Raw genomic sequence first — 121,896 nt, 5'->3', positions numbered from 1 at the left:
TACTGGACGTCTTGGGGTTAAAAAAGGTGGATAAACCCCTGGGAGCTGATCAGGTGTGTCCCATAACTTTGTGGGAAACTAAGGAGGTGATTGCTAGGCCCCTTGTCGAGATATTCATATCATCAATAGCCACGGGTGAGGTGTCAGGGACTGGAGGTTGGCTAATGTGGTGCCATTATTTAAGATGGTAAAGAAAAACCAGGGAACTATAGACCGGTGAGCCTGATGTCAGCGGTGGGTAAGTTGTTGGAAGAGATTCTGAGGGACAGGATTTATAGGGGAAAGTCAAGGATTGATTAAAGATAGTCAACCTGGCTTTGAGCTTGGGAAATCATGTCTAACTAACTTGATTGAGTGTGTTCAAGAAGTGACAACAAAGATTGATGAAGGCAGAGCTGTAGACATTGTCTACATTGACTTCAGCAAGGCGTTTGACAGGGTTCCGCATGGTAGACTGTTTAGCAAGGTTAAATCACATGGAATCCAGGAGGAGCTAGCCAATTGGATACAAAATTGACTTGAAGGTAGGAGACTGAAGGTGATGATGGTTTTACAGACTGGAGGCCTGGGACCAGTGGTGTGCCAGAGCACTGGTGCTGGGTCCACTGCTTTTCATCATTTATACAAATGATTTGGCTATGAACATAGAAGGTATGGTTAGTAAGTTTGCAGGTAATTCTAGAATTGGTGGTTTGGTGGACAGTGAAGAAGGTTATCTCAGAATACAATGGGATCTTATTCAGACGAGTCAATGAGCCGAGGAGTTGCAGATGCAGTTTACTATAGACAAATGTGAGGTGTTGTATTTTGGAAAGGCAAACAAAGGCAGGACTTAAATGCTTAATGGTAGGCCCTGGGGAGTGTTGCTAAACAAAGAGACCTGGGAGGAGCATAGTTCCTTGAAAGTGGAGTCGCAGGTAGAGGGGGTGGTGAAGAAGGCGTTTGGCACACATGCCTTTATTGATCAGTGCATTGAGTACAGGAGTTGGGATGTCATGTTGTGGCTGTACAGCATATTGGTGAGGCCACTTTTAGAATATTGCAATCAATTCTGGTCTTCCTGCTATAGAAAAGACGTTGTGAAACTTGAACAGGTTCAGAAAAGATTTATAAGAATGTTACTGGATTGGAGGTTTTGAGCTATAGGGAGAGGCTGAATTGGCTGGGGCTTTTTTCACTGGAGAATCAGAGGCTGAGGGGTGACCTTATAAAGGTTTATAAAATCATGAGAGACATGGATAGGTTGAATAGCCAAGGTCTTTCTTCCAAGTACAGGAGTTCAAAACTAGAAGGTATAGGTTTAAGGTGAAAGGGGAAAGATTTAAAAGGGATCTATGGGGCAACCTTTTCATGCAGACATTGGTGTGTGTATGGAATAAGTTGAAAGAGGAGGTGGTCGAGGCTGGTACAATTATCGCATTTAAAAGATATTTGGATAGGTACATGAATGGAAGGCTTTAGAGGGATATGGGCTAAATGCTGGTAAATGGGACTATATTAGTTTGAGATATCTGGTCGGCATGGACGGTTTGAACCAAAGAGTTTGTTCCCTTGCTGTATAATTCTTTGACTTTATAACACAGCGAGGCTTGAAAGTGGTTTAGTGAAGAGGCATTATAATGTAGATAAGTGTTAAATTGTCCACTTCAGTCAGGAAAACAGAATTGCAGAATATAATTTAAATGGCGATGGATGGGGAAAGATCAAACTGTAGCAGGACATGGAATACTGTGGAGTTTTGGTTTCCTTACCTAAGAAAAGATAAAGTTACCATAGATGAAGTGCAGTGAAGGATCAGCACCACACCCCCGACTCTAATCTCCAGCATCTGCAGTCCTCACTTTCGCCTAGGTTTCTAGGCAGTTAGCCAGTAATAGGCAGTAACAAAATTAATACCAGGAGATTGGTTGATTATCTTTTCACACAAGTTGATTGACACAAGTGACTTTTGAGGCTGCGTCCTTCACAAATTTAAGAATGAAATAGTTAACAATTCGAGAAGAAAAAGGACAAAGAGTTAGGAAAATGGAACTTAGAGTAAATGACCCAGTTTGAAGGGAGCACTGGCTGAGGAACACTAGGTCAAACTGCCTCTTTTTGTCTTGAATGAATAAGAAGACATCATTTTGAAGTCTTAAATTCTTTTCAAAAGAAAGATCTCAATAAAGAAAGGGGCAGTAACTCAACCAGCAGGATGTTTTTTATATAAAAAAAGTAGATTAAGAAAAATAGGGAAGCAGGGCATTCTGGAAATATATTTTTATAATCAACTCAATCTCAAAATTGATTCAGGATGTTTCTCAATGTTGAAGTCATATGTAGTTTACACAAACTTCACTCGCTGTGAGAAAGTACTTGTATAGGAGACATCAGCCTCATGGACGGCTGTGGATTATTGAAGGGGTGGGAGGATACCAGGAACTTGCTTGTCAGGAAGATGTTAAATTACAGTCTGAATCGATAAGAGATAAACCCCTGCAAACGCCCACATAGAGTAAGTCAATCTTTAAAGACAAGGGTCAGTCTGTGAAGACAAGGAGAAAGTGAGGACTGCAGATGCTGGAGATCAGAGCTGAAAATGTGTTGCTGGAAAAGCGCAGCAGGTCAGGCAGCATCCAAGGAGCAGGAGAATCAACGTTTCGGGCGTGAGCCCTTCTTCAGGAATGAGGGCTCATTCCTCATTCCTGAAGAAGGGCTCATGCCCGAAATGTCAATTCTCCTGCTCCTTGGATGCTGCCTGAACTGCTGCGCTTTGCCTGTAAAGACAAGGGACAGGTTAATATTTCAGATGCCATCTGACTTTCTGCACACTGTCAGAATCGTTTGTTTCTATGGGTGCCAACGTCTGTCATGGTAGAAGTTGAACTGGTATATATCTCTGCATGAAACTAAGTTTTAAACCAGCTTTCCCAATGAAAGTAAAAGCTATCAAAAATTGAGAGTAGACAGAAACAAGATTTTTTGAATTCTAAATCCTTGAGCTTTGTCAAAAATAGAAATAAGAGGATTGCAAATTTCTCCATTTTCTTTTTGAAATAATTCCACAGAGGCCGGTATCCTGTCACCAAGTCACCCTTTATTTATACATGGAGAGTCTTTGACACTGATCCAGCTCCCTCAGAGCCCGTTCTCAAGGTGAATAGGACATCTTATACTCCTGTTCTTATCTGTCAGCCAGGGTTCCATGACTGGACCAGATTAACAACTCTAATCAAGGAACTCATTACATGAGGTCCACCTGGATAACTTCATTGCAACCACTATAGTTAGGAATTAACTAAAGGAAGCAGAATTAGTCGTGAATAAAATCTAACCCAGTTTGTTCATATTTTGCGTAATTTGAGCACCCATTGCTTTCAGCTATGAGTAAAACCAGGTGGGGTCTGAGTTTAGGTTAAAAATAACACCTTTATTTCACCATTTAAAACACAACTATAGCCCCATAAATATAGAAACAATAGCTCACTGGGTTTAAATCCTCTCCAAACTTCCCAGGGCACTTGGTCAAGAAAAAGCATCAGCTGTACATCTAACTAATTGAAAATATAATGCAATTTATCTATGGTCCCACATTTCTTTTATTCTCACTGTAGAAACATTTGGATAATATCTTTTCACTTTTTTTTGTCAATAGTATGTTCTTACACTTAAAAACATCATCGATAATCAAAACATTGGCAGGCGCACTAACAAGAGCAGTTTGATTTGATAGGGAAGGAGGGAACGGGGGGGCAGATGTGACTCCTGCAGAACTGGGAGTGCATCAAAGCTGCTTCCCAGCTCTACGGGAGGGTGTCCATTTTCTGAGAAGAACAAAATTAAAAATTATCGAATTATCTGAAGAATTTTGAGAAAGGACAGACCCAATGCCTAACCCACTCATGGTTTTCTCAATGGGATCCTTATCAGCTGCTGTGTCCCTCATTCACATACTTAAGGGACCTAATGTCTGCTTTAGGTTACATCAGCACACGTAAAAGAATTGCGCTCTTATATTTAGCAGTGTGAGCAATACTTGTGCAGAATTAACACTGATCAGCTCATTGTGACATGTAACGGATTTCTATTCAAATTAATACATTAAAAAATTAAACAGAATTCTATTTCAAACAAGCTGTCTGGGAAATAAAAAAAAGTTTTCTGATTTGGATGAAATTTTAGGTGTATTTGTATCAAACTGTCATGTTATGCTTCCTACTGTTGAAGGTTGTCATCATCTTAATACTTATTGCAGAATTCAATACAAAATGGTTATTCACTAAACTATTGTCACATGATCAATGTACTCCTTAAAGCTAGCTGAAATAGTTTAAAACTATTCAGAGCATAATTCCATACAACCCTTATGTGCCAAATACCTCTATTGTCCTCTCAGATTAGAGCTCAGTAGAGGGTTCTTTCTTTCCCCTCTCACTTTCATCATCTATGTTATGTGGGACATGGAAAGCCACATAGGGACAATTTTTAACATTGTGGCAAACCAGCTTTTTGAGTGTTGCTGTGTTAACTATATCAAAGCCTGTTTTCCCTCCAAATGTGCTTGGTTTCCAATAATCTGGAGAGCAGATTGGGTTTCCCATTAATCCTTTGAGGGAAAAGGGAGCACCCATTTCCACCATACTTTGCCCAAAAATGGCATTTTCATAGGGTGCTTCCAGCAGTAGTGCAGGATAAAATTCCATTGCATCAATGTGTCCATACAATTTCTCCAGTTTAGCCGCTAATTCTGTTTCACCTATAACAAAAGAACACAAATCAGATGAACATTTAGCAAGAAGCCCTTGACACGCTATGAATGAAAACAGGTCTTTGCAAGCTTTCCAGCAAGTTAATTAAGAACTGCTTGCATTTAAACAGCGTCTCAATGATAGAAAAAGATCGCAATGTGCCTCACATCAGAGTGTGAGGAATAAAAATAAAAGCTAAGCTGAAGAGGAGAGACAGTGCCGTAGAGAAATACTTGCTGATGGAGGTCATTAATTGGAAAGACGTAGGAACATTTAACCAACAATTTCCAGAGAATAGATAAAATAAAATTTCTACCTGCCCAGTGATCTTATGTGGGTTCAAATGAATCTTGAATTCGTTAAAATGGCATAAACATAGTACCCATTAGCTACACATCCAATCAGTCTCCTTACTGCTGTCTACAATGTGACTCATCTGAGTGAATACACTGACTCCTGTTGACATCTGATACACACCCTGAATCTCAGTTCACTTGTTACTGAAATAGCTCCACAGAGGCCAGTATCCCACCACTAAGTCACCCTTTATTTACAAATGAAAAGTTCATGACACTGATCCAGCTCCCTCAGAACCAGCTGTCAGAACAAAGGGATGCCTGACACTCCAGTTCTTATCTGTCAGCCAGGGCTCCCTGATTAGACCAGATTAACAGCCCCAATCAGGGAACTCATATTCTATAAGGTCCACCTGGCTGAAATAGTTATAATCACTACAGTTACAACTGTCTAATCAATGAACTAAAGATTGAAGACAAATTAGCTGTGGTTGCCAGAAAATTCTAATGGAAGTAATCTCTGAAATTAAAGTATGTTCATATTTGTTAGCTCAATAACATGGACACAGTATCTTCAGGATGCTTTACTGTGAATTAAAATTAGCATTGCACTTAACCCAATGCTGACTGGTTCTGAATAAACCTCATTATGAAAGGCTGATTGAAATTGGTTATAAATGCTGCAAGTTTAAATGTTTGTCTACCAGTTATTTCAGTAGTTTTCAGGTTTATGCTTAAAAGGAGGTAGCAGGGAGACAGTGAGCAATGGCTTAAGCTAAGAGATATGATAATCAAAACATACTTGTTCCAGTAAACTCCATCTTATTGTTTTCCCCTTTTTAAGCTTCAATTTAAATGAATTTTGGTTGTTTGTGGTCAAAACAGGCTTTTGGAATGTGACCAGTTACCAGACTACTCAAAACCTTTAGTTGGCTAGTGTGAATTTTGATTAAAAAAACACAAAAGAACTGTGGATGCTGGAAATCAGAAATAAGAACAGAAATTGCTGGAAAAGCTCAGCAGGTCTGACAGCATCTAAGGAGAGAAATCAGAGTTCATGTTTCAGGACCTTTCTTCAGAAGAGTTTTTGTGAATTTTGATGCTTTGTTTACGGCAGCAATAACAATCAGCTGAAGATCTTAAGAGCAATGGGAAATAAATCAAGCTGAATAAGTGCTGACATTATGTAAACTGTTTTACTGGTTATTTTTTTCCCCATAAATTCTCTCACAACTTAAGTAGTTTTGCATATTGCAACCAATTTTCCTATCATTCAAATCCTGTCAATTTTCCAACTTGGAGTTATACAAGACTCTACAAGTTTTTTCAGAGTTCTGGGATTTGATATACAGATATTGATTTCAACGCCCACCTCAGCTCATGGTAAGTGTGAACTTGTTTTAATAAAAAAAACAAGAAGCTCACACTGAAAGCAACTAACCACTGAATCTATTTATTATATTATAGATACTGGCTGCAACACTGGTATTATGGGCAGAATCTGACCACTTCAGTGCACGCACCGTGTTTGGGCCAGGATCCCAAATCCTGTGTATAACTTGTGTTTCATTCCTCCCCCTCCTAAATAAAACAACTCACAGCCTGTTATCAGGTTCCCCAACCAGTCAGGAAAGCTGGAGAGGTTTGCACACTGAATGCAGCAACGAAAGATCTCTATTTGATGGAAACCTGGTTGGACACACAATAGAAGTGGCTCCCGGGTACCAAAGGCACTGGGAGTGAGAAAATGGCTGCAGCAATGATGCCTGATGGGGGAAGGCTGCCCCACTATCACAAATTCCTCCCTGGAGATCATGACTGAACCTCAATGGAGAACAGCAGGGGTGCACAGTTACTAGGTAGATGTGGCTTCAAGTTGCTGAGGCAGTGAACAGTAGAAACACAGGATCTCTACAGTGTTGAAGCAGGACATTTGGCCCATCAAGTCCACACCAACCCTTCGAAGACACGCCATCCCTACCCTATCCCTGTATTTCCTATGACTAATCCACCTAGCCTGCACATCCCTGGACACTACGGGCAATTTAGTATGGCCAATCCACTGAACCTGCACATCTTTGGACTGGTGCCAAAGAACAGGACCCACGGCCTGAAAAGGTTTAATGACTTCATGAGGTATTGTATGCTGAGTGTTAAACATGGGGGAATAGCTATATGTTAATACCCAGAGTCCAACATCAGTGATATCAGATGACATGGACTGGGACTGGAGTGAGGACATGTTCTGCTGAAGTTCTGTTTAGTCATGTCACTGTATATGGTGGGAATAGTTCACAAATATTCATCAGTTTGCTATTAGTTCAGTGTCTAGTCCTTGTCCATCTGAAGCTCCCAGAACCTGCTTGTGATATCTATGCGTTGAGTTTCCTAGAACTCTAAACTGGCAGTCATCACTCTCTTACCCCCATACCCTCACATCCAGCACAGCACTCCTGTGACTGATACATATGTTCCTCTCTAGTCTCCTCCTCAACTCTCCATTTCACAGACAGTACTCAAATACATGTTATTGCCCCCTGACTCCCATTCTTTACAGACATCCTCCTAAAGAATCTACCCTCCATTGCCAGCTATCAATTCACCAGACACTCCAAAATATGCAGAGGCCAATCCAGGGCTGAGGCAGAGTAATGGTGCTGAAGATGTACTCATAGCCAGCATCATTAAGGAGCTGGAGGATGATGAACCCCTTCTTCACAGGCTCAGTGAGCCTCTGATCATGTAAACCCCAAGTTAAATAAGTCTTGCAGGCAATGTGGTGAGATGAATGAATCTCAGAGGAATCCACAGCACTTTCACAATATGTTTCACAAAGTTGCTGTTTGTAAAGAGTCCAGTAAAGTATGGCTAAAGGAACTGCTCCTGGCAGAGACTACCTTCCAGGTTTTGCTAGTTTCACTGTTTGTACTCTGCATATCCTGTCAGTTTCAGTAACTAATTCCCATTGTGCGTATGTCTACTCCAACTTGTGACTTGCAAACACAATGTGCAATCTGTATCTTTCACGTAAGCCATTAACAAACATTGTGACTAAGTGAGTTCCCAATCTGATCCTTGTATGAGACCATCAGTCACATTCTGCCAATGAGATGACCTGCCTATTAATCCTGATCTCTGTTTCCTGAACACTCAGACAAATTCCTAAACAGGTTATTATAAAGAGATGCAATCCAACTATTATTCTTTAAGAGTATGAGGGTCCTGTCACCCAGTTAGAGGAAGGATATTATCAAGCTGGAGAAGGTTCTGAAGAGATTCACCAGAATGTTGCAGGGAATGAAAGGTTTGAGTTATAAAGAAAAGCTGGATAGGCTGAGACTTTTTTCACTGGACTGTAGGAGGTTGAGAGTTGACCTGATGGAAGTTTATAAAATAATGAGAGGTACAGAATTAATGATTGTTCTCTTTTCCCCAAGATGGGGAATTTAAAGACTAGGACGCTCATTTTTAAGGTGAGAGTAGAGAGATCTAAAGAAGACACAAGAGGTAAATTTTTTTATACAAGAGGGTGGTTCGTGTGTGGAATGAACTTCCTGAGGAAGTGGTGGATGCGGGTAGAGTTGCAACATTTAAAAAACATTCGGATGAAGATATGAATAGGAACAGTTTGGAGAGATATGGGCCAGGAGCAGGTGGTACTAGTTTAGTTTGGGATTATGTTCGGCATGGACTGGTTGGACTGAAGGGTCTGTTTCCATGCTGTATGACTCTATGACACATATATACATATGTCTTGAACTTTTAATAAAATGACATTCTGCTAAGAATATGACACTGGTTATAACAGCAATAATGTACCTGCAAGGAATGGGGAGCTCAGACAGTCTGGAGAAATTTCAGAAAGAGGTCACATGGCTCAGATTGTGAAAGGGATGATCAAAGTCAGTGAGAGAAAAATTAGACTTGCCTGAAGAGCAATGACCCATTGGCCTCTCTCTCTTTACTTTGAAAATCATCTCACCAACTGGTTGAGCTGAAAACATACTGAAAGTTATGTTTTTCACCCCAGAGGGAATTCCTGAAGAAGATTCTCTTGCAATTTGTCCCACAGTCTGAGGCAAAGGGAATTCAGTCAACTGTAACTGCTTCAGGAAGACAGCCCATTGACAGTGGCTTGTGTGTGTGCACAATGTATTTGGCATCAGGACACCATCTGGGCAATTTGTGACATATTGGCTTTTTTCATGAATTTAACTATTATTTTGCCAAAAGTATTCTAAAGTTAACCCGCTGCTGCAGAGTTTTCATTTTCTTTTGTTCCTCCCTCAGACTTGTGTGTTTGTCTGTGTGCAGGTGTTAGTTTAAAAAAAGTTGATTCAAAATATTTGCATAAACCAAACTTTTTCCCAATAATCTTTGCATCAAAATCCATAAACTGGACTACCCTGGCAGACTATTTGTTTCAGATGTTCCTGAATGCATTTCTTTCTTTGTCAACTCTATTTTTTTTCTCTCTGCTTGTTCAGTCTCTTCCCACTTACTTTCATGATTCATCTAATGTCTTTTGCTAGTTCTTCAATTTCCAGTTTCCTGGTCCCAATCACCTCTTCCTCAACACGGGTGTGCAATCTCTCTCCACCATCCATGCTCCATCTGGATGGTCTGAACCTTTCCACATCTACTTCAAAGGGAGGCCTGAACAGTCTCCATCCACCAGCAGCCCACTTCACCTCGCTTTGAACAATTTCTCCTTAAATTGACTCACTTGCTCCAGGTCAAGGGTGTGGCTTTGGGTATCTCCATCTGTCCCAAATAGGCTTGCCTCTTTGTGTAGTACTTGGAACATTCCTTGTTCCAGTCTTACTGTGACCCCCTCTCACAACATTTTCTCCAGTACATCAATTATGTTATTGGGCCTGCTTCCTGCTCTTGTCGAGAATTTGAAAAATTAATTATTTTGCTTCCAATTTCATTTTTTTTTTGCCTAACTCAGTCCATCACTGATTCTTCCCTCCCTTTCCATGACTTCATTGTTTCTATTTCTGAGGATAGACTTTCCACCAATATCTGTTACAAACCCATCAAATCCCTCAGTTACCTTGACTAAACTTCCTCAGACTTGCTTTCTAAAAGGAGTCCATTCCAATTCATTTGCTTACTCCAAGCTCCTAAACACACCTTCCAGGTAAAGCAGTGGTTTACTTGTATCTCCTTCATCCTAGTCTACTGCATTCACTGCTCACAATGTGGTCTCCTTTACAACACAGAACAAATGCAGATTGGCTTTCTGCTTTCAGAACACTCCACTCTCTCTGTAAGAATGACACTGACCTTTCACTCGCTTGCCATTTCAATACAACATCTTGTTCCCATCCTAACATTTCTCTCCTGGGCCTGCTGCAGTATTCTAGCGCAGCTCAATGCAACAGCAGGAACAACACCTTATTTCCTACGTATGCATTTTCAAATCTTCAGGACTCAACACTGACCACAACTTCAGAGCATGAACGGTGTCTGCATTTTGATTAACATCCCCCCTTCTATTGGCTCCTCCCCCACACCTACCAACACATGTCTTGTTTTCAATGGGTTTTGCTCTCAGCAGAACTGATCTATTTTCTAGCATCGATAACAACCACCTATTTTGCATCTCAACATTTCCTTTATTACTGTTTTGCGTTCCCTTTGCCTTTTACATTGGACACACTCATCATCTATTCCATTCAATATCCTTCCCACTTCGTTGAAGGAAGGATTCCATCATTTCCCAGTCTCCTTCTGTTCAGAAGAAGAACCAATGGACTTAAAATGAAAGGGTTCAGAAAAGATTTATAAAGATGTTGCCAGGGTTGGAGGATTTGAGCTATAGGGAGAGGCTGAACAGGCTGGGGCTGTTTTCCCTGGAGCTTTAGAGGTTGAGGGGAGACCTTATAGAGGTTTACAAAATATTGAGGGGCATGGATAGGGTAAATAGACAAAATCTTTTCCCTGGGGTCAGGGAGTCCAGAACTAGAGGGTATAGGTTTAGGGTGAGAAAAGAAAGATATAAAAGAGACCTAAGGGTCAACTTTTTCACACAGAGGGCAGTACAGGTATGGAATGAGCTGCCAGAGGAAGTGGTGGAGGCTGGTACAATTGCAACATTTAAGAGGCATTGGATGGGTATATGATTGGGAAGGGTTTGGAGGGATATGGGCCGGGTGCTGGCAGGTGGGACTAGATCGAGTTGGGATATCTGGTTGGCACGGGTTGGACTGAAGGGTCTGTTTCCATGCTATACATCTCTATGATTCTATAACTGTTACTATTTTAACATATGCTGCCAGACCGAATAAGTTTCTCCAGCCTTTTGTATGGGCTAATAGGTATAAGTCATGGGCGGTACTGTGACTCAATGATTAGTAATCCTGCTTCACAGTGCGAGGGACCCGGGTTCAATTCCAGCCTTGGGCAACTGTCTGTGTGGTGTTTGCACATTCTCCCTGTGTTCGTGTGAATTTTCACCAGGTGCTCTGGTTTCCTCCCACAGTCCAAAGATGTGCAAGTTAGGTGGATTGGCCATGCTAAATATACGTATAAAGCAAGGGGTCGAGATCAGATGGGCTTCGGAAGGTTGATGTGGACTCAATTTTATTTGTTCTTTCCACACTGGAGGGATTCTTTGATTTCGTGGTTTTATTTCAGATATCCTGCTTCTGTGCTATTTTGCTTAAACTGTCTTTGCATTTTTGAATGAGTAAACTTATTTTTGGCGATAAATTTGTTATTTGTTGTTGAGTAAAGAAATCTCTAATTGACCACGTCATCAGCATGGTTAGATTTGCAATATGCTGTGACAAGTGAAGGACTGGGACTAGCAAACAAAACTGTGCACTCTCCAACCTCAAACTTAATAAGGTCAATAAGTTGCCTTCAATTTCATGAGCTTCAATGTAAGCGAGCAATCACTTTTCAGGAACTTTATCTACAAACTTTATCTACAAATTAACTTGAAAACCAATCACAAACATTTTGCAGTCCACCAATTTAATCATTTCAATATTAAAAAAGAAATTTATGTCCAGTATGACAAGCATTTGCAAATTTATGTTGGCTGTCTGAAGTGCAGAAAACACGTTCTTAATTACAACCAGAGTAAATTCCTGACAACAATTGAAGTCTTTTAATTTAGGTCAGATAAAACAAAATACTGAGGGTGCTGAAGATCTGAAATAAATAGAGAATGCTGGAGAAACTCAGCAGGTCCAGCAGTGCAAGACCACAAGACCACAAGAAATAGGAAGAGGAGTAGGCCATTCGATGTCTTGAGCCTGGTCTGCCATTCAATAGGATCATGGCTGATCTGATATTCCTCATGGCCACCTTCCTGCATTTTCTCCATAACTCCCCCACTGATTAAGAACCAACTATCTCAGCCTTAAAAATATACAATGTCTTTGCTTCCCCCCGCCCCACCCCCAACAGCTCTCTGTGACAAGGCGTTCGAAGATCACAACGCTCAGAGAAGAAATTCCTCTTCATCCAAAATTAAATTGGCGCCCCTGTATTCTGAGACTACACCCTCTGGTCCTAGACTACGCAATGACGGGAAAGATCCACTCAGCATTAATCCTGTCAAGTCCTTTAAGATCCGATATGCTTCAATGAGATCACTTCTCATTCTCTCAAATTCCAATGTGTTGAGTTCCAACCTGTTTAATCTGTGTTCATAAGACTATCTCCCCATAGTGGGGAGCATCCTAGTGAACCTTCTCTGAACCACCTCCAATGAATTAATATCTTTTCTTAAATAGGGGGCCCAAAACTGCTCACAGTATTCCAGATGTGGTCTCACCAGCACCTTGTACAAATGCTCTAAGGAATTCCCTGCTCTTACACTCTAACCCCCTTGAAATAAGAGTCAATATTCCATTCACCTTCCTGATTACCTGATCACATGTGTGTTTTCTGTGTTTCGTGCACAAGTACCCTCAAGTGTCTTTGTGTCACAGCTTTCTGCAGTGTTGCTCCATTTAAATAATATTATTTCGTTCTCCCTTCCAAAACAAACAACTTCACAGTTTTCCACATTAGAGTCTATTTACAAACCTTTTGACGAGTTAGTTAATTTATCAAATTGTTTTGTTCCCTCTTGCAGCCTGCCTTTCCATCTATTTTTGTGTGGTCTGCAAATTTGGTTGTGAAGAGAGAGAAGCAGAGTTAAAGTTTTGAGTCCCTTAGATGCCCCTTCAGCTCTTTGTTTCTATTTAATTACAGTAGATATTGGTTTGGTGTATAGGGGACGCTAGCAAACTGTCTCATGACAGCCGACATATTGAGCTCTAGATCTCAGCTGAGGAGCTTACCAAAGAGAGACGTGGAGAAAGAAATCTTTCAGGTTGGACACCCTTCCAAGAGTTTCAGCACAACCTGTTATATGTCTATTGGTCTCGAGCATTAACTTAGGAGGATATTGCAGCAGTACTGGAACAGCAGTACCAAAGAACAGGGAAGTATTCTAAAATTGTGGGTGACAAAACATGAAGTAAAAATCACTGAACCATCCAGTAAGGAAGAATAGTCAATTCTGAGTTAAAAATAAATAAAATACTGCAGATGCACAAAAAAAACAAATAGCAATTCTAAAGTTTATGTGATTTGGAGATGCCGGTGTTGGATTGTGATGTACAAAGTTAAAAGTCACACAACACCACAGTTTATACTCCAACAGGTTTACTTGGAAGCACTAGCTTTCAGTCACAACCACCTGATGAAGGAGCAGCGCTCTGAAAGCTTGTGCTTCCAAATAAGCCTGTTGGACTATAACCTAGTGTTGTGAAAAGTTTATGTGACATGTTTGTGGAAATACTTTCAAAAAGGGATTGATTATGCAAGAAATGCCTCTTGTATTACAATGTCTGATGACACTCATAGTCATAGAGATGTACAGCATGGAAACAGACCCTTCGGTCCAACCCGTCCATGCCGACCTGATACCCCAACCCAATCTAATCCCACCTGCCAGCACCAGGCCCATATCCCTCCAAACCCTTCCTATTCATATACCCATCCAACCTACCACTCTCTGTGTGAAAAAGTTGCCCCTTAGGTCTCTTTTATATCTTTCCCCTCTTACCCTAAACCTATGCCCTCTAGTTCTGGAATCCCCGATAACAGGGAAAGGACTTTGCCTATTTACCCTATCCATGGCCCTCAATTTTGTAAACTCTATAAGGTCACCCCTCAGCCTCCTGACGCTCCAGGGAAAACAGCCCCCCAACATTTTGTTCAGCATAGAAGTACTGGGACATTGTTACTTATTCTCCCTCAGATTGTGCTAAGACATGTCCAAACCTTTTAGTCACCTCATATTTTCTTCCTTAGTTTACAGTTGGGTTATTAGTAAAGCTTCCGAGATAGTTACTGAAGTTTTCTTCCAATTATGGCTCAAAAACAGATATACAATTAAGAAAGCAGCAAGCTACTATAAGTCCTCATTCTACAGATTGAAGTCGAAACATCATTTAATAAGAAACGTTGGGGTACAATGAGACACTGATATTTAAGAGCTAAAAACGAAATTAGTTTTCCAAGATTTAAAAGTTTACTTATGGCAAAGTAGGAAGTAAAGGTTTGAATGAAGCTCTGCAGGACTTAACCACCATTTAAAATTTTATCAATGGACTCAAAAGCAGCTAGATGTTAGATTAGAGGAGATTGTTGGAGATGCTTTGGAATTGGAGATTGGTGTTGGGAAGTGGGGCAGGGGGTCTATAGAAGAGATCATGGCATGATCATGGGGTAAATGGGATTGCAGTAAGTTGTGAGGTGTTGTTATTGAAGTATGAGGTAGGAGGTTGGGAGATCTCATGGAAGATTCAGTGGTTAGTTTGTTGGGATTAACCACATTTTTTTTTTTGCGTGTCTATTTAGATCATTCAGTTCATGTATTTGAGAATTGGAGGTGAGTTTTCATAGTGTTTAGATCTTATTACTGGCTGGATACAATTCTACTTTGACACTTATGTTTATTGGCCTGCAGGTAGTGTAGCTGCCCTTCTTGCCTACAGATCACTGAGAACCTTGACTGACTTTAAATATAAAGAGAAACTGTTAAAATGGAGGCATTCTGCCTTCTGAATACATTTCAGTTCCCATCCCACTGCCTGCGAGTGATGAATCTAATCCATCATCCGAGCCCCAATCCTGATTCATCTCCACTGAACCTACACTTTGTTGGATTAGCAGCTGATATGAAATTAACCTTTCCATCTGATCCAAACTCACCCAACTTTGGACAATAACATAACTTTTGTTTCTCAGCCAAATTTCCCCAAATTATGGGCTAGACTTTGAGGACAGGTCCTTAAGAGTCATAAATGACTGTTGTCATGGCTGCAATCTGGCTGACAAGGCTGGAGAACCTATTGAAAGGACAATGTTCATGTCAGGCTGAAGTGGTTATATGCTGCTGAGGTAGGCCGGAGATCTTGAGGACACTTCAGTATGGAGAGATGTTTTGTTGCCTATGTAGAAATCAAACCACTGAAGACTACTCCAAGCTAGTTGGGCCATCAGGGTGTTATTTATGGATGTGATTACAGCCTTTCATGCATGCTGCCTGAAATTGAGGCGTGGCTTGTTGCTAGTGGTCACCATGACTGAGGTGGCAGTCTTCACACGCAATGTGTAGGGACCATTCTGGGGTCTCAAACATTCCTAAGGGGAATTTTCATTGGAAATGGACATTGGTTACCCATTTCCACTAAGCAGACAGCTAGCCCATACATCTCTGTTACCTTAACCCCCACTATCTCACCCCCACATCCACATCCATTGGACTGGAAAAGTCATTTTGAATTCTGCAAATTGTTCTTTAGATCCTTACCAGTTAACTCCTGGAAAGATTTATAGGGCGTCAGACCGAACTGCTTCCGATACTGATTAAATGGTTGAAATCTTAACTGTCTCCCATATTCAATGAGATTGATTGCCACATGTAGAATATTTTTGTTGATATTTTTCCCTCCACCGATCTGTAACAATAATAATATTACCCTTTTTTAAATAGATCCACACTTGTTTTTGATGTTATTTAAGATTCTTTACTTTTAAAACAAAACTTTTGTACATTGACAATTGTGTTATGAGCATAAAAATGTTAGAAACAAGAGCAGGAGGAGGCCATTTAGCCCTTTGACTTATGGTGCCTTAAGAAAGCACATGATGCACAGACATTTCAAAAATACATTTTTTTTTGCGTGTCTATTTAGATCATTCAGTTCATGTATTTCAGAATTGGAGGTCAGTTTTCATAGTGTTTAGATCTTATTACTGGCTGGATACAATTCTACTTTGATAAGTAATTATTTGTTTCATCACCTATTTTCTAAAATTTTATTTTGCTTACAGAAGCACAGACACCTTGTTCCAACAAGGAAGGAAGAAATTAAAACTTGGAATAAGCCACTTGTACAAATGGCCTGTCAGGTCTTCAAATGAAACCACGCTGTTGGGGAAACAAAGAGGCATATTTCACTTGCAACCACATTGTGGATTAAATGAATGAATAGAAGAAGGTGGGCGAGTAATTGGAACGAGACACACTGAGTGCTCTTTGGAGTTGGTGAGCCTGTGTTCTAAATACAACCATTTTGCAGGTCAACTGAACAACTTCATCGGAAAATCATAGAATTATAGAGTCCCTACAATGTGAAAAGAGGCCAATATACATGACGTTTCTGTCAAACTCTTCAGGGATAAACTGCTGACAGTTCTTCAGTTGCTCTGTAGTAATTGTAAAACCTAACCTAACCTTGCTGAATGCATGCTCTGGATAGAAATATTGAGTGTCCTGTCAGGGATGTGTTTAGAACTTTGTGGCTTTATAACAACACTGTGCATGGATCTTGGGAACAAACTGCTGCATTGTTATAAAGTCATTCATTTGTAATCCTCTAACCTTGTCAAGATTACTATCTTTATGTTTAATTTCTACTTATTTGCTCACAACTATGAACAATATAGAAATAGTATTGAAGGAGATATGCTGAGTTCTATCTGTATAATGCATTCCATCTTTCGCCATTAAATTGGGAATTATGGACAATATAATTAATAATGTGTTAACCTCAATGCTAGTTAACTTGACTCATCTGCATAATTAACCTAAGTATATAACCAGTTCAGTAAATCCACATGCCAAGTGTCTTATTGTTCAATCACTTTTGATAAAAGACATTTTTACCCGTCCTGCTCTCTGTTTTGCAAATGATTCTACTAAAGCTTCCACTCCAAACTTCATCAGGATGTCCACATTGAAAATAAAGTTGTCATAGGCAAACTCTTGGCCTTTCACAATGAAGCAGTCAGGCATTAATGGATGCCAGTGGTAGAGATGGTTGAACTCAACTGCAATCCGATTTCTGTATTGAAAGTGCTCACTGAACAGAAGTTCCGGGTTAAAAGTCATCTTAAAGTAATAACCACTCAGGTGTTGCACATAGTCCTCAATAACTATCTTGATAGTTTCCCCTGCGAGGTAGAGAGACAAAGAATCATAAAAACACAAAATCATACTTTTACTTTGTCATGTTCCAGGTACTTCACCTTGTAAAATTTCATTGTTGTTAATGATCAAATACAATTTAATAGCCTTGAGCTTCACTGTTCTTCCAATTTGACATGATGTTGCTTTTGGGTTTCACTTTTGGTGTCAAATAAAATTGGTATAAATGGAATAGAAAACAAAATAAGTCAGTCAGAACACTAGCTGCCTATCAGAATTTTAGCAAGATCAGGGAAATTCTCATTGCCTTTTTTACAGCTGTGACATTTTCTATCTCTGTAGTTTCCTCTGGCCTTGAAACCTCCGCCATTTCTCTGATCCAAGGCCCCACATGAATATCACCATCCTTCATTCACCAGCAACTCCTCCCCTCCCTCACCCGTTGAGGCCATCCATCCTAAAGTTCCCTTATTTAGTTTGGTGTTCATTTTTTTGATTATACCCCAGTGAAACACTTGAGGATGTTTTCCTATGTTGAAGGTGCTATGTAAATACAAGTTGCTATTACTGTTGCAACAATGTTCTTATCTCTATTGCTATACTTATTTAATTAATCTAGGCACTTATTATTCATCTGTCTTCATTCAAAGAACAACTCAGCCCTTGGGCCCTCCAAGTCTGTGCTGACACATTTTTGCCTCTCCAAAACGGTCTTCACTTGCATGATCCGTATCCCTGTATAGCTTTCCTATCCATGTATTCATTCAGGTGCTTCTTGAATGCTGTTATCATGTCTGCTTCCATCACTTCCTCTGCCAGCACGTTCCAGGCACTCACCACCCTTTGTGTGAAAAGCTTGCCTCGTATATCTCTTCTAAACTCCCCCCCCTCCTCCCCCAGTTTGAATTACAGTTCCCCTGTAATTGACTCCTCCACCCTGGGAAAAAGCCTCATACTTTTCACTCTATCCATGCCATTCACAATCTTATAAACTTCTAACAGGTCCCCCTCAACCTCCTGCTTCCAGTGAAAACAAACCCAGTCTATCCAACCTTTCTTCATAGCTAAAATTCCCCATACCAGGCAACACCCTAGTAAACCTTTGCTGTACCCTCTCCAAAGCATCTACAACATGTTTTAATTTTTTTCATCAAAAGGTAACTGGACTATGATCCATGCTTGAATTGAAACTTTAAGTAATGATCTTAGGAGAACGTTACATTTATTACAGCACAACATATTTGAAAAAATGATACATTTTGTCAAAGCTATTTGAATTCACAAGAGAATAAAGATACTAAAAGGAAAACAATATTTATTCCATATAAGAGAAAAAGCGCCCTTCGGTTGACAAGTGGCCTCTGATTGGTAGAGGTGCTACAATGGAAAAGAACTAGTTGATGCCAATTAACTGTCATGCTTTTGTTTAAATTTTAAATCAGATAGGTTGACACTGCTTGTCAAACCACAGAGTGAATCACGGAGTGGCTGTTACCTATTGTATTGAATTGCAACAGGTACATTTGTGTACATGTTCCTTCAGTCTGCAAAATAAGGCCCTGTGCAATTGTCAGTCATCAACACTCAATACTCTCCTCTCAAAATGTTGTTTTCCTTTCACTTTTTGTGAATGATTTTGATTGAAGTGTATAAGATCCCGAATGGTCTTGACAAGGTGGATGTGGAAATGATGTTCCCTCTTGCGAGTCAGTCCAGAACGAGGGGGCACTCTGTTTAATATTAGGGGTCACCCAATCAGACGGAGAAGAAGAGAATTTTCTTTTCCTCTCAGAGCATTCTGTGATGTTTAAACTCTGCATCAAATGGTGGTGAAGATGGGTTTATTGAATATGTTTAAGACAGAATCTATGGATTCTTGTTCAGCAAAGGAATATTAGCAACAGATGGGAATGTGCAATTTGAAACGCAAAGAGATCAGTCATGATCTTATTGAATGGCAGAAAGGAGCCAATTGATCTATTTCTGCAATTATTTTGTATGTTCCTATTTTCATATGAGCACAAGATGAAAAGCTTCAAAAATATATTATTTTTCTCAGCAATACTCAAGTTTTGTACTATCAAACAATGAGAAGTACAATATGTTGGTCCACTGTACCATTTCATTTCCTGCAACCTAATAATAATATAATGATTGGCCAACATTAGTGAGAGAAAATGGTAAAGGAAACACATGTCAAAAGGAAGAAAGGAAACCTTTAAAAAAGGATGATGACCAATACCTATGAGTATGAGCCTGGTCGTTTGGAAAAGCTGCTCGTCATTCCAAGTTGGATGCTCGTGTTTCAGGATATCGCAGACTCGGTTGTGTTCTCGAAGCCAGATGGTGGCATACATCATCAGTCCAGGTAACAAGCCAAATAAGTCATTGCCAATGGCAAGGCGTTTCTCCACTGGTAAAACATCTGGATATTTCATCCGGATGGGTACATCCTTCATGGATGGAGGCAAGACCTCTCCATTCACTACCTTAATGCAAATCAAATAATTAACCATTTCTCCTTTTATTCCTTTACTTAAATTACTTCAGCTGCATTTACATGGCTTTCTGCACAATTGAATAAAAAGAAATAAAAATACAATTTTCAAAATACATATTTCCTGATGGGTGCTGATGGCAAAGCGTGACAATGAAATGGTCTGAAGCATAATTTGGAGCATGAGTTTAACACATGTCTTTGACAGGAACAAGAGTTTTCTGTCATATTTTCCTGTATTTATTGGAACTATTTGGTAAAGTGCAACATTTGTAACAGTATCCACAAGATAAAAGTGGTATTGTTCGATTGCACAGGTTATGCTGGTTCAAATGCTGCTGATATTTATTGGAATGCAATGCGATATCAGTCTGAGAAGCATATGTTTCAGTTTTGACAAACTATAACATTTTTATTTGGATTGTACATGTTGCAAGTGAAATAACTCCACAGAGGTCCATATCCTGTCATCAAGTTACCCTTTATTTACACATGAACAGTCCTTGACTTTAGTAACACCTCATTCACAGTCAGGTATCTCTGACACTCTCTTTTTATCTGTCAGCCAGGGCTCCCTGACTGGACCAGATTAATAGCACCAATCAGGGAATTCATATTCTATGATGACAAGGTCTTTTCCCTTGAGTGGGGGCGTCTAAACCTAGAGCGCATAGGTTTAAGGTGAGAAGGGAAAGATTTAAAAGGGACCTAAGGGACAACTTTTTCCACAGAGAAGGTGGTGCATGTGTGGAATGAGCTGCCAGAGGAAATGGTGGAGGCTGATACAATGACAGCATTTAAAATGTATCTAGTTGGGTATATGAACAGGAAAGGGTTAGAGGGAGATGGGCCAAATGCTGGCATATGGGACGAGATTAATTTAGGATACTTGGTTGGCATGGATGAGTTGGACCAAAGGGTCTGTTTCTGTGCTGTACATCTCTATGTCCCGCTGGCTGACCACATCACATTCACTACAGTAAGTCCATGAACCTTTCTGAGTGTGAAATTCTGAGTCCCTTTGGTTGATGGTGTGTGAGCCATAACAGCTAGTTGTGCATCACTTCCATTCCAGGCACAATGGTGAGTCTTATGCCAGCTTTCAACAGGCTCAGTGAAAATGTGCAATATCATTTAAATCGTTCATTTTAATACCTACAAGCCCCTTGATTCAATTATCTGAACACATACATCTATCCTTTTCTGAACAAACAATTGTTCTTCTTATTTATTCATTTATAGCATGTGGAAGTTGCTGGCTAGGCTAACATTTGGTACAAATCTTTAAACGTCCTGAAGAAGTTGGTGGTGAGCTGCCCTTTTGAACTGCTGCAGACGATGTGGTGTGTCACCACCTGCAGTGCTAATAGGAAGGGAACCTCAGAATTTTATCACAGTGAATATGTTTACAAGTCAGAATGTTGTGCGGCTTAAAGGGAGCTGGTGACAGTGTTTCCATGCATTTGCTGCTCTTGCCACTCAAGATGGTAGCGGTCATAGGTTTAGAAAGTCTGAGGATCCTGGGTGAATTTTTTAGATTAGATGAGATTCCCTACAGTGTGGAAACAGGCCCTTCGACCCCACAACTCCACACCAACCCTCCAAAGAGTAACCCAACCAGACCCATTTCCCTCTGACTAATCCACCTAATACTATGGGCAATTCAGCATGGCCAATTCACCTGACCTGCACATCTTTGGACTGTGGGAGGCAACCGGAGCACCCGGAGGAAACTCGCACAGACACGGGGAGAATGTGTAAACTCCACACAGACAGTTGCCCAAGGCTGGGATTGAACCTGGGACCCTGGTGCTGTGAGGCAGCAGTGCTAAGCACTGAGCCACCGTGCTGCGCAAAATTGCAGCCTTGCAACTTATAGATGGTACACATTGCTACCAGTGGGTGTCAGTGGAGGAGAGAATGAATATTTAAGGTGGTGAATGGGTGCCAATCATGTTGCTTTGTTCTAGCGTCACTGATTCATTGGTGGACTGAGGAGATAATATTAAGGGTTGATTCAATTTTTAAAATTACATCAAAAATTGAATGACAACAAAATGAAATGCACTGTATTTTGAATACTCCAGACTCTGATGGCAATAGCAAGTAAACTAGTTTTCTTACGGGATACTGTTTTCAAGGAAAATGATAGAAAAATGTGGAACGATTTGCAGCACAATGAGCCCCTTCAACCCATCCTATCCATTCTGGCTTAAAAGCAGCTATCCACCTTCCTAGTTGGTGACCCCTGGCACTGTAGGATATCATGCCTCAGGCACATCTCAAAGTGTCTTTATAAATACACTGAGAATTTCTGCCTCTATTATCCATTTAAACAATGATCTGTGCTATGCTAATGCGTGTTATAAATAGATCCAATAGACCCAAATACAGAATTTATTTATGTTTCCAACAATGCTTTGATCAGCACCTGAATTCAACAAAGTTGCCCTGCTCTTTTACAGCCATGCACATCTGATTAGATTAGATTAGATTCCCTACAGTGTGGAAACAGGCCCTTCAGCCCAACCAGTCCGCACCGACCCTCCGAGGAGTAACCCACCCAGACCCATTTCCCTCTGAATGATGCACCTAACTCTATGGGCAATTTAGCATGGCCAATTCACATGGCCTGCACATCTTTGGACTGTGGGAGGAAACCAGAGCACCCAGAGGACACCCACACAGACACAGGGAGGATGTGCAAACTCCACACAGACAGTCGCCCGAGGCTGAAATTGAACCTGGGACCTTGGTGCTGTGAGGCAGCAGTGCTAACCACTGAGCCACTGCACCACCCCATTCAACAGAAATCAGTAACTACATGCGGCAGCTATTGACAACACTATTTCAACCACATTCATTAATTTGCAAAAGCTTAATGAAGGAAATGGTTTTGGACTATCACCACCGCAGTGAAAGGAGTCCAACAAACAGGAGTTACAGGTGATGGTTATTGCAGTGGAAAAGACGGAAGAAAGAGTGACCATAAGATATGGAAGCAGAGATAGGTCTTTCAGCCCATTGGTCAACCCTACCTTTCAATGAGACAGTGGCTGATAATCCTCAACTCTACCCCAGAGCATAAGGGGCCATGTGCTCCTCCTCAATGTGACAGGCTCATTCACTTGAGCATGTTGGAGAAGCCATGCACCACAAAAGTCAGGCTTCAGCAGCGACTGAGGCCTACAACTTAGATCACTAAGATCTGCAGGGACACAACAATGCCCCCTCAGTGGGCTGATTAGCATATGCCATAAAGGCCACAATAGCACCACAGTCAACAGCTCAGAGGGCACTTTGTTCAGCTTGTGATGAAAACTGGTTTATTTTCTGCACACTATGTGCTCATGGGGTGCAGGTGTTGAATTTCCTGTTGCTGCTGATAAAACCACATTCTCCGAAATCCCTTGGTAAAAGGCCAAACACACCTACAATCTCACTAGCAGTGTCTTAATTCAAGAGGAAAACAAAGGAGAAAGTACTCCTTTGTTAAAAAAAAACCTGGCATGTCTGTGTGTTTGCCAGTAATGGTGATTAACATCATTGTCGAGAAAGGAAGCAGACTTTTTAGCATTAAACAGCAACAGAGGGTTATCACTGTTACTTAGTAGGACAATCCTAGCTATTTCGTTAATCCACCTCAATCGCAAAGGCATTGTTTATAGAAGCAATACACGCTGAATACTGTTGCTTCCTCTGAGAGTTGGAGCATTCTTGAAGCATAGAATTGGGAAACTAAATACAGATTGTGTAACTCAGTCATGGGTTCAGCTGGTTAGCTATCTGTAGTTCACTACATTAACTCTCCTGCCCAATTCCATGTGAATCTCTTTATCACTGGCTTTGCAGTAAGTTTCAAGAAGAAACGTAGCCAACTGTTGACTATGAAATAGTGCCAGAAGAATTGATTTGACTTAATATTGGTTGCTTGTCATATCTGATTTTCAGGCTGATTTTAATGATGGAGACCAGAATTGACATGGAAAACAGTTGGGAGTTTCAATACTATGTAAGAACCTGCTAACATGACTCAATTTAAACCCCACGGTATCATTTTGGTCTGCTTGTGGAATCATACAATGGCCACAGTACAGAAGGAGGCCATTTGACTCATTAAATCTGTGTTGGCTCTCTAAGAGTGTGTTAGTCAGTCCCACTCTTTCCTCTGATTTCTCCCCTTCAGGAGAAAGTGAGGTCTGCAGATGCTGGAGATCAGAGATGGAAATGTGTTGCTGGAAAAGCGCAGCAGGTCAGGCAGCATCAAATTCAGCACCGCCTTCCTAACCTGCAATCTTCTTCCCGACCTCTCCGCCCCCACCCCAGTCTGACCTATCACCCTCACCTTGACCTCTTTCCACCTATCACATTTCCGACGCCCCTCCCCCAAGTCCCTCCTCCCTATCTTTTATCTTAGCCTGCTGGACCAACTTTCCTCATTCCTGAAGAAGGGCTAATGCCCGAAACGTCGATTCTCCTGTTCCCTAGATGCTGCCTGACCTGCTGCGTTTCTCCCCTTCAGGGTCTTATCTGATTTCCTTTTTACAAACTGCAACTGAATCCATAGCCACCATACTCTCAGGTGGTGTATTCCATGAGATGCTAATCAATTGCTACCTACTAATATTTTTGATCACCATTTCATAGCCTTTGATTATTCTTGTCAATTACTTTTCATCAGTGTCTTCAGATTTTCAACCCACCTGCCAATGTGAATTGTTTCTCTCTGCCAAGACCTCTTATCATTTTGAACACTTCTATCAAATCTCCTCTCAGTATTATCTAAGAAAACATCCAATTCTTCAATTTAGCCACATAACTGAAGCTCCTTTTCCCTGGAAACAGTCTACTAAACATTTTAAAGCCTTCATATCTTCCTTCCTAAAGTGCAGTGCTCAGAATTGTACACAATACTCCAGATGAGACAGAACAGTGCTTTAAAAAAGCCCATCCGAATTTCCCTCCTATTAAAGTCATACTTCTACTGTAAAATCTAGATTCCACTTCTTAAACATTTTTTCCAACATACCTACCAACTTCAGTTACTTGTACGCATGCATCTACAGGTCTCTCTGTTTCTGCACCCACTACAGAATTACTGGATCAATTTAGTTTAACTTACATGGCCTTTAGTTCAATGACTTACAGAGTTACAGAGTAATACAACACAGAGACAACTCATCCGTGCCAAACAGACATCCCAACCCAATTTAGTCCCACTTGCCAGCATTTGGCCTATATCTCTCTAATCCTTTCCCGTTCATATACCCAATCAGATGTCTTTTAAATGGTGTAATTGTACCAGCCTCCACCACTTCCTCTGGCAGCTCATTCCATACATGCACCACCCTCTTCGTGAAACAGTTACCCTTCAGGTTCTTTTGAAATCTTTCCCCTTTCACCTTAAACCTATGCCCTTTAGTTTTGGACTCCCCTACCAGAGTTCAGAAAAAGACATTGGTTATACACACTATCCATGCCCCTCATGATTTTATAAACCTCTATAAGGTCACGCCTCAGCCTCCAACGTTCCAGGGAAAATAGCTCCAGCCTCTCCCTATAATTCAAACCCTCCAGTCCTGGCAACATCCTTGTAAATCTTTTCTGCACCTTCTCAAGTTTAACAACATTGTTCCTACAGAGGATGGCGAGAATTGTACACAGTGTCCTCACCAATGTCAGGTACAGCCGCAACACAATGTCCCAACTCCTAAACTCAATGCTCTGACCAATGAAGGCAAGTGTGCCAAATGCCTTCTTCACCACCCTATCGAGCTGCAACTCCACTTTCAAGGAACTATACATCTGCACTCCTAGGCCTCTGTATTCAGCAACACTCCCCAGGACCCTACCATTAACTGCATAAGTGCTGCCCTGATTTGCCTTCCCAAAATGCCAACACCTCAGACTTAGCTAAATTAAACTCTGTCTGTCACTCCTTGGCCCATTGGCCCATCTGATCAAGGTCCCATTGTTTTCTGAGATAAATTTCTTCACTGTCCACTATAGCTTCACTTATCGTGCCACCTGCAAACATACTAACCATTCCTCTTATATTCACCTGCAAATCATTTATATACATGACGAAAAGCAGCGGAACCAGCACTGATCCCTGTAGCGCACTGCTGGCCATAGGGCTCCAGTGAGAAAAGCAATCCTCTACCACCATCCTCTGTCTGCTACCTTGGCTGGAGGCTTGTGACCAGCGGTGTACCACAGGGATTGGTGCCACATCCACTTTTGTTTGTCATTTATATAAATGAGTTAGATGAGAATATAAAAGGCATGGTTAGTAAGTTTGTGGATGGCACCAAGATTGGCAGAATAGTGGACAGGAAGAAGGTTATCTAAACTACAAAGAGATCTTGATCAATTGGGTCCATGGGCTGAAGACTGGCAGGTGGAGTTTAATTTGGATAAATGCGAGATATTGCATTTTGGTAAAACAAGCAAGGGCAGGACTTATATAATTAAAAACAGGGCTTTGGTAATGTTGCAGAACAGAGAGACCTTGGAGTTCAGGTACACAATTTGCATCACATATAGAGATGGTGGTTAAGAAGGCATTTATTGCACTTGCCTTCATTGGTCAGACCTTTGAGTGTAGGCATCAGAATGTTATGTTGAGGTTGTACAGGATGTTGGTGAGGCATCTTCTGGAGTACTGTGTCCAATTCTGGGTCATCCTCTTATAGGAAGGATATTATCAAGCTCAACAGGGTTCAGAAGAGATTTACAAGAAGAGAAATATACAACTCATTGTTAGCCACTAACAGTTCCCATTAGCACACATTCATTCTCCTTGGCTGAGCATTATCCACCCCTTTGTCTGTCCAACTGTTCTTTTCTCTCTTTGGGCTGTATGTCCACTATCGTTTACTCCCTAACTCCACCCTACCTTCTGCATTAAAACCAACGATTTCCTTGCTACTATCAGTTCTGAAGAAGAGTCACCGGACCTGAAACGTTAACTCTGTTTTCTCGTTACAGATGCTGCCAGAGGTGCTGAGCTTTTCCAGCAATTTCTGTTTTTGTTGCCTTCAGCAAATTTGTGCTGGCTTTCCTTATTTAATTTTCACTTGTCCATGTGGCTGTTAATATTATCACTGCTTATGATTTCCCAATGCTTCCTCGCCATCTCGGTTAAACTGACTAGCATGTAGTTGCTGCATTTACCTTTCCCTCACTTTTGAATGAAAACATAATATTAGCAATTCTTCAGTCAATGCACCAATCCCTTATCTAAGAAGGTCTGTGAAGATTATCAGTAAAAACACTGCAATTTCTTCAGATGCATTCCATCTGATCCTGGTAACTTTACATTCATCTAGTCTTTCTAAAACCTCCTCTTTATTAATTTTTAGTAAATCATCTATCTCTTTTCTCACTGTGGCCTGGCAGCATCTTCTTCCTTGCCAAAAACAGATGTAAAGTACTAATTTAGTACTGCTGTCAGCTAGGCTCTTTGGCTCTACACGGAAGTCAATTGTCAGTTGTAACTGCTGGTCCTTTAACCTGTTCAGAGATCACTGCTGTTTGAAGGTCAGGAGGCAGTTCTTCCACTATGAGTACAATACAAAACACTTTAACAAAATGTGCCTTTTTCAGCAACAGCTTGCTCTCTATAAGCATCAGATCTTCATGCACCTATGTCCTAACTTGCATTATGCTGCTGACCTATCAACCCTTTACTTTCTGGCCTACACTGGCTGTCAGTCAGAAAGTTAGTGTCTTTGTTTGCCACTGTTTTCATGGCCTCAGTCCTCCCTACTTCCATAATCTCCTCCAAAATGCTTCAAGATAGGGTGGCATGGTGGTTCAATGGCTAGCACTGTTGCCTCACAGCACCAGGGCTGTGGATTCAAATCCATCTTCAGGTTACTGTCTGGGGGGAGTTTGCACATTCTCCCTGTGTCAGCACAGGTTTCCTCTGGGTGCTCTGGTTTCCTCCCAAAGCCAAAGATATGCAGATGAGTTGGATTTGCCATGGGAAATGTAGGGTTACAGGGATGGGGTGGGATGCATTTATTCTTTAATAATAGTTCCAAAGGTCAGAATTTTGATTTTTTTTTTAATCAGTTTTATCAATTACCTGATATTTGAGTTTTCCATCTTTGAAAAGCCTCAGTTGGTGTTGACGTTCTAGAGAGTCTCCATAAATATGACTCAAATCCACCTGGGAAATATTAAAGCAGTTAAACTTTAGGCAAGTGCTTTTCAACCAATAGCATTCAAACATGCATAACAAGCTAAGTTTCATAAGCAAATGTTTTTATTTTGAAACTTGTTTTGCTCCCAAACATTCTGCACAATCTTACCACAAATTACTGTTTTGAACGGCAATTAACAGTTATAGTTTACCAAGATTATCTACCAAAACAATGTCTAATTACATAATTATGAAGAAGGGAAAATTATTCATGTCATTTAACTTTTCTCAGCATTGTTCTGACAAGATATGATTTTGCATACTGAAACAAACAACAGTCTCCTTAAATGTGAAATAGCATCTTGGACATGTTACAGATGCATAGGACTTTGTTACCATCATATGACTCATATTACAGTTATGTAGGATTTTGTTCGACCACATTTGGAATACTGCACACAGTTCTGGTCGCCACATTACCAAAGTGACATGGGTGCTTTGGAGAGGGTGCAGAGGAGGTTCACCAGGATGTTGCTTGGTATGGAGGGTGCTAGCTATGAGGAGAGGTTGAATAGATTAGGATTATTTTTATTGGAAAGATGGAGGTTGAGGGGGGGACTTGATTGAAGCCTACAAAATCATGAGAGGTGTAGACAGGGTGGATAGCAAGAAACTTTTATCCAGAGAGGAGGACTCAATTACTAGGAGTTACGAGTTGAAAGTGAGAGGGGAGAAGTTTAGGGGAGATATGCATGGCAAGTTCTTCACACAGAGGGTGTTGGTTGCCTGGAATGCGTTGCCAGCGGAGGTTGTAGGGGCAGGATCAATAGCATCATTTAAGATGTATCTAGACAGATACATGAATGGGCAGGGAACAAAGGGATACAGACCCTTAGGAAATAGATGGCAGATTTAGATAGAGGATCTGGATTGGCACAGGCTTGGAGGGCCAAAGGACTGTAATTTTCTTTGTTCTTTGAGATCAATATTATTGTTAGATTACAATCGCTGGAACCCCAGTCTAGTGCGAGAATTAGCTGCCCATTGCAGTACAAAGTCTAAAAGGTCAGAAGCTTTCAAGATCAAGGGATTAGTCAGGGAAATAAATACAGTTCCCTTTATGACTGAGTCGAGACAGCTCTATTGCCTGCCTAGTACCAGGGTTCAGGATGCAGAGTGTCATTACTTAAAGTCACGGCCTTTCATCCTGAAAATCATGACTTTAAGTAAAACAAGTTTAAGTGAAGCAATGGTTTCCCATTGGAGTCAATGTTAATACCACAGTTAGGTTCCTGAGGATAACCTTGCCAGGAAAACCATGCATGTGCTGCTCTGCGCACTCTTAGTTCAACATAGAACATAGAACAGTGTTGCACAGGCCCTTCAGCCCATGATGTTGTGCTGATCAATTATCTTAATCTAAGATCAACCTAACCTACACACCCCTCAATTTACTGCCAACCACGTGCTTGTCCAGCAGTTGCTTAAATGTCCCTAATCTCTCTGACTCTACGATCACCCTGGCAGATAGTATTTCACATTCCATGCACCCACCACTCTGCGTAAAGAATCTACCTCTGACATCTCTCCTATACCTTTCTACAACCACTTTAAAATGATGAGCCCTCGTGACAGCAATTTCTGCCCATCTACTCTAAATATGCGTCTCATTACCTTGTGCACCTCTATCAAGTCACCTCTCTTCCTTCTCTCCAGTGTGAAAAGCCCTAGCACACTCAACTTCTCTTCATAAGACAAGTGTCATTAGTACCAGATGTTTGGAGGGAGGCGAATGTTGTTCCTTTGTTCAAAAAATGGAATAGGGAAATCCCTGGGAAATACAGACCAGTCACTCTTACATCTGTGGTTAGTGAGGCACTGGAAAGGAGTCTGAGGGATAGAATTTATGACTAAGTTTGATTAACGATAGTCAGCACAGCTTTGTGGGGGGGCAGGTCATGCCTCACAAGCCTTACTGAGTTCTTTGAGGATGTGATGATACAAGTTGACCAAGGTTGAGCAGTGGATGTGGTGTATATGGATTTCAGTAAGGCATTTGATAAGGTTCCCATGGTAGGCTCATTCAGAAAGTTAGGAGGTATGGGACATAGAGTAATTTGGCTGTCTGAATACAGAATTGGCTTGCCGAAAGATGACAGCAAGTGGTCGTGGATGGAAAGTATTCCACCTGGAGGTCAGTGGCCAGTGACACTTGTCTGGTACTAATGACAATCTAGGCAGCATCCTGGTAAATCTCCTCTGCACCCTTTCTAAAGCATCTACATCCTTCCTATAATGACGCGACCTGAACTGGACACAATACTCAAAGTGTGGTCTAACCAGGACTGCAGCAAAACCTCGCAGTTCTTAACTTCAATTCCAGTTAATGACAGTCAAAACACTAAAGCCTTCTTAACAACCCTATCAACTTGGGTGGCACCTTTGAGGGATCTACGTACATGGACCCCAAGCTCCCTCTGTTCCTCCACACTGCCAAGAATCCTGTCTTTAACCATGTATTCAGCATTCAAATTCAACCTTCCAAAATAAATCACTTCACATTTATCCAGGTTGAACTCCATCCGCCACTTCTCAGCCCAGCTCTACATCCTGTCAATGTCTTGTTGTAGCCTGCAACAGCGCTCGATACTAGCTACAACATGACTGACCTTTGTGTCATTGGCAAACTTACTAACCCACCCTTTCGCTTCTTCATCCAAGTCATTTATAAAATCTACAAAAAGCAAAGGCCCAAGAATAGATACCTGCGGGATACCACTGGCTACTGACCTCCAGGTGGAATACTTTCCATCCACGGCCACTTGCTGTCTTCTTTCGGCCAGCCAATTCTGTATCCAGAGAGCCCAATTTCCCTGTATCCCGTACCTCCTTTCTGAATGAGCCTGCCGTGGGAACTATATCAAATGCTTTACTGAAATCCGTATATACCACATCCACTACTCAATCTTTGTCAACTTGTATCATCACATCCTCAAAGAACTCAGTAAGGCCTGCCCCTCACAAAGCCATACTGACTATCTTTAATCAAACTTAGTCATAAATCATGTCTCTCAGAATCCTTTCCAGTGCTTCATTAACCACAGATGTAAGACTGACTGGTCTGTATTTCCCAGGGATTTCCTTATTCCATTTCTTGAACAGAGGAACAACATTCGCCTCCCTCCAAACATCTGGTACTAATGCCACTAGTTATAGATTTTCCTGCAAGACAAAACATCTTCTCCAAATCCCTCTGTCAAGACCTTTGAGGAGCTTATATGCTTCAATCAAGTGACCTCAGCCTTCGAAACTCCAGCAGATATAGACCTAGCTTATCCAATGTTTCCTCAGATGACAATCTCTGTTTGCAGGTGTTATTGAGTAAATCTTCTCTGAACTGATTCCAACACATTTACACTTCTTCCTTCAATAAGCTGACTAGCACTGTGCACAATCCTCCAGAAACAATCAAGCTAGTGCCTTGTATAAGGTCCCTACATTTGTATCCAATCCCCTTTACAATAATTGGTACCATTGCATTATTTTTCTTATCCACTTGCTGTAACTGCATGCTAACCTTTTGTGATTTATGCAGTAGAATACTCAGATCCCTCTGCTCCTTAGAATCCTGCAATCTCTCACCATTTAGACAATGCTTTTTGTCATCCTTCCTGTCAAAATGGACAATCTCAAATTTTGCCATATTATACTACATTTGTCACATCTTTGCCCACACAATTAACCTAACCATACATTTGCTGTAACCTCTTTGTGAAATAGTTTTCAAAACAAAGACAAGGCAAGCTTCAGTAAAGAAAATAGGTGTCTTGCGTGCAGTACAGTACAGAAATTTACAGTACAGTACAGAGTACAACATAAATAAAGAGGAACTGGCGTACTGTCCTTAAATGCTAAAAGTTATTTAGTGCCATATAAAAAGTTACTTCATAAAATAAGAGTTCAGGGTGTAGAATACTAGTATAGGTAGAGGACTAGTTAACCGCAGGGAGTAGCTACAAATGGGTCATTTTTGTATTGGCAGAAGTGTACCATAGGGATCAATATTGGTGCCTCAATTATTTGCAATTTATATTAGTGACTTGGATAAAAGTACCAGACACGTTAGTTGCTAACTCAGCTGATGACACAGAAATGGACAGCAAAGAAGGTTGTTAAGGGGACAGAAAAGGATATAGAAGTGAGCAAAAATTTGACAAATGGGTATAATATGAACAATTGTGAACTTGTCCACTTTAGCAGGAAGAATAAGAAAAGCAGCAGTTATTTAAATAATCAAGAGAGGGTGCAGATTTTTGTAGAATAAGGAGATCTGGGTGTCCTGCTACATGAATCACAAAACATTAACATACAGCAAGTGATTAAGAAAGGAAAGAGAACATTGCTGTTTATTGCAATGGGACTGGAATGTGACAGTAAGGATGTTTTGCTACAGTTGTGCAAAACATTGGTGTGGACACATCTGGAGTGCTAGTGCTGTTTTTATTTGCTTACTTAAGAAAGGATGTTAAAGTGTTAGAGGCACTTGAGAGAAGATTCCCTTGACTGATAGCTGCGATGGGGAGGGGAGGGTGTGGTTGTGATTACCTGATTAGGAAATGTTGGACAGCCTGGGACTCGTTTTCATTAAGCTTTTGAACAATAAGATGTGACCTTATTGAAATATAGAGATCCTGGGAAGACTTGACACACTGGGATGCTGAAATAATACTTTCCCCTTATAGGACAGACTAGACTAGAGAACACAGTTTCAAAATCAACAGTTTCCCATTTAAGATTGAGATGAAGAGGATATTTTTCTCCCAGAGGATTGCAGATCTGAAGAACTCTTTTCTCCAGAGTGGGGTGGAATTGGGGTCATTGAATAATTTTAAGGCTAAGGTAGATAGATATTTGACTAACAACAGAGTCACTAGTTATCAGGGGTTGGAACTGAGGATACAATCAGATTAGCCATAATCCTACTGAATGGCAGAATGATCTACTCTTGCTCCCAATTCACATAATCTTTTGTAAAATCAAAACTCCAGTTCCTGCTGATTTCAGAAAGCATTAAAATGCACCTTAGCATGCCTATAATAAAGGGACTAGAACAAATACCAACTTAGAACTATCTGCTGCCATTAGCCAGAAGCCAAGGGCAGAATTAGATGTGGTTGTAATATCCCTGTGATTTGCACATAGAAGCAATTGTGCTGCAATGGATTTGATGGGGTTGCAGATCTTCTGTTGTTGTCATTGTGTCCCCATCCATCTCACACCATAAACAACAAGAAATAGCACTGCAATATAAATGAGGTATTCTTGTAATCATGATTATCTCTTAAAGTTTTCAATGACTCCTAGCCAATTGAAATAATCATTTCTCATCAATTTCATTAAGGAAAATAGTATAATGTTGGGAAATCATACATCTTGTGGACGTTATATCCAAGTTTTGAATTCAACATTAACTATTGTACTTTGTATGGTTTTAAATGTTAGTAAGATAATCAAATGTCATAGTATGAGATATGTGACAAATCTGTTCCTTTAACAAGGTTAGACTGTCCTTGGTGTTTTTCAGAGATGTTGTAAATGACACAGGTTCTGACAAGTCTGACGTTGGATGGATTTTAGGGCCCATTTGTTTACAAATAACAGACACTGCCTCATGCAGATGGCTTTCAAGCTTTGGAAAAAAAACTTGTATAATGAAAGAGGTGTGGCCAATTCTAGCAGCTCAGCCATTCTTTGGTTTGATTTTTAATGCAACAGTGGCTGTGTGAAGAAAGGCTGTTGGACTCTCTCTCTGACTTCTCTCCTGTAAGAACTTGTGTTTCATTCTCCCTTTTGAGCCAAGGGTTGTTTATGAGAATTGTTGGAAGTATTTTGGAACAGCATCATTAAGTTGTTAAAAACAAAACAAAATGTCACTATGATTTGGTGGTGGGTAATTCTTTCAGTTGTGAGTTGATTGACCCAATCAAGCCGTCTGTTGGGTTTTTGGGTAGGATAAGTTATTCAATACAGGCATTTCTGTTCTTTGTGTTTCATTCAGTAATCTTGTGAATAAATTCTGTTTTGTTTAAAACTAAGTAGTATGACCAGCTGATTCTCTCCTGGAATATTCACTGTACACTTGCTTAAAACAAATGCAAAGTTAGGGTCTGGGCTACCTTCATGAAGTGTTTTGAGGGGTCTGGCCCGGTCCATAACATATGTGATTTCAGTTGTACACATTTTCATTTTCAAAAGCAAATATAAAAACAAAAAAAGCCAGATATTTCCTGCTGGGTTTTTTTTGAACTCAAATGAATACAAATGAACCTGAGAACAATTAGTTTCCAAAAGAGTTTGTGAATACAAAGCAATTAGACAATGTAACTTTAACCATAAAGCAATTAGACAATGTAACTTTAACCATATTCTTGTCTTATAGCAGTGGAATAATAGAAGATGCCTAAATGAATGCGTTTGCATGTTTCAAACCGCGTGTTCTTTAATTTGCCAAGTGCAGTGCCAAAAAGGACGAGTGAGTATTTTAAGAATAACAGAAATGAATGTTAAATATGTATGATGAATAAACCAAACTGGATGAGGTCAGAATGCTTGCATTACATGGTACAAACATACTCTAGAATTTTCCAGTTTCACTGAATCTCTAAATGGTTAAAGAAAGCAGTTTCACACAAACGTGAAACACTGCACAAAAGGCAAGAAATGGTCAAGGTTTTATTTTTGGCCTGGGTTGATCTTAAGTGCTGCTAGCTATTGTTTGTGTTTTCACAGTTATTTAGTGAAATGGTGCATGTGATTAGTTTGCAAAAAACTGTCTCAACAAGCCTTCTAAATGACAAAGCCGTCCTCAAAGATTCTATTTTTATCATGTAAAATATCCTCAGTGCATGACAGTGAACAGCCCTGGGGACAATTGTATTTTTCTCTCAAACCTTGCTTGCTAAACTTCAAATTGTCAATTCAACCCTTGGTTATACTAGGATTGTTTGTAATAAAACCTGGTGATTTTTAAAGAGGAATCAGTTGCATGTAAACTTCTAATTGGCTGCACGGGTGATTACTGGTGGTGGTGGTTAATAGTTAAAAACAAAAACAAGTCACTATGATTTGGTGGTGGGAAATTCTTTCAGTTGTGAGTGATAACACTTCTGAATAAAAGTAAAAGAGGAATCAGCCCGTAATGGGCTCTGCCTGTAAATACTCAACTGGCCACGAGGATGATTGACTTAAAGTCATTGATCATACAGCATGGAAGCAAACCATTCAGCCCAACTTGTTCATGCTGACCAGATTTCCTAAACTGAATTAGTCCCCTTTCCCTGCCTTTGGCCTATATCCTTCTGAATCTTTCCCATCCATATGCCTATCCAGATATCTTTTAAATGTTGTAATTGTACACACTTCTATCACTTCCTCTGGTAACTTGTTGCATATATGCACCAACCTTTGTGTGAAAACGTTGGCCCTCAGGTCCCTTTTAAACATTTCCCTATCACCTAAAACCCATGTCCTCTAGTTTTAGACTCCCTTACCCTGGGAAAAGACCTTGGCTGTTCACCTTATCTCTGCCCCTCATGATTTTATAAAACTCTATAAAGTCACCCCTCAACCTCCTATGCAACAGGGCAAAAAGTCTCAGCCTATCTCCTTAGAACTCAAACCTTCCAGGTTCGTTAATATCCTTGTAAATCCTCTTTGCACTCTTTCCAGTTTAATAACATCTTTCCTATAGCAGACTGACCAAAATTATACGCAGTACTCCAAATGTGGTCATACCAATGTCTTGTACAGTCATAACATGACACCCCAACTCCTGTACTCAACACATGATAAAGAGAAGTGTCTCAAACACCTTCTTCATCATCCTGTCTACCCGTTATGCCACTTTCAAGGAACTATGTACCTAAACCCCTAGGTTTATTAGTTCGATAACATTCCCCAGGGCCCTACCATTAACTGTGAAAGTCCTGCCCTGGTTTGTCTGACCAAACTACAACACTTTGCATTTATCTGAATTAAAGTCCCTCTGCCATTCCTTGGCCCAGTGGCCCAGTTGATAAAGATCGAGTTGTACTCTTAAATAAGCTTCTTCACTGTGCACTATATCACCAATTTTGGTGTCATCTGCAAAGAAAAGTCACAGCGATTTGGTGATGGGAAAAAATCGATCAGTTCTGTGTCAGAGCACTTCTGGATATTATTTTAAAAAAAGGGGAATAAAAAAGGGAAATCAGCATGCCTGGGTGTTCTTGGAGAGGAAACATGCAAAGTCCACCAACAGTCTTACTGCCTTGAGATGGAGGTGGGCTTGCAGGGGGTGGAGTGCTTTATCTCCCTATCCAACTCCATTTTAATTTAGCTCCCTCCCTCGTCCTCTACCCACCTCTCCCTCACCTTGGATGGCTTGTATGTAAATGAATCAACTGGAACATACGGCTGATTTAATGGTGGTGGTTAATAGATGAAAAAAGTACCATGGGTGATTTGGTAATGGGTTAAAGAAGAGTTCAGTTGCGGGTAAGAGCACTTTTGGAGATAAAGAAATAAAAAAAGAAATCAGTTGTCTTCACTGGGCATTGCATTTAATTTGATTAATTGGCAACATGGGTGATTATTGGTGGTTGATAATAGATGAAAAATAGCATGGGTGATTTAGTGATGGGAGAAAAGACGTTCAGTTGGGTGTGGTAACTTCCAGATTTATCTAAAAAAAGGGAATAACAGAGTTCTTGTGTCCCTACTTCTGGGCTAGAAGTCCTGGGTTTGATTCAACCTTCCCCTGATGTGTATAATAACATGTCTGATCTGGTTGAATAGAAAATATCTAAAAGACAACTATGAGGCTACTGGTGCAGTAGTAGTGTCCCTACCTCTGACCCAGGAGGTATGGGTTCAAGTCCCAGCAGAACATAATAATATCACTGAATGGCTAATTTTAAAAAAAATCAAGAGGAATAGGAGAGTTATAGTCATGACATTCATCTAGGTTGAAAGGCCAAATAAAGAGAAAAGGAATTAGAAAACAAATGAACATAAAGTTATGATTCTGGTGAAGGCCAGTAAGTGCCTAAATATCCACAGTAAATTTCCACTCACTGTTCCCATCAGGTGAGAAGTGGAGGTCCCCATTCATTTGATGGCATCAAAGCAGGGCCTGACATATTTCAGAAAGAATAAAATTCCAGCTATAAATCAAGATGGTTTCTGGGGTTCGGTTATTTGAGACACAGAGATGAGATTTTCCAGTTTGCAAATTAGTCAGGATTTGTTTTAGGTGTCAAGTAAGTTGTACTCTATTAAATAAGTAAGGGGTTCTTACTAAAGAGATAAGAAGAAAGGCTAACGAGTCATTTTCTGTATGGGAATGCTCAGTTGTGTTTTCGAGGACTCAAGTGATTGACAGATTGCAATTGGTCATTTGGTCTGAAGTACACATTGAAGACGTCTTGTCTCGTGCTCAATTTTGAATCTTTCTTGAATTATCAACTGTCTTTTGTAAAGACACACTGCTTGAATTTTTGCTCTTGTGTTGGGAACACAGTGCCAGGAAAATCTTTGACTCTACCAGCCTGATTCTTGAAAACCTGCCCTGGATGTTCCAATTTTCATTTCAGGCCAGGAGGGGCTGACATGGGGATGGTGCATATGAGAGGTGCTATTGTGAGTTGTTGGAGCTTTCCCGACAAAGCATTCATAGGCAGTCACAGGGGCTGCTGGCTGTGGAGGTGAGCTGTATGAAAACCCATGTTCTGGCACTTTGTCCCTGTCATTAAAATAGAAAAAAACAAATGGCAGGCCTGCAGCCCTTATCTCTCTTGCCCTCTCGCATAGTCCCATGCCATCTCATACCACCACATGCATTCCTACCCAAAGTCTATTGCTCCTCACACCCCATGCTAATCTATGCCCCTCTATCCATTTTCTTTGGCTCCTGTATCTTCCATGCTATCTTATGTCCCTCCATCCCATTCTCGACTCTTTAGCCTCCATGTATACCAACATAAAGCCAACTCACATCATTCCATGATCTCACATACCAAACTTTACCCTTACACCCTCAATGCCAACTCATTATGTATCTAACGCGGGGAGACCTGAGAAGCCTTGCTGAAATTAAATAAAGTTCTTAATTTTTTTGTGAATTGACTATTTTAAAAAATGTCATTAATAAAAATCAATTCATTACATTGAACATTCTTTAATCACTTATAGAACAAGCTTTGTTCTCATAGGTACACTTCAAAAGACTTTATCAGCACTTTGTGCTGTTCATCGACCTGTGAACTGAAGGCACCCATTATAATAATGAAAGGCTGTTAAAATCCTATAGAGATTGCCCTCAGGCTTATGCCAACAGACAGAGTAAAACGGTAGGCACTGATCTTTTTCAACCCTCTGGTCAATTTTTCAAAATATGTAAATTGCATGACATGAAATCTTGGTAGTTCCTGAACAACTCCTGACAGAGACAATCTAGAATGGGAGGTCATAGTTTTAGTCCAACGGATGGCAGATTTAAAATAAAATAGAGGTGAGGAGGAATGATTTCTCTCATAGGGTTGTGATTCTGTGGAATTCAATACTCCTGTGTGCAGTGGACATCAGGGCACTAAATACATTTAAAGAGGAGACAGACAGATTTTTAATTAGTAATGGGTTAAAGGTTTATGAGGAGTGGGCAGGAAAGTGGAGTTGAAGTCAGCCATGATCGTATAAAATGATGGAGCAGGATTGAGGGGCTGAATTCCCCACTCCTTCTCCTGGTCCTTATGTTCTGATGTAGATCTCTTGTCACCTCAATTAAAGGTTCCCTCATAGCTTTCTACTCAGTACCATTGAAAGCTCATATCAGTTTCAATGAGTCATTCACATTTTATGCACATTAATGTATATTATTAACAATCCCAAAAAGCATTGGGCCTCTCCTAAGGGACATTTGACTTCTCCTAAAGGGGATCTGACCTCTACTAAAGGTGCTCCACTCACGTATCCAGAATTATACCTTACCTTTCCAAAGAACTCTGGTATGGATCTTTTCCTGATAGATCTAAAAAGTACACATTGTGCTTTGGACTTCCCACTAACAAAAATTGTATCCGACTATCCAAAATACAATTTGGCCCCGCTCTCCAGCTGTGAAAATGGTGGGGACCGGAATCAGGGCAGGAGGTCTGGATTCATCCTTCGAGGCAGGGGGTCTCGTCTGCTTTTGCAGAAATCCTGGCCCCAAGCAGGATGTTTTATGTTAACTGGCTCAATTTAACATGTTTCCTTGTAATATGCTGCACATTGGAAAAAGCAATAAAAATACAAACATACACATTAACAGTGGGGTGAGACATTCAATCTCCTCGCTCTGTTCTGTCATTTGACGATATCATGGTGGCAGGGAGATGCCAGAATGAGGCCTGAGCTCCCTTTCCCTACTCACCCTCTATCTCATTTGACTCCCTTGTTAGTTTTAGTCAAGAATGTATTGAACTCAACCTCAAAAATTTAAATGACCCTGCCCTCATGCTGTCTGGAACAGAGAATTCCATAGACTTATGACACAGAGAAAAAGAAATTCTCTTCATTCCAGTCTTGAATGAGAGAAACTTTATTTTTAACCATATGGACACCAGGCATTAAGAAAACCTGTAGAAATCTGTAAAAGTTCTCGAAATGGATGTTCACAATGTAAACTGGACCTTAAGCATATTAAAACCTTAGCAATACCTCTACTCACCCCATGGCCAAGGGCTTTTGTAAACCCTGGACCTTTATTGAAATCCGTCCGAAAGAACTGGTGAGTAAAGTGCTGAGCAAAGAAAGCAAACATCAAGTTTGTACCCTGAGGATCTGGAATGAACTGTCTCCTCAACAGAAACTCCTCGGCCAAGAATTTTACATCAGGTAATTCCTTGTAACCTATGAAGTTGCAAAGTTAGTTATTCATATAGATATAACAAACTATCCATTACTCTCTATTACATGCACCAGTATAGAATCTCCCTGTAGTCATCTACAAGATTTTCACGGAACATAGCACAGCAACATCAAAACGATCAGTCCTTCAATGACAACACAAACCAAAAACATGAAACGTACTAGCATCATTAGCAACCGTAAAACAAACAAAACCAATGCATCACCTCCACAGGAAGGCAAGTGTGAAACATTATTTATTGTAGAAAATTATAATAATTTTTAGTGTGGTTAAAGCACTCTCACTCTGGGCTGCATTTTAAGCCCCTTTGTTAATCTGTCACGTTGCAATCAGCAATGTTTTTCACAAACGGCTTTATCTGCTTCATGTTGGAAATGCATCATCTTCAGAAGTCACAGCCGTATTGTGGAATTCCTAAACTGATTATGACAATTCAGCTCACACCACATTATGAAGATGTAATGGAGATCACTGTCCAAGCCTCCCATAATGTCGCTCTTCAGTCTGTTACTAGATGCTACATTAAAAAAAAGCCTGTTCTTCTAGCTTATCCACACCCTCCATAGGACATTGCTGAATGTCTGCCCAGAATTTCTCCCAGTGAAATGAGACTTTCCAACACCTAATTGTCACTGGATGTGGAAAGAGCGTGTGTTGGGATTGTCAGACTCTCCTATTTTATCATTTCCTGTATCTCTCAGAAGAAATGTTGAGGCTCTCCTTATCTTCATAGGACAGATCAAATTAATTTCATACAATTCAATGATACAAGCCATTAATTCAGGGTGAATGGTCCCATGTTTATTTAATAGAACGAAGATTAAGTAAGTGAAATAGCTTTGACTACTGTTCTTACCTTTAGTTCCAGTTGGGGTTGGGCAATCCTTTGGTACAGGTGGAAGCAATCGAGTAAAATAAGTTACGTTGGAATAGCCCTCCCAGGAAAGGTAATCATAGTCAGAGTTGTAGGTAGGAGGGCTAGGGATCAAGTTTGAACGTGCTGTGAGAAGAAAGTATATTGTTTTGAGTTATTTTGATAAAGGATAGTTGACATATTAAGTTTATTTTATCGGTTGATTTAGGTAGTCGCAAAGGAAATTAATCATTTTGTATTCAGTTGTAGTGGAGAATTTGTTGTCCAGTTGACTAAATTAGTTATTGCTGACATAATTTCCTTAACATTATCATTTTGTTTCTTCACAAATATTAATCTTTTTTCAGGTTTTCTCGTTTTATTTGGGGTCATCACATACAGGCTGATCACCCTTTCCCATCTCCTCCCAAAAGTCCCCCATTCACCTTCCAATCCTGCTGTGCTTAAGTCTCTCATCACCATATCTTCCCATCCAGTCTTAGACCTTTCCCTTCTTCTTTCTCTCCAGGGTGGTCACATTTCCATATTTTTCCATTTGAGCGAAATGACTCTGCATAAGCCAACTTTATTTAGATCCGAACAAAGTTTCCTCCAGACTTGTTCTCCTCCTGGAAATGTGGTGGAGTGGGGTTTCTGAGCACAAGTCTGCTGTATGCCTGCCTCCATTTGAAATCCCAGTGTCAGAGGGAGTGACATTTCCCATGTTGCTGGTGCACCTCCTTTCATGGATGGTGGGAATTGCACTGCAGCCTGGTGCCATACTGCTCGCAGGGCAGAAGTCACTTTCACTTTGGAACACTTGGGGCCCCTCATTCTAAATGGACACGGTCCTGGCAAATTAGTATTTCTACATTGTGCAGCCACACTTGGTGACAACTGAAGCAGTACTGGTCAGACTGGATGGCTGATGGTGTCTGTGTTGGACAGGGACAAATGTAATGAACACCTAGTTTCTCCTCTTGTATACTTTAGCTGCACAAAAGTAAAAGGAGATGGAACACACAAATAACTGGTCTCGCCCAAAATTTCCAACTGATTACACTGCTACTGGAAAACCCTACCTTGGGATGAGGGACTTAAGGTCCACTGAACTTTCCTGCATCACAATGTTCTGAACAATGTAATGACTTGTGAAAATTATTCATTTCCTGATAGCTTTTAACAAAAAATATAAATAATAAATTACTGAAAATGAAAACAAAGTTCAGTTGCAGCTGATATGGAAATTAAGTAAGTGAATGAACAAATAACCCAATATAGTAAGGCTATGATAATTCAAAACGCAACAGGCAAAGAGCTAACACACTTTAAATAACTGTTATGGTGGGATTTGAGTAACAAATGAACTCTCCAAATGCTTTCACCACCTCTGTCTATATTTGCATTGAAAAGTTGCCAGTCCGTATTTCAGGCTTATTCTATAAATTACAGCATTGGTGTTGACTGGGAAATGTTGCAACACAAAGGGATTCGGAGGGATCCTCTTGCACAAATCACATAAACCTAGCATCCACGTTCAGTGGGTAACATGGAAGGCAAATGGTAAATTGGCTTTTATTTCAAAGGGTATGGAATATAAAAAATGGGGAGGCGTTGCTAAAAGTAAACAAGTCAGACCATACCTGGAGAACTGTGAGCAGTGTTGATCACCATATCTAAGAAAATCTTGGAGGTAGTCCAGAGAAGGTTCACTAGGTTGATTCCAGCAATGGAGAGATTGTTTTGTGAGGAGAGGTTGAGTAGGGTGCACCTGCACTCATTGAAATTAAGAAGATTCGGAGGTGGATTTATTGAAACATCTAGGGTAAATGCAGAAAGTTTGTTTGCTCTTGTAGGACAGTCCAGTACCAGAGGGCATAACCTCAGAATAAGGTGTCACATATTTAAGACAGAGCTGAGACAGAATTTCTTCTCTCAGAGGATAGTGAATTTCTAAAATTCTTTATTGCAGAGGTTCATGAAGATTGAGTCATTAAATAGGCTGAGACAGCATTTTTCTTATTCAGTAAGAGAATCAAGGATTATAGAGAAACGGCAGGAAAGTGGGGTTGAAGATTATCAGTTCAGAATGATCTCACTAAATGATAGAGCAGATTCGATGGGCAGAATAGCCTACTAGATATAGAATCCCTACTGTGTGGAAACAGGCCCTTCAACCCAACAAGTCTATACCGACTTTCCAAACAGTAACGCACCCAGACCCATTCCCCAACACTATTACTCTACATTTCCCATGACTAATGCACCTAACGTACACAACCCTGAAAACTATAGGCAATTTAGCATGGTCAATTCACCTAACCTGCACATCTTTGGATTGTGGGAGGAAACTAGAGCACCTGGAGGAAACTCACACAGACATGGGGAGAATGTGCAAACTCCACACAGACCGATAGCCATCCAAGGCTGCAATCAAACCCAGGTCCCTGGCGCTGTGAGGTAGCTAACCACTGAGCCACCATGCCTCCCACTACTGCTCCTCCACCTTACGGTCTTATATCATCATTCTTTCACTGGATCTAAATCCTGGAAATCCTTTCCAAACAGCACTATGGGTGTACCTACCAAAAGGAGAGCAGTGGTTCAAGAAAGTGGCTCACCATCATCTCAAGGGGCAATGAGAGGCTGGTATTAAATGCTGACCAAACCAGCAGTGCCCACATCCCATTAAAAGTATTTTTTAAAAACTAATGCAAAAGAAAAATCTATCAACTTCTATGACAGTAGCTAGTTGTGTATGAGAGATATGAGGAATGGAACAGTTCAGTCATTAGGAGGCACTGGAGTTAAATCTTCTCATCACTTAGCAGGGCTGTCTATGGTTCAAAAGAAGGACCCTACCGATATCCCGAGTGTTTGCCACTTGCAATTTAAAATTGCAGGGTAAAAACAAGGACTGCAGATGCTGGAAACCAGAGTCTAGATTAGAGTGGTGCTGGAAAAGCACAGCAGGTCAGGCAGCATCCCAGGAGCAGGAAAATCGACGTTTCGGGCAAAAGTTCTTCATCAGGAATACAGGCAGGGTGCCTACAGAGTGGAGAGATAAATGAGAGGGGTGGGGGTGGGGAGAAAGTAGCATAGAGTACAATAGGTGAGTAGGGGTGGGGATGGAGGTGATAGGTCAGGGAGGAGGGTGGAGTGGATAGGTGGAAAGAAGATAGGCAGGTAGGACAGGTCATGGGGACGGTGCTGAGCTGGAAGGTTGGAGCTGGGGTGAGGCGGGGGAAGGGGAAATGAGGAAACTGGGTGCAATCCATATTGATGAGTGGTGCTGGTGTAACTATGGAAGATGGACTGTTCTACGTAGCCAACAAAGAGACAGGCATAGCTGGGGCCCATACGGGTGCCCATGGCTACCCAACTCAGTTGACCAGAAGCAAGTGGGATAGACCCTTGCTCCAGTTTGGTTGCTTGGTCCCCAGTAGCGCATTGAGGGGGTGAGGGGAGTGGATGGTGGGAGGGAGTCAAAATTCCTGCATTATGTCAGCTGTATGTTTCTAAATCCACTTGCAGTTAAGTACAGTGGATGTCCAAACAGACTTAGGAGTTCAGATGTACAGATCCTTAAAATGAAATGATCAGGGGCATAAAATAATCAAGAAAGCCAAAAGAATGCTGGCCTTTATACCTAGAAGGCTGGACTACAAGGAAACAGGCATTATACTGCATTTATACAATATTGGTTAGACCCCACTTAGGGTATTGTGAGTAGATCTGGGCATCCTACCTTAGGAAGGATATATTGGCCTTGGAGGAGGTACAATGTAGGTTTACAAGTTTGAGACCTGGATTTCGGGGTTAACTTTGAGAGCAGATTACACAAATTAGGTCTGTTTTCTCCAGAATTTAGAAGGTTAAGGGGTGATCTGATCAAAGTCTTCAAATATTAACAGAAAACACAGGGTAGGTAAAGATAAACTATTTCCCCTGGTTGGGGATTCTAAACATTAGGACCAGACTGTTCAGGGGAGATGTTAGGAAGCACTTCCGGACAAAAAGGGTGGTAAAGGTTTAGAACTCTCTTCAATAAATGATAGTCGATGCTAGATCAGTTGTTAATTTTAAATTTCAGATAGATACATTTTTGTTAAGCAAATGTATTAAGGGATATGAGTCAAAGACAGATATGTGAAGTTAGGCCAAAGAACAGCCAGTATCTCACTGACTGGCAAAACAGGCTCGATGGGCTGAATGGCCTACTCCTGTTCCCAGGTTTGTATGGTCTTTTGTTAGATGTTGCTCATTTGAACATGGTCTTCTGAAAGCTGGAGTTACTATACCTCCTTGAAGCTCAGCAAGTTTCCCATGCATTACCCAAGCTGATATAATCCTTCACTTATAACCATACCCCAAGACAATAAGAGAGCTCCTTTCGTTACTGTTTTCAGATTTGTTCCCTCAGATTTTCACACATCAGAAGGAGCTTATGCCTGGAATTCTCCCAGGCAATAAAATTGCGTGTTTAAATCAATGAATTTGCTCATGCTTCTACCTCAGAAGGTTCAATTTCCTTTTCAATTTCAGGGTAAGTGATAATATTAATCTGCTTCAGGCTAGTATCAGGGCGTAGGATGAGCTGAGTTGCCCTTCAAGAGGGTCGGATTGGACATATTGGGCCAAATAGCCATTTTCTATGCTTTAATCATTCTGAGGTCATGGATTCAAACTGATGACTTCAGTGCATGGTCTAGGCACTTGATTGCTATGCTGAGGGAATGCAGTATTGTTGGAGATCTGGGCTGGAGTTTTAAGGTGGGGCTATGAACCAGCTGCCAGTGTGACTTCCCATCCAGAGCCGCAACAGTGTCAGTTTTGAAGGTTACAAGACCTCGCCAAGCAAGGCATGGTTTAGTGCCCTATTTATGGTACAGAGAACCTGAACTGCGTGCTTGGTGCCTGACGCAAAGGCAGGAAATAACCATGATGGAGCCTGCTGCTGCCTTGCCAGGGAAGACAGGCGGCTCTTCAGAGAGTTTGTCATGTTCATTGAAAGGAAACAGCTCCTGTAGCTAACACAGTGATCTTATGTAGGACACAGCTCAGTGAATCTCATGCACAGAAATGTCCCGGTGCAGAAAACAAACCTTCAGAAGTTTCCGCATCAAAACTAACATGCTGTGGACTAACATGCACCAGACTGTTCAGGCTTGCTAGAATTTGTTTAGAAAATTATCGCCCCGAGCACTCTATGAATTTAACGAGCTGCTCATTAGTGTTGAGCCGATTCTCTGTTCCCTCACACTGCCATCATTTTGAGAATGGTGGAATGTTTCAGTAGCATCAGAGATGAGCACCAGATCCAACTATCTAGTCCTGACCTTTGTTGGTATTTCAAAATCCAGCTCACTGATGTTCAAATAAGACTTTTACTCAAGTTCCTGCATGCTTGCTTTGGGTGGATTCATTCCCCTTTTTTTAAGAAAGTCTCGAGAAGGAGATGTCCCAAGATAACCTTTATCATGACAGAATCAACGAAAGCAGATCAAGTCACAATGCCTCTCATTGCTGCATACACATCACCACTGTGCTCAAGTTAACTAACTAACTGCAGCTGCAATTCATTGCATGTAAAGCTCTATTGGACATCCTGAGGATGTAAAAAGCACAACATAAATGCAACTTTTTTCTAAGGTAGCGGTACCTACATGTACTCACCCAAGTCTGAATTTTTGTTGGGTATTTTCCTACAGCGTTGCAGACTGCAGTAGAATGGTGATGACATTGCTCTCATTAACAGTTTCATATGAAATTACTTCTCATTGTTGGCTTCATACAATAGTTTCCAGCAATTGCCTAGTGGTTACTGTAATGTAGCAACCCCCAAATGGTCATCAGACCCATTGACAACAAGGAGAGTTAATGGAAATTAATTATTTCTAATCAGTAATTTTGAATATTTAGTTTGAGATGGACTGCTGTACTGGCTCTGTGTTTTTCTTACATTTAAGTATAACTTTATTTCATCAGGCTGAAGGAGCTGGAAACCAAACATTATATTAATTTTGATGTGGAGGTGTCGATGTTGGACTGGGGTGGACAAAGTTAAAAAGCACACAACATCAGGTTTATTTGGAAGCACTGGCTTTCGGAGCACTTCATCAGGTAGCTAGTGGGGCAGGATTATAGGACACAAAATTTGTAGTAAAAGATCTGTGTCATACAACTGATGCGATATATTGAACAAACCTCGATTGTTGTTAAATCATTAATCACTTAGAATAGGTTGCAGGTTTTGATTCATTAATGAATTCTATTCAACTAGTGATTCTAACAGAAATACTTAATTGGCTGTAGGAGATATCCAATAGTTGTGAAAATTGTTAGCTTAGTTCAAATCTTCCTTCCCGATGTGAATTCAACATTAAAAGCATTGAACTAGCCAATTCCTCACATCTCTCTTGTATTATTGAGCTCAGCAATTCTTCATAACGTGTGTCATCAACAGTGGTTGACTTCTCATCAAATTCAATCTAACTCTTTTTTTAAATCAGTGTTCTCGGATTAGAATTACTGATTACAAAACAGACTGAATATCAATCTACAAATCCTTTCAACACACCTCAATGGCACTTAGAATTCTTATAGTGTGTAAGCAGATTATTCGGTCCATGCAGTTCACACCACCATTTCAAAGGGCATCCCACCCAGACTCAACCCCTACTCTATTTGCCAAGAGGTGTGAGGGAGGAGGGAAGGATTTCTGGGAAGGTGAGTCTAACTGTTTAAAACCCTTACTTCAGGCATCGAGGCCTCCATTTGCTGAGAGGTGCGAGGGAGGAGTGAAGGGATTCTGGGAAGTCATATATTTGTGTGATTGCGTTACCCGAAACACTACTCGGGTCGTGCCTCCCACCCATTCTCCTCCTTTAACCGAAAACAAAAGGTTCTGTCCACCAGATTAGTAAGGTAACGAGTTTTTTTTTATTCCTTATTTTTCACCAGTCTCTTTGGGAATTTAGAATAGTGGGAATGGAGGTTAGGGCAGCCGAATGTTCCTCCTGCAGAATGTGGGAGGTAAGGGTCACCGCTAATGTCCCTGCTGACTACATCTGCGGGAAGTGCACTCAACTCCAGCTCCTTGAAAACTGCGTTAGGAAACTGGAGCTAGAGCTGGATGAACTTTGGATCTTTCGGGAGGCAGAGGGGGTTATTGAGAGGAGTTACAGGGCGGTAGTCACTCCTCAGGTACAAGAAAAAGGCAGATGGGTTATGGTCAGGGGATGGAAAGGGAACCGGCAGGCAGTGCAGGGATTCCCTGTGACCATTCCCCTCAACAAGAAGTATACCATTTTGGATACTGTTGGCAGGGACGACTTACCAGGGGAAAGCAGTGGATCACAGGGCTCTGGCACAGAGTCTGTCCCTGCTGCTCAGAATGGAAAGGGGAAGAGGAGCAGAACAGTAGTCATTGGGGACTCCATAGTTAGGGGGACAGATAGGAGGTTCTGTGGGGAACGAGAGAGACTCACGGTTGGTGTGTTGCCTCCCAGGTGCCAGAGTTTGTGATGTCTCTGATCGTGTTTTTGGGATCCTTAAGGGGGAGAGGGAGCAGCCCCAAGTCGTGGTCCACATAGGCACCAACGACATAGGTAAGAAGAGAGATGGGGATTTAAGGCAGAAATTCAGGGAGCTAGGATGGAAGCTTAGAGCTAGGACGAACAGAGTTGTTGTCTCTGGTTTGTTGCCCGTGCCGTGTACTAGGGAGGCAAGGAATAGGGAAGAGAGGAGTTGAACACGTGGCTACAGGGATGGTGCAGGAGGGAGGGTTTTGGATTCTTGGATAATTGCGGCTCTTTCTGGGGTTGGTGGGACCTCTACAAGCAGGATGGTCTTCATCTGATCCAGAGGGGTACCAATATCCTGGGGAGAACATTCGCTAAGGCTATTGGGGTAGGTTTAAACTAATCCAGCAGGGGGATGGAAACCAAAACTGTAGTTCAAGTATGGAAAAGGTTGAGAGTAGGGAGGTCCAAAATCAAGTTTCAGGGACGCAAGATGGCACCGGCAAGCAAGAAGTTGGTTTGAAGTGTGTCTACTTTAACGTCAGGAGCATCTGGAATAAGGTGGGTGAACTTGCAACATGGGTTGGTACTTGGGACCATTTCGGAGACATGGTTAGAGCAGGGACAGGAGTAGTTGTTGCAGGTTCCAGGATTTAGATGTTTCAGTAAGAACAGAGAAGTTGGTAAAAGAGGGGGAGGTGTAGCATTGTTGGTCAAGGACAGTATTACAGTTGCAGAAAGGATGTTTGGGGGCTCATCAACTGAGGTAGTATGGGCTGAAGTTAGAAACAGGAAAGGAGAGGTCACCCTGTTGGGAGTTTTCTATAGGCCTCCGAATAGTTCCAGAGATGTAGAGGAAAGGATAGCAAAGATGATTCTCAATAGGAGCAAGAAAGACAGGGTAGTTGTCATGGGGGACTTTAACTTTCCAAATATTGACTGGGAACACTATAGTATGAGTACTATAGATGGGTCAGTTTTTGTCCAGTATGTGCAGGAGGGCTTCCTGACACAGTATGTAGACAGGCCAACAAGGGGCAAAGCCACATTAGATTTGGTACTGGGTAATGAGTCTGGCCAGGTGTTAGGCACTTTGGTGATAACGATCACAATTCTGTTATGTTTACTTTAATGATAGAAAGGGATAGGTGTATACCACTGGGCAAGAGTTACAGCTGGGGGAAAGGCAATTACGATGCGATTAGGCAAGATTTAGGAAGCATAGGATGGGGAAGGAACTGCAGGGGATGGGCACATTAGAAATGTGGAGCTTATTCAAGGAAAAGCTGCTGTGTGTCTTAGATAAGTATGTACCTGTCAGGCAGGGAGGAAGCTGTAGAGCGCGGGAGTCGTGATTTACGAAGGAAGTGGAATCTCTGGTCAAGAGGAAGAAGAAGGCTTATGTTAGGATGAGATGTGAAGGCTCAGTTAGGGCGCTTGAGGGTTATAAGGTAGCCAGGAAAGACCTAAAGACAGAGCTCAGAAGAGCCAGGAGGAGACATGAGAAGTTGTTGGCGGATAGGATCAGGTTAAACCCTAAGGCTTTCTATAGGTACTTAAGGAATAAAAGAATGACGAGAGTAAGATTAGGGCCAATCATGGATAGTAGTGGGAAGTTGTGTGTGGAGTCAGAGGAGATAGGGGAAGCACTAAATGAATATTTTTCGACAGTATTCACTCTAGAAAACGACAATGTTATTGAGGAGATTACTGAAATACAGGCTACTAGACTAGGTGTGATTGAGGTTCACAAGGAAGAGGTATTAGAAATCCTGCAGAGTGTGAAAATAGATAAGTCCCCTGGGCCGGATGGGATTTATCCTAGGATCCTCTGGGAAGCCAGGGAGGAGATTGCCGAGCCTTTGGCATTGATCTTCAAATCGTCATTGTCTACAGGAAAAGTGCCAGAAGACTGGAGGATAGCAAATGTGGTTCCCCTGTTCAAGAAGGGGAGTAAAGACAACCCTGGTAATTATAGACCAGTGAGCTTTACTTCAGTTGCTGGCAAAGTGTTGGAAAAGGTTATAAGAGATAGGACTTATAATCATCGAGAAAATAATAATTTGATTAGGGATAGTCAGCACGGTTTTGAGAAGGGTAGGTCGTGCCTCACAAACCTTATTGCGTTCTTTGAGAAGGTGACCAAACAGGTAGATGAGAGTAAACCGGTTGATGTGGTGTATATGGATTTCAGCAAGGCATTCAATACGGTTCCCCACAGCAGGCTATTGTACAAAATGCGGAGGAATGGGATTGTGGGGGATATATCAGTTTGGATCAGTAATTGGCTTGCTGAAAGAAGACAGAGGGTGGTGGTTGATGGGAAATGTTCATCCTGGAGTCCAGTTACTAACGGTGTACTGCAAGGGTCGGTGTTGGGTCCACTGCTGTTCGTCATTTTTATAAATGACCTGGATGAGGGCGTAGAAGGGTGAGTTAGTAAATTTGCAGACGACACTAAGGTCGGTGGAGTTGTGGATAGTGATGAAGGATGTTGTAGGTTACAGAGAGACATAGATAAGCTGCAGAGCTGGGCTGAGAGGTGGCAAATGGAATTTAATGCAGACAAGTGTGAGGTGATTCACTTTGGTCGGAGTAAGCAGAATGCAAAGTACTGGGCTAATGGTAAGATTCTTGGTAGTGTAGATGAGCAGAGAGATCTCGGTGTCCATGTACACAGATCCTTGAAAGTTGCCACCCAGGTTGACAGGGTTGTTAAGAAGGCATACAGTGTTTTAGCTTTTATTAACAGAGGGATCGCGTTCCGGAACCATGAGGTTATGCTGCAGCTGTACAAAACTCTGGTACAGTCGCATTTGGAGTATTGTGTACAGTTCTGGTCACTGCATTATAAGAAGGATGTGGAAGCTTTGGAAAAAGTGCAGAGGAGATTTACTAGGATGTTGCCTGGTATGGAGGAAAGGTCTTACGAGGAAAGGCTGAGAGACTTTAGGCTGTTTTCGCTAGAGAGAAGAAGATTGAGAGGTGACTTAATAGAGACATATAAGATAATCAGAGGGTTAGATAGGGTGGACAGGGAGAGCCTTTTTCCAAGGATGGTGACGGTGAGAATGAGGGGGCATAGCTTTAAATTGAGGGGTGATAGATATAGGACAGATGTCAGAGGTAGTTTCTTTACTCAGAGAGTAGTAAGGGTATGGAATGCTTTGCCTGCATCTGTAGTAGATTCGCCAACTTTAAGTACATTTAAGTCGTCATTGGACAAGCAAATGGACGTAGATGGAATAGTGTAGGTGGGATGGGCTTCAGATTGGTATGACAGGTCAGCGCAACATCGAGGGCCGAAGGGTCTGTACTGCGCTGTAATGTTCTATGTTCTATCCCAGTAACCCTGTATTTCCCATGGTTAATCCACCTAGCCTGTATACCTTTGGACTGGTGATGGAAGGAGACAGATGGAAAGAAGGTTGGAATCTCTATCCTCACCGTCCACAGCACTAGACTACAACATGCTTATAAAAGCGTTTGTGGTCTCAGCAACTTGCACTTCCTGTGTGAACCTTAGCGTATCACTCCATCACTAAATGGGGTTTATTTCAACTGATTCAGCATTATCTGCTGTTGTGTTTTTACTAATTCAGACAATGCACTTGAATGCACAAATTTAGTTCAACTCCAACCATCAGTATGTTTCATTTACAGAATTATTGTCTTCATATACTCCATGGCTTCTTTCTAGACACTAGGAACATACGTGACTGGTTTAATTTCAACCTTTGAATTGACAAGTCAATTCTACATGTTAAAGTTATAGATTACTCAAATTCACTAACCTACATTATACTGTATCATAGGGTGTAGGGTTGGCTGAGAGTTTGGCCAGTGCTGAAACAGCATCCAACTATCTTTGTAAGCTCATTAGACTCCATTGCTGCCTGAGGTACAATTGCTCATCTACTCTCAGTATCTTTCTGTGAATCTTTCAAATTTCTGTTTCCAGCACAAGTTGAATAGCTTTCACTAAAGCTCTGTTTCTGGCACTGTAAGAAAACTGATTTCAAAGCTCCAAGTTTTCCATTATTCTATAGAGATCATTGATGAAATTGTCCACAGATTTCCATGGAAGCTGAATACTTCTGATTAATGTTACTCATTCAAGAGTTTTGTTGGTACTCAAATTGAACTACTTTTCAAAAGCTTTTAAAACCTTACCAGAAGTAACTGTGGTTTTTAAAAATATTCTTGTGATTTATAACGTCACCTGCAAAAAGACCCACTGAATACAATAGTGTATCAACCTATTCAACTTCAGATTTGGGATTTAATTCAAAGTAATTCTGTTTCTTAAGAATTATTTTCCCTCCATAAATCTTCTGTTTGACACTTCTGACCTTGAATCTACTAGAAACTATTATTTACCTTTCTGGTTCTTCTTAATGTGTTTATTTATTCCTATTATTTGAAAGGGCTTTTAAGTCTGCTGCATTTCAATGTTGTTTCCAATCTGTTGTCTTTAAGTATTGTATTCCTACATTAAATTAACACAATTTAAATTTTGTGTCTTAAAGACTTAAAATTTGAAAATCACTATGATATAACAATATTTTCCTTATCTGCAGGCTTTTAAATTTTGTACTGCAGCAAAACTACATGAAATTCTTCCAATAAGACTTTAAATTATGTAAATAGCTAATCTTTCGTGCCATGAAGTTTTAAAATTCTGTTTCACGAAACACTCTCTGTAATTCATTCGTGAGCTTTAATCCATTTTTAACAATAAAAATGGTGGCTTTCTATACTTTGCAGGGCTTTGACACGATCTGCAGCCAAAATGAATGCTTTGCACTTTTTTGTGGACAAAAAGGCCCTCACAACCAACAAGTCCTCTTACACAATATTTTAAATTAACCGTGACCGTGACCTTATGACCTTCCCACCAAAATCATACTTAAGTTCCAGGTATCTTGATCTTAGTAAAGTATTCTGTTTCTTCTAAGTTCCTTCTCCTGTTGGACTCTTCCTTCCAATTAATTTTAAATTGCCCTTTTTTTTTGTCTTAAATAGAATTTGTGAGCTTTTTAGTACTGCAGTTCTGTGATAAATTATTTTTTCAGGCGCTTGCTCTGTCCCTTGCAACTGTGCCTCATGCAGCCTGCTCATGATGGCGGCTTGCTTTGGGAGATAAGAACTCCCTTCACTCCTGTTCCTTCCCTGCCTGGTCTTTGCAATGTTTTTATAATTTTCTTCCCCTTTTCCAAATCTCTAACGTTACATCTGGGATGTTCAATTGCTACCTAAAGAGCCTCCTTCTCTAAGGTTTCTGTCTCTTCCAAGTGTGGCTAGCTTTGGCTACCTTCTTAGTCCACAGTGTTTCTTTGGACATTTGTCTGAGGTAAGGTCACAGTGGACGCAAACCGTTAACTCTGTTTCTGCCTCCAAAGGATTGGGTTTTTCCAACATTTTAGCCGTTGGTATCAGATTCCCAGCATCTGCAATATTTTGCCTTTATTCCAATATCTGTGCAGCCTAATCGGGTGATTTGGTAATCTGAGAGCAGCCTGTGCTCATTCCACACAGGTTCAAGTGGTCCCTGTGTCTCAGGGTAAAACAGGCTGTCTCTTTTTTGGCTTCGAAAAGCTTGGAGATAGTTTCGACAGGTCTAAAAAAAAGTTTTGTTTTTTAAAATAAACTGATCTCATTATAAGGTATCCTGTCAATTAGCAGCCATGGCAAGGGGAGTATATTATTCAGTAGCAAGGACATAGTGTTAATGAGTTCTCAGGATAGCTACCCATCAGAATCCTTTGACAGAACCAAGCTATTTGCATAGTTGCAGAAGTGGTGAAATGTGACAAAGGTTGCAGGATATAATCAGGACAAGTTTACCACTTAAGTTAAGCCCTATATAACGTCAGTACAGATACCAACACCACTTTTCAATGAGTCACAGCAAAGTAAGAGGCAAGCACAGCAAAATTGGTCTCATAAAAGCAATCAAGATAACACATTTGACCAGATCTTGGGTTATAGAGTTGTACAGCACAGAAAACAGCTCTTCAGTCTAACTTGTCCATGTTAACCAGATATTCTAAATTAAGCTAGTCCTGTTTGCCAGCATTTGGCATATATCCTTCTAAACCCTTTCTATTTCATGTATCCATCCAGATGCCTTTTAAATGTTGTGATTTTACCAGCCTCCACCACTGGCTCTGGCAGCTCATTCCATTCACGCACCACCCTCTGTGTGAAAATGTTGCCCCTTAGGTCTATTCTAAATCTCTCTCACCTGAAATCTACACCTTCTAGTTTTGGGCTCATCTACCCTGGGAAAAAGACCTTGGTTATTCATTCTGTCCATGCCCTTCATGACTTTATAAACCTCTATAAGTTAACCCTTCAGCCTCCGATGCTCCAGGGAAACGAGCTCCAAACTATTTAACCTCTCCATATAGCTCAAACCCTCCAACCTCGGCAACATCCTTGTAAGCCTTGAACCTACCCTCCAAAGGCTTTGTTTAGCAACAGTCCCCAGGACCTTATCATTGAGTGTATAAATCCTGTTCTGATTTGCTTTTCCAAAATGCATCACCTCACATGGATCTAAATTAAACTGCATCTGCCAGTCCTTGGCCCGTCGTATCAAGGTCCCATTGTACTCTGAGGTAACCTTCACTGTTCACTACACCACCAATTTTGGTGTCATCTGCAAATTTCCTAAGCATTCCTCCAACATTCACATCCAAATCATTTATATAAATGACAGAAAGCAATGGACCCAGCATGGATTCTTGCAGCACACCACTGATCACAAGCCTCCTGTTTGAAAAGCAAACATCCACTACCATCCTCTGTCTCTGACCTTCAAGCCAATTTTGTACCCAAATGGCTAGCTCTCCCTGGATTCCATGCAATTTAATCTTGCTAATCATGTGGAACCTTGCCAAATGCCTTGCTGAAGTCCATCGAGACAACTTTCACCGCTCTGCCTTCATCAATCTTCATTTACACCTCTTCAAAAAACTCAATCAAGTTAGTGAGATAAGATTTCCCATGCACAAAGCCATGTTGACAATCCATAATCAGTCCTTGCCTTTCCAAATACATGTAAATCCTGTCTCTCAGAATCCCCTTCAATAACCTCCCCACCACTGACATCAGGCTCATGGGTCTATAGTTCCCTGGCTTTTCCTTACCACTGTTTTTAAATAGTGGCACCACGTTAGCCACTATTCTTCCAGTCTTCCCACACTTCACCCATGGCTATCAATGATACAAATATCTCTGCGAAGGGCCGAGTAATCACTTCCCTAGCTTACTACACAGTTCTGGGAAACACCTGATCAAGTCCCAGGGATTTATCCAACTTTCAAGATATACATCACCTCCTCCTCTGAAATATGGACACTTTTCCAGATATCACTATTTATTTCTCTAAATTCTCTAGCTTTCACGCCCTTCTCCACAGCAAATACTGATGCAAAATATTCGTATAGTATCTCGCCCATCTCCTGTGGTTCCACATATAGGTGGCCTTATTGATCTTTAAGGGACCCGATTCTATCCCTAGTTACTCTTTCGTCCTCAATGTATTTGTAGAATCCCTTTGGATTCTCCTTAACCCTATTTGCCAAAACTATCTAGTGTCCCCTTTTTGCCCTCCTGATTTTCCTTGAGTATACGCCTACTGTCCTTATACTTCAAGACATTCACTCCATCCCAGCTGTCTGTACCTGCCATATGCCTCCTCCTTTTTCTCTAGTCATCCAGCATTCCATACTCCTACCAGCCCTACCTGCCTTACTGTCTCTGGACTCTTGTTATCTCATTTTTGTAGACCTCCCACTCTCCAAACATCCCTTTACCAATGAATAACCTCTCCCAATCAACTTTTGAAAGCTCTTGCCTAATACCGTCAAAATTGGCCTTACTCCAATTTAGAACTTTAACTTTTAGAACAGGTCTATCATTTTCCATAACTATTTTAAAATCAATAGAATTATGATCACTGGCCCTAAAGTGCTCTCCCACTGACTCAGTCACTTGCCCTGCTTTATTTCCCAAGAGAAGGTCAGGTTTTATTCCTTCTCTAGTGGATACATCCACATACTGAATAAGCAAATTTTCTTGTACACACTTAATATATTTCTCCCCATCCAAGCCCTTAACACTATGCCAATCTATGTTTGGAAAATTAAAATCTCCTACATTACAACCATATCATTCTTACAATATCTGAGATCTAACAAATTTGATCCTCAATTTCCTGCTGACTACTGAGGGGTGCCTATACTACAATCCCAAAAAGGTGATAATCTCTTTCTTATTTCTCAGTTCCACCCAAATAACTTCATTAGATGCACTCCCAGGAATATCCTCCCTAAGGGATTCTGGGTAATCCAAGATGGAGGATGGGAAAAAGTTGTGGCTGTAAGAGCCGCAACTTTTTTGAGGTATTTTCAGTGATATTTCCTCAAATTTAAAGTGTGGTAATTATTGTTTTATAAGCTGTTGCATGGCTTTGCAATTTTAAAAAGGAGGAAGAGACACAAAGCATTGACCACATGAGAAGTGAAACAAACAGAGATGGAATGAACTACCAGATGAAGTGATGGAGGCTGGCATAATTACAGCATTTAAAAGGCATCTGGATGGGTACATGAATAGGAAGAGTTTAGAAGGATATGGGCCATATGCTGACAAATAGGACTAGATTAATTCAGGATATCTGGTTGGCAATGATGAGTTGGACCGAAGGGTCTGTTTCCAGGCTGTACAGCTCTACAACTCTAAGTACAGCTGTAATGTTATCCCTGACCAAAAATGTCATTCCCCCTCCTCTCTTACCCACTTTTGTATCCTTCTTAAAACTTCTACACCCTGGAATATTAAGCTGCCAGTTTCTGTAATAGCTACAAAATCCAGTTCCATGCTCCCAATCATGCTGAGTTCATCTGCCTCTTGTATTGAAATAAATGCAGTTTAATTTATCAGACTTATCTCATTTTCTGCCTTGACTATCTGTCATGTTCCTCTTCTCAGCTGTATCAGTGTTAGACACTGCTTTTCTCACTATCTCTTTGGTTAATCATGAGAACATTACAATTGTTAAATAGTCACTTGGTAATTCAGAACTTGAGTATCACTGAGGAAAGGGAACTTGCAGGTAAAGCTTTTTGTCTTGCATTCATCAGGAGAGAATCACAGGAATTCCAAATATCAAAGGGAGCAACAATTTATACTGCAGGAGAAGAGGATGATGATTGATTGTGAAATCGACTCTGATTGACAGAGAAGCGATCATGGACAATGCTCCAAGGAGCAATTAATTGTCAAGTTTTTGTTTAAATTCAGATAGTACAAGTTGATTAATTAAGTCATTATGACAGGAGCTACACCAGGGAATTGCTATCCCCATGATTTGTTTAGTTGTAAAAGACAAATGTGTGGATGTATTCTTTCTAAATGCAATCATTTGGCAGTTTTGATAATCTTGCAATTCTGGCCTAATGAAAAGTTTTGAAGGCATGTTGTTTTCTTGGTTTGGGGGGGGGGGGGGGGGGGGGGATTTGGAAGATTACAATTGCTATTAGCATCAGTGAGCTCTGCCCCACACTTCTGCTTGCCTGCCACTTCAACACATTGCCATGTTCCCTGGTCAACATCACTGCCCTTGGCTTGCTGCAGTGCTCCAGGGAAGCTCAGCATGATCTGGACAAATAGCATCTTGCTTTTTGCTGGGGACCCTGCAGTCTTTGGAATTCAATATCAAGTTCTATAATATTAGAGCCTGAACACCTTTTCCTTTATCATCTCCCACACCCCAGACCCTGTCATAATATGAATTGCTCTCAGTCGAGAGTGTAGCGCTGGAAAAGCACAGCCGGTCAGGCAGCAACCAAGGGCAGGAGAATCGAGCGCAAGCCCTTCATCAGAAAAGCCTCAATCCTGATGAAGGGCTTACACTCGATTCTCCTGCTCCTCAGATGCTGCCTGACCTGCTGTGCTTTTCCAGTGCCACACTCTCAACTCTGAAGTCCAGCATCTGCAGTCCTCACTTTCTTTATGAATTGCTCTCAGCAGAGTCAACCCAATGTCACCTACTTATTGTCGCCATTGTCAGGTTTTCTCCTTCTCTGGTTTACTATCAACCAAACTAACTTTCTTTCCCTCACTCTGGGCTCAATCTCCATCTATCTGCTCACTCAATCCCTCCCCCCCATGCCTCGCTATCCTCTATCTTCAGCAGATACACCAATCTTTTCCTAGCTACTATCACTTCTCTCCACAGATGTTGCAAACCCTGGAGAGATGTAAGAGATTTGTACAGAGGAATTTTCAATTTTTCAGGCAATTGCCTTATCTCAATCTACGTGATGGATTTTACAGGGTCCCAAAACACAACTCCAATCTATGGTGTCTGGCCTTCAGAAAATTTGAGATCCTATGTTTAATTATATCGATTGCTCAATTAATGCAAGTTCATAAGTTCACAAGGTATAGGAACAGAATTAGGCCATTTGGCCCACCAAGTCTGCTCCACCATTCTATCATGGCTGACATGCTCCTCACACCCATTTTCCTAGTCACCGAAATATATTCACATAAAGCTGCGGCCATTCTTCTACAACAGAATATAAGTTTGTTATAAAAGAAATAAAACAAAGAAACCAAGTTATACATCGCAGTTAAAAAATCATGCCGTAAGTACTAAACCAACATGTCTCCCAACACTATCCATTACAGAGACTCAAGTCCGGAGAAATTATCCTGCTGCATCAACTCTAAGTTTTTAAATGCTCCTTCCATTTTCTTTCTCTAGAACTTCGGAGCAATTTTATGCTTCCTCACATGTTTGATGACATGAAACTTTCACAATTCTGATGGCTTAAACATTTGCAATTCTAACTATATGAAGATTTCTATCCCAAACTCTCCTAGCCTGGAAGCTTCACAAACTAAGAAAAAATTCTGTTGCCATCACTGGTTTACTCTGAACTGAATTCTGCTCGGAGAGAAACAATAAACTTGCTTCTGACCAGAACACTTAATTCTTCTTAAATAAAATTGTGATTTTGGAACCGAACTGAACTGAAAACAACACCAGTGATTTAATGTGTTGACACTGCCTGTCTTTAAACTAAATGTATAAACATTTTATTCCACTAACACTCTCAGAGTTCTCCCATTCACATGTTTTCTTGGAACTGATACATTTAAGTTACTGCTTCAGAATGACTTTCTAACCTTTTGGGCCATATTCAAATACGATCCAAATCCCTGGAATAATAATAACATATTTTACAGACATTTCTGATCAGAGTATTGAGTACAGGAGCTAGGAGGTCATGTTGCAGCTGTATAGGACATTGGTTAGGTCACTGTTGGAATATTGCGTGCAATTCTGGTCTCCTTCCGATCGGAAAGATGTTGTGAAACTTGAAAGGGTTCAGAAAAGATTTATAAGGATGTTGCCAGGTTGGAGGATTTGAGCTATAAAGAAAGGCTGAACAGGCTGGGGCTGTTTTGCCTGGAGCGTCGGAGGCTGAGGGGTGACCTTATAGAGGTTTACAAAATTATGAGGGGCATGGATCAGGTAAATAATCAAAGACTTTCCCCTGGGATCGGGGAGTCCAGAACTAGAGGGCATAGGTTTAGGGTGAGAGGGGAAAGATATAAAAAAGACCTACGGGGCAACCTTTTCACACAGAGGGTGGTACATTTATGGAATGAGCTGCCAGAGGAAGTGGTGGAGGCTGGTACAATTGCAACATTTAAGAGGCATTTGGATGGGTATATGAATAGGAAGGTTTTAGAGAGATATGGGCCGGGTGCTGGCAGGTGTGACTAGATTGGGTTGGGATATCTGGTCGGCATGGACTGGTTGGACCGAAGGGTCTGTTTCCATGCTGTACATCTCTATAAGTGTCTTACTGGCTAATTGAGATGAGGTGACTGAAGAACGGTGGGCGGCACGGTGGCACAGTGGTTAGCACTGCTGCCTTACAGCGCCTGAGACCCGGGTTCACTTCCCGCCTCAGGCGACTAACTGTTTGGAGTTTGCACGTTCTCCCCGTGTCTGCGTGGGTTTCCTCCGGGTTCTCCGGTTTCCTCCCACAGTCCAAAGATGTGCAGGGCCAGGTGAATTGGCCATGTTAAATTGCCCGTAGTGTTAGGTAAGGGGTAAATGTAGGGGTATGGGTGGGTTTCGCTTCGGCGGGTCGGTGTGGACTTGTTGGGCCGAAGGGCCTGTTTCCACACTGTAATATAATCTAATCTAAACATAGAATGGTCCTGAGAGGCCTGTCAAAGTTGGGTGTGGGCACGGCCTCTGTGCCCACATAGAGAACACACAATTTACCTTTTATGACATATCCCATCATCAATCCAGCTGGCAATTTTGTGATCTTTTGCAAAGACTGTGTAGGCATTTTAAATTTAAATGGACCCTTCTACCAACTAAACCAATGATGGACATCAGACGTAAGAACTGTTCCTTCTGATTAATCTTGGTAATGACAGGAAATGTCATATTGTTAAATAACAAATATTTGCATGTAATTTGAATAAGTCCAGTGCTATTTCAGCGAGGGTATTACACACTGAGCAACACTTTCAACAAAAAAAATTCCCAAATACACAGGAAGTTAACAAAGCATGAATCATCTGCCCTTTTGCAACTTAGAAGAGGATTGTTTCAGTTAACACATCTTTTCTAAGTAGCTCTGTAGGTTGATAGCAGCAAACATTGTGTTAAACAATAAGGAATGCTCAAACTACAGTTGATGTGATGTTGCTTGCCTTTTGGATAAACTTCATTCAGGTTTAAAATAAAAGTATCACAGTTTTGTTGCAAAGTGAGACCTGGGCCTTGTGGATGACTCCCAGCTAAAAATGTGATACTTAGCATGTATGCAGTGTGAAGATTCAGGGTGAAGTGTCCCTCAAATGTAACCATCACTCACATTTGGTTTATTCTCACATTCTCACCAACCCAGAAAACATTTGCAATCCTAGCAGGAAGAGTTTCACGCTGTATTCGAGTAGTTGGCCTGCCGAGATGGACCAGTCAAACAATCATGGACAAATTTCTATTCAGTTCTTTTGTAAACACTCTTTGCAAATGGAGTAAATGTTTCACAGTGTGCACAAGGTTTCGCAAATTATAGGATCTTAAAGCCTCTCCTCATGTTGTCCTGGGACTGGTCATCAGATGGCGTGAAGCAGAAGAGACTACTCTGTGGGTCTGTTCCTTTCCCAATTAGAAAGTGATGGGAGTGATTGACATTGTGTTTCACTGTCTCAAATTTGCATTTACTCCTGGAATTCTGTAACAGTATAAGAATATATTGAAGTTGGAAAAGGCTGGGTCTGTTTGCTCAATGCCAAAGAACAATTGAGAAAGCATAATTGATAAATAAATAACATAGCTGCAGATGCTGGAAACCTGAAACGAAAACAGAAAATGCTGGAGAAACGCAGCAGCTGTGGAAATAAAGCACAGTTAATGGTTCAAGAACTGCTGAACTGAGAGAGCCTTGTCAGGATGGGATATAGAATCTTCCAGCACAGGAGGAGGCCATTTGGCCTGTCATTTCTATGCTGTCTTTCCTTAAAGGACAATCTTTCAGTTCACACTGTGATGCTGAAGCATTCTCTCAGCACTGCACCAGAATGTCAATGTAGATTACTACATTCCTGAAGTAGGGTTTGAACTTGGAAGACAGCTATCATTGAGCCACAGCTGATATCTAGCATCTAGATGACGTGAAGCCCTTCGTTCAGTTTTACGGTATCAGTTGTGCGGGCAGTGTTGGTCACATTTTGCTCTGTTCTGTAAAGCCACCAATTGCAATTGCTCAAGATGGTCTCTCTTCATTTCCATATAGTAAAGGGGACCATAACCTGAAGGAAATATATATCCCAAAGGTGGCAATACAGTCAGTTCTGAGAAAAGGGAGCCTGTGGTTTCCTGATTCCTGTGCTTTAGGCCCATCCAGAGAGCAGGACATTCAGAGGGCTCGGAGCAATTCCTTACAGCAACAGAACTGAAAAGTGGGACACTTCAAATAAGAAATTAAAAAAAGTCAAAATAATGCATTTGAAAATTAGGAAAGGAGGTTTCTTCGTAGAAAAAATATTAGTTCTTGAAGAAGACAAAATCTTGTTGGCTTGAATTGAAATGAAATTTAGATTGCTTTATGACTGATAGCGAGAGACTGGGTCAGAGTGGGTGTGTAGGGTCCAGAAAGCCGGAAAATGTGCCAGACTTAAAGGCAGCACCTTATATAATTTCATACCTGCACCTAACCAGCCAGATTGAAAGGCTGTCAGGGACGTACATGAAGAAGGAGAAGACATGAGATAAATGCAAGAGCGGGCCTGAGAGATCTGGAGCTGAAGTAGCAGGAGGGGTCTGTGTTTGGGGTATGGTAAATGTAGGTTAGGTAAATGAGTCAAGAGGGAGCAGTTGAGTTTTATTTCCTGACCTATAAGCAGTGCTGGAAAGAAACTTAGTTATTGAACTCTATCATTCTCAGTGCAACCCATGGTTTCCCAGGCACTAACGAATGTGACCTAAAATTTAAAATCTAAAGGCCTCAAGAAATTTGCAGTCTGGAAGTAGGAGGTGTGTGACTGGAGGCTGGTGTCCAGTGGTATACCACAGGGATCAATGCTGGATTCTTTATTTTTGGGATATTTATAAATAACATAGAAGAAAGTTTGCTGGGGGGAGGTGTTACTGAGGTGATAAGTAAGTTTGTGGATGGCACAAAGATTGGTCACATTGGCATTTTTTAACTCACTCATGCCGTATGGGTATCACTGTCTGGCCACGTTTATTGCCTGTCCCTGGTTGTCCTCGAGAAGATAGTGGTGAGCTGTCTTCTTGAACCACTGCAGTGGTTCAAGAAGACAGCTCACCACTATCTTCTCGAGGACAACCAGGGACAGGCAATAAACGTGGCCAGACAGTGATACCCATACGGCATGAGTGAGTTAAAAAATGCCAATGTGACCAATCTTTGTGCCATCCACAAACTTACTTATCACCTCAGTAACACCTCCCCCCAGCAAACTTTCTTCTATGTTATTTATAAATATCCCAAAAATAAAGAATCCAGCATTGATCCCTGTGGTATACCACTGGACACCAGCCTCCAGTCACACACCTCCTACTTCCAGACTGCAAATTTCTTGAGGCCTTTAGATGTGCTGTAGGTAGACCCACAATGTCCTTCGGAAATTCCAGGCTTTTGATGCAGTGGCAGTGAAAGAACAGCGATATGTTTCCAAGTCAGGATGGTGAGTGTTTTGGACAGGAACTTGTAGCTGGTGATGTTCCCATGTATCGGCTACCTTTGCCCTTCTAGATGGAAGCATTCATGGATTTGAAAGGTGCTACCTAAGGATCTTTGGTGAATTTCCACCGTGTATCTTGTAGATAGTACACACTGCTGCTACAAAGTGTTGGTGGTGGAGGGAGTGGATGTGGTTTTCAAAGGGTGAAGAAAGGGAACGGGACAAGAAAACATTGGCATTGCGACTTTGGAGTAGATGTGTAGCTCAGGTTGTAAGTTTACTCACTGAACTGGTAGATTTGTTCTCAGATGTTTCATCACCGTGCTAGGTGACATCATCAGTGAGACTTCGATAAAACACTGGTGTACTGTCCCATTTTCTATTTACCTATCTTGGTCTGTTGTGGTGGTGATATCACTTCTGTTTCTTTTCCTGTGAGTTTGGTAAATGGGGTCCAAATCGCTATGTTTGTTACTGGTTTGAATGCCAGGTCTGTAGGAATTCCCATGCGTGTTTTTGATTAGTTTGTCCCAGGATGAACGTATTGTCCCAATCGAACTGGTGTCCCTCTTCACCTGAGTGTACGGATACTAGTGATAGTTGGTCATGTCTTTTGGTGGCTAGTTGGTGCTCATGTATCCTGGTGGCTAGTTTGCTGCTCATAATGTTAATGATGGTACACCAACATGCAGGCTAGCAAAGAAACTGCAACACAAACTGAAACACTGAGTAGAGTACTCAAGCCACTCCACCCAGAAATTCCTTAACATCAGAGATACCAAGGTAGAAGACAATGAGGTCATGGTTACCTTCGGTGTGACGGCCTTATTCACATCAATAAACATCACCCTAGCCAAAGATACACTGGCCTCACTGCTAGGCAAACCAAGGACACAGACACCAGACAGCACCAACTCCATCAGCAAGGACAGCATCCTCAAACTAGTAGACCTGTGCCTCACAACCCCCTTCATCTTCAATGACAAGATCTACAAACAAATCTTTGGGATGCCTATGGGATCTCCAATATCAGGACTCTTAGCAGAAGCAGTTTCGCAGAGGTTAGAATGAACAGCCCTTCCCATGATCTAACCCAAGCTTTGGGTCCACTATGTGAATGACACCTTTGTCATCACAGAACGCAACAAATTAGAAGAAAGCGAATACCACATTAAAAAACATCCCTTACCGGTATAAAGTTCACCAAAGAGGAGGAGAACAACAACATACTCCCTTGCCGAGAAAGTCAATGGAGAGCTACAGACCAGTGTTTACAGGAAAGCCACACACATTGACCAGATACTCAACTACAGGAGCAATCATCCCATCACCCATAAACGGAGCTGCATCAGGACATTATTTAAATGAACCACAACACACTGTAGCACCCAGGAGCTACAAGAACCTGAGGAAAAACATCTGTACAACATATTCAGGAACAATGGGTACCTGATAAGCGATGCCCACTGATTCCTACACAACAAACCTAAACAAGAAGACACAACATGCCCAGAGACTCCAGCTATCCTGCCATACATTAAGGCCATCTCAGAGATGACGACCAGACTACTCTGGCCTTGGGCACCATGGTAGCCTGCAAACCTATCACCACAATGAAACAGCTCCTGTTGTATTTAAAGGACCCTGTACCAACAACCACCAGAACGAACATCACATACAAAATACCCTGCAAGGACTGCAACAAATATTACATTGGACAGGTGGACAGGAAACTAGCCACCAGGATACATGAGCACCAACCAGCCACTAAAAGACATGACCAACTATCACTAGTATCCATACACACAGATGAAGAGGGACACCAGTTCGATTGGGACAAACTAATCAAAAACACGCATGGGAATTCCGAAAGGCCTGGAATTCAAACCAGAACTCCATTAACAAACATATCGATTTGGACCCCATTTACCAACCTCTCAGAAAAAGAACCGGAAGTGATATCAGCCACCACAACAGAACAAAACAGACAAGTAGCAAGTGGGACAAAACATCAGCACTTCATCGGAGGCTCACTGATGATGTTACCTAGCATGGTAATGAAATGTCTGAGAACAAATCTACCAGCTCAGCAAACAAACTTAGAACCCAAACACGGACATTATTGAGTCAGAATTGATAGTCTTTCAACAGACGACTGACTGAGAAATGGAGTTAATGTGGCAATATCACAATGGAGAAGTAGGTGGCCTTTGTGATTAGGATATGGACAGAGTATGAGACTGAGGTTGCAAACAATTACATTGAGATAGTGACCAGGGACAGCCAGCAGAAAGAGTACTGGATTTGTTGTGGGTGATCAACAAAAAAGTTTATTTCTTTATTCACCTTTCCTGTGTCGAAATGGTAGCACTTGGGATGCAAGCAAGATTTCAACAAGATGTTGTCAGGCTGGTCGACATATGTGCTTTCTTTAATGTAGTAGGCATTCCAATTGAATTGAGAGAGATGAAAGCAATGGGGTAAATCCCAAAGTTTATTATAATTCTGGAATTTCAGAAGGAGAAAGCCAAAGGCTCTATAAAGCACAAAAATCACAAAATTGCATTCATTAGAAATAGTAGTGGGAGTAGACCAAGTGACACCTTAAACCTGCTCCACCATTCAATGTGATTACAGCTGAAATTTGGCTTCAACTCCACTCATCAGTGCACTATTTCAAATGTTGTAGGTCAGGCAATATTCAGAAATGTGATAAATAGTGGGACAGCTGGCAACAGGAGGATCCAGAATGACTGAGTTAAATAGACAGACATATTGAATTCATGTCTGAAAAGTAAGACACGATTTCACAGAGGCATAAGAATTGAAAAATTATTTTAAACAGTTTGCAGTTTTTCAATTTAAATTGCAGACACTGTACAAAGTTAGTTAGAGATTTCCAATTTGTGAAGCAACCAATTAGTTGCAAAATGCTTAAGAAGTAATATTTATTCAGAGGAGGTTACATGTTTTTACTTGGTAAGTCATTTGAATATTTATCAAGAAGGGACAGAGATTAATTTACAGGTCTAAGATTAAATCCCCATTACTTTGTATAAAAGTAAAATTGCTATAGTCTTACCAGATCATAGGGCTGTTCTCTCATTACAGAAACTTACTAGTGGTCATTTAACCACAGGTATCAGGAGAAGTTGAGAAGGACAGACCTGCATGGTAACCTTAGCCAATGCAAAAATTGGACCCAAACTGTTGGCATCACACTGCCTCACAAACCAGCTGCCCAGAAAACTGAGTTAACTGTCTCCCCTTTATAGGACAGAATTTGATCTCAACAATTGTGTCTAGTCCTGGGCACCATACCTTAGGAAAAACGACAGAGAGTGCAGATTTATAAGGATGAGCAACTTCAACCAAATGTCGATATTAAAGAAACCGATATTATTCTGCTTTGAGCACAGTCAATATTGACTAACATCAGCTCAAATGATTATGCCTTTTAACCAAACTCTATATAGATGGAGGAAACCCTCTCACTGAGTTGCAGTTGGTTCGTTCTCTGTCTCGGTACTCAGGTATTTTGTGATATACCATTGATAGGTAGGAGGAACATTGATCACTTTAGTACCTTTGCACAGAATGGAAGTTGAGGGTGTAAAGAATGTGATTGCTAGAGTAGATTATTGATGCTGTCTCTGTTGAAGACCAAACTCTTCCTTTAAGAAATACCACATGAGCAAATAAGGCTAACAAGCCATGTATACCTACAAAATTTTATTGTAGCAAATAAAAAAAAACATTTTATTAAAAGATTTTAAACTAAGACTTTTGATAAGGTCCCATATGGGAGACTGAGAGCAAAAGTAAAAGCTCTTGGAATCCAGTGAAATTTGGCTAACTGGATCTAGAATTGGCTGAGTGGCAGAGAGCAGAAGCTGATGATTGAAAGGTGTTTTTGTGATCAGTGGTATTCCACAAGGATCAGTGTCGGGCCCTTGCTGTTTGCAGGATATGTCAATGTTTTAGATTTGTATGTTAGGAGGCATGATCAATAAGTTTGTAGGTGATACAAAATTGGTTGGTTAGTAAATAGCAAGGAGGATAGACTTGAATTAAAGAAGGATAGAGATGGACTGGTGAGATAGGCTGAGCAGTGGCAAATGGAATTCAATCCAGATGACTGTGCGGTGATGCACCTGGACAGGACAAGCAGGATTAACTGTAGGACCTCGGAAGCACTGAGAATAACAGTGATCTTGATATGCATGTGCACCAGACCTTTAAGGTAGCTGGTCAGGTAAATAAAGAGGTTAAGAAGCATAGAGTTTAACAGTAGAGAGATGATGCTGGAACTACATGAAACTTTGGTTTGATGACTGTTTGTGTATTGTATGTGGTTCTGGAATCCACTTCTCGAAACTCTACAATGCAGAAAGAGGCTATTTGGCCCATTGAATTTGCACTGACCTTCTGAAGAGCATCCCACCCAAACTCCACCCTGTAACCCCACATTTATCATGGCTAAGCCACATAGCCTGCACATTCCCACATACTACAATTTAGCGTGGCCAATTCATCTAACCTACATAACTTTGGAATGCAGGAGGGGTATTGTAATGGATGGGGTACAGAGGAGATTTAATAGGATATTGTCTGGACTGGCAAGTTTTTGTTTTGAGGAGAGATTGGACAGACTGGGGTTATTTCCCTTGGAGCAGAGGAGATGGAAGGAATTCATGATTGGGATGTATAAATTATGAGGGGCATACATACAGTAGACAGGAAGAAACATCTCTTCTTGGTGGAGGGATCAGGGGCATAGATCTAAGATAAGCAGTAGAAGATTTAGAGGGAATGTAAGGAAAATCCTTTTTCACCCTGAGGTTGATGGGAATCTAGATCTCAATGCCTGCGAGGGCAGTAAAGGCAAAATCCCTCATCACATCTAAAGAAATCTTGCAATTGTGATGGCAAGACATACAGGCTATGAACCAAGTGCTAGAAATGGGATTAGAATGGTCAGGTACATACTATGAGCCAGTGCAGTTTCAATGGGCTGGAGGGTCTTTTTCTGTGCTGTACATCTATATAATTCCATGACTGCACTCAAAAGGTTTGTCTGACTATTTTTATAGTGATTGTATTAACATAAGATGTATGAGTGCAATACAGGGATGAGCTTCCCTCTCCGTACATGCATTGGTGAAATTAGGAACTCAGGATAAAGGGTACAATTAGGATTTCTGAAGTCATTGATACAGGCACTTTATCAGATCATTTCACTGGAAACGAAATATCAGAGACTCATCACACCCATCATGGTATGGCAGATAACAGTCAAACTGAATGAGTAATGTTGACCCACAACTCAAAATGGCAAACAGTGGTTGCAGTGGGAAACAAAAAAAACTGTGACAACAGGATGTAAGGTTGTTAACTAAGAAATGTTATGTCCTATATTTTTAAAAAGAAATAGATTGCTTTCATATTCCTCCGTTTTATCCTTGCCACATCATTTACCATTGACTGAAAAGACTGAGAAGATTAGCAGATTATTACACTGCTGCCAAAATTTTAAATTCAAATTTTAATTGAAAAATAGCCACTCATTGACTTAATGCTAAATCCACAATGGATTTTTGAAACAGCACACAAAGCATAAAATTCTCCCAATGTTCCTTACAGTATCTGTGAAAAATATTCATCTAATTTACTTCTGAAATTTAGTTCACTTAATCATAATTTACAAGATGCACAGATGTAGCAGTTCAATATTTTGCAGTACCACATGTCCTCACATCTGTGTTTACAGTTCTCAAAATTAAAATGGAATTAAATATAACCTTACAGACTGGGAACCATGAAAGATCTATGCATGGATTCAAATGCAGTTTCAAACTTAATCACATCAAAAAGACCAATCACTGATTGTGGGAAATAAAGATGCAACATGGCAACTGTCATCTCAGTCTGTGGCCTATTTTATAACTAATTATTTTGCAAATGCTAAGTTCTACAGCCTAAGTGCATGTGAAAAGTGAACAGCATCATAGAGCCAGAAAGAAGTTGTGTGGATGATTTCCCTGCAGGAAGGAAGTGGAAGGCCTGAGCACTAGAGATGTAAGCAGTTTGAGTACAACACTGAATTTTCATCCAATTTTTATTCAAGTCTCTTGCCTAGAAATATCTCACAGCCATATCCCTGGGTCAATTATTTTCCTCATAGGAAGTGAAAATATTTATCCTCAATTATTTTCTTCATGAAAAATAGCCAACTGTGAAAAACATTAGTATTACTACAGAAGTGTTGAATACTTAATATAACCTAAGTTGTCATTAGTTGGTATTTAACATTCACTTTAATCATTTGTATTAGAACATAAAACAATACAGCACAGAACAGGCCCTTCGGCCCTCGATGTTGCGCTGACCTATGAACTAATCTCAGCTCATCCCCCTACACTATCCCAAAATCATCAATGTGCTTACCTAAGGATTGTTTAAATCTCCCTAATGTGCTTTCTTCTTCCAGTTTTAACATGTAATAAACCCCATTAAGGTTAAGTGCCTAATGGAAGAATATAAAAGTAATTTAAATATTTAAGGCAATAACCTGTTTGTCCTTCTTATTGGGAATGGGACACAGAAAGAGTAACAGCTCTAGCAGCTGATTGAAAACATAGGTCCCTTATGTTAATCAATCTTACTGAACTATATAATTAAACCTAGTGTATCCCAAGCAATCTGTAACATGGAACCTCCTAAAAAACGTGAGCCACTCAAAATGTGAGTCCTGAAGCCCGTATCTATTGGTTGGAGATTGGTCAAGGTTCAAACTTTCTAGATGAATACACCATAAAAGCTGTTAAACTATCCAAATGACCAAATCAAAGATATCAAAAATATCAATATAGAACAGGTAGATAAGTTCTAATCAACTTGCTCAGAGATGCTATTACACACCTCTAGAGTAGGTGGGACTTGAATGTAGGCATCTTGCACCAAAGACATGGGCACTACCACTGTATGTTCCTAATTAACATGTTTGAATGTGTTTTGACACACGAACTGGACTATGGAACTTGAAGTGAACCTTAGCACAGAAGCAGGGTTACTACCACTACAACACAAGAGCCCATAAGTAGCTCAGTAACAAATTACTAAGTCAGGCCAAAATTAATAGTCATTTCATTAATTAATCCACATTTATCTGAAGGCCAGCAATAATCTATTAAGGGAAAATTGTATTTAACTAACTGCTTGAGGTTTTTGATGAGGTAGCAGATGGGTTTGATGAGAATCATGTGGCTTATATGGACTTCCAAAAACCATTTTATATCGTGCCAGCACTGTAACAAGCTTGCCAGCAAAGTTAAAGCATGTGGAACAAAAAGGACTGTACAAAATGGATACAAAGTTGATGCAGTGACAGGGAACAATGGGTAATGATGAATGATCATTTTCCAGATTGGGGGAAGTTATATAGCGGGATTGCTCAGCAGTCAATGTAAGAACCCCTGCTTTTTAAAAAAAAAATCTATACTAATCACCTAGAGACAATATACTGGGCACAATTTCAAAATATGCAGATGAGACAAAGCTTGTGTTAATTGTCCACAAAAAAAGGGTCAATTGAACTTCTGCAAGTTTGGATGCCCAATGCCACTCTTGTTGATGGTAGGGTTGGTGGGTAGATGTGGGTACAAAATCCACTGGATTGTGTGTTCCCCCTCCACCCCAAGCCTTTAAGTGCACCAATGCAGGATCATAAAATTCAGTTCTAAATTTAACCATTTCACCTTTTGAAGGAGAATAATATTTGCAATCCTCTGGCACCATTCCCATATCCAAGGAGGACTGAAAGACCGTGCATTGATCTACTGCCATTTTCACTCTCATTTCTTTAGCAGACACTACCTCTCAATTGGAGACATATTCATTTTGTGTGACACCAACCTACTTAGCATTTCCTTTCTATTTACTGCCATTCTATCTAAAGTCCCTGTTCCTCCCTCCTCCACTATGACAAAACTACATCCCTTTATTTTCTGAAGAAAGATGGAATGTATTCATTTAGTATCCCAGTAATACACTCTGCATCAATGGAAAGATTTCCTTCTTTGCCTTGAATCAGTCCCACTATTACTTTAAGGATTTTTAAATTTTTGTGTTATTATAAAAGATTTGAATTCCTTTTGTGACCCCTTTATCTTTTGACCATTTTTTCTCATATCTTTTCTCTTAATTTATTATTCAATTCTCCCACCTGCACTCTTGATTTATTTTAGTTTCTATTTCCTATCACATTCAGAGAGCTTTAGCTTTGCTTGCCCGACCCTTCCTCTTTATGGGTACATATGTAGTTAACATCCAAAGTATCACTGTCTTAGTGACCTATATTGTTCATTTAAACAATTAGCAGATTTCCTGTGCTTGACGCAAAGTTAAGTGAATACTGATGCACAATTTAAATCTCACAATGTAAAATTCACACACAATACATATTTGTATCGTAAGTTATTATGACTAACAATATTCAGTCAAAGGTCTATGTATAGTTAATATACACTTCCCTTTCACTTCATTTTCTATTGTGAAAACACAGCTACATTGTGCAAGGTAAGGTCTACATCACCTTTGCATTAAAAATAATTGTCACAGCAATATAAATGGCCTTATTAAATGAGCACAGTATGTTCTGGATGGAGGGATATTAATAACTGACAGATTGGAGAGTGAAAAGGATAATTCCACTGAAAGACAGCTTCCCTTTAAGTGAATCTGGCAGCATCTGTGACGAGTTACCGTTTCAGGTCCGGCTTCCTCAGAACTGTTTTGAGGAAGGGTCACTAGACTGGAAACATTAACTCCGATTTCTCTTCACAGATGCTGCCAGACCTGCTGAGCTTTTCCAGCAACTTCTGTTTTAGTTTCGGATTTATAACATCCACAGTTCTTTCAGTTCTTTTTAAGTGGCTCTACTTCTCTTATACATATTTTTCCACCTTTAGTCAACACAGTTCAATACAATCCTTATCTGTAGTCAGTGCAGTTAAGTGGATAGTAATGGGAGCAATGGGAAAGTTTGCCTTCCTAGCTCAGTGACTTGCAACTATAACGAATCTGGCCGAGATTAGAAAAGCCAACACAAAACATCATCGACTCAAGGCCCTTTCTGATCTTTGTGGTTTAGCCGCTCATGGTAACGGTTGGGGGTTTGGAAGGTGCAGTCTAAGGATCTTTGGTGAATTTAATCGTTGAAGGCTGAATTTCTTATTTAGTCACAGGTCACTTTTATATTGATAGAAGCAAGAGCAAAACACAGCAAATACTGGACTTTCTCAGAACAAATTTCACTATCTTTGCTTGACTGAACTGACGCCCTCAAACGCTTCTAATCTGGTGGAACATTACAAGTAATATGATAAACACATTTGATGCCTATACGCCTCAGAATTGCAAGTCAATGACTGGGTAGCTTTGAAGGGTAATGCCTAAGTACTCAGCTTCTGATTCGGTACTAGCTGGGAGCTTAGAAAGAAACTTGGCATGCAAGTTAATATTCTTCACTGCATCCTTGTTTATCTGCCACTATTAAACATTGTTTTCTGATTTTCCAAAGCCTAAAAGTTTTTTTTTTAATCTCACCTATTTATCTAGGAAACTGATTTTTATATGGTGGACTTTTACAGAGGTATGAACAATTTGTGTAAAAGGTGAAGTTTGAATGGATGGAAACAAAATGCCCAAAAGAACTATGGAAGCTGGAAATCAGAAACAAAAGCAGAAATTGCAGGAAAACCTCAGCAGGTCTGGCAGCGTCTGTGGGGGAGAAATCAGGGTTAATGTTTCGGGTTCTGTGATGCTTTCTCAGAACTGACCCTTCTTGAGTTCTGAAGCAAGGTCACTCAACCAGAAACATTAAACCTGCTTTCTCTCCACAGATACTGCCAGATCTGCTGAGCTTCTGCAGAAATTGCTGCTTTTGTTTTAAATGGATGGAATCAGTTTAAGACAATACTACCGAACAATCAATACTGCATGTACATATAGCTACGACAAAATTTACTCAAAAGATTGACGTAGATATATCTCTGTAACCTGTCCAGTTCACTTCCTTCTGTCACATCATGTTGACTCTCATTGGGATATGAACCCATCCACAGGTGACAATTGTTCTGCTATTCTTTACCAAGGAATGAATTACAGCCAAGCTATTTAAACATGGGCAGAGTCACAGTTCAGCCTCGTCATGACAACACATGCTCATGGCATGCAGGAGTCACGAGACAGAGATTAAGTGCAGGAATCCTCAAAAGGCTTTCCCTTCATAACGTAGGCTGTTGAGCACAACCACAGTGACCCAGAAATCCCAGCTCTTTCACATAAGTGTCACTTCTAAGGATCAAATTCTATGTCATAATTCCGTACATCATTAAGATCTGGACTATCAGGAAAAGGCTCGCTTAACAGACAACTCTTTGGAAATTGTCAAATTCAGGTTCAACTTTTTTTTTTACACAGCAGAGTATTATAACACACATTTTGAAATAGAAAATGAGGAAACAAACCTGAACAATTCGGGGAAACTGGCAGATAATCATGCAATCCTTTTTCAGGCATTATAAGGTTAATAATTTATCAGTTTTTGATATTTTTGCAATTTTAGATTAGATTAGATTACAGTGTGGAAACAGGCCCTTCGGCCCAACAAGTCCACACCAACCCGCCGAAGCGCAACCCACCCATACCCCTACATTTACCCCTTACCTAACACTACGGGCAATTTAGTATGGCCAATTCACCTGACCCTGCACATCTTTGGACTGTGGGAGGAAACCGGAGCACCCGGAGGAAACCCACGCAGACACGGGGAGAATGTGCAAACTCCACACAGTCAGTTGCCTGAGGCGGGAATTGAACCCGGGTCAATTTTAGTTGACTGGACAAAGAAAATAAGTCTGAATGCAACAGTAAAAACAATTTATCAGACAGGCTTAGATGGGCAATGCTTCAAACAACTCCAGAACTAATGTTTTAGCTTCAGGCACTTTTGCTCAATATGTTGCTCAATCCACCATTGGATCCGGAGCATTTTGAACATTTACAATAGATTTTTGTTCTCTCAAACCTGGTTTAATTTACAGACAATTCCATAGCATCCAGGTTTGCTATTTGCAATGAGTGTGTACAGAAGAACAGCGTGCTGCCCCAGATAAGACCAGAGAGCCTCCTGTCCAATAAATAAGATCCAGGCTGTGAGCTACATTAACGCTCCCCACCCACTCTATCTCCAGGGAGCTGGCAGAAGAAAAAGTGGCTGATACAAAAAAAAAGTCAGAAACACTGTCCATGGGCAAACAATGGACCTAAATAATTTTCAGTGGGTGCTAAGGTGCTAAATGGGTGTCAGAAGAGCATTGCAACATGCTTCACAGCATGTAGTGAAAACATTCAGCTCAGTGTAGTGTCTACATGACTTGTGAGCAAATGTGGAAGATGATCTGAGGAAATACAAATTGCTATGAAATTACCCCTTAATTCTCCCTAATGATTCCTGAAACAATAACACTAAATTCTACCTATCCATCTGTTATGCTGGCACATGCAAATTTTACTCTGCCATACTTAAAATAATTTTAGACATATTGTGACATGAACTACTCATCTTGACACCCAATGGCAAGTGAATGAAATGGGGCAGGTCTAAACTCATACCCTCATTCGGGCATTACAAATACGCAGACTATCTAACTAGCTTTTAAAAGCTCACTTGCCTCAATGAATTTGCCTTCAATAAAATCCCTCAGGTAACTTTTCTGATCACATCCAGCAGCTCTGAAAAAGCACCACATACAGAAAGGCAGCTAATGGAAAACACTTCAGTTGTGCACATCTGATATGTGAAATATATTTTCCATCCAACAGCATTAAAACATAAGAATTAACTTCTGATTTTAGTCTGAACAGTATTGCAAAATCAAATACAATCTAATACCTCAACTTAATTTCCAATCTGTTCAGTTTACTTAACATTTGAATATTATGTAACTTGAAATTATATCTGACCTGCTTTGTTTGTTTGCAGTATCAGTGCTGTTCACAACAAATTGTTACATATTTATGAGGTACATTTATTTTGTAGCTCTCTTTCAAATCCTTGCATCAGTGTAGGCCTCAATAGAGAATTACAGTAAAAGAACATCGACAGTGCTTTTAAATGAGATATTCATTTACGTAAGAACTGCTGCCTCCTGGTTTAGTATTTGTGAGATTCAGTAACAGACAGGCTGCACCTCAAAACCAGTCAGTTAGAGTTACGGCTGGGAAATAGTTTCAATCCAATTGTTTTCCTGGAAAATTCTGCAAACACTATACTTACTTCATTCGTTACCTCAGGCCATGCAATGAGCAGATACAGATGTCGAACTGGTTGCTAAAGTGTGGTGCCAATCTGGCTTGCATTTTGTTTGTGATGCTTTCATTCTTAGGGATCCAATTCTACTGCTCTGGAGTTTAATATTTTAATGTTTGGTGATTACATCAGTTGGGTTAGTCAAGACTGGAGCAGTTTGTAAACCTGATTTCATCCTATGTTACACACCAGTGTTGACAATAACGCTTTGATGGGAGGCATACATTTTGTTTTGATCTTCACAGATGCTGCCAGAACTCCTCTAGCATTTTCTAATTTTATGTGGACTCCAAATACATTAGCAATGCACCTACATTTAATTGTGAACCCTGTGGATTGCCAACCCTGGTGTGCCAATTTCAGAAAGTTTCATCCTCCGATTTTAATGCATCACTTCTCCATTCTTGTCTTCCAACCAATGCCCCATCACATGCATCCTCACAAGGTACTGCCTTCGACCAATCGGAAATTATACAGGCTCTTCATTATCTAGTTTCATGAGTCTTGACCATTGATCAAATAGTGTATTTCTGCCAAGCTCCACTATTTTTGTTCCTAATAAGCAGAACAGTTCAAAGAAAATGAATTTTTTTAAAAAAATCACCATTTTACTTCAATGCCTTTGCCAGTTTTGTTTGTAGCGTCCTATTGATTCATCATTGAATCCCAAAGACTGCGCACACTCCTGGAGGGTTCCACCCATGTGGAATTTCCTGTTGTTGTTTCACACCAAAGCTGAGCATGAAGTATAAACCTAATCTATGCTTCCAATCCTGCAGCATTACTTAAGACGACCGGATAAGCAATTGGTCAGCAGCATAATTGTGCAAAATGTTTCATTGAACCGTGCTTAGACACCAAAGTTAGACAGTGGGCTGCGTGACCAGATGATAGTTTTAAGATTTGTTGCTCTTTTGGGAAAATCCACTTTGAAATACTAGCCGTTGGATCTGCTGTGCATTTGCACAATTTTTATTTCCTTTTAATCTTCACAATATTTGCAATAGTTTCCTTTAATTACTCAATGATTCTTTCCTCAAAAACAGAAACACACTGGTGAACAATTATATTGCACATGGACATTGGTTCCAAGACAGTCCGCTGTACCCTTTAAAAATTTCAAACACATACACAGCAATTATTGGCTGTACAAAGAAAACACACTGAACTGTAAAGCATTTTTTTCTACTTGTGGATGAGGCTGTTGAATTCTGGATAGCAACAGCCGGCAGCTGAGTTTATTGCCAACAATGCTCCTTTCTACGTTGAGTCTAAGGGCTTGTCTGTCAGTGATAGTAGGTAGACCACTTGAGTCTTAACAAGGTGTAGTTTATTGCAAAATAGCACTAGATACAATTAACACCAATTGGTTAGACTTAGTTATAACTATCAGGAGTCAGGTGTATCACATGGGGCGCCACTGGGACTTTGTGAAAGATTTAACTTTTTTTTTACCCAAAGGTGATGTGACACCATTAAACTGAGTGGAAGTAATGTAAATTTTACATTAACCGCTTCAGAGCCATTATCTTATGTAATACCTCTCCCTAAACTTTCTTCTCCAGGGTTGACACTTATGCTACTTTTATCACTGCCGCACCTCCCTTAAGTCTCTAGTGCTGGTGGTTTGGAGCAGAACAAATTCCCTTTTGACTTGGAAGATTGGTAAGTCTTTGACATGAGGACTGTTGAGCTGGACTCTGAAATTCTGCATTGGAGAAACTTTTTCATCTTTTGGATGTCCTTTGCAGCAGATGTTGTTCCTAATAAACCAGGTACTTGGTCTAGCATCTAGCTTAAACTCATGTCTGGGGAACCTTAATCTCACAAATATCTTTTATAGAAGATATCTGCTCTGCTGAAATAAGTACATTCTTCCTTCTACTGTTGTGGATTATTGAGTGAAGCAGTTATTTCATTTTAAACAGGTATTCTCTTTTTCAGTATTCTGGATGTTAATAGCAGGTAATTTATTCTTTTTGACTATGATCTGAATCTGTAGACATTGGTCTGTCTTCTCTGCAGCTCACCTCAATTTTGTTCAGGCAAATATTTACTCTCAATCTGATGTATCTGAGTTGAAGTATATAACCTCCTTACTACAGTTTGTTGATTAGGTCAGGTGTCTTCATTCACCATATATGGATGTCCTTCTGGTGAATTAGGCATTTTCACATCCTTATTTGTATCGCTGGAGGATTGCTGCTTAGTCAGCGCTATCTTTGTTGTTGCCATTGACAACTCTACTTTGAGAGGTAGCGGATTCTGTGTTCTTCAGTGCGATAGGAGTGGGAAACATTTCCACCATTTCTGTAAAATCTGCAATTTCCTTCCCAGGGTCCCAGGTTCGATTCCAGCATTGGGTGACTGTCTGTATGGAGTTTGCACATTCTCCCTGTGTCTGTGTGGGTTTCCTCCCACAGTCCAAAGATGTGCAGGTTAGGTGAATTGGCCATGCTAAATTGCCCATAGTGTTAGATGCATTAGTCAGAGGGAAATGGGGCTGGGTGAGTTACTCTTCGGAGGGTCAGTGTGGACTTGTTGGGCCAAAGGGCCTGTTTCCACAATGTAGGGTCAGTTGTGAAATCTCTTGGTGGGAGAGCATTTCAATGATAGTGATCACAACACCCTGACCTTTACTACACTCATGGAGAGGGATAGGAGCAGACGGTATGGGAAAGTATTTAATTGTGGGACGGGAAAGTACAATGCTATTAGGCAGGAACTGGGGTGCCTAAACTGGGAACAGATGTTCTCAGGGAAATGCACAACAAAAATGTGGAGGTTGTTTTGGAAGCACTTGATGGTAGTGCTGGACAGGTTTATCCCACTGAGACAAGGAAGGCATGGTAGGTTGAACCTTGGGTAACAAGGGATGTGGAACATCTAGTCAAGAGGAAGAAAGTTGGGGAGGCAAGGATCAGACAGGGCTCTAGAGGGTTACAAGGTAGCCAGGAAGGAACTGAAGAATGGACTTAGGAGAACTAGAAGGGGGCATGAAAAACTTTAGCAGGTAGGATTAAGGAAACCCTAAAGATATTCTACAATTATGTGAGGAGCAAGAGGATAGCCAGAGTGAGGGTAGGATTGATCAGGGATAGTGGGGGAACTTGCGCCTGGAGTCAGAGTAAGTAGGGGAAGTCCTTAATAAATACTTCACTTCAGTATTCATTACTGAGAGGGACCTTGACGTTTCGGAGGACAGCGTGAAACAGACTGATACGCTCGAGTATATTGATGTTAAGAAGGTGGATGTGCTGAAAATTTTGAAAGCCATAAGGATAGATAAATCGCCTGGGCCAGACGAGATATACCCTAGGTTACTATGGGAAGTGAGGGAAGAGATTGCTGCCTCTTTGGCGATGGGTTTTGCGTCCTCACTGTCCACTGGAGTAGTTCCAGATGATTGGAAGGTGGCAAATGTTATTCCCTTGTTCAAGAAAGGGAATAGGGTAATCCTGAGAATTACAGACCAGTCTCACATATGTGTAGGTGAAGTATTGGAGAGGATTCGGAGAGACATGATTTATGATTACTTGGAAAACCATAGTTTGATTAGAGATAGTCAGCATGGCTTCGTGAGGGGCAGGTCTTGCCTTACAAACCTTACTGAATTCTTTGAGGATGTGACAAAACACATTGATGAAGGCACAGCAGTGGATCTGGTGTACATGGATTTTAGCAAGGCATTTGATTGAGCCTACCATGGGGAACCCTTTCAGAAAGAAAGGAGGTTTGGGATACGGGGAAATCTGGCTGGCTGGCTGGCCCATAGAAGGCAGAAGGCGGTGGTAGAAGGAAAGTATTTAGCCTGGAGCTTGGTGATCAGTGGTGTTCTGAAGGGATCAGTTCTAGGACCTCTGCTCTTTGTGATTTTTATAAATGACTTGAATGGGGAAGTGGAAGGGTGGGTTATTAAGTTCGCCAATGACACAAAGATTGGTGGAGTGGTGACTAGTGTGGAGAGCCTGCTGTAGGTTACAATGGGACAGTGACAGGATGCAGTACTGGGCTGATAAGTTGCAGGTGGAACTCAACCTAGAAAAGTGTGAAATGATTCACTTTGGAAGGTCAAATTTGAATGCATAATACAGGGTTAAAGACAGGATTCTTGACAGTGTGGAGGAACAGGGAGATCTTGGGGTCCATGTCCATAGATCCCGCAAAGTTGCCACCCAAGTTGATAGGGTTGTCAAAAAGACGTATGTGTGTTGGCTTTCATTAGCAAGGTCATTGATTTTAAGAGCCGCGAGGTTATGCTGCAGCTCTATAGAGGCCTGGTTAGTCCACACTTGGAATATTGTGTTCACTTCTGGTCGCCTCATTATAGGAAAGATGTGGAAGCTTTAGAGAGGGTGCAAAGGATATTTAGCAGGATGCTGCCTGCACTGGAGGGCATGTCTTATGAAGAAAGGTTGAGGAAGCTAGGGCTTTTCTCATTGGAGTGAAGAAGGATGAGAGATGACTTGAGAGAGGTGCACAAGATAATGAGAGACAAAGATAGAGTGGATAGCCAGAGACTTTTTTCCAGGGCAGAAATGGCTATCATGAGGAGGCATAATTTTAAGATGATTGGAGGAAGGTTTAGAGGAGATGACAGAGGTGGGTTCTTTACTCAGAGTGGTGGGTGTGTGGAATGCACTGCCAGACGTGGTTGTAGAGTCAGATACATTTGGGATATTTAAGCGACTCTTAGATAGGCACATGGAAGTTAGTACAATGAAGGGTATGTAGGTTAGTCTGATCTTAAATTAGGATAAAAGATCGGCACAACATTAAGGGCCTAAAGGTCTGTACTGTGCTGTACTGTTCTATACGCCATTTGGTTTACTCTCTACTTTGACTTACCACATGCTTCTTTAAAGTATCTTTATCACATCAACGGAATGGATTCTATTGCTCACCCAGTGTATGGTTAATCTTCTCCTCTGAGAATGTGTTTGTGTCTTTCTGCTCACTGCTTCTGCACAGTTTGAATAGTTTTCTCCAAAGTTATATCTTCCTTGGACTATAAGAAATCTAACAAAGATTTATCAATTATTCCAACTGCAAGTCTGGCTCATAAACTTTGATATCACAGGTTTCAACTAATCTGTAGAGGTCATTAATGAAATTAGTTATGAATTCTCCTGGAAGCTGAACTCTTCTGTTGAATCTTGCCTATTCAAAAATTTTTTTGTTCTCAGCTTGAAGTAATTATCAAATGCTTTTAAAAAATTGCCAAAGCACTTAAGTCTTCTTTGACACTTTGGCAATTTCTAACATCATCCACCAGAGGCCAAAATAGAATGCAAGAAGGTATTAATGATCTCAGCTTCAGAGTCTGTCTTTCATTTTGAAACAATTCTGAATCTTTAGAATTGCTTTCTTCAAAATATCTGATCCTGTGTTTTGTTTGAGCACTCTCTTTGGTAGTATTAGCACTCCTTTCATGTTTTTCTAATAGGAAGAATTTTATAAGGTTCTGAACGATGTTAGCTATAATGAGATTTGCGGCAGAATCAGATGAGAATTCCAATTAGACCTACCTTGAGATTGCAGCAACTCACTGTATGTTTTATGCATCTGCCACGTCGTGACGTATGTTTTTAGCTAGGCGGTGTTAAGTTACTAATTAAGGGGATGATACCATGTTAAACATCTTCTTAATAGCACAACTCACCTCAATAATATTCAGCTTCCTATTTTAGCAAATGAAAGAGACAACTGGACATCAAGAAATCTCGATATGAATATCAGAGCAGGTACCTGGTGACTTTACCAAGCCGCTGGCTGTGAAGACCGTCCATGTAAACAACATTGGCACAATCCCCAGGCACCAGCTGAAAACAGCCCTCGTCCATGGATGATGGCATCCTTGTATTTGCCAGCTCCTCATGTGGCACCTCTCTGATCCACTTGTACAACGTTTGGGAAGCACAAACCTGCATTGTAGGGCTCACCAGCCTTGAAGGTTGCTGCAAGGTCACTTTAAACACACAGCAGACACTCAGCTCACTGTCTGGACCAGGCTGCACCTCAGGGCTGTTGGGTTGCTCTCTCAGTACTTGTTCATCAAGCGCCTGCCTGGATGTTCACAGCATTCCCAGCTTGCCTTGCCATGATAATGAGCACAGTCACACATTCAGGCAGCTTGCCTTGCTCTCAGCAGTCTTCAGGCTAAAGGGATCTACATTTGGCTGGGCAGTAATATGCTTTGGCAATTTCACACTTGCACCATATACCAACAGCTTACCCAGCAACTACACTGCATGTGCAGGAAGCGAGCAGCCAAGCATTCAACTCTTAGTGGAGCCATCTTCAGTGAAGTCCATGAAGGTAATCATCAGCTAGGAGGTCCTAGTTTAGTAAATTGAGAGCAGCCTCCGATACCAGTCTAGGGGATTGGCTACAGTCAGGCATCTGGTCAAGGTGATCTCGGTCATACCTCCTGAAAGCTGAATGGCAACTGTAAAGCAGAGTGGGTTGGGGTGCAACTGTATTTGTGTGAGAGTGCTGTTTGGTAGAATAAGAATGGGAACAGGGTAATATGAGAGGGAGAAGTTATTACCTGATGAGGCTTGGTCATCTCAAATACCAGGGGCTAGGAGAGTAAGGTAGACAAATTGATGGAGTGGTTGGCAATCTGGGGAGGTAAAAAGACAATGGGGCTGACAGGAAGGACTGTCAGGAAGGGGGCCTGGATGTTTGGGACCTCACTGACACATATCAGGGTGGAGGCATCAAACTACTGGCCCAGGAACACTTGCTGTACCTTCCACCGTGCTGGAAATCGAAAGTGCACAATGAGAAAGAAAATGGTCATGAGCACACCTGAAGTGGACAGGGTAGGTGTCTTCAACTGTGACGGAGGGAACTGCAGGATCCACTGATGTGAGCCATTTAAAGGGAAGCGAAATTTCACAGGAAGCCATGCACTGTACAGAAGACAAACCTGCATGAGGCCTAATCTCTGATGATTATCAGGCATTGTCCCCCGTGTGCTATACACTTCCCTGCCCCAGACATTTCTTCCCCTGGACTATGTATCCAGGGAGTAAGCATAGGAATGTTTTAACATGAGGGGCAATGGTGTCAGCATAGCCCTCTGTATGCCTTGTTCATCTTGCTTCCATATTCATCAGCAGCCCCTCAGCACATACATTGACAGGGGCGGAGAATTCTAATGCCAGGCACCCCCTCCCTTTCTGCCCTACTGTGGGCTGGCTCCTTTTGGGATGACAGGAAGGGGAGGATTGAGTGGGGGTGAAAGTACATGGTGGCACGGTTGTTAGTGCTGATGGTGAGGTGTTCTGAGGGAGTCAGTAGGCAGCACAGAGGCCAATGCAAAGTGAGTGGCTTGGAAGGGTGGGCCAAGGGGCTGAGAGTGAGTGAGGAAAAATGTTGCAGGCCACTGGGAGACTAGCACAGCATGTGCCTTGGTGGAGAGTGGGGGCAGGAGCAGGGATAGAATCAGAGTGAAGTAGTAGAGAGATGCATTATCCTGGTACAGTGGAAAAGGTCAATGACCCTCTCAAGGCACTGCCAGCCCTTCCTCCACACCATGAAGATGGCACTGACTAGATGGTGACCTCAGACCAAGCTGCTAAGATCTAGTGTTCTGGCCCCCCTCCTCCCATGCACCACCCAGTTCAGCAGGAGCTCCAGGTGCCTTTCAGAAAATTCACTTTGCCATCCTCTGACATCTTCACATTGTACCTCTGTCATCACGTAGGGCAGCTTCCGAATACCAGTGCTCACCTGGGTGCACCACAGCCTTTTACAGATGGCACAGCTGCCAGGGATGATGGGCTCTTGGAGAATATCCGCTAAGTGACTGGATGTCCCAGGAAAGATGTGTGGAGATAGAATTGGAAAAGAAGGGAGCCATCGGGGTGGATGCCTAATTAATTAGGCTGGTTGGTAAGATACAGCATAAAAATTTCATTAGGCCTTGTGGGCAAAAAACCCTCTTTTAAACAAGATTTAACTGTCACTAGCCAAAAATACAGTAAGAATTAACTCAATGTGTTTACTTATTCTTATTGTTTCAAATCTGTTTAATCTGTAGCATCACAATACTCTGTGTTCTGCTGCCTTCATGTTTTGTTCTTACATTAAGTCAATGCTGTTTTAAATTTGTCTTAAAGATTTCCTCAGACTTCTATATTTTGAATTCAAACCTTTAACTTGGTTCTACAGCAATACAGTATTTGTATTCTAATAAACTGAACTCCTGTTAACTAACAACATTGCATTGTGTTATTTCTTCCAAAGTTTCAACTTCTGCAAAATAGCAATATTGTATATCTGTACTGCTTACTGGGGTTTTCTTAGACTTGTTTATTATCAAAATAGTGATTCAAACTTCTGCAGAAAAGTTGAGATTTTCTATCTTCTTCCCAGGTAAAGTGATACTTTCTCACCTGTCAGGGCATTATACCTAAAGCACATAGCCTTGCAAAATTTTTAAAATAAAACTGTATAACTGGGGCCTTAAGAAATCTACCTATGAAGATTACAGTTTAAACGTGGAGTGTCCTGATCCTTCCGTTAGACTCTTGCTTTCATCTTTTAAATTTGTCCATTTGTAGTCTTAAATCTTATTGTGCCTTTGTATACATTACTTTTCTATCTCTTGCCCTGTCTACTCTGGCCATGCGTCCGCATCTTAGACAAAAGTGAGGACTGCAGATCAGAGTCAAGGTTAAAGTGGTGCTGGAAAAGCACAGCAGCATTCAAGTAGCAGGATAATCAATGTTTCGGACAAAAGCCCTTCATCAGGAATGAATCCGCATCCTAGAGCCTACTCACTATGGCAATGAAGCACATTTCAAAGGCTACGTCCTCCCTTCCACCTTTGTCCATTCCCAGCCTGCCCTTTGTGCACTTATTGTAATATTTTTGCATGAAAACCGATGGGAATATAAAATTGCCACAATATGGAAAGGTCGCAGCAGATTGCACGTATATACTGAGGGAGAGGCATGCTGTATACATTAGTGAGGTATGAAAAGAAGAATATGAGGCAGAGGTAGAAGAGGTAATTAGAGTGGGATAAGGCCCAAGTGGAGTGTAAACACTATCATGGACCAGTTGTACTCAAACTGTTTCTATGCTGTAGGTTCAAATCAATTATCTGTAAATTTCTATGACAATATTTACAATGGAAACAGACAATATATGTCTGTCATACCGTAATTATATGCTCCCATCGATGGCAATGATGATCTACCTCAGTTTTGCATATCTAATGCTTTCAGCATATACTATAAAGAATCTCTAAATCTGACTAATTTTGTTTCTCAAAATGTTGTAATTTTTGTCACTTTTACATTAATAAATTTATGATGATACAGGTTTCACTAGCAACCATAACTACCTCTGAAACTGTATAACTTGCTTGGCCATTTAAGAGACAACCACATTGTGGTGTGCCTGGAGTCACATGTAGGTCAGACCATGAAGGGATGCTTGATTTCCTTCCGTGAAGGCTCTTAATGATGAGACGGTTTTTGAGGAAAATTTATTATTATTGTCATGCTCACCATGATTGGGACCAGCTTTATATACCAAATGTACTAATTGAATTTAAAATTCCACTAATTGTTATGTGGAATTTGATCTTATGTCACTAACCTAGGCCTATGGATTATTACTCCATGACATGACCACTATCATTTGCAACCGATTAGGATTGAATGTATTAATTTAAAATGAGGACTGAACCATATCACACCAATTATTCATATTTACCTGTTTTTTTTGTGTCCTTCCCTTTTTGAATAAGAATGTGACATTGACAATTTTCTAGTCAAAGAGTCACACAGCATGGAAACAGAATCTTCGGTCCTACTAGTCCACACTGACCATGTTGTCAAACTAAACTAGTCCACTTGCCTGAGTTTGGCCCATAACCCTCCAAACCTTTTGTATTCATATACTTATCCAAATGCCTTTTAAACATTGGAGCTGAACCTGCATCCACCACTTTTTCTCGCAGTTCAATCCACACAAGAACCACCCTCTGTGTAAAAACGTTGCTATTTGTAGTCCTTTTTAAATCTTTCTCCTCTCAACTTAAAATTATGCCCCCGAGTTTTCAACTGCTCCATCCTAGGGAAAAGACCCTTATCACTCACCTTACCTATGCCCCTCATGACTTTATAAACTTCAAAAGGCCACACGAGTGAAAATCATCCCTACCTATCCAACCTACTTTTATACCTCAAACCCTCCATTCCCAGTAACATCTTTGTAAATCTTTTCTGAACCCTCTCCAGTTTAATAATATCCTTTCTAGAACTGCACACATTACTCCAGAAGAGGCCTCACCAATGTCCTGTACAATCCCAACTCCTATACTCAAAGGTCTGAGCAATGAAGGCAAGCGTGCTAAACACCTTCTTAACCACTCCCCCATCTACATGTTATGCAAATTTTAAAGAGTTGTGTGCCTTTTCCTATCTTGTAGCTCATGATTATTGTTTCATTGCATGGGTACATCAGTCAAACTGAATATTGTCTTATAACTGCCAATGTTTAGCTGAGCAACTTAATACAAGTGAGATACCTGTTAAAACATATCGCATTAGTGAGTCTCTGATGAACGAAATGCCATCCAGAATATTCCAAAACCATTGGTAGTGCGTCAGTAGATGATGCATAAAACTAGGGCTTGGCTTCAGAAATTTATGAATTCTTGACCAAAAATATGCTGCAATTAAAAATATATGTTATTTAGTTCAAATCAACTATAGCAAATATTTTTCATAAAATTCTATCTTTCATCCTTGACTATTTTATTTATTTATACTGCAGCCAAACCCATTCAGAGACACTTCTACTGCGTGAATCCTATTTGGAGATAAAGCTTTTTTTTTTGCCATTTTCTGATGACCCTGAGCAGAAGGGCTTCTTTTTACATGTAACAAAATATGCTTTCTTCCATAGACGATAGAAAATTGCCACTCTGTCCATAGGGTTCTCAAAATGCCCATGCTAAAGAAAACTCATGATTAACAAAAAAAATGGAAGTTGATCAGCTTTGAGTGTTTGCACCACTGCAGTTTATTACAAGCAGTAATCCAGATTGCTGATGCGTTTTCAAACCAGCCATGATAGAAACATAATACTTCCGATAGATTCGACCACTTAGCAGTGATTGTGTTAAGATCGTGCTTTCAATCCCACAATAACTAACTGTGAAAAGTGTATATTGCTTTTTTATGATCGCTGGATGTATCAAAGCACTTTATAGGCATTGAGTATGCACTTTTGCAATTTAGAAATGCAACAGCCAATTGGCACACAGCAAGTCTTCACAAGCAACAATTTGATAATGAACACCCAATCTGGCTTTTGGCATGTTATTTGAGGGATAAATATTGGCGGGACAATTTTTTTTAAAAAGTTCATTAATGGAGTAAGCATTTTTCAGAATGACATATGTGTTCAATATTACAACTTGAACTTGGCCAACATGCTAAAGAATCACTTGGGTTCATGAACTAAGAGATTGTTGGAATGCTTTGAAATAAAACAAATCCTTGAAAGCATTTGATTTCCAGAGAGAACGATGCATTTAAATTGAAGTTTCAATGATAGGTGATAATTCCTCTGTCCTACTTCAATATAGAGCCATGATATCTTTCCCATTCTCAAAGCTGTTCAATTGAGGCTCAGATTAACATCCCATCCAAACTAAATTCAACTTGTAATTTATGGGCTAGTACCAGAAAATTGTCTTCCAGCTTTATTAATCATAAACACCCTAATAGCTTACTAATGACCTTGAAGGAATGTCACCCACCATCCTGACCTGCTTGACCTACAGGTAAGACAAGTCATGGGGACAGTGCTGAGCTGGAAGTTTGGAACTGGGGTGAGGTGGGGGAAAGGGAAATTAGGAAACTGGTGAAGTCAACATTGATGCCCTGGGGTTGAAGTGTTTCGAGGCGGAAGATGAGGCGTTCTTCCTCCAGGCGTCGGGTGGTGAAGGAACAGCGGTGAAGGAGGCCCAGGACCTCCATGTCCTCGGCTGAGTGGGTGGGGGAGTTGAAATGTTGGGCCACAGGGCGTTGTGGTTGATTGGTGTGGGTGTCCCAGAGATGTTCCCTAAAGAGCTCTGCTAGGAGGTGTCCAGTCTACCCAATGTAGAGGAGACCGCATCGGGAGCAACGGATAGAGGAATTTTGATAATATCAGACGAGTTATTATTGGGGTGGCACGGTGGCTCAGTGGTTATCACTGCTGCCTTAAAGCACCAGAGACCCGGGTTCAATTCCAGCCTCGGGTGACTCTCGGAGTAGACTTTGTACATTCTCCCTGTGTCTGCATGGGTTTGCTACAGTTTCCTTCCACAATCCAAAGATGTGCAAGTTAGGTAAATTGGCCATGCTAAATTGCCCATAGTGTTCAGGGATTATGAAGGTTAGGGGCATTAGTCAGGGGTAAATGTAGAGTAATGGAGAATGGGTTTCGGTGGGATACTCTTCGGTGTGGACTTGTTGGGCTGAAGGACCTGTTTCCACACTATAGGGATTCTATGAGAAAACTTTCCTTGCACTTTGTGGACGGCACGGTGGCACAGTGGTTAGCACTGCTGCCTCACAGCGCCTGAGACCCGGGTTCAATTCCCGCCTCAGGCGACTGAGTGTGTGGAGTTTGCACATTCTCCCCGTGTCTGTATGGGTTTCCTCCGGGTGCTCTGGTTTCCTTCCACAATCCAAAGATGTGCAGGTCAGGTGAATTGGCCATGCTAAATTGCCCGTAGTGTTAGGTAATGGGTAAATGTAGGGGTGTGGGTGGGTTGCGCTTCGGCGGGTCGGTGTGGACTTGTTGGGCCGAAGGGCCTGTTTCCACACTGTAATGTAATCTAATCTAATCTAAAAAGGCAGGGGTGTGGGACTAGCTGAATTGTTCTGACAGAAAGCTGGCACGGACACCTCAGGCTGAATTGTTTCCATCAGTGCTTGAGTAATTAACATTCCTTTTGAATACACCATTCTACAGTATGCGCACTAGAATCATTGAATCTCATTATTAATAGAACAAACCCTTCTCAGAATGAGTTATATGTTCAAAATTACAACTGGAATTTGTTCAATGTACCAACACAGTCTGCTTGGGTTCAGCAATTAAAAGGGATTATTAGATTGCATTGAAATAAAGATTTCATTTTCTGGAAATCAACTGGATACCAGCAATAGTGATGCACTTATGTTGAACTTTCAGTGGTTACCTAGTTATTATGGTCAATGACTATACTTCCAATAAAATGTGACTGAAAACTGAGCATTGAAACAACTTACGCAAACTGCAGTTGACACCATAGTAACCAGTGCGGGTGCAATCACATTCATAACCATCCTTCCCGATATTAACACATATTCCTTTATTCTGGCATGGGTAATAACAGCAGGGATTTACTGCAACAAGAAACAGACAAAGTTAGAGTTAATGTTCAGAAGTATTCCATTGACAAAAACATTTGCTAAATTTGCTAAAGTGTGCTGTTTTGCAATTGCAGGAAATAGTTTTTGGATACAACAATGTTTGAAATTAGAAACGGCCTCTGCCAAAAGGCTTGGATCAGAATCAATATCAATATAGAAATAGATTTGAACTGCAACTCCCATTAACCAGACTGAGAACAGCCAAAACACATTCTATGTGGGTTGTTTACATGCAGCAGACAGGGATTACTTCTAAACCTGGGCTGCATTTGCCCACAAATCTCAAATAGTTGATCAATCCATTGCATCTTTGCTGATTTAATAGCTAAGAATATTTTAAGCAGCATAATCTGCACTTAAATGCTTGATGCATAATTACAGTGATCACTGCTTAGCTTTCAGGATGAATGGAATTATATATAAGCAAGGATGCATGGCTCGATTGAAACATAATTTTTTAAAACAATATATGCATATATAATTTTGAACTGAAAAGTTAACATTCTAATAAACATGCAGGAGGCAAGATTTGCAAGGACAAGAACTAAGAATGTTTAAAGTGACCTGGAATGTGCATCATTGTTAAATGAGAAATGGAAATTCCATCAAGAACACTAAGCCCAGAACTGGACCACAGACAACCAAAATCTGTCAAAATATCAATAACAAAACGTTTGCATCAGCAGCAGAATAACTGATATTGTTATAATACCAGCTGCTGTTAATACTGAGCAAGTCAGATCCCATTTCTATATTCTTCCTGTCTAATTCTATGGATCTGAGATTGGGTGAAAACAGAATCAAGATGTAATCCAGGATATTCCTCCTGTAGCATCCCAGTTTCTCTCACTTTCACTGGTTGTTCCAACACCCTCAAAGAGGCTAATATTTTTGAATCAATCAGGTTATTCCCCAAGATGAAATTAATCCCTTCTGTAGGAATTTAATACACATTGTAACTATAACTTGTGCACTTAATAAGTCACTCTTTTATCTAAATCTATATAATGGAACTAGTTTATAACCTCCATTAGCCACCCATCATCAGTCAGCAACAGTCACTGACTTGCTCCAGTATCCTTCAACATCTTCAAGGGTTTGCCTCTTGAAACTGATGTGTAAGGTAATATCTCTTCCCCAAAAACAAAATATTTAAATCTTTTCATTATTGATTTATTTTGTTGGAGAATTAACCAAAAGCATCTCCCTTAAAGATATAAAAAAAAATCCAGAACCTCCAGTACTTTAACTCTCTTTAGCAAAAATCCAGCAAGATTTCTCGACGGAGTCATCTCCCCTTCCTAATAGATTCTGAGAGAATATATTTCACTGGTACTGCTACTAAATGCTAATTTGCTTTCTTGATACAACCTCATCTTAGGAATTTTTTTATGCATTCCTATTATAGGCCATAGGGTATAGGAACAAAAGGAGGCCATTTTGAGTCTGCACAGCCATTCAATGAGATCACGTTTGATCTTGACTACCTTATCCACATAACTCTTAATCCCCTTACTGATTAAAAACCCTGTCTATCTCAAGCTTGAATACACTTAATGATCCAGCCTTGACAGTTCTCAGTGGTAATGAATTTCATAGATTCATTTCCTTCCAAATGAAGGCTACTACTGCAATTTTCAGCAATTAGATTGTCTAGCCTTGTCACCATGGAAGCACATTATTTCCCTTTTATGACTTTGAGCTTTTATTATTTTTGGTATTCTTCTGTTTTTTTTTCTAAAACTAATACCATTTCCGTCCTCCTTCTTGCATTTATCAGTCAGGGCTGTCCTTCCAAGTACGTTTGGGGTGGGCCAGTCAGGACTGGGATCTGTGCACTGAAAGTCAAAAGGGGTTATCGGGAGCCACCACTGTAGCAGGGAAGTTGGAAGAGTCAATTGTGGGTTGGAGACAACATGCAGAGAAGATAGTAATTGTGCAGGAAGGTAACTCAACATATAACGGGGGAGACAATAGTGCATTGGAAGACAAGGGGCCACTGCAACCTGGGGTGGGGTGGAGAGGGCTGTCAACAATGATTGCTAACACACTGGCTTTCACAGAGTGGGTGAGGGAGTGTACAGTGCACTATGATGGTTTCCATGGCAAAGGTGAAGGGCTGGGGCTCAAGGAGTCATGCTTCAAGATGAAGATGCAAGTGAAAGCACTGGGTGAAAATATGTGTAAGTTCAGACCTGATGGGTTTGTCAGTAAAGCAGAAAGGAACATGAAGGTCTTGGCAGGGCCCTAGATCAAATAGGAGAAAGTGAGGACTGCAGATGCTGGAGATCAGAGTTGAGAGTTTGGTGCTGGATAAACACAGCAAGTCAGGCTGCATCCAAGGAGCAGGAGAACTGGCGTTTTGGGCAAGAGCCCTTCATCAGGAATGAGGCTTGTGAGCCAAGAGGGTGGTGAGATAAATGGAAGAAGGTGGGGCTAGGTGGGTGGTAGCTGAGAGTGCAATAGGTAGATAAAGGTGGAGTAATATGATAGGTCAGAGAGGAGGACGGAGCGGATAGGTAGGACAGGTCATGAGAGCAGTGCCGAGTTGGAAGGTTGGAACTGGGATAAGGTGGGGGGGGGGGGGGGGGAAGAGGGGAAATTACGCTGGGCCTGGATTCACTGCATCAAGTGCAACCTATGTTGCCTTCCATCTTCACCCAAAACTACAAATGGACAATAGCCATGGAGAATGGCTGTGACTGAGATGGTGTTTTTCTTCCCTGAGCGTGTAGGCTGTCCTTGTGAGTGATGTGAGGCCCTTCAAGGGCAAATTGCACTTCAAACTCTTACACAGTCCAGCTTAAAGATGTCTGTAATCAAACCACTGTGTATGGGAAATGCATAATTTCAACTATGGAGGAAACAAAGGAATCCGGACTGTGTCATCGATCATTAGAAATTGATTATAGTCCTGTATGTGAACCAGACAGGCAATATTAAAAGTCTCACCTGTTGACTAAAATTCACAAATAACAGCCGAGCTCTTTTAGGGGGTGGCATAGTGGTTAACACTGCTGCCTCAGAGCACCAGGGTCCCAGATTTGATTCCAGCCTCGGGCGACTGTCTGTGTGGAGTTTGCACATTCTCCCAGTGCCTGCGTGGGTTTCCTCCGGGAGCTCCGGTTTCCTCCCACAGTTCATAGCTGTGCAGGTCAGGTGGATTGGCCATGTTAAATTGTCCCGTAGTGTTAGGTTTGTTAATCAGAGGGAAATGGGTCTCGGTGGGTTACTCTTCAGAGGGTCGGTGTGGACTTGCTGGGCCAAAGGGCCTGTTTCCTCACTGTAGGGAACCTAATCTAGCCTGCACAAGGGCATGGAGCTGATTTCTTCTCACCTTGAACTGTATGTATTTGGCAATAAGGCTCTTCAAAGCTGCCTTGTTTGGATGGGGTGTCAGGTTAGGTGAGGAAGGTTTCAGCAATCCTAGCATACTTACTATCTCCAGTTCTACTTGCGTGACATGTGCTGCACACTTTGGAATAAAGCGCACTATGTCAAAGGTCCATGTACAGGCATTTCCTGGTCCCCCTCCTCAGAGTCTGCCATGTCCCACTGGATTGAGGACAATACTAAACCATCATTTGATCCGAGTGCTAACTGCTCACAGTACTAAAGGACCTTTTCTGGTTCGGATATTCCCCAACCGTATTCACTGGAACGGAGGCAAACACAGCAGGGGCCGTCACCACTGTGATTGTGCTGAAACTGAGGAGGAACAGCAAACTCAGAATGAGTTCCAACCTCTGACAACTGCCTGACGGCTTCCACATAAAGAATGTCCCCTCAGGATGTGACGGAATTAGAGGGGGCCCCAAGGACTATTGTCCTTGATGCTGTTTCCTCCAGATGAACGAGATGCATTCTGCTAAAGGTTGGAATGTCCCGGGGCTCCAGCAGAATACTACGTGATCCGCTGGGGGGGGCATTTGCATCCTGAAGGGGTGACTGGCTCACCTACTCTGCTTGCTGTCACTCTGCTACATTCTTAGCAACACACTGCTTCCAATGTTCCATTAGGGATCTCTCAATCGTGAATGCACAAATGTATCAAGGCTTTTACTGAGACAATTTGTACCAGACAATCCCGCTTCATCTGTTTCCTTAGAACGTGGTCAGTGCTGCAGCCCAGGCAGTATGCTTTGCTAAGGGCGCCAGATTTGCCAAGGTGAAGCTGCTTTAGACTGAACACACATCACACAGACAGCACCAAATCATTAACGTAACTGGCTTCATCAATAGAATAAGAATCAAATCCATCAATGTACAAGTCATCTGTGAGCATCTGGTGCGGATCTTAGAGATCTGCACCAGATAGCCTGTGAGCTTTAACATTGCCTACATCCTTGAGAACTCCCTTGTTCCTGGTACCTACCAAGGGCCGGACATCTTACCATGTGGGCTACTGGGAGACAAAGGCTACTCTCTGCAGTCATGGTTCCATTACACAATTCCTGACTGAGTGTAGTTAGAATGCAGCCCATTCATCCTCCAGAGCCTTTGTGGAGAAGACTATGGGCTTCCAGAAGAGATGAGGTTCTGGTGCTTTGATTGGTCTGCAGTGGGCCTTGCAGTACATTCCAGAGAGTTGTGCCACATTAACCAAGCTTGCTGTATTCTCTAGTCCTGGAGCAGGAGAAGAGGGGAAGTGATGGACACTGAACAGCTGGGAAAGTTGACGGAGTCTTTTGAGGAGGGAGATCACCTGAATTGCATGAGAGAGCACTGTAGTGTCAGGCTCAATAAGCCAGACTGAACTTAATTAGCACCCAGTTCCAGTAGATGAGAGCTAGGCGCAGTGATCATTCATTGGGTGTATATTTGCAACTCCTCAAATGAAATGGTTCCCGGAAGTAAATGTAGTGTTTTTGCTTTTGTCTTCGTTTTCCTGGTTGTTCAATAAGAATTTGCATAGTCAACCACGTGAAGGCCTTCTAGCATGTGATGCTCCAACATTGAACAAGGACAAGACGTAATACTGTACTGGGGCTTCGGGAAACAGTAGCACTTGCTTCAACGTGTTCTATGATGGTATGACATAAAAGACAGGTAGTCTCCAGAACTGTAGTGCCAATGACAATAATCAGTGGGTAATGATGTAAAATAGCAATATTTTAATGAATGCAACTTGTATTTCCAATGAAGCATCATCCAGGTGTCTTCTGAAGCTTTTCTTTCTCCTTTCCCTCCCACTAAGTGCACTGTGAAACAATGTTCCTCAACTGATCTGATCCACAGTTGGACTTTAACTATCGTGCTGGCATGGAAATCCTGGAAGGTTCCAGTAGTGGCGAGTACTCCTGCCAATGGTGAACACAAGGTAGTGTGTACAGAGTGCTATAGAGGCATACATACGGAGGTGATCCACGTGAAAAAAAAACTCACTAGATCACACCAAGGGACTGAACTGACACTTAGCTGAGTTTAATAATATTCACCTCACTGTAATGTAATAGCTTGGGCATCTTCTGGTCACTTCAACTTCACAGATATCTTTTTCATATGAGCAGAAATATCCTCTCCAAAAACTTAGGCACAAGGTGAAAATTTTTAGTTGAGGCAAATTCCTCAGAGGAACGAGAATCATCCCCTGAAATAACATCTCTTCTTTCTTCCTTTTACTGTAAGCTTTTCTCTAGCTAAGTCATGGTTTCTGGGCTCTATCACTGTCTTTATCTCTCTATCACACTGGAGTTGTTTTCATTCTATTTCCTTGTCTTTCTTTTCTCTTGCCAATTCCGCTCCTTTTTAAAAAATCAAATCATTCTCCTCTCTCTCAATTGTTCTTTCGCTTCTTTTCCTCCAATTTAAGTGTTTTCATTTGTAACTGAACCTTAGCTAATTCTAGCTCTGATATACTGCTTTCAGGTTTCTCTTCTTTGATCTCTAAATGATGAAGATTCACTTTAAATATTATCACACTCACAAAATCCCGCTTTTTTTCCCCCTCACTTCAATTTATTTACTTGCTCTGTCAATTTAGCCTGAGTCAAAGTTTTTTTTAAAAACCACTTTTAAATGCTCTATTCCTAGTAATGGTCAAAGCCACGGTGGCACAGTGGTTAGCACTGCTGTATCACAGCGCCAGAGACCCGGGTTCAATTCCTGCCTCAGGCGACTCTCTGTGTGGAGTTTGTACATTCTCCCCGTGTCTGCGTGAGTTTGCTCCGGTTTCCTCCCACAATCCAAAAATGTGCAGGTTAGGTGAATTGGCCATGCTAAATTGCCCGTAGTGTTCGGTGTAGGGGAAATGGGTCTGGGTGGGTTGCACTTTGGTGGGTCGGTGTGGACTTGTTGGGCTGAAGGGCCTGTTTTAACACTAAGTAATCTAATCTAATAAAACAAAATTCCACCACATGTAATGTATTTCACACAACTCTCCTGTTCCTATTCCAGTATCTCCAATTTTTAAAAATTGATCCCCAAATCCCACTTAAATTCAAAGTATTTTGACTCTGGATGAAACCCTATTTTGTTATGATGCTAGCTGATGTTAATACCCGGCAAATGAGATCTCAAAGCAGATCCTGGTTATTAGATCCTGTTGGGGAAAAGTTAACACTATTTGCCTGGAAGCCATTTTCCTGATTCGGCTGAGAGTTCCATTTTGTGTCCCCAGCCAGAACTTTGCTGGCTGTACATTCCTTACTGAGGTAATGTGAAAGGTTGTCCTTATCTTCCTTCTCAAGATAGTGTCTCCTCCCTTTGCTGAATGATCAGCACAGGCTGTAGAACCAGTCAAGCTGACATAGACTTTCCAATTAGTCCCCCTTCCTTCTCTAATTATTGCCTCTTCATGGTCATTCAGCCAATTAGGGATATCTCTGCTTAGTATTAGCAATCTGTGTAACTAGAGGAGATGGTGATACCACTTGATCTGTCCACTTGTGGAATGCATAATAGTGCTTTAGTTTTGAACTTAATGACTAACCTCTAATTTAGTACCAACTTGTAAGCAGCCAAACTGTGGAATTAACGGTCAGCTCCGAGCTGTTTCCTCTATATAATCCTGTAGTATCCTGATGTACTTTGGAATAACACCGAGTCACAGTTAGGACAATGAATTCCCCATGATATATCGTGTAGTAAACTAATCAGTTCGCAAGGTCCGAGTCTGAGAGTTTTCTTCAACAGATCCTAACATTTTTTCTCACAATGGAAGTCAGTTACCGAACACACCCACAGAAGCTACCAATGTACCGTTAACACACAAAGTTAAACATTTATTAAAACAAGGGAAAAACCTGAACTATATTACACCATGACTTGGAGGTGCTGATGTTGGACTGGGATGGTGTTTCCAAAGAAACCTGTTGGACTATAACCTGGGGTTGTGTGATTTTTTAAAAAAACTTTATTACACCAAACCTCAATACCAACATCAGAAATAATTGTGAATTTCAATGTTTTTTTTAAATCCCAGAAGCACATAAACCTCAGCAAACCTCACTACTGTCTCCACACGAAGGCTCCTCATTTAGGCTGGCACACCTGTATTCAGTTACCTTTCAGTGGACTTCTGTGTGTTCACTGCATGTTAGTTTTCTTTGGGTGGTATCTCTCCCCAAAGGCACCTAAAACATTTCGCAAATTAAACTTGCTATTATTTAACTTCAGAGTAAACACATCAATCCTCTAAACTCAGTCTCCAGCAGTTTTCCTGCCAGAAATGTGACTGGAAAGCTTAAACTCCCATCTCCACTCTTTTATGCCCAAATGCAGACTGATAGAACAAACCATAAATCAATCTCTTTGTTACTGGATCCCTGTTACTAGGCAACAGCCCCTTTTTCTCCCTCTACAATTTAATGTACTGAACTAAACCCCAGCTCTTCAAAACACGCCTCAATAAAATGCATGTGAACAATAGATTTGCAGACTCTTCATAACCAAATCTACAAGAACTCTGAAATGAAAAACAACCATATATCCTCAGCTTAAAACTCTAAATACAAAAATATAAATGAAGCTTAAACCTGCCTTTAACAATGGATCAAATAGGTTGGATACATAACGTTCATGAAAATTATTGTGGAACCTTTAAGAAAACTTAACAGACAAAGAAGAGATTGTTGCTTCAGGTAGAATGAAGACAGGTCATATTTCATTAATGGGTGAAATGGTGATATCGTGGCAACATCACTTGGGTAATACTCCAGTGGCCCAGGCTAATATTCTGGGAACAAAATTGCAAATCTCACCATGGCGTTTGGTAGAATTAAAAGTTAAACGAATCAATTTGCAAATGTAGACTCAGTAATAATGGCCACTAAGCCATCATCAAGTGTTGTAAAAACCCATGCTGCTCCCTAATGTCTTTTGGGGATTTCCAGACCAGCTTACATGTGACTGCAGAACTTGGTTGATTCTTAACTGCTTTCCGAATTAGCCTCATGGTTCAAGGGCAATTAAGGATGGGCAACTAATATTGACTTTGCCACTGATTCCCACAATCCATGAAATAATAATTTAAAGAAAAATAAAAGCTGATACATTGATAAGAACAAGCAAACAGCTGACAGAAATGTTCATGGCTCATTCCAAAAGGGTAAGAGGCAGAATATGTAGGTCCTCCACTTTAAGTTAAACATGAACAAAGTGACCAAGCCAATCAAATGAACACTTTAAAATTTTAAATCTGACAATCACATCAGTATTTTCAGGTGAACAACACTTGATTGAGTTAGGAAACAAGTATAGATAGTTTTGTGTAAGCAATTATTTAGTTTCTCAATCCAAACAGAGTTATTAGCAATCCTAGTGAGCCAAAAGATCAGCAACCTTTGCACAAAATGGACGGTTGACAAGCTAATCAAAAGAGTAGCATCAATTAGGGACTGAAAAGGGGATTTACTCTTGGAAGCAGAAAGCATGGCTGAAGCACCAGATGACAATCATCCAAGGACATTGAAGGTAGTGAGGATAGAAATTGAAAGGACTCTGGCCATAGTTTTTCAGTCTTCCTTCAGTCAAGGATGTTATCAGAGGCTGGAGAATTGCAAATCTTATGCCCTTGTTTGGAAAACCGTTTAAGAATAAACCCAGCAATTTCAGACCTGCCAGTTTAACTTCGGTGGTGGGGAAACTTTTGGAAATAATAATTGATAGAATTAATAGTCACCTGGATAAGTGTGGATTGAATGAGAATCAGTATGGATTTCTTGAGGGAAAATCATGTTTAGCTAACTGAGTTTTTTGAACAGTAAATGAATAGGATTGTTGAAGATATTTTGATTCTAGCCGATATTTTATCAGCTAAGTCAGATCCCAGGCTGAAACCTGGATTGATAGATCATATTTTGTTTTATTTTAACAAGTTGGTCTCTCACTGAAACATAAACAGTGTTGTACTAACAATAAAATGGAAGTTTAATCACCAAAAGAAATGATAAAAAATAAACCAACCACTCACTCACAACACAAATTCAAAGAATTTTCAACACACTGTAAATATATTAATCGCAAAGCACTCCTTTATAAGTTCCAAAAAATATTCCCTTGTGAAGTACCTAATTACACCTTTTCTATGGCACTTACACCAGAGAAAAATATATTTTCCTAACATTTTGACAATCTTAACTAATGTGAAATGCTAATAGCTTCTTCTTGAAGCTATCATACGCCTGAATTCAAATGTACTTAGCTTCAAGTAACATTTTCAAAGCTAACACATTTTCAAAGGGTGGCTCAGTGGTTAGCACTACTGCCTCACAGCACCAGGGACTTGGATTCAAATCCAGCCTTGGGTGACTGTCTGCGTGGAGTTTGCACATTCCCCCAGTGTCTGTGTGGGTTTCCTCCCACCATCCAAAGTTTGCAGGTTAGGTGAATTGGCCATGCTAAATTGCCCACAGGGTACAGGGATGTGTAAGCTAGATGCATTAGTCAGGGGCCACATGGAATAATGGGGTAAGGGAGTGGGTCTGGGTTACTCTTCGGAGAGACAGTGTGGACTTGTTGGGCCAAATGGCCTGTTTCCACACTGTAGGGATTTTATGTGAAATGAGAAATACATCTGGTAGTTTGAAACTATTACTAACTCCTTCCTCTACTCTTATCATGTTTTCTCAAAAACACTGTTCTGTACAACCATTGCCACCCAAGAGATTCACAGAACTGCTCAAGAATCAAGTTAAATTCCTGGTGTTACTCACAACTTAAAAATAAGCCAACTAAAAATTTTTCACAGATCTTAACACACAATGGTCTAACCTGTTAAGTTCTAAAATATCCTAAGTAGCTTGTACAGTCTATTTTTAAAAATTACCATGCCTTCAGAAATATTTTCAGTTAAATACTATTTTCAGACACACTGAGAAAACTTATGTCACCAATGTAAAATCCAACACACAAACTTAAAATAAATGGTTTTTAAAAATATATAAAGCAGTCCATTTATGTCATAAGGACAATGCCATTGATGTGGTGCACATGCACTTTCAAAAGATATTTGATAGACTGTCACACAACAGACTTGTGAGCAATGTCACTGTTCATGGAACAGAAGGGTCTGATGTAATGTGAATACAAAAGTAACTGACTGATTGGAAACAGACTGTAATGGTAAATAGATATGTTTTAGATGAGGGAAGGTGTGTAATGGAGCTCCTCAGTGATCACTATGGGAACCCTAGCTTTTCCTAATATATATTAATGACACAGACCTTGCTGTACAAGGAACAATTTCAAAGTTTTCAGAATTTGAAGTATTGTAAAATGTGATGACAGTATGGAACTTCAAAAGGACATTGGTAAGTTGGTGAAGTGAGTAAACAGTTGACAGATAAAGTATAATGAAAAGAATTGTGAGGTGTTACATTTTGATAGGAAGAAAATGGAAATAAATGATAAAATAAAGGATACCACTCTAACAGGTGTGCAGAATTAGAGAGACTGGAGTGTGTGTGTGCGTAAATCATTAAAGATATAGCAAAGCTGGAGAGCAGGTAATAAGGCATAGAATATCCTGTTTTTTATTAATAGGGACAGAGTACAAAAGCAAGGCCATTATTCCTATCTTGTACTAGATGGAAGTTAAAACCCAGCTGGAGCAGCATCGTGGCTCAGCACTGTTGCCTCACAGCAGCAGGGACCTGGGTTCAATTCCATCCTCAGGCAACTGACTGTGTGGCGTTTGCACATTTCTTTTTATTATTTGTTCACGAGATGTGGGTGTCACAGGCTCGGCAGCAGTTAGTGCCCATCCTTAATTGCCCAGAGGGCAGTTAAGAGTCAACCACATTGCTGTGGGTCTGGAGTCACATGTAGGCCAGACCAACAGCTTCTTTTGCTAAAAGGACATTAGTGAACCAGATGGGTTTTTTTCCTGACAATCAGCAATGGATACATGGTCATCATTAGAATCTTAATTCCAGGTTTTAGAAAAAATTGAATTCTAAGCCCTTCATCTGCTATGGTAGAATTTGAACCAGGTTGCCATAACATTACCTGTATCTCTGAAATAACAATCCAGCAATAATACCACTAGACAGTTGCCTCTCCATTCTCCAGGCATTTGCATGGATTTCCTCAGGGTACTCTGGTTTCCTCCCACAGTCCAAAGACATGCAAGTTAGGTGGATTGGCTGTGCTAGGTGAATTAGCTGTGGGAAATGCACAGAGATAGGGTAGGTGGATTGAATCATCATAAATTAGATCATAGGATCCCTACAGTGTGGAAGCAGGTCATTTGGCCCATTAAGTCCACACCAACCCTCCACAGAGCGTCCCACTCACCCTCACCCTTTACCCTCTCCTTGAACCCTGCACTCTCCATAACTAATACACCCAACTTACCCATCCCTTGACACTATGGGTTAGTCTGGGTGGGATGCTCTTTGGAGGATTGGTGTGGACTCGATATGCCAAATGGCCTGCTTCCACACTGTAAGGACACTATGATTCTTTGGAGAACTGTGTATTGTCTGGGCATTTTAGGAAGGATATGAACACAGAAGAGTGCAGAAGAGGTTACCAATAATGGTTCCCGGGATGAGAAACTTCAATACTGGGGATGAATTGGAGATGTTGGGATTGTTTTCCTTGGAGTGGGAAAGTATAAGCGGAGGGTATAAGATTGAAGTTTTCAAAATTATAAGGAGTTTGGACAGAGTAGACGGGTACAGACTGTTCCCACTTGTAGGATACAGGACAAAAGGGCACAAAGTTAATTGCAAAAGAAACAAATCTGAAGTGAGAAAAATAACTTCTTCACACAGTGAATAGTTAGTGTCTGGAATTCATTGCCTGGGAGTATGGTGGAGACAGATTCAATCAAAAGACCTGAGCGCATTAGATGGAAGGGAAAGGGCAGGAGATTGGCACAAAGATGTAATGTTCAGTCAGAGACAATGTGCCAAATCGCCTCCTTGGGTATCATAACAGTTCCATGATTTTGTTATTCTGGCATCATGCAAACAAGTTCAGTGGAAATTAACTTAAGGAAATAAAATAAAAGACACATTTACAACATGGTGCAAGTTTAGGTGCAATTCACACCGCTATTATCTTGTCCACATGAAACACAAACTCAACACCATCTCTTACAGATCACCTTCAGACATAGGGATGCAGGTGCATAGTTCCTTCAAAGTGGAGTCGCAGGTAGATAGGATAGTGAAGGTGGCATTTGGTACATTGCCTTCCTGAAGAAGGGCTTATGCCCGAAACGTCGATTCTCCTGCTCCTTGGATGCTGCCTGGCCTGCTGTGTTTTTCCAGCAACACAGTTTTCAACTCTGGTACTCCAGCATCTGCAGTCCTCACTTTCTCCTACATTGCCTTCATTGGTCAGTGCATTGAGTATAGTAGTTGGGACATGTTGTGGCTGTACAGGACATTGGTATTAAAATACTGCAATCAATTCTGGTTGCCCTGCTACAGGAAACATGTTAAACTTGTGATGGTGCAGATAAGATTTACAAAGATGTTGCCAAGACTGGAGGGTTTGAGTTATAGGGAGAGGCTGAATACGCCAGGGCTTTTTCTCCTGGAGCATTCAAGGCTGAGGAGTGACATTATAGAGGTTTACAAAATCATGAGGGGCATGGATAGGATGAATAGCCAAGGTCTGGTTCCCAGGGTGGACAAGTCCAAAACCAGATGGAATTGGTTTACGGTGAGAGGGGAAACATTTAAAAGGGACCTGAGGGGCAATCTTTTCATGCAGAAGGTGGTGCATGTATGGAACAAACTGCGAGAGGAATTGTTGGAGGAGGGTTGTTACAACATTTGAAGGGCATCTGGATGGATATATGAATAGGAAGGGGTTTAAGAGGGATATGGGCCAAATGCTGGCAAATGGAATTAGATCAGTTTAGGAGATCTGATTTTATGGATGAGTTGGACCGAAGGGTCTGTTCCCATGCTGTATAACTCTGTAACTCTATGACCATCAATAAATGACAGTGCTAAGAATGGCAAAATACATTAATTGTACGAAACCAAAATCTTAAAAATTTTAGATGTCACAACCTATTACAAATGTTGAAACCATCAGCCAAATACCCTGCTATTTGTTACTTGCCATTTCAGTACTTAATTCAGCCAGTTGGCTTATGATTTACATATGTAAGTAACAATTATGTTCAAAGCATCCAAAGACACATTGTAACGTGAATCATCAGCAACTGGAGCTGTCCCTTTTAAACTCCCCATTTTGCTGCCAGAACAAATTTGTTTTAACATTATTCAGTCACTCAATGACTAGCAGTGAATTTTAAAAAGTTGAAGTAAAGGGACTAAACAGCTAATGGAATTTAAAACTTGTACCTGCTTGTAATGCTATACAACACTTGTCCAGACAAGAAAACCAGAACTCAGAGACCAACTAATTTACTTCAGCACTTTTATTAATAATACCAGGCAGAAGGGGTATAACAGCCTGCCCCCTCCATAGTTAACACTGAGGTCATTATTGTGCAGATCAACATTTATTTTGCCTTGATTCACCTATCAGGTGGTATCAACTCACTGCATTGCTCACTGGTAAGAGAATTAGGTATTTGGGTCCAGTAATAGAGAATATTTTAACTGCTTGGAACGCCACCACTTAAAATCGTAATTCAAGATGTCAAATGATGTGTTGAGACAGAAGTTTAAAATTCAACATCAAAACCCCATGCATTTCCATGTGCTCTAACTAGATATGTTACCTAAGTGCTTCTTTTTCAATGTTGAACACACATCGATGACATGTGCTGAAAACTTATCAGTATTTCTAGGAAAGACTCCAGCATCTGGAATTGAAGGTCTACTGAACAACTGCAGATAATACCAAAGAAGCAAAGTAAATCTTTGGTATTACCATCATCTAAATGAACATTTATATGATCATTAAATCTTAATCCACTTTCTCAAGACTCATTGCTGAGTCACGTTTTTTTAAAACCAAAGTAACAGAACAGCAACTGAGTATAACTAAAGATAAACCGAATAGACTTAAAAATGTTAGGAATTTATTTATCTATAACCCAATAAATAACTCAAGCTAAAACTATATTCCTCCTGTTTTGGGCATGGGGTCAGAATTCAAGATTAGGCCATTCTCAGTCTCATTCAGCAAAACAGGATGCAAACTGGGTCCACCTTCCTCATTTGAATGATTATACCACACGACTGCGTGTGTACACTGCTGCACATATTGATCAGAGGGCCCAGCAGCATGAGTGACTAAATTCATCCTATTCAGCCATGGCAGGCACAATACTCACTGATATTCTTGCCTCTCTCTTACAGGATAACAGGGCCCATAACCACAGGAAACAAAACTGAACCTGCACTGCTTAAATCCACTGGAGGAAACAGTGCCAAATTCCTGTCAAACTTAGTCCTGCTTTAAAGCTCGTCTCAAATATCATCACCCTCATCCTGATCTCTGCCATGAAGAGCAAGCTTCAAGTTGTGTGACTGCAGACGTCTTTCTTTTCACGTATATTGGAAAATCCCTTCTTTCCAAGCAGTCAAGCTGTAAATCCTCTGGTAGCATGCAGTGGGGTGGATATAGCAGACTATCTCAGGATGAGGGTATTGTGGCTGTTGACAAGATAACAGACATTTACCAAGGTAAGGATTTGCCATTGTCGAACACCAACTGCATGTCAATGAGACAGAATCCTTTGTGGCTCCTAGGCTGGAGGGGTGCTGGGAATATTCACTAGGTTGATTCCAGGGTTGAGAGGGTTGGCTTCTGAGGAGAGATGGAGTAAACTGGGACTATACTTCTTGGAATTTAGAAAAATGAGGGAGGGATCTTACAGAAACATATACAATTATGAAGGGCATAGATAAAATAGAAGCATGGAGGTTGTTTCCACTGGTGTTTGAAACGAGAACGAAGTGGCATAGCCTGAAAATAAGGGGGAGCTTATGTAGGACTGAGTTGAGGAGGACCTTCTTCCTCCAGGGCTGCAAGATTCCTGGGGAATTCCCTGCCCAGTGAAGCAGTTGATGCTACCTTGTTGAACGTTTTTCAGGCAAGGATAGATAAATGTTTGAACAGTAAATGAATTAAGGGTTGTGGTGAGCGACCGGAGAAGTGGAGCTGAGTCCATGAAAAGATCAGCCATGATCTTATTGAATGGCAGAGCAGGCGTAATAGGCTAGATGGCCTACTCCTGTTCCTAGTTCTTATGTTCTAATCTCACTATTTAAGTGTGAGGTCTGCAAAATCACATACATGCAGTTAATGATTCACAGCTGGATGGAAATCCTGTCAATTTGCAAAAGTCACATTCCTGCACGTGGTGTGTCTCTCTAGTTAGACAAAAGATATGAAGTCACCTCTACTAATTTACAGAATCTCAATCATCTCTCAGATGGAGTGAAATGGGAATGAGATCAGCCAAGCATGCATTCACACCCAAAACAGCAGCAATATAACTCTTAGCTCGATCTATTTATTAGGTTATAGGTAAATAAATTCCTAACATTTTTAAGTCTAACAGATTTATCTTTATAGTCAGTTACTGTTCTGTTACCTTGATTTTTTAAAATAAATTAATCAGCAAGGAGTCTTGGGAAAAACTTTTAAGAACTAATGATAGAAGAGTGGAACTCAGGCAGTGACATTGGTTATTTGAATTTAACTTTGCAATGGGAGCTCAATACTTTTGATCAGATCCTGATTTACAAATGCCAGCAGCTACCTGAAGATAGGTAGCAGAGCAGATAATCCTTTGAGGGTAATAATAGCCAGAGGACCAGATTAAGTAGGGTGGTAAATCATTTCAGGACTACTCCAGCCCAAATGATAGCAAACGTCAAGCTAAGATATACTCCTGTGTTATCCTTCAGGATATTATAATTTTTTAATCAATGTTACATTGGAACTTGTAATTGAGGGCACAATAACAGTGACAGGTTCATAATTTATAAAACAAACCAAGCAAAAAAGAAAAATGTAACTTTTAGGTGGGTACTCAACAGTGCTAGTCTATCAAGTCATCCACTCTCTAATTCCTTTTCCCCTGAAGACTGCAGTTTGTATGAACTTTTCAAGTTGACTTCTAGTGGTGTTGAATATGACAGAGTGACAGGAAGATGGATAGTAGGTTTCAAAATGGTACTTCCTCAACAAAGGCACGTTTAGAATAAATGGAAAGTATGCTGAAAATTTTAAGTTTGGTATCATTGTAACACTTGGCTCAATGTCTTCAATTGACTGAAATTAGGTGTAATGTTTTACAACTCCCAGATCATAGAAATCTATGAGTACAGGAATATCAACAACCATAAAAACAGATCTGGCAGCATCTGTGCAGAGAGAAACAGAGTTAACATTTTTGAGTCCAGTATGACTCTTCTCTAGACCTGAAGAATTCATGGTGGCTCAGTGGTTAGCGCTGCTACTTCATAATAATGCCTGGGACCTGGGTTTGATTCCAGCCTCAGGTGACAACTGTCTGTGTGGGTTTCCTTTGGGTGCTCTGGCTTCCTCCTACAGTCTAAAGATGTGGTTAGGCGGATGGGTCATGGTAAAAACCCATGAAGGGTAATGGGAATCTTTTGGGCATGGGTCTTGATGGGATGCTCTTCGGAGGGTTGATGCAGATTTGATGGACTGAATGGCCTCTTGCTACACTGTAGGGATTCTATGATAATAAAGGTCATATTGCACTTGAAACATTAACTCTGTTTCTTTCTTCACAGATGCTGCCAGATCTGCTGGAGTTTCTCAAGTACATTTGTCTTTATTTCAGATTTCCAGCTAGTGTTTTACTTTAATTTGAATTAATAACAACTTGTATTTATATAGCTCGTTAAATGCAAAAAAAATCCTAAAGCATCTGAAGAGTACCACAGTGCCAACGTTATCATTCAGAAAACAAAAAAACTAATCTCAACTGAATGAAACAATTCCACAATGTTCACTAAACAGAGTCAAATAAAAGCAGCTCTCACAGCAACCTCTCTCATCTTGCAGTTTTTCCCCCTTCAGCTTCCTAAACGTCTCTTCACGCCGCCATGTGGTTTATTTCAGCCAATGGTTTACTCACGCCGTTTAGTTCTGCATTACTTCTGTTATTATATAAAAGTTTTCACTAAAACACACACACACACACACAGGGAAGCCAAGATGTCCCAGCTTAAGCAGATATCCATATGAGGCGGACACAGACTGATACATATTTTTTTTTTAAAACTTACTGGCAGTAGTGACTGTCATCTTCAGGAAACAAAGCAGTACGAGAAGAAAGATAATCCTGGCAGCTGTTGGACGAAAAGTACAGACATGCTACATAAACTGTTCAGGATTAAAATAGATTTCTTCTGAATGCATAAAACAACGGGGTGGGTGGGAATGACAAACTAGATACCATGCTCTTTACCTTCCATTGCACAAAACAAGTCCTCTGCTTCAAAGTTTAAACAGGAACTGCTAGGACACCAATCAACTTCGGATTCTGAGGAAATTATATTTGTCAAGTGATAAACTCCTCTGAGAAAAGTTGCTTCAGTTTGTTACAGGAAGATTGTGGAAACTTCTGCCAGAAATGAACCAGTAAATTGCAGCCGAGGTAACTTCTTCAGTAGTGGTTGCTGCAGCCTTGCGACATGACATAAACTTAAAAGACAGTGTCCAGCGGGAGTACCATCGTAATCCTAGGTGGGCGGAGACTGGTGCAGATCCGAGTCTCAATGACTGTATTCCAATCAAGCTGTTCAGAGCTTTTATTACCCACCGCTGGAGCAGGTGGGATTTGAACCGGGGCCCCTGGATCAAAGAAAGAGCTATTGCCACTGCACAAACACTTGATGTAAGTGATCTATTCAATAGGTAAACTAACAAAGGCTAACACATAGTCCAAAGCCATATAATTTCGAATATAACTAATGGCTTTTGTATAAAAAGGTGCAATGAAATGCAGTGTTAGTCTGCAGGTATATCCTACCTCCCTATAATTATAAAGTCAACAGGGCTGGTTGGAGCTTTGGTAGATTTCGGATGTGAGCATTGGTTGTGTATAATTTACTGGAAACAGGAGCTTCCGATTTTGTCAGCATCTTAAGTGCATTTTCTAACATTTTCAGTTGATTGGAATCACAAGCTAGATGTAAGTTATCCAGGTTTTGGAGATTTAAATACGAAAATAAATTACCTACACAAGCTTCAATGTAATTTTACAGAGTCTGGTCCCTTCAGACAGTGTATGGAATTGTCTCAAAAAGAAATTAGGAAGGCAAAGAGAGGCCACAAAATATCTTTGGCAGATAGGATGAAAGATTATAATACATTGGTTCAGCCGCAGATGGAATATTGTGTGCAGATCTTGTCAGAAGAATGTGATTGAACTGGAGAGGGTGCAGAGGAGATTCACCAGGATGTTGCCTGGGTTGGAAAGTCTCAGTTATGAGGAGAGACTAGACAGGCTGGGTTTGTTTATTCCTGGAGCACAGGAGGCTGAAGGGGATCTGTTACACAAAATTATGATGGCATAGAATAGTAGATTGTGAGAATCTTTTTTCCATGGCAGACTGGTCTAAGACCCCGGGGCACAAGGTTAAGGTGAGGAGTAAATGGTTTCGAGGAAATATGAGAATACTCTTTTTCACCCAGAGGGTGGTAGAAATGTGGGATGTGCTGCCTGAGAGGGTGGCGAAGTTGCATGTACTCTCACTACGTTTAAGAAGCATTTAGATGAGCACTCAAAAGAAGTTTGAAACTCTGCATAATTTGAAAAGTACACGTACTTTGCAAGAAAAACAATGTGCAAGGGTGCAATGAAAAGACAGGCAAATGACACTAAGCCATAAGATTCTTTGGAGAGCCAGATAAATGGTCCATATACCCTGTGAAGAGTTCTGTGTTTCTGCAGTCCTATTTTATATAACAGCCCTCAGTGAGGTGTTGCCAAATTGAAAGTATTTGTTTGCCAAAGACAGTTAATACTTTTTTTGTTGAGGTACAAATAAGATATAGCAGCAACAAGTTTAAACAGCCCGTCTACTGAGATTTAATTAGATAGAATACACAGCACAGAAATGGACCATTTGACCTGCTGGATTTTATATTGCACTTGAGCCTCCCAACTTTCCATTTGTAAATCTACCATCTTAACCCCTCACACTCCTCTCTCACACGTGTCTCCTATTGTTTATTATTTTTCCTACCACTGATGAGACACATCAGAGTGAGGGAGAGTTAACTGGATGCTGTGTTTCAGGAGACAATAACATCCCTTTGTTTAAGTACCTCAAAGTCTGACAGTGGTCAGTGACAGCAGGTTGTGACTATGAGTGAGGCAGGTAGAGGGATCCAGCAGGTAGTAGTGAAGGAGCCTCAGCCCTTGAGATTGTCTAACAGATTTGAGATTCTTGCTCTCTATGTGGATGAGAGTGGGGGCTGTAGAAGGGATGAGCAAACTGACCAAGTCAGGGAGCCACTCAAGAGAGGGGAGAAAAGAGAAATGTAGTCATAATCAGTGTGACAATTCTATCGCTTTAAAAGGTTATGTTGTCCTGGGTCTTTTTTGAAGAGAGGTTAAAAAGGCAGAGATGCTGAAATAGCTACTGAAGTCAGTTTAACTAAACAGCTAAGGGCACCTTGGATTTTCGTTTGAACAATCTGAAATGAGTGTGGCCAGCTCTCACAGACCAGGCTTTCCAGTTCTTTTTAGCTTTAGCTGTCAGAAGCTGTTTGGGTTCTCAGAAGAGTTGGAAGCCTCGGTGAATGATTCCCAGAAACCAATTTCATTGGAATTTTCTCTTTTTTTTTCCTCCTGGATTGGAGAATCTATGTCTGAATTTGCCTTTTTGCCAAGGGGTGTGTTTATGGGATGGTACTATATTGGAGCAGTTAATTAGAAAGAGTTACTGTATCTATTATTCAGTTCAGTCTTCCAATAGTTAAGTTACTCTAAATTCCTCTTTCTTTTCTTTGTATTTTAACTATCTTCTTTAAATAAATTGTGTTTACTTCATCAACAAGCACACTACCTAGACCCAATATACCGACCGCTACAACAAACAATCAGAACTGGCAACCGGAAGCAGCAGAAAATGAACCAAATAGATTCCAGAAGACACAGAATAGCGGTGTTTCACAGGAGGTTCCAAAGCACTGGAGATGTCACCGAGACAGGGGACAAAACGTCTGCAAATCAACTTCCCAGAACATACCCACAACCATGACAACCGGCACCCGAGCTCCAAATCTTTATGCAATGAAGGCTAATGGAATGTTGGCCCTTAATTCCAGGGGCTTGGATTATAAGAGTGGGGGAGTCTTACTGCAACTGTACAAAGGTGGTGGTGAGGCCATGTCTGAGGTACTGTGAACGATTTGGTCCCCTTATTTAAGGAAAGATAATATTTGATTGGAGGCAGTTCAGAGAAGGTTCACTAGAGTGATTCCTAGATGGGTTGTCTTACAAACAAAGACTAAATAGTTCAGAGCTCTACTCACTGGAGTTAAGAAGAATGAGAGATGATCTCATTGAAACAAGTAGGATTCTTAAGGAGCTTGAAATGTGTTGCTGGAAAAGTGCAGCAGGTCAGGCAGCATCCAAGGAACAGGAGAATCGACGTTTCGGGCATAAGCCCTTCTTAAGGAGCTTGACTGGGTAAATGCTGAGAGATGTTTCCCATCATGGCATAGTCTCTGGACCAGAGGGAATGGTCTCAGAATAAAGGAGTGCAAATTTAAGACTGAAATGAGGAGGAATTTCTTCTCTAGAGGGTCGAGAGTCTTTGGATCTCCTTGCCACAGAGAGCTGTAGGGGCAGAATTCTTATGTGTACTTAAGACTGAGATCAAGAGAGTCTTAATCAGTAAGGGAATCAAGGGATTCAGGGAAAGGACAGGAAAGTGGACATGAGGAATGTCAGATCAGCTATGAACCTTAGCTCAAGGGGCCAAATGATTGACTCCTGTTCCTATTACATATGGTTGCTTTGGTCTTACTGAGATACTTGCGGAGCGTTTCAGAGAACACCTCTGGGACACCCGGACCAACCAACCCAACCACCCTGTAGCTCAACATTTCAATTCCCCCTCCCACTCCACCAAGGATATACAGGTCTTTGGACTCCTCCATCGTCAGAACACAACAAAACGATGGTTGGAGGAAGAACGCCTCATCTTCCGGCTAGGAACCCTCCAACCACAAGGGATGAACTTGGATTTCACCAGTTTCCTCATTTCCCCTCCCCCCACCCTGTCTCAGTCAAATCCATCAAATTCAGCACCGCCTTCCTAACCTGAGATCTTCTTCCCGACCTCTCCGCCCCCACCCCAGTCTGACCTATCACCCTCACCTTGACCTCTTTCCACCTATCACATTTCTGACGTCCCTCCCCCAAGTCCCTCCTCCCTACCTTTTATCTTAGCCTGCTGGACAAACTTTCCTCATTCCTGAAGAAGGGCTTATGCCCGAAACGTCGATTCTCCTGTTCCCTGGATGCTGCCTGACCTGCTGCGCTTTTCCAGCAACACATTTCCAGCTCTGATGTCCAGCATCTGCCGACCTTACTTTCTCCTCTTACTGAGATGTGGAAGGTGGTATGGAAATATGAATTCTTTATTTGACACTAAAATTGGAATATCTCATTGTGTTCCTTGACAGATTAAGACCAATTTTTTTTAGACATGATTTTAACTCCCCATATGCAATGGCAATGGCTAGTATAGGGGCGGCACGGTGGTTAGCACTGCTGCCTTACAGCGCCAGAGACCCGGGTTCAATTCCCGCCTCAGGCAACTGTCTGTGTGGAGTTTGTACATTCTCCCCGTGTCTGTGTGGGTTTCCTCTGGGTGCTCCGGTTTCCTCCCACAATCCAAAAATGTGCAGGTTAGGTGAATTGGCCATGCTAAATTGCCTGTAGTGTTAGGTGAAGGGGTAAATTTGGGGAATGGGTCTGGGTGGGTTGCTCTTCGGAGGGTGGGTGTGGGCTTGTTGGGACGAAGGGCCTGTTTGCACACTGTAAGTAATCTAATCTATATTAAGACTATTAGAAACCTTCACAAAGAATGTCAGCATTCTTTTAACATAAAGCCATTTCACTTGAAGTGTTGCAACTCTTCAGTTTAATCCATCACTTACTGCAGAAATTCCTTCTAAATGTTTGCCTGGAATTTCCCTTTGAGGTGAGCCATCCATGCTAATCCCATTATTTAATTCAGATAATGTGGGACTTCAGCTTTATTATGTAAATGAAGGTGACGCAGAAAACCTAGTAAATAAGCCCATTTAAACTTTTGTTTCACAGTTTTCACCCTGATTAGATGCACATATGCACAGAGATAATTTATATTTATGCATTAGTATCATTCTTATCATTCCTAACTTCTTTGAAACAGGGTCCTGGCTAATGAGCAATGGGTGTTTGGGCAAATTGTTACCTAAAGCTGTTCATTATTGATGAAGATTTTGCCAGATTGTTGTGCAGTTGCAAATATAATAAACCAAAAGCATTAGCACAAATTACATTAATTTCAAAAACAAAAATGAAAATCTTCTCATTGTGGATGATGTTGCTTGCACATAATAACCAGGTATAACTTTTTCTCTTTGGGAGAAGCCTTATGGAAGTTTGCACTGTTCTTATCATTATGCATTTAGCCACTTGCCTTCAGGTTCCATACAGTTCAGGTACCTGAAAGCATTTGAAATAGAAGCTGCCTTTCTGCTGGATTGAAAATGTAAGACAGGGCCAATGATGCTGTAAGAATTGGGTAACGTCTTTTGCGCAGGAATCACTTTATAATGAAGACTGTTTGGTGAGTCCTCATTATCCTATTTTAGATCGGCCATTCTCCTATTTATTGAGGTGCAAGCAAAGCAGGACAAGTGTCAGTTGTGGCTGAACACTATCCTCTTCTCTGAGTTGATGATTATGAGGGCATGGATACAATCTTAGTGTGGATTTGAATATCCAAAAATGGTTGTCTGTGGTCAGATCAGTGGGTAATTTTGTTCTTTAAATCTCAAACCTGTCCCTTGTCCTCCAAGGCTTAATGAAGACAGCGCAAAACAAAATGGCAGCCAATTCATTTCCAAAAGGCAGGTTGGCAGCTTAAATATTTCAATGAGGCTATCAGGTTTTCCAATGGCTATCAGGTCTTCTGGGGCAGCTTTGAGGAGAAGGCCAATTGAGCACACCTTATAGTGAGGAAGAGCAACAGTGCTTCTTTCCACCCTTCCCCTTGTTAGAGACCATCTACCCCATCAAAGGTCATTCTCCCCAGCCATAGGAAACCTTCTAGTACAGAAGGGGTCATTTTGCCAATCATGACTATTCCAATGCTTTGAAAGAATTGCCCAATTTAGTTCCTCGCCCCAGGTTCATCTCTGTTACAGTATATATTAATTTAATTCAAACATTATCCAAATTATCTAGTGGAATCTGATTCCACTCTTCTTTCAAATCTTTCACTAACCTGTATATTCCAGATACAACAGAACATGAATCAGCCACCAAATATGCAAAGTAATTCATGTTTGAACAAGACTTTTAGACTTATCTGCCAGCAGAAGACAGATAATGAAATAAGTAGTTTTATTCTCATTATCACTCTAGTTATTTTTTTTTCACAGGATGCAGATGTCACTGACTAGGTCAGCATTTGTTGCCCAGCCTAATTACCCAGAGAGCAGTTAAGAGTCAACCACACTGCTGTGGGTCTGGAGTCACATGTAGGCAAGGACAGCAGTTTCCTTCCCTAAATAGTGCATCAGATGGGTTATCCTGACAATTGACAATGGATTCATAGTCACCACTAGATTCTTAATTCCATTTATTGATTTCAACTCTACCATCTGTCATGGCGGGATTCGAACCTGGGTCCCCAGAACATTATCTGGGTCTCTGGGTAAGCAGTCCAGCAATTATAGCATTGGCCATCACCTCACCTTTTTTTGTAATCTTTGTTGATCCTTCACATTCCCACTGTTTCTACAGCAGAAAAATTCAAAACCTTATTTACAAATCCAATTATTTCCATCTGTTGCCCTACCTACTTTATCATCTTGGCTGGAAACCTTTACACACTTATGTGTAAAAATGCCCGCATCCCTCTGCTCTTGAACACCCTTAAAACAGAACTATTCAAAGTATGCTAAATAGTGTCATGTCAGGCCTCCAAACAGAATTCTCAATTCACTAGATGAGATACTTTCAAATGATTCAGCCCCTCGGGAAAGAGGGACAAACTGACCCCCATTCAACCTCTCAGTCGGTTGCTCACAATAAGGTTAATTTGAAAAGGATCCCTTGAGGATACTTTCTTCCAGTTCAAATATATTTATTCTTTAAAAGCAGGAGCCAACTCAGCCAGATTTTGTTGCGTTAAAGAAAGAATGAATTTATTATGACTAAAACATTAGAAACGAGATTAGAAACGAGAGGTGACCCATAATTTAAAAAATAATGTATGAATCAATCTTTTATTTCTGTATGACATTCTCTGTGTATATTTGTGGAATTGTAAAACCTAAACATGTACTTTGTCCAGAACAGATTGTTTTGGAAGTCACATCCTGTCCACAGTCTGAGACACAATTATTATGGATTAGGCCAGACTCTCTCAAAATGGTTTAAGAAGATAGCTTAGACCCTATCTTTTTAATTTATTTTAGGCAGATGTAGGGTTGATATTCCAGGTGTGATGCAGCTGGTCAAACCTCTCAGCTTTCAACAAAACAGGATTTATGTAAACATTACAGATGAAACATGAATCAAAGAAAACAGAATTTAGCATAACAACTTATTTGATAACCCAAGAGACACAATATCCTGACTTAACGAAACTGTTCCAAATCCTGCAACATCCCATAAATACACCCCATGGCGAAAGGTAAATTCAAACACAGGTTCTTACAGGCAGGAGAAATTTCAGAGAGAAGTCAGCCAGGGTTCATTTGCTGAAGCATGGAACCTCTTTTCACTGCAGCTGCTTCTCTAGATCCCCAGCTAAAAACAAAACCAAACTAGAAAAAAACACCTGAACTGGGAGAACTGTCCATTCCTTTGCCATTGTTTCCAAGTAGATATTTCCAGACGTATCGGAACATCTGCCTTTATAACCCTTCTTGAAAAAAAAGCAAGGACAACAAAACCTTGTTAAAGGGGCAGCATCATCACACCTACTGAGAATAGTATTCAGTCTCTTGTCTTCTCTATGGCAAATGGACATTATAATTCAATTTTAAAAGTGTTAGAAGTGTTTCTACCTGAGATTCTGTTCACATTCTTCAGGTAGAACTTTCCATGCTTCCTCTCAGGACTCAATGTAATCCACACAGGGATTTCTTCAGTAAGTACATGTTGTATTTAAAGGTTTGATATGTCCAGACGTTATGATCCATTGTCATGAAAGTAGCGTCTTCACACTTACTGCCATACATCTATCATATTTCTAACCATTTCTTCATTCTATGCCCTTGTGAAATTTGCTATAATCCTGTTCATGCTTTGCTATGTTATCAAGTATTATCAACAAACTTGAAAGTTGTACCTGACATCCACGTCATTGACATATCAGAAGAAAAACAGTGGTCCAAGTCGAGATACTGGAGGACTTCAGTGAATATTTTTGTCAGTCAGAAAAACATTTTACCACTATTCTCTGTCCCCTGTCTATTAATCACGCCACCAGACCTTTGTGATTACATGCTTCCAATTTCTGTTACGTGATACTTGATCGAAGCATTTTGAAAGTTCATATTCTGATGATAGTATTAAAACATGGCCTATCAATCTCCAACTTGCATCATTGATTTTAATACCTGAGACATTCATAGATAAATGTTGTTTTAAAGAAGAAGAAACTTGGACCTAAAATTGCTGCAATAATAATGTGATCACAAATTAAAGCAAGTTCAGGAACAAAATGAAGGATTAATGAAATCAACTGAATTGAAATTAGCATTTTCTAAAATGACATTGAAATTAATCAAATGAGTGAGGGATTCAAAAACTCACATTTCCTGTTTTAATTTACAATTTGATGATAAGTTGCATGTGTTGGGCATGAAAGCTTGCTTGGAACTATCCAACTTGGAAAGACAATAAACCCAATCTCAGGAATACACAAATGAAACATGTTTCAGTAGCTACTAGGCATAACCACAGACAGAGATAAAGAAAATGGATTGCTAACAGCAAAGGTGAAAGGCTGTCTCTCTCCATTTCTTTATAATCATCTCGGAAGCCAGCACCAGAAATAAATCAGATAAGAGAAACATCTTGACATTGAGAACTGAAGGATTCCACAAAGATCGCTACTGCTGTTAATACAAGGCATCAAACAAACAGCATTGTTTCAACTCTAATTCCAACCAGGCAAGGGCTAGAAGGACATCTTTAAACTGCATTTTCTTCATCTTTCTATTGTATGAGATCTTCTCCCTTTTGTTAACTTCATATGTGTGTTTCAGTGTGTGTTAGATATCGTATTTATCTCTTTCTTTTGGGGTTAGTAGTAAAATTCCCTTTGGTTCACTCAGGAAGTCCTTGCAGATCTCGTTAATCTGATCCAGTGATTATGTTTTAATTGAAGTGTGCTAACCTTGTTTAAAGGTCTTTGTTGAAACCAACCATCTCTCTGGTGATGCATTCCAGAGACATTCAGCATACCTGAGACATTCATAGATAAATGTTGTATTATTCAGCTTTATTCAGCTATTTTTATACTCTTTAACCGCATTACATCAGGAGAAATTCATCGACTGGTCTTTTTTCTTTTACTGACTGGCTTGCTTTCTATTCAACAATTATTTCCCACAAAAATAAAACCTGAATCCTCACAATGAAGCAAAAGAAAGTGGGTGAAATTACGTGAGATGACAATATTAATTCGTAAACAGCAAATGTCATTAGAATTCCTACATGTTGGATTAATTAATTTCCGGGATCACAAATATGTGTCCATATTTTGAATCAAATCTGACTTTTCTTTGGCCTTTTCAAGCAGCATTTTAACTTGGCGTGAATCATTAACTCTGTTTCTCTCAGGAAGGCAGTACAAAGAGATCTGGGTGTTCTTGTGCACCAATAACGAAGGTAAGCATGCAGGTACAGCAGGTAGTGAAGAAGGCTAATAGCATGCAGGCCTTTATTACAAGAGGGATTGAGTATAGAAGCGAAGAGGTTCTTCTGCAGCTGTACAGGGCCCTAGTGAGACCGCACCTGGAATATTGTGTGCAGTTCTGGTCTCCAAATTTGAGGAAAGACATTCTGGCTATTGAGGGAGTGCAGTGTAGGTTCACGAGGTCAATACCTGGAATGGCGGGACTACCTTACGCTGGAAGACTGGAGCGACTGGGCTTGTATACCCTTGAGTTTAGAAGACTGAGAGGGGATCTGATTGAGACATACAAGATTATTAAAGGATTGGACACTCTGGAGGCAGGAAGCATGTTTCCGTTGATGGGTGAGTGCCGAACCAGAGGACACAGCTTAACAATATGGGGTAGACCATTTAGGACAGAGATGAGGAGAAACTTCTTCACCCAGAGAGTGGTGGGTGCGTGGAATGCTCTGCCCCAGAGGGCAGTGAAGGCCCAGTCTCTGGATTCATTTAAGAAAGAGTTGGATAGAGCTCTCAAGGATTGTGGAATCAAGGATTATGGAGATAAGGCAGGAACAGGATACTGATTAAGGATGATCAGCCATGATCATATTGAATGGTGGTGCAGGCTCGAAGGGCAGAATGGCCTACTCCTGCACCTATTGTCTATTGTCTATTGACAGATATTGTCAGACCTGATGAGTTTCTCTAGTGTGGGATATGGGCTTCATTGGCTGGACCAGTATTTATTGGTTATCACTTATTCCCCTGAGGAGGTGGTGGGGAGTTGCATTCTTGAACCATTGCAGTCCCCAGTGTTGTTAGGGAGGGAGTTTCAGGTTTTAGACCCAGTAATGGTGAAGGAATGGTGGGTGGCTTGGAGGGGAGTTTAAAGGTGGGTGGTGTTACCATGTATCTACTGCCCTTGTCTTTCTAGATGGAAATGGTCACTGGTTTGGAAGTCATTGTTAAGGAACCTGAGTGAGTTGCTGCAATGCATCTTGTTGATAGCATACGCAACTGCTGCTACGCATCAATGAATGTTGAAGCTTGTTTGGGTACCAGTCCAGTGTGCTACTTTGCCCTGGATTCTGTCAAGCTTCTTGATGCTAGAGTTGCACTCATTCAGATAAGTGAAAAATGTTCAATCACATTCCACGCTTGTGACTCATAGTGGACCACCATTTGGGACACAGGAAATGAGTTAGTCATTGCAGAATTCCCAGCATCTGACCAGCCCTTGTCACAACAGTTTTTATATGACTTGTCCAGTCAGCTTCTGGTCAATGGTATTTGCCAATATGTTGATATAGGAATCCGTAATGGAGGCCATTGAATGTCAAGGTGAATGTTTTAATGTTCTCATGTTTGAGGTAATCATCGCCTGGTATTTTGTGTGGCAAGAATGTTGCTTATAGTCTTCAACCCAAGTCTGGAAGTTGCTCAGGTCTTGCCATACACAGACATTATGCAATCATTAATACAAACATCCAAACTTCCAACCTTTGATGGAGGGGAAGGTTATTGCTGAAGCAGCTGATGTTCGTTGGGAATCAGACGCTACGTGAAACCCTAAGCACTGAAAGATCATGCCTTCCCAGATGAGAGACATCATTGTTTGATGCAAAGGAAATGTCCAATCATTTGTCTCAGGTCTGGCCACTGACCTCTATGGGATATTTTCACTTTGAGTAAGAATGCCAGTTTGTGCCAAATTATTTTGTGATGTGGGAATGTGGCTTTGTCCATTTATTGGCAGCTTTGAAAAAGATTCCAGACCTCTGCAGAAGGATCTTTTGAAAACTAAATCATCAAGCACTATAACTTACACTCCTGGTGCCTTTTCATTTTCAACGAAATATATTGCAATATTCAATCTTGCCATTGATATTTTTAAAAAGGTCGGCCTACTTTTTAAACATACTCACATCAATGTTGCCATTATAAAGACAGACAGACACAGTGGTATCGCACAGCATCTTTGGTCTCATCTATCTATGTAAAAATACAATACGGACGTTTTGGAATGTAAGTCTCCAAAATAAGAAAAGCAAAATGTCATTCTAGTAATGAGAGATTTGACCAAAACACAAAGTTGCCACCAATTTGGAGAGAAGCTGCATGGCCAAAAGGCTACAGGATGACTGACACATAAAGTTAAAGAAAGGTTTGTGTTTCTGGTCTTGAGCCAGAGCAGCAGAAACTTTAGCTTTGGGCTAAATTCTACCTGGACTAAGAAAATGTGATGTTATCTTTAGCTGTCAGAGAGAAGAAGAAACTGTTTTGCTCTGCTATCTCTCCCTTTGATCAACCCATGATTAAAAGCCAAGTTTCACAATATCTTGCTTGCATTGCACAATCTCAGCCAAAATGAGGTGGAAATTTATTGCAGTTCATTAATTGATGAACATCTTGGGTGTTCAACTGGGCCTGAAACATCTCCAGAATCGTACACACCTGAACAATTATGTTATTTTATGTCTGATAAACTTGTGTTGATTTTTGATCTTGCCCTGGGGACTCAGTAGGTCTGTCGTGGTATCAATCTACATTGCAATGACAGGTTCCATTGTGTAATAAGTTCAGACAACTCTTACAGGTTTTCGTTCCTCTGTTGATCTTCAAGACTTATCTTGAGGAACAGATGTCTTTCAGATTGCACCCATTCTGAAATGTAGAATTAATGCTCTGTTATGGCGGCACAGTGGCTCAGTGGTTAGCACTGCTGCCTCAGTGCACCAGGGACCTCGGTTCGATTCCAGCCTCGGATGACTGCTGTGTGGAGTTTGCACATTCTCCCCGTGTCTGCGTGGGTTTCCTCCGGGTGCTCCGGTTTCCTCCCACAGTCCAAAGATGTGCAGGTGAGGTGAATTGGCCATACTAAATTGCCCACATTTAGGTGCATTAGTCAGAAGGAAATGGATCTGGGTGGGTTACCCTTCGGAGGGTCAGTGAGGACTTGTTGGGCCAAAGGGCCTGTTTCTACACTGTAGGGAATGTAATCTAATCTAATTTTGAAAATGGCTTATTGTGTGTCTAGAATGTAATTCTGTTTAGACTCCAAAACTGATGCTATGAATATTTTTGCAAGAACCCTATAGTTACCGTTTGCTCCATTCTTGCATCCTCTACATCCAAGATTTGATCTTCTGGTCATTTCCAGCTCACTCTAGTTAATCATGTGACTCTGACACCACCATTACACTATCACTACATATGCTTCTGATTTTAATCCCATTACTGTACATCTGCTTCCACACCCACCACTGCCCCACTGTTTATCCTCTGCATATCTACTCTCTGAGGATTTCCCCACAAAGTCTTAGACTCCACTGCCTTAGTCTCTGGATCAATTTCGCCAAACTAGTTCCGGTTTCATTCTGAAGTAAGAATGCTCTGTCTTCCTCTTCATTTGAGAAATGATTGCAATTTTTTATTTTCATCCAATGATATTAATGCATTTCAATTTATTCTTATTATCCCCATTAACGTTTTCATCCTAAAAGTGATCTCGTGCTGTGTTCGGGTTCCTGCTGCAGTCTGCAGCTCTCATAATTCTTGGCTCTGCTCCTGTTATTAAGGTTTCAAGCCTAGTTGACCCTTTGCTCCTCTGTGCATGATTTCACTCTGTTGCGGTTACACTGAGTGATGTTTGGCTGAAATTCCTGGAACAGAGCTAGAGATTGTGTTCCCTAACTCCTGTCCATTAATAACTCAGATGGTGATTACCCGCCCTGTAATGGTGAGGGTTGTAATTTAACAGTGTGAGATTTAAATCTTTGTTTAACTTCAGAAATGTTTCAATTGTTTTGTCACCTCTCTAAACTTCACCATTCAATAGACAGTAGACAATAGGTGCAGGAGTAGGCCATTCTGCCCTCCGAGCCTGCACCACCATTCATTATGATCATGGCTGATCATCCTCAATCAGTATCCTGTTCCTGCCTTATCTCCATAGCCCTTATTCCACTATCTTTGAGAGCTCTATCCAACTCTTTCTTAAACAAATCCAGAGACTGGGCCTCCACTGCCTTCTTCGGCAGAGCATTCCACACACCCACCACTCTCTGGGTGAAGAAGTTTCTCCTCATCTCTATCCTAAATGGCCTACTCCGTATTTTTAAGCTGTGTCCTCTGGTTCGGCACTCACCCATCAGCGGAAATATGCTTCCTGCCTCCAGAGTGTCCAATCCTTTAATAATCTTATATGTCTCAATCAGATCCCCTCTCAGTCTTCTAAACTCAAGGGTATACAAGCCCAGTCACTCCAGTCTTTCAGCGTAAGGTAGTCCCGCCATTCCAGGAATTGACCTCGTGAACCTGCACTGCACTCCCTCAATAGCCAGAATGTCTTTCCTCAAATTTGGAGACCAGAACTGCACACAATATTCCAGGTGTGGTCTCACCAGGGCCCTCTTTGCTTCTATACTCAATCCCTCTTGTTATGAAGACCAGCATGCTATTAGCCTTCTTCACTACCTGCTGTACCTGCATGCTTGCCTTCATTGACTGGTGTACAAGAACACCCAGATCTCTTTGTACTGCCCCTTTACCTATCTTGACTCCATTTAGGTAGTAATCTGCCTTCCTGTTCTTGCCACCAAAGTGGATAACCATACATTTATCCACATTAAACTGCATCTGCCATGCATCTGTCCACTCACCTAACCTGTCCAGGTCACCCTGTAATCTCCTAACATCCTCCTCACATTTCACCCTGCCACCCAGCTTTGTATCATCAGCAAATTTGCTAATGTTACTATTAATACCATCTTCTATATCATTAATATATATTGTAAAAAGCTGCAGTCCCAGCACTGATCCCTGCGGTACCCCACTGGTCACTGCCTGCCATTCCGAAAGGGAGCCATTTATCACTA

General features: G+C 40.9%; 1 protein-coding gene across 2 annotated transcripts; it reads right to left on the bottom strand.

Moving 5' to 3' along the window:
* Positions 1 to 3,056: 3,056 nt before the first annotated feature.
* LOC122564813 (prostaglandin G/H synthase 1-like) lies at positions 3,057 to 107,538 on the bottom strand. 2 transcript variants are annotated; one of them, XM_043720098.2, is made up of 12 exons: positions 107,338 to 107,538; positions 107,156 to 107,218; positions 89,367 to 89,483; positions 86,627 to 86,770; positions 42,561 to 42,737; positions 40,921 to 41,064; positions 39,864 to 40,045; positions 28,061 to 28,144; positions 19,714 to 19,960; positions 17,211 to 17,497; positions 15,852 to 15,999; positions 3,057 to 4,735 (listed from the first exon to the last, which is right to left on the bottom strand). In XM_043720098.2, exons 1-12 carry the CDS (start codon positions 107,342 to 107,344, stop codon positions 4,377 to 4,379), a joined length of 1,959 nt encoding a protein of 652 aa, XP_043576033.1. In that variant the 5' UTR covers positions 107,345 to 107,538; the 3' UTR covers positions 3,057 to 4,376. The 2 variants fall into 2 exon arrangements, with proteins under 2 accessions (XP_043576033.1, XP_043576035.1); XM_043720100.2 differs by lacking the exon at positions 42,561 to 42,737 and having other exon boundaries at positions 107,338 to 107,534.
* Positions 107,539 to 121,896: the final 14,358 nt, after the last annotated feature.

This window comes from Chiloscyllium plagiosum, unplaced genomic scaffold (genome assembly GCF_037043375.1).
Source record: "Chiloscyllium plagiosum isolate Xiang-an unplaced genomic scaffold, Cpla_swu_hap1 HiC_scaffold_21, whole genome shotgun sequence".
NCBI lineage: Eukaryota > Metazoa > Chordata > Chondrichthyes > Orectolobiformes > Hemiscylliidae > Chiloscyllium > Chiloscyllium plagiosum.
Note: the sequence above shows the minus strand (reverse complement) of the source record. Positions and strands in the feature narration are given on the sequence as shown.

Bases quoted from the DNA above. Each gene is read 5' to 3' on its own strand.
- LOC122564813 (XM_043720098.2), bottom strand. The intron at 19,961-28,060 runs GTAATTGATAAA...ATTTGCATTAAG, and splicing joins ATGGAAAACTCAAATATCAG to GTAGTGAATGGAGAGGTCTT. The intron at 4,736-15,851 runs GTAAGGATCTAA...CTTTTGTTATAG, and splicing joins ATCTTTCCAGGAGTTAACTG to GTGAAACAGAATTAGCGGCT.